Source organism: Hippopotamus amphibius, chromosome 9, assembly GCF_030028045.1.
Source record: "Hippopotamus amphibius kiboko isolate mHipAmp2 chromosome 9, mHipAmp2.hap2, whole genome shotgun sequence".
In the NCBI taxonomy this organism is placed as follows: Eukaryota; Metazoa; Chordata; class Mammalia; order Artiodactyla; family Hippopotamidae; genus Hippopotamus; species Hippopotamus amphibius.
Genome location: NC_080194.1, coordinates 46,304,238 through 46,448,416, shown reverse-complemented (window position 1 = coordinate 46,448,416; position 144,179 = coordinate 46,304,238). Strand labels below are relative to the sequence as shown.

General features: G+C 36.7%; 4 protein-coding genes across 12 annotated transcripts in view; 2 read left to right on the top strand and 2 right to left on the bottom strand.

Annotated features, from left to right (window-relative positions):
- The window catches only part of MSANTD4 (Myb/SANT DNA binding domain containing 4 with coiled-coils), a 13,017-nt gene extending 10,177 nt beyond the window's left edge, over positions 1–2,840 (bottom strand). Inside the window, exon 1 of one of the 3 annotated variants that reach the window (XM_057695579.1) lies at positions 2,782–2,840. The gene's annotated coding sequence lies outside the window, so the exon portion shown is untranslated. The remainder of the gene's footprint in view (positions 1–2,781) is intronic. The other 2 variants (XM_057695578.1, XM_057695580.1) reach the window with 2 other exon arrangements.
- A 34,605-nt stretch (positions 2,841–37,445) lies between these two features.
- Positions 37,446–37,622, top strand: LOC130860102 (ATP synthase membrane subunit K, mitochondrial-like). Its single transcript, XM_057747921.1, has one exon. It carries the CDS (start codon positions 37,446–37,448, stop codon positions 37,620–37,622), a length of 177 nt encoding a protein of 58 aa, XP_057603904.1.
- A 13,562-nt stretch (positions 37,623–51,184) lies between these two features.
- Positions 51,185–90,443, bottom strand: KBTBD3 (kelch repeat and BTB domain containing 3). Of its 7 annotated transcripts, none has more exons than XM_057748506.1 (5): positions 90,086–90,443; positions 86,015–86,191; positions 65,702–65,838; positions 63,142–63,386; positions 51,185–58,850 (listed from the first exon to the last, which is right to left on the bottom strand). In XM_057748506.1, the coding sequence occupies exons 4-5, from the start codon at positions 63,360–63,362 to the stop codon at positions 57,248–57,250; spliced, it is 1,824 nt and encodes a 607-aa protein (XP_057604489.1). In that variant the 5' UTR covers positions 63,363–63,386; positions 65,702–65,838; positions 86,015–86,191; positions 90,086–90,443; the 3' UTR covers positions 51,185–57,247. The 7 variants fall into 7 exon arrangements, with proteins under 7 accessions (XP_057604489.1, XP_057604493.1, XP_057604496.1 ...); XM_057748510.1 differs by lacking the exon at positions 86,015–86,191 and adding an exon at positions 65,893–65,978 and having other exon boundaries at positions 65,702–65,779; positions 90,086–90,104; XM_057748513.1 differs by lacking the exon at positions 65,702–65,838.
- Positions 90,444–90,479: 36 nt separating this feature from the next.
- On the top strand, positions 90,480–115,066 carry AASDHPPT (aminoadipate-semialdehyde dehydrogenase-phosphopantetheinyl transferase). The gene is made up of 6 exons (XM_057748514.1): positions 90,480–90,662; positions 92,352–92,577; positions 103,074–103,195; positions 103,815–103,976; positions 111,125–111,196; positions 113,005–115,066. Exons 1-6 carry the CDS (start codon positions 90,480–90,482, stop codon positions 113,167–113,169), a joined length of 930 nt encoding a protein of 309 aa, XP_057604497.1. The 3' UTR covers positions 113,170–115,066.
- Positions 115,067–144,179: the final 29,113 nt, after the last annotated feature.

The window sequence follows — 144,179 nt, the reverse complement described above, 5'->3', positions numbered from 1 at the left end:
CTCAGGTCTGTGATCTTAAGCAAATTACTTAAGCTTTTTTTTTTAAATTAATTAATTTATCTATTGGCTACATTGGGTCTTCGTTGCTGCATGTGTGCTTTCTTTAGTTGCAGGCAGTGGGGGCTACTCTTCATTGTGGTGTGCGGGCTTCTCACTGCAGGGGCTTCTCACTGCAGTGGCTTCTCTTACTGTGGAGCACGGGCTCTAGGCACGCAGGCTTCAGTAGTTGGGGCACGCAGGCTCAAGAGTTTTGGCTCATGGGCTCTAGAGCACAGACTCATTAGATGTGGCGCATGGGCTTAGCTGCTCTGCAGCATGTGGGATCTTCCTGGAGCAGGGCTCGAACCCATGTCCCCTGCATTGGCAGACAGATTCCCACTGTGACCAGGGAAGTCTGCAAATTACTTAAGTTTTAAACTTATTTTCTAACTTATAAATGGGAAAAATAATAGAATAACATGATATTTTGAGAATTAAATAATACCTAAGATATAATAAGCCCTTAACAAATATCAGCTATTACCCATTTCCTAGTATAGTCTGGACATAGTAAGTGAATATTTAACTCAATGAATAATGAGAATGTAAGAAAAGTGCAATAAGAGAAGTATTAACAGAACACCCTAGGTGGTCAGAAGGAGAAATCTTTGGTGAGATCAAGGAAGGTTGTGAGAAGGAATTAGCATCTGATTTGGGTCTTAAAAAACAAATAGAATAACGAGGAACAGTAATAAACGGCAGAAATATCAGGAAACAAAGCTGGATAACTAGGTTGGGGCCAAATGTCAGCAAATCTTTAATGTTGACTTGTAAGACCCTATTCTTTGCTAAAAAACTTACTGTAAGAGGCAAATATATCTGAAAATTCACATATTTTTTAAATTCAAGCAATATACCTTTTACATGGAAGCAATGTTACTGTAATAATATACAAACTATAACATACAAAATACAAATGCACAATAAAATAATAAACAATGACTGCAGTTGTCAAGAGAATCCTAATTTAGGCAGAAATCCATAATCAGATTTTGCTGCCCTTAGAAACTGAGATCAATTTTGTAATGATAGAAATAACAATCCTTTTAAAACTATGCCTGAGTCAATATACTCTTAAAATTTTGGCAGCAGTTGCTGTTATGTGCATATCCTGTCCCCTCCCTCCAACAATTTGTAACTCCATATCTCTATCCTAAAAAAGTGATATCCCTTTGTCCCTGACTGTTCTAGACTAAACTGATGAACTATTTCATTGACAAAATGCACTTTATCTTTTCATTTTTTAAAAAATTTTGGCAATGAGGCACAGCTTGCGGGATTTTCCTGACCAGAGAATCCTGGGTCACAGCAGAAGCACAGAACCCTAACCACTAGACCACCAGGGAATGCTCAACAAAATGCACTTTAACACACATTTTTTACCTCACTGAAATTGATATCAAAATGTATCTTAGATTTCCAGTCAGTCATGGCTTAACTGTGAAAATCTTTGACATCTTCTGATTAATATAAGACAGTACCCAAATCAAAGCAACCTTGAGTTGAAATTTAGTAGCTATGCTTGCATGAATAGAAGCTATGTTTCCAGGAATTTCTTTTTTCTTTCTTCTCCTTTTCATTTTGGTATTCGTGTAACAGCTTAGGTTATCATCTATCACCCCATAATTTGCTCAAATATTTATCAAGCTCCTACTATGTGCTGGCACTATTCTTTATGCTGGTGCTAAACACCTCACAAAATATGAAAAGATGCCATTTTAGATGTCAAATACTATCCCTTTCATATTGGTTGTCTTCCCTATCTTTACTAAAGGGAATTCAGTAGTTGCAATCTCTAAAAATTCATAGTTCTTCCATGCCCAATCACAGAGAACAACCATTTTCCTGAAATCCCATTTCACAATAATTCTTTACTGGTTGGAAACAGGTATAAGTAGTTCACTCATGTAATCCTTGTGAAGATGGTGTACCACCAATGGCATGTTATGCCTGGGCAATCTTTCAAGGACTAACACATGAGAATGAAGTTCCTACATATTGCATGATAAGACAGAATTAAGAGGTGTGAGGAAAATCAGGCAGTAAATTCTGGGTCCAAAATTTTTTTTAGGTAAACTCATTAGGCTGTTGAAGAAGAAAAACATCAAAAAATCTACAAATTTCCCCCGAGCCCTCCCCAAACTTCTTTCAAGTGTGCTCCCCACCTCCCTTCAACCCCGCTCCCTACCAACGCCACCATATTCTTAGAGGAAATTCACCTCCCTGCCGAATAGGATGCGCTTCTCTATAAGTTGTGATAGGTAAATGATTTAAGTTTACTTAAGTGTCGCCTGTTATTATATTAATAAAGTACCTCTCACTCCCCACCTCTTTATTCCTTTGGGGCAGCCCCTTGGGAGAATCCAGGAAGGCTGAATTCCCGGGAGGCCAGCCAGGAGTAGGGGGCGCGCCCCTGACTCGGCCACAGCGCAACGGTTGCACCTGGTAGGATGTGGGGCAACCTGGAAGAGAGTTCTCGCTCCGCAAATTAAATTAGAGTCCCGAATGGGCGCCCGGAAAACTTTCGCAGCCTTGTTTCAGCGGCTTGGGCCCTCCCTACCCTCCCAGGTCAGGCGGCAGCTGTGACTGCTATTTCTCCTGAGCGTCTTAGTCCGCTACGCCGCAGAGCCAGGTGCAGAGCCGGCAGCGGGGGGGACAGCGATCTGACGCTGCCCCGCTGGCACCCACCGTCCGCGGAGCCTCCACCTCCCTAGCAGCCTCCTCGGCGACGCAACCGCTCACCTGAGACCCTGGCGGCACCTCCCCACGGTCGCCTCTGAGATGTGTGGGAGGGGGTGGGGTGGCAAAAAGATGCTTCATTAATTCCCCGCCCACTGACTTTGCCCGCCCCCTGCCGCTAAACCATTGGCTGGCGTGGCTGCCGCTCGTTTAATGACGTTCGCCTATTGGCCCGGAGGATACTGCCATTCTGGCTGAGGGCCCGCCCTAGATCTTCCCCACAATGGAAATCGAGTCCCAAACCGTTCCGGGTTAGTGCCCTGGAATTCCTCCCCCTTGTGATTCATGGCCTCGCGTTCTAGCTCAGTCTTTGGCGCGCGGCTCTGTCAATCAAGAGAACTCCAGGAAAGGATTGGCCCCTAGCGATCAGCCAGCTGCGCGGTTTTGCCAGATTGGGACACAGGCCGCTCCATCTGGAAACTCTAGTCCTGTCCTTGACTCTTAACCGTTAAAAGGGCAAAGAGGAAGTGAGACCCTTGCGTTGCCCCAGCCGGTTCCTAGCTCAGCATCACCTTCTGCTCAGCCAACTGTGACCCAGTTTGGCCTCAGTCATTCCTCTGAGTCTGCCCCTGCCAAAGGTCACTGGTGATTTCCTTATAGCTAAACCTAGGCATCACTTCTCAGTCCTTATCTTATCTCCTCAAAAAATATTTGACTTGATGACCTTTATTCATGTGATTTCCATAATGCTTCTCCTGGTCTTCCTCACTCTCAGTCCTCTTCTCTATCCCCTTTGCAGTGGCCTGTTTCCCTGCACTCTCAAATTCTGGTGTTACTAATGGGTCTGTCTTTCCACTGCCTTTGTTTAGGCCTCTACTGAAATCCTGAATTACATCAGTAGCATCCTTACCCGTCTGTCAGTTATCCTGCCAATACGACTGCAGTCCATTCTTCATACTGTAGGCAAGACAGGCTGCTTAAAGTTCTTGAGTGGAACCACACTAAAGTTACAAGAGTTTCTTCTGTTTTTCTCTCAAGCTTCATCTTTCATCAACATTCCTCCCCTTCCGTTTTCCTTCTTCCTTACCCCAATTACCTTCCTTCTTTCAGTTCCTAGACTTGACAGTGGCCTTGGGATTTGGTTTGCATTGCACTGTTTCCACCAGTAATGATTTCTCCTGCCTATTCCCTGCTATGCCCAGAATTTGTTTCAGAAGTTACTTTCTGAAGGAAGCCTTCCTTTCTCTCCATTCACCCTATCTCCACTTCCAAGTTGTCCCTCTAATATAGGTTTGCCAGATAAAAGACAGGATACTCAACTAAATTTGAAGATCAGATACATAGCAAATAATTTTTAGTATACATATGTTCCATGCAATATTTGACATCCTGTATTTTTATTTGCTAAATCTAAGAACCCTACTCTAGCATGCTCCCATCATAGTACCTTTCCTCTGACACTCTTATCACATATTCCACATGTGGGCAAGTCTTTCTTGTTCACTGCCGAAATTTCTTTGCTTAGCATGGTGCCTAAAATAGTCACTCAAAAGAGATTTGGTAAATAAATAGTTGAATATTCTGGGTGAATCATGAATACTTGCTCAATATTCCTGGAGGGACTCTCTTCCATAAAATAGAAATACTTATGAAATAATGCTCTTTGAAATGTAACAATTAGTTTAATCTTACATATTTTTACTTATGACTTTGTGAAAGAAGCATGTCCATAACTTTGCCTATGTAGAACAAATTCTGTTCTGTTTTGTTTTTGGAAAAATATGAGAACTTGTATTTTATATTTTGGTGTTTTGTTTGTAGTAGATGTTTTTTGGGTGAGTGTAGTGAGAAGGCAAGATAACTCTCCATCCTTATTAGGACCAGACACTTTCTCTCTGACCCTTTCCAGGTGTGTCTCCTACTTAAATCTATTTATTTACTTCAGTAACAGAGTTAAGGCCTAGTAAGTCAGCAAGTATTAAGAACTTTCTGCTTTTATTTCATGAACTCTCTAAGATTCCTCCAATTAACCTCAGTCTCCCTGCTGATCGCAAGATCTTTTCCAGATACCCTCACTGTTTTTTTCTCACCTGTATCTTGTCTGAGTAGACATGGACCAACAAGGGAGAGATGAAAGGTAATCCAAAATGTGTAATATTAGTACCCATTACCAACCTGATAGTCTGCTTACTGATTTGATTTTTGTAATAGTAATTTCAGACTAGAGATTTGACCTAACATTTATTCTAGAACTGGGTTGTTCAGCTGCAGTAGCCACTAGCCAGTTGAGCCCTTGGAATGTGGCTACCACAACTGAATTTTAATTGTATTTAATTTTAATTTAAAAGCTGATACTCAATTCAGTTACTGCATAATGTCTAAATATGTTTGGGAAACTTGAGTTATGTGGAATCTACTTTTTCAGCTGTAAATTTTTTGAAACCTAAGTACAGACTGAATATTTCTGATAAAAAATTAGCATCCAAATTGAGATGTGCTATAAGTGTAAAATGTATATAGGATTTCAAACATTTAATATAAAAATGTAAAATGTCTCTGATCATTTTTATATTGATTATATTGATAAGCTGAAATTATAATATTTTGCATAATTGGGTTAAAGAAGATATATTATTAAAATTAATTTTACCTGTGAATTTTTTACTTTTTAAATGAGGCTAATAGGAAATTTAAACTTATACATGTGGTTGGCAATATATTTCTATTAGACAATGCTGTTCTAGACTGTGCCTGGCCACAGCTTATTAAAAGTCTCAGAATGAGAATATAATTGTTAACTAAAATCTTTCTACTTCATTGTTTATTATTTAACCAAAGGGAAAGAAAAAAGAGTCATTTTTCCTATCTTTCTTACAAACACAGTTTAGTTAAGAAAAATAATTACCCAGTGAACATGTTATAACCTATATTATATAGCAACTATTGCACTTAACTGTATCAGTGCTGTTTTCAGTCTCCATTTTTGCCTTTGCACATGCTGTTTCTTCTTCCTTTGCACATGTACTGCTTCCTCCTTATCTTGTCCTTATGACACACTCTCATTCCCCTTCAAAACCAACACTTCCCTAACAATGTTAGGACAGATCTTTTCCTTTTTCATTTGAGTTTTACACCTATACATGTTCGATTTAGATATCATTCAGTATTGCTATTACCTTTTACCTTTTTATCTTCAGCACATAGCACATTACCTGGCACTTAGTCCAGCAAAAAATATATTTGTTGAATTGACCTAAAAACTGACAAAAGAAAACTCACTCTGTTTTGTCCTCTGTGATAATATTGCCTGCAATTTTCATCATCCATCAGGTAAATTATAATGGGTTCTAAAATAACACAGAAAGCTTTTCACCAGCAAATTTCATGTTTCTAAAAAATTTGTATTGAATGGAAAGCCTGTATGGTTCCTAAAGAAATTGTTGCGATTAATTTCCTTTAGATTTTGTTTCCTTTGTAACTGGGAAAAATAGGAAGCGTTAGAACACCAGCTATTTTTAAATGGTAATCATTATAGAAAGAAGTAGGGACGGAAGATTTTAGTTTCAAAGACCAGTTTGGTCAAATCTTGAGTCAAATGGGTTCTGGCATTCTAACCAGCATCAGTTGTGGTTAGGTTACCATTTTTATTTGTGGTGGGAGGTTTGGTTTCTACTGGAATAGCCTATGAAATACTATGGGCCAATGGTTATTAGGAGAATTATTTAAAAAAGAAAAAAAAATATATATATATATATATATATTTTTTTTTTGGAGGAAGAGATAGATGGCTTTATTTTTCTTTGCCAGGCAAAGAGAAGACAGCAGGCTAGTGCCTCAAGAACTGTGCCTCTCATCCTTGGGAGTCGGGAAGATTTTATACATGGGGGCTCGCAGTCTGGGATATGTGATAAGGATCAAGTTGGTGAAGGTCTTGCATTCTTTTTCCTTTACATTATTCTTTTTTTTCTTTGTAATATTTCAAAACAGTCATAGCTGGCATGAGGCCACCCGGTGACTGGGGTCTGGCTGTTTGTTGATTGTCCATTTGCCTGGCAGTTTGTTGATTGTTTGTCTATGGTTTGTTGGCTGGGGACCTCCTTTCTGAAATGTAAAACAAACTGTGGGAATGCTTTTGTTACAATGATCATATGGAATGCAGCTTCCAAGTTGTAAATAAGGTTAGGGAGTGAGAGGCAGGATGTAACTCACACAGAGTTAAGTATCAGGAAGTTAGCTTTGTGAAGTAAAAATCTAGTCACTACAGATTAGTGACAGCTAAAGTAAAACAAGGAATGATTAACTCTTTCAGGCAGGTTATCTTTCTCCTCTAGCTTGTTCAACATTCTCTTTGTTTTCCTTGCTCTGAAGAGGGAAAAGAAAAATCACTTCTATTTGCATTGCAACAATACCCTTGGATCAGGGTTCCTGCAGGGGCAGGACCTTTATGTGGGACCCTACGGCCCCCTTTATCTTTGCCTGTTCAGAACCGGCCAAGAGCTAACAATCCTCTTATTTTTAGTTTTTTGAGGACCCTCCCCTACTTCTGGGTATATATTTAAGAGAATTGAAATCAGGATCTCATAAAGGTCTCTGCATTTCTACATTCACTGCAACAATATTATTCACAATAGCCAAGATATGGAAGAAACCCAAATGTCCACCAACAGATGAATGAATAAAAGAGATGTGAGATATATACCATGGACTATTATTCAGTCTTAAAAAAGAAGAAAATCTTGCCATTTGTGACAACATGAATGAAGCTGGAGGACATTATGTTAAGTAAAATAAATGAGACACAGAAGGGCAAACACTACATTATATCATTTACGTGAGAAATCTGAAATAGTCAAAGTCATAGAAGCACAGAGTAGAATGGTGGTTGTGAAGGGCTGAGGGGAGAGGGAAAAGAGAAGGTGTTAGTCAAAGGGAACAAAGTTCCAGTTATGCAAGTCCTAGATGATGAATAAGTCCTAGAGATCTTCTATATGGAATAGAGCCTTGAGTTAATAACACTACATTGTGTTCTTAAAAATTTGCTAAGGGGATAGATCTTACATTGTGTTCTTATCCCAAAATAATAATGATAATAGAAGAAGTATCCAACAACCTGCTTAGCACAGAGTGCAGGTCACAACCCCAACTTCATCTGCAATGAGAGTGAAGTGGTTTCCATAGGAGAAGGAAGCAGGTTGCCTCTCAATATGAAATCACATCTGGGGAAATTTCACAGAGCCAGGAGGCAGGTGAGTGCTGGACAGTGAAAAAAATAACCAGCACAGTCACACCAAATTTAATCTATTCATGTACACACTTTGAATGTCAGAAATTGTAGTCTTGCTTAACACAATTATCTTTCAAATAAGAATGGGTACCACCCACTCACCAAAGACAGAAAACCTCAAGCCCCTATTCTAGGATTTCTGGACATTGTCCAGTTCTCCTCTAAGACAGTCATGGGCACTTTAAAAATATTTTTTAAAAATATCATTCTGTTCTTCATTCCAGTACACCTATACCTGGAGTTGCCCATGAAAGAAACAGATCATTTGCAAATCTATTCTTGTAATTTGGAATGTTGCCCTGGTGACTTTCTATTTGGAGCTTATTTGAAAAAATCACTTTTGATTTATCTTTCCTGTTTAACAGTCAAAGAGGCCTCTTATTGAATAACAACTTTAGCACTTTTGTAGGATGACTGCCTGTTTCTTTAAGTCCCCTGCAGAATGAGTTTTATTTATGCAAAATAGCCTATGTTTTAAATCACCCCATCCCAAATACATCCTTAATATTAGTGAAAATTGATCTAGCCTTTTTTACATCATGTATCAACAGAAAAACATATGCATAAATTTCATTTTAATACTAAAGACTGATCATACTGTTTTCACAGTTTGAGAAATTATTGTGACTTTATAACCTCTTGGTTGTGCTTATGCATGTGCATTCTTGAGTTCCTTTTATAAGAATTTCACAGATTTTTGGAGTTGGGAGCTCCAAACTCCAAAAATCACTGGCTAGTTCTCTTTCCTCAACTCATTTAAAAAATAAGTTTTGAACACTGTTCTGTGCCAAGAGCTGACCTAAGGGCTTCATATGTATTAATCTATTGGACTATTATAATAACCCTAAGTGGGAAGTCTCCTAGTATTCCTCACAATTTTTAGACAAGGAACCTGAGGCAAAATGATGTTAACTATGTTTACAAGGTTGCAGAGTTAGGAAGTGGCAGAGCTGGAATTTAAACCCAGTTAGTCTGTACATTTAAGCCCCATGCTGTACCATCACTCAAGATGGATGTGCATTCTTGAGTTCCTTTTATAAGAATTTCCCATATTTTTGGAGTTGGGAGCTCCAAACTCTGAAAATCACTGGCCAGTTCTCTTTCCGCAACTCATTTAAAAAACAAGTTTCCTTGCACTACTTGCAAGGAGATTGTTTTAAAGATGCCAAACATTTGAAAAGATTTTAGTGAAGTAGGAGGATAACCAAACTGTCCCCACAAAACACTGTCTTTTTCCTAACATTTGTTGGGCTGTGTTGTAAGCTCTTCAAAGGCAGGGATCATATCTTTCTTTTACCTCCAGCACCTAGCAAAGCCCTTGAATTTACAGTTTATTCCCAAACAAATTTAGATTTCAGGTTGTGAGATGGACAACGGTCATATAATTCCTCTGAACAGTAGCCTTAGTCAATGAATCTATCATTGGTTAGCAGCTGACTGAAAGGTGTTTTTTGTTTGTTTGTTTTTAATTTTTTAATGGAGTATAGTTGATTTACAATGTTCTGTTTCACATGGACAGCAAAGTGAATCAGTTATACACATACATATACATACAGTACACATACACATATACATATACACTCTTTTTAAGATTCTCTTCCCATATAGGCCATTACAGAGTATTGAGTAGAGTTCCCTATGCTACACAGTGGGTCCTTATTAGTTACATATTTTGTATAATCTTTTCTATACTACATTTCTCATTGCTTTTATGTGACTTCTTCACCAGTTTCCCTGGAATGCCTTCCCCTAAAGACCACAGCCTGTATTGTCTGTGGGCAAAGTTTGTTCTCAATTTTTTTTTCCTATTCACGTTATTTGTCTATGGGGAGTAATAATGGCTGTGATCAATATGCAATAACAATAACACAAATGTAAATAGGATCCTAAGTTGGCCTAGAAAACTTGTGTTTGGTTACTCAACTTATTTAAATTTTTTAAAGACAGGAGCAATGGTTCCTGGCAGGACTTTTTGGGAAAAAGTATTTCACAAGATTCAGAAATAAACAGTACCTCAAATTTTAACTTATCCCCCATTCCCACACATAGAAACACTGTCTTTATACTATTTAACACATTACACCATTCATATATATGCAAATATAAGATATGAAAATACATATTTAAGCCATAGTTAATAATGTGGATGGGGGGTCCTAGTGATAAATTATTTTTCAAAATAATTTCTTACTTTGTAAAAAGCTAAATCAAAAGACTATTTTATTATCATGCTTTTATTAATAGTGTGTATCTTTTCATTTCTGTTCTCAAGATGTTATCTTTCAGTCTTCATTTTTGAAAGAGAAAGCATGTCCAGGTAATTTGTGGCTTACCTAGTAACTAATTACTGGCTAATCTGAGACCACATCAGAAGTCTGCCAGTTCCTCCTCTAGGTTCTCTCCACTATATGGTGTTCTACTTTAGAGTCATGTTCTCCCTTTTCAAATAGCATGTTCTTCTATATCAAACTATTTGATTTCTCAAAAACTTCATGATTTGAGAAAAAAAGACAAAAAACATAAATAGACCCATGTTATGTCCTTTCTGAAGTCCTTTCATTTCCACAATTCCCAGCTACAAAATGTAACAACTACTACAATTGCTGGATACTTACTAAATGCTGGACGCTATTAAGTGCTTCACATATATTATCTCTTTAAAGGGATCTATAGTTAGGGAAAATGAGTCACAGCGTTTAGTATATTGAGCTGTGTGAGCTATTTATATATTTTGGAAATTAATGCCTTGTTGGTCATGTTATTTGCAAACAATTTCTCCCATAAAAGTAGGTTATCTTTTGTTTTGTTTATGGTATCCTTTGCTGTGCAAAAGCTCTTACATTTAATTAGGTACCATTTCTTTATATTTGTTTTTACTTCCATTACTCTAGGACACGGATCCAAAAAAGTATTGTTGAGGTTTATATCAAAGAGTGTTCTGCCTATATTTTCCTCTAGGAGTTTTATAGTATCCAGGCTTACATTTAGATTTTTAAGCCATTTTGAGTTTATTTTTGTATATGGTATTAGAGAATGTTCCAATTTCATTCTTTTACATGTAGCTGTCCAGTTTTCACAGCAAAACTTATTGATGACACTGCCTTTTCTCCATTTGTCATAGATTAATTGAGCATAGATGTATGGGCTTATTTCTGGGCTTTCTGTCCTGTTCCATTGATCTATGTGTCTATTTTTCTGCAAGTACCATAACTGTCTTGATTACTGTAGCTTTGTACTATAGTCTGAAGCTAGAGAACATGATTCCTCCAACTCCATTCTTCTTTTGATTTGGTTATTCAGCATCTGTTGTGTTTCCATACAAATTTAACAATTTAAGTTCTAGTTCTGCGAAAAATGCCATTGGTAGTTTGTTAGGGGTTGCATTGAAGCTATACATTGCCTTGGGTAGTATAGTCATTTTTACAATATTGATTCTTCCAGCCCAAGAACATGATATATCTTTCTATCTGTTTCTGTTGTCTTCAATTTCTTTCATCAGCACCTTATAGATTTCAGAGTGCAGGTCTTTTTGCCTCCTTAGGTAGGTTTATTCCTAAGTATTTTATTCTTTTTGATGCAATGGTAAATGAGATTTTTTTCTTAATTTCTCTTTGTGATAGCCTGTTGTTAGTGTATAGAATGCAACTGATTTTTGTATGTTAATTTTGTATCCTGTAACTTTACCATATTCATTGATGAGCTCTAGTAGTTTTCTGGTGGCATATTAAGAATTTCCGTATATAGTATCATGTCATCTGCAAAGAGTAACAGTTTGTGGGTTTTTGTTTGTTTTTTTTTTTGCTTTTAAAGATTTTTTAAAATAAATGAATATATTTTAATTTTCTTCACTTTTCTGTTTACAGTATCACTTCACAACCAATTTTTCCCCTCCCCCTCCCTGAATCCTAAATTTGCTCACATTCACAATGCCTTAAGAAAATATTGAACATTTAGCATAAAGCTTGGAAGGAGACATGAAATGGAATGGATAATGAAGGCTGGAAGAATGGGGAAGTAACCATTATCTACCCACCTACCTACTAATTTGCCTGCCTCCCCTCCCTCCTTTCATTTTTTTTGGGGGGATTGTTATTGGAATATAGTTGATTTACAATCTTGTGTTAGTTTCAGGGTAGATCAAAGTGAACCTGTTATACATACATATATATCCACTTGATTTTAGGTTCTTTTCCCAAATAGGCCATTACAAAGTATGGAGTATAGTTCCCCATGCTATAGGGGAACTATAGGTCTTTGTCAGTTATCTATTCAATATTTTATATATAGTAGTGTGTATATATCAATCCCAATCTCCCAATTTATCCCTCCCCTTCTTCCCCCACCACCCCAGTAACCATAAACTTGATTTCTACATCTGTGACTCTATTTCTGTTTTGTAAATAAGTTCATTTGTACCATTTTTTAGATTCCACATATAAGTGATATCATATGATATTTGCCTTTCACTGTCTGACTTACTTCACTCAGTCTAACAATCTCTGAGTCCACCCATGTTGCTGCAAATGGCATTATTCCATTCTTTTCTATGGCTAAGTAGTAGTCCATTGTATATATGCACCACATCTTCTTTATCCAGTCCTCTGTTGATGGATGCATAGGTTGCTTCCATATCATGGCTATTGTAAATAGTGCTGCAATGAACACTGTGGTGCATGTATCTTTTTGAATTATGGTTTCCTCCAGATATATGCCAGGAGTGGGATTGCAGGATCATATGGTAGCTCTATTTTTTTTTTATAATTTTATTTATTTATTTATGTATTATTTTTGGGGGGGTACACCAAGTTCAATCATCTGTTTTTATACACATATCCCCATATTCCCTCCCACCCTCCCTCGAGTCCCCCCCACTGTCCCCGTCCCAGTCCTCTAAGGCATCTTCCATCCTCAAGTTGAACTCCCTTTGTTATACAACAACTTCCCACTGGCTATCGATTTTACAGTTGGTAGTATATATATGTCTGTGCTACTCTCTCACTTCATCTCAGCTTCCCCTTCACCCCCTGCCCCCCCAAACCTCAAGTTCTCCAGTCCATTCTCTGCATCTGCGTCCTTGTTCTTGTCACTGAGTTCATCAGTACCAGTAGCTCTATTTTTAAGGAACCTCCATACTGTTCTCCTTAGTTGCTGTATCAATTTAGAGTCCCACCAACACTGTAGGAGGGTCCCCTTTTCTCCACACCCTCTCCAGCATTTATTGTTTGTCGATTTTTTGATGATGGCCACTCTGACAGGTGTGACATGATATCACATTGTAGTTTTCATTTACATTTCTCTAATAATTAGCAATGTTGAACATCTTTTCATGTGCTTTTTGGCCATTCATGTGTCTTCTTTGGAGAAATGTCTATATAGATATTCTGCCCATTTTTTGATCAGGTTTTTTTTTTTTTTGATATTGAGATGCATAACATGTTTGTATATTTTGGAGATTAATCCCTTGTCAGTTGCTTCATTTACAAATATTTTCCTCCATTCTATGGGTTGTCATTTTGTTTTGTTTGTGGTATCCTTTGCTGTGCAAAAGCTTTTAAGTTTAATTAGGTCCCATTTGTTTACTTTGGTTTTTACTTTCATTACCTGAGAAAATGGATCAAAAAAATAACTTGCTGTGATTTACATCAGAGTGTTCTGCCTATGTTTTCCTCATAGAGTTTTATAGTATCTGGCCTTACATTTAGGTCTTTAATCCATTTTGAGTTTATTTTTGTATATGGTATTAGAGAATGTTCCAATTTCATTCTTTTACAAGTAGCTGTCCAGTTTTCCCAGCACCACTTATTGAAGAGACTGTCTTTTCTCCATTATATATTCTTGCCCCCTTTGTCATAGATTAGGTGACCATAGGTGCATAGGTTTATTTCTGGGCTTTCTATCCTGTTCCATTGATCTATATTTCCATTTTTGTGCCAGGACCATACTGTTTTGATTACTGTAGCTTTGTAGTATAGTCTGAAGTCAGGGATCCTGAATCTTCTAGCTCTATTTTTCTTTCTCGAGATTGCTTTGGCTATTTGTGGTCTTTTGTGTTTCCATACAAATTGAAAAATTTTTGTTCTCACAGTGATAATTTTACTTCTTCCTTTCCAGTATGGATTCCTTTTATTTGTTCTTCTCTGATTGCTGTGGCTAGGACTTCCAAAATTAGGTGGAATAAAAGGGGTGAGAATGGGCATCTTTGAGAGGGAATGTTTTCAGCTTTTCATTCTTGAGTATGATGTCAGCTGTGCATTTGTCATATATGACCTTTATTACGTTGAGGTATGTTCCCTCTATGCCCATTTTCTGGAGTTTTTATCATAAATAGACGTTGAATTTTACCAAAATCTTTTCCTGCATCTATTTCGATGGTCAAATGGCTTTTATTCTTCAATTTGTTAATGTGGTGTATTATTTTGCGGATATTGAAAAGTCATTGCATCCATGGGATAAATCCCATTTGATCATAGTGTATGATCATTTTAATGTGTTGTTGTATTCAATTTGCTACTATTTTGTTAAGGATTTTTGCATCTATGTGATATTGGCCTGTAATTTTCTATTTTGCATGTTATCTTTGTCTGGTTTTGGCATCAAGGTGATGGTGGCCTCATAAAATGAGTTTGGAAGTGTTCCTCCCTTTGCAATTATTTTGGAATATTTTCAGAAGGATAGGTGTTAACTCTTCTCTAAATGTTTGGTAGAATTCACCAGTGAAGCCATCTGGTCCTGGACTTTTGTTTGTTGGGAGTTTCTTAATTATTGATTCAATTTCAACACTGGTAATTGGTCTGTTCATATTTTCTATTTCTCCCTGTTTCAGTCACAGGAGGTTGTACCTTTCTAAGAATTTGTCCATTTCTTCTAGGTTGTCCATTTTATTGGCACATGGTTGCTAATAGTAGTCTTTTAGGAAGGAGAGCCTTTCTAGGTGGAGTATTCTTGGTTGTAGGTTTTTTCCCTTTCATACTTTAAATATATCATGCCTTGCTGTTCTGGCCAGCAGAGTTTCTGCTGAAAAATCAGTTGATAGCCTAACAGGAGTTCCCTTGTATATTATTTGTTGCTTTTTCCTTGTTGCCTTTAATAGTCTCTATCTTTAAGGTTTGTCATTTTGATTATAAGGTGCCTTGGGATGCCTCTCTTTGGATTAATCCTGAATGGGATTCTCTGCACTTTCTGGACTTGGGTGACTGCTTCCTTTCCCATGTCAGGGATGTTTTCAGTTGCTACCTCTTCAAATATTTTCTCAGGCCGTTTCTTTCTCTCTTCTCTTTCTGGGACCCCTATAATGCAAATATTAGTGTGCTTGATGTTGTCCCAGAGGTCTCTTAAACTGTCCTCATTTCTTTTCATTCATTTTTCTTTTTTCTGTTTTGCAGTAGTAATTTCCACTACTCTGTCTTCCAAGTCAGTGATCTGTTCTTCTGAATCATTTAGTCTACTACTGATTCCCTTTAGTGTATTTTTCATTCCAGTTATTGTATTCTTTCAACTCTGCTTCATTGCTCCTTATATTTTCTAACTCTTTGTTAAAAACTTCTAACTTCTCACTCTGTGCCTCCATTCTCCTCCTGAGTCTTTGATCATCTTTGTGATCATTATGCTTTCTTGGGTAGACATGAAACAGTTCTTCTGGAGTTTTATCTTGCTTTTTCATCTGGAACATAGTCCTCTGCCACCTCATTTTGTCTAAGTTGCTGTTTGTATTTTTATGTATGTGGTAGGTTAATTACATTTCTCAACCTTGGAGAAGTGGTCTTCTTTAGGAGTCATCCTATTTGTCCCAGCAGTGCACTCCCCTCTGGTCATCCAAGCTATATGCTCTACAGGTTCCCTCTAAGAGGGCTTCATGGGTCTTTCTGTTGTTGCAGGGTGACAATGTGGATGGTCTGGTAGGCTTTTTTGGGTCCTAGTCTGATTCACTGATAGGCCCTGACTTGTGCAGATGCTTCTGGCTGCCTGGTCACAAGGTGGCTGGTTGCAGAATCCATGGTATTCTCAGAGATAATGTTGGCTTACTGGTGAATGGAGTCAGGTTTCCAAAGTCTCTGGAGCTGTTACCCACCAACTGGCAAGTGAAGCCAGACTTGGGGGTTAGTGCCAGACACTGGCAGACAGAGCTGTTTCCTTGAGTCTGGATGTAGGCTCCTGGGATCACAGAACTTGTTTCAGATTATTGGTGGGGGTAGGGGTTCCAATTCCTGACACAGAAGTATGGTGTTCTGGAGGTGGCATTGGCCTGCTAGTGGGCAGGGCCAGTGTCCTGCTGGTCCCAGGGTAGAGACTGTCATATGTTGTAGGTTTTCTTATTTCTCATTGCCTCCTGGTGGTTGAGGCTGGTCTAGAAGTTTATTCAGGCTTCCTGGTGGGAGGGGCCAGTGCCTGTTCAGTGGTGGGTGGTGCTAGGTCTTATACCTCTGGTGAGCTGGGCCTTGTCTAGGGGTATGTCCAGAGGCAGTTGTGGGCTCTTGTCTGCTTATGGGTGGGGCTGTGCCCCTGCCCAGTTAGTTGTTTGGCCTGAGGCATCCTGGCACTGGCATCTTCAGGCTGTTGGATGGTGCTAGGTTTTGGCAATAATGAGCCAAAATATCAGTCGCTTACAGCAGCAGTGTTCATGCCACTGAATGTTCCCCAATATGTCTGACACCAGTGTCTATGTCCCCAGGGTAAGCTGCTCTTCCCCCCTCATCTCTCCAGGAGACTCTCCAAGACCAGCTGGTAGTTCTGACCCAGGTTCCTATCAAATTACTGATTTTGCCCTGGGTTCTGGTATGTGTGAGATTTTGTGTGCACCCATTAAGAGTGAAGTCTCCATTTCCCCCAATCCTGTGGGGCTCATGCAATTAATCACCACTTGCCTTCAAAGCCAAATGCTTTGGGGGCTTGTGTTCCCAGTTCCAGCTGCCCAGGCTGTGGAGCCTGTTGTGGTGCTCAGAACTCTCCCTCCTATGGGAGAACCTCTGCAATATAATTATTCTCTAGTTTGTGGGTTACCCACCTGCAGGGTATAGGATTTGATTATATTGTGAATCTGCCCCTCCTGCCTATCTCATTGAGATTTCTTCTTTAAATCTTTTGCTATAGAAGATCTTTTCTGATAGGTATGAGTTTTTTTTCATCAATGGTTTTTCTGTGGTTAGTTGTGATTTTGATGTGCTTGTGAGAGTCTTTGAACTCAAGATCTTTCTACTCTACCATGGTGGCCACGCCCCTTATAATATTTTTTTTTAACAAAAAAAGCCCCTCAAAACCCCAGGTAATTTTCTTACTAATTTTTGTGACCCTCAATTGCCATTATTCTCCTTTCTATTTCCTCTAAAAAGAAACAAAAATATTCTCCTTTATCCATTAATATTTGATTTAAATTCAACATCTTATAAATTAAAGCTGTTTTTGTACAGGTTTAATGTAAAAGGCTGATTCTTTTTTATTTTTTAATATGTTTTTTAAGTATTTTGTTTGTTTTGGATTTTTTTGTTTTTTGTTTCTGTTTTTGTTTTGTTTTTTTGGCTGTGTTGGGTCTTTGTTGCTGCAAGCGGGCTTTCTCTGGTTGTGGTGAGCAGGGGCTACTCTTCATTGTGGTGTGTGGGCTTCTCATTGCAGTGGCTTCTCTTGTTGCAGAGCATGGGCTCTAGGCATGTGGACTTCAGTAGTTGCTACACGCAGACTCAGTAGTTGTGGCTCATGGGCTCTAGAGCACAGGCTCAGTAGTTGTAGTGCACAGGCTTACTTGCTCCACAGTATGTGGGATCTTCCCAGACCAGGGATCAAACCCGTGTTCCCTGCATTGGCAGGTGGATTCTTGACCACTGCACCAGCAGGGAAGTCTGAAAGGCTGATTCTTAATAGCAAAATCATTACTTTTGTTCTACTTTCTTAGTTTTATGCTAGATATTTTTCTACTTTTCAAGCATGTTTTTAGTTTGAGTAACATGTAGCAAAGTGTATCTCATGTTGTCCATGTCCTAGTGCTAGAAAACATCATCACACATCTTGTACATTAATAGTACTGGCCTTTCCTCCTTTTTGAGGGGTGAAAGGGGCTTTATTTTAATAGAATTTGGAAATGGTGTCAGAATTCAAGATTTCATTACTGTAGCAACAGAGAGTAATGGAAAGACTAAATGTGAAACAGAGTCACTGTTGCTATAGTGACAATCAGTTGCCTTACCAAATATACTTACTGTTACATTCTGGTTCCAGTTTAAAAATATGCTTATCTATATGAATGCTCCAAAAGGGAAGAAAAAGTTCAAAATTACTTAAGACAGAGAGAAGTCCTTCAAGAGATGAAAGCAGTTTGTTTCACTATCCTATATTTAATAGGATGCCCGAGTCCACAAAAAGCCTACAGGGGAAATAGAAGTAATCATTTCTGTTCAAATAAGTATCCTTTCTATTTGCAGTCAAAGAAATTGAAGCACAGAGTCTCAGGCATGTCTGTATTGTCATTTCATGCTATTTCAAATTCATTTTCTCTGAGCTTCTGTAAATAGGGAATTTTGCCGCATTGAAATGGAGGACTTTTTAAGCAGTAGCACTTGAGGAAGTCACATGTCTGCCAGACAACTGAAATTAAGGCAAAATCATTCAAGCAAGCAACAATTTATTTTAGCCCCTTTGATTATCTTTTCCTTTTCCTTTCAGCAGTCTCCTCCCCTTGCTGACAAAACATTCTCATAATAGTAACTCATCAAGACCCTCCCCACCTCGCAACTTCCTAGTGACACTGATTTCTACCTTTCTCTAACTCTTCCCATAATTATTTCCAGTAGACTAAATCTAGGGAGGACAGTGCCCACTTTTACCATTGAAAATGCAGTTCCTTTTTTAATTGGCTTTTTTGTATTTTTGATGTTGAGTTGTATGAGCTGTTTATATATATTGGATTTTAATCCCTAATTGGTCATATCATTTACAAATATTGTCTCCCATTCAGTAGGTTGTCTTTTCATTTCATCAATGGTTTCCTTTCCTGTGCAAAAGCTTTTAAGTTTAATTAGGTCCCATTTGTTTATTTTTGCTTTTATTTCCTTTGTTTTAGGAGACAGAATTGAATAGATATTTTTCCAAAGTGGAAATGCAGATGGCCAGAGGCACATGAAAAGATGCTCAACATCACTAATTATTAGAGAAACTCAAGTCAAAACTACACTGAGATATCACCTCATACCTGTCAGAATGGCTATAATCATAAAGAACACAAATAACAAATATTTGCAAGGATGTGGAGAAAAGGGAACCCTTGTACACTGCTGGTGGAACTGTAAATTGGTGCAGCCACTGTGGAAACAGTATGGAGGTTTCTCCAAAAACTAAACATAGAACTACCATTTGACCCAGCAATTTCACTCCTGTATATATATATATATTAAAAAAACCCAAAACACTAATTCAAAAATATACATGCACCCCAATGTTCATGGCATCATTATTTATAATTGCCGATATGGAGGCAACCTAAGTGTCCATCAACAGATAAATGGATAGGAAGATGTGGTATATACATACAATGCAATACTACTCAGCCATAAAAAAAAAAAATGAAGTTTTGCCACTTGCAGCAGCATAGATGGACTTGGAGGGCATTACGCTAAGTTAAATAAGTCAGACAGAGAAAGACAAATACTCTGTTATCACTTATATGTGGAATCTGAAAAAATAAACTAGTGAATATAACCAAAAAAGAAGCAGACTTAGAGATATAGAGAACGAACTAGTGATTACCAGTGGAGAGAATGAAGAGGAGAGGGACAAGATAGGGGTAGGGGAGTAAGAAGTACAAGTTATTAGGTATAAAATAAGCTACAAGGATAGATTGTACAACACAGGGAATATAGCCAATATTTTATAGAACTATAAATGGAGTATAACCTTTAAAAATGGTTAAAAACAAGCAAAAAAAGAAAAGTAACCGCTAAAATAAATAAATATTTGTTTGTAAAAATTGCAGTTCCTAGCACAAGGCCTGACTCATAGTAAGACACAATACATATGAATTGAATGAATGAGCTTCCAATACATGATATCCTTTGTTTTAGTTCTCTAAGATCTACTGGATGACTGAAACACCAAATCCAAAGTTATATGTAAATAGACAGTAATGGTCTAATAGGTCACTTTTCTCAAAGTACAGCCTACTTTAGAAATGACTGATATTTATAGGGTAATTTTGTAGGTGGTTGTTGGGAAATCAAGATATATTTATTTCACAGAAGCAATGTATGAAATGGTAAAGTTTCTGTGTTGACCAGCAAAAATACATATAATGCCAAATGTGTCTGAGCTATGCAAATAATAGTCCCACTTCCATAATTTCCAGTCCTGTTCATAAAATTGTTTCAATTATTCAAAATTGACTTTCATTTTCATTTCAGGATTTCAGGAGCTTGTCTCCACCAGCCAAAAATGGTAGTTCTGGCAATAGAAAACATTGTTAGGTATCAGTAATGTGTTAGCTATGTTTCTATAGTAGGCAGGGTAATGTCCCATGAAAGATGTCCACATTCTAACTCCCAGAACATTTAAATATGTTACCTTACATGGCAGAATGGATTTTCCACATGTGATTAAGAATCTTGAGATGGGGAAATTCTGTATTATCTTGGTGAGCCCAATTTCATCACAAGCATCCTGATAAATAAAAGGGAGAAGAGTATCATAATGATGCAGTGTGAGAAGACTTAAGACATTGCTGGCTTTGAAGAGAGAGTAAGGAATCCTGAGCTAAGGGATGTGGGCAGCCTCTAGAAGCTGGAAAAGGCAATGAAATGAATTTTAACCCAGTGACTCCAATTTTGGATTTCTGACCTCCAGAATTATAAGACAATAAATTTGTGTTGTTTTAAGCCACCAAGTTTGTATTTTTATTAAAGCAGCAGCAATAGGAAATTAGGGCAACTTCCACATCTACATGGGGGAAATGAGTTCTCAAAGAGCAGTAGTTTTGAAATGCTTTTGATTTGGCCCACTTAAATTCCATTTAAAAACTTTTCCTTCACCCACTACAGCTATCGTTAATTTCTAGTGAGCAAAAGAACTCTAATCATACTGAAAATGTACAAAGTACAATAAAAAAAGAGAAATAACCATTATTAAAAGACAAAAAATCAGCAAAAGTAAAGATTTTATGAATATATTAATGTTAACAGCAATCAAAATCTACAACCAGGATAAACCAATGCAGATAATTCAATAATAACAATTTTCCCTCTAGAAAATTTTGGAGATTCCAATGATCTGCATATGCGCATGCACAAAGAGGAAGTTTGCAATATTGCCAAGAACTATGTGTCAGACTCTCAGTGAATTCATGATGTACTAGTTTCAGTTTATGAGTATCAAATTTTATTAACCCTTAATAACATACTAGGTAGTCTACTTGGAATTAACCTTTATCCATATGAAAATTAGTCCTTATTCATATAATTAGGGCTTTTGAAATGGACCCTTAAGAACCAAAAATCAGCCCTTGATTTGGAACACCTGTAAGACAAACAGTAGGCAATCAAGCTTTGACAATCTATAATCATTCTTCTGCAACTTTTGTATAATGTATTGGAGAGGAAATACTTATTGTGTGCATAAGATAAGGAACTGTGAAGAGGGGCTGAAAGAAGGTGAAAGAAAATAATTTCAAATTTTGATTCCTGAGAGATGATCCCATTCATTATGTAGGTCATCATAAATTGATTCTTTTTATTGTAAGTCTTTGGTTTAAGCCTTTATTTCTCATTCATCTATTCATGTTTCACAATGTATCTCTAGAATACAAGGAATATGATATTATCACAACTTAATCTAGGTTTAAAATTAACAATTATTATAGTTTAATCTAATATTAGAGTTACCCTACCAGATAACAATAATTTGGTTGCTATATTTTCAAAAAGCTCCATAGAAAACTGATAGCAGATGTTCCAGATATTAAGATGGGAGCCATTAAATCACAAGAGTGGAAGGTTCTCTACAGTTGACCAACTTCAAATAGCTTAAATGTTTGAATCTCATCTGCCCAACACCACTAAGAACTTTCTACCTAAACATTCCCAGTTCCTTTCATTAATTTTCAAACCAGAATTTCAAGCCTCTCCACACCTTGGTCCTTTAGAATACTTCTAGTGTTCTCTTTTAAAATGTGATATGCAATATTCTAGATATAAAATAAGACCTCCCTGTAACAGAACAATCAAACCATCATCTTCCTTATTAATGAAGGCTAAGATTACATTGATCTGCTATTTATTTTAATTGCACATTTATTCATTCAACAAAAATGTATTGGGAATCTACTATGTAAACAACAACAACAAAAAAATCCCTGCTCTCATGGAGTTTACACTACATGACCTATATCATTGACTTATAAATGTATGTCCTAAATTCATCTGAATTTATTTTAAATCTATCCAGCCTGTTTCCTGCTAGCTTCACACCCCTTTTAAGCCACTGATTATCCACGAGATGGTAACTTCTGCTCTGTTCTGAAAACATTTTTAAAGTTTTCATAGCTTACCATGTGTAAGAGTTGCCATTCTTTCACAATAAACAGATCTTTAAATGAATATATTTTATCCACATTTTACACTTGTTATCATTTAACTCAGTTATTTACTATTTCCTTCCTGAAAACAATACCATCAAGTGAGAAAAAGCAGAACAATAGTGAAGCATCTTAGAAAACTAAGCAACAATAACAACAACAGCAGCAAAAAAACCAATAAAACAAAAGATACAACCTCAGCACTTTGAGAATGATGAAAAGAAAAAGAAATTATGCACAAATACAGGAAGCTAAGCATTGTTTTGTAGTTAATTGCCAAAATTAACAGCAGCACACTACTGAGGACAATTGTTGAGAAGAACATCACCTGGTATTCTCTATGTTGGCTATTTGATGACACTTGTTTTCATTCATGTATGTGGACTTTAAACATCATTTTTAATTATGCCATAAAAAAAGCTGAACATGCTTTTTGTTTTATGCAGAAAACAAAATGGTTTTGCAGCATCACTGACTAAAGTAATAACTTATTTCAAGGCAGTTTTCAAAAGCACGAGTCATTACTTTTGCTGGGAAGCAAGACTCCCTAAGGTCATTTGATTCAACATACATTAACGCACCAGTTTCTCACAGCTAACAAAGGAAGGGAACATTCTAACATGACTGTTTGTATTTCTCTCTCACCCCCAAAACTAATGAGTCTTTTTGATTTTCCTTCTTCAGTGTATTTTTCAAAACTGTTTTATTCTATCTCCTCTGTGTTGTGGTCCTCAACATTTTTTGCCCATGAAAAGTAAGGTCTCCTTAATAACCCCCTGCACCAATCCATCCTGTTCACTGCTGTCAAGATTCTCATCTTGAAGCATAGATCTCATCTTGAAGCATAGATCCCATCTTGTTACTATCTTCCTCAAAAATCTCTACCCCTCACCCTGCTTCCTTTATTCTTTTTCATACCAACATTTCATTTATAACTTCTGAGTTTTTACAAGGTAATTTTTATTTTGTTTTCTTATCACTAACAAGCTCTTTACCCTGCCTTTATCTTTTATCTGGGATTTTATACATGTGGGGATTTCTTTGTATTGTTTACTTAGGGGAGAAAAGATGGTGAGGGAAGGTGAGGAGTCTATGTGTTTTTAAGCTGTGCTACATTCTAATGAATATGTGGATTCCTGTCTCTTTATTAGGAAGGTAGGTAACAGTATTAATGAAATAAAATTCACATTTTATGGCAAGACAAGAAAAATTTAAACATATTTTCTCTCTGCCCATTTGGGCCTACTCCCTTCTCTTTAGTGAGCATTATACATTAACCAGACCTTAGAAGAGACAGGAATGCCTGTTCAACTGAAAAGAGCAATTTTTTCCTGGCACCAGTAACGTAGCTCCTTAGGAGATAATATTCCTTTCTCAATCCTGTAAAGGTTTACCATGACCCCACTACTTGCCTTGTATGTGCAAATTTGGATGATGCAAACTGTCAATATGTTACTTTTATGTATAATCCTTTGTCTCAAAATGTATCTAACTGTGCTTTGACAGTTAACCTTTTATTAAACATAGATAACCAAAATAGGGTTCCTGTTCCATTTATGTCATTTAGTAACCCAGTGACTAAAGAGGTTTTTCCACCTCTAAAAGATGTGAACACTAATCCTTGTCTACCTACCTCATGCACTCGCTCTGATGTTCGAAGAAGATAAAATGGGTGAAAGTGTTGAGGAGGAAAGATATTATTATTGTTCCTTGAAAAATGTCTATGTGTCTATATTACTAATTTGTGTTTGCTCATATATGTTTGTTTTCATTACCTCATGATTGTTCTTTCCAATTATAAAATGAGATATTTGAGATTAGGTCACTGTAGTCCCTTTGTGGTAGCTTTCAATTTAGGTGGAATATCATTTATTAAACATAGAAATTATCCTACTATGTTATTTTAATGACAATCTTTTAAGCAATATTAGCATTTTTCATTCCAAATATACATTTTGGTTGAATATGATTAGAAAACATCCTACATTTTTAAGTTATCAAAATGATTTTCTAATTATTTGAAGAGGTCACAAAGCCTTAAAGGAATTCCATGGTTCATTGTTTCTTGACTAAGGTAATTTGAAAGAGGAAATAAAAATCAATTGTGCTTATCTGAATAATAGAAAAAAAAAGGAGAAATCAAAGTAGCAGTAAAATTGTATTGGCTGTTTTTCTTTCTGTAGAGCAAGAATATTTCTAATTTATAGTCAGCTGAGTGACTTAATCTGCAGAATTGGTCAATAATGTATTTCAATCATTCTCAAACTTTGATGCACTTTAGTTAATGACAGAAGGGCTCACTTTTTAATAATTCAGATGTAGCATAACGTTGAACAAGGCTAATTTTTTTTCTAGTAATAAAGTAGAAACATTGATCAAATAAAGTTTCACAACTATGCTACTTCCAACTATGGTTTCGTGGAATTAAGTTTTCTAGTCAATTTAATAATCTGGTTAATAAAAACTTTTATAAAGAAGTGATGTGGTTTCAAGAAAGTAGTTCTAAGTTCTATCCTGAACTGCTCATCTTCAGTTGACTAGTTGTGTGTCTTCAGACAAGGTATATAACTATTTACGCCTCAGTTTCCTTATCTCTTAACTCATAAAATGGAGATTATGATATCTAACTGATTATAGTATGATGAATAAGAAATGTATATAAAGTACCTATTTCTGTTGTTTGATATCTGTCTTGGAGGGAGGACTGGCCATTTTGCTGCCAATGTCACTAATATCAGCCTTATCTCTTCTATAACTACTGTTGTCACCCTTTACTCCCACTACTTGTTCTTGCTCCTGACGGGTCAGAGGCGGACCCTTTCTTCACCAGAGGGTCCTGAAAAAGATAACCTCATATTTTAACTTTTCTTATAGTCCTTTTTTCTATATAAGCTTCTCTTGAGCTTGGTTAGTGGAAACTTGAATCCTGCCCACAATCAGTCTCAGTGCCAGAAGAGCTCCCAGAGGTTAGGGCAGCCATTGTTGTTTCCCTCTACCCCACCCAACAAACACACAACATATTTCTTTGAGACTCTTAATTTTAGTGTCTGTTTGACAGTCCCACAGTCTATAGGTGCAGTGAACAGGACTCCTAGTGACTTATGCCTCCTCATGCTGAACTTTCTAGTAGGTACAATATCTCTCCTAAAACTTTAGGGACATCACATCTAAAGATTTCTGATTGCCTGTAGATGATTCTCTCTATGGCAGTTCCTCTCTTAGCACTTGCTAGTCTGACTAGGGAATCATCTACTGTATCAAGTTATAGAACTGGGCTTGCCTTGAGAGTATTATACAGCTATGCCTAAGGTCTATTCTTTGATTTGCCTTTCTAACGTGGTTTGAAAGGAACCAGAATAAAAAGAGAAAGAAAGAAAGAAAAGAGTGCCTTGAATTTAATCCATTTAAGAAAAACATTTCAGCAAGTAGGCCACACAAATTTTCACTAAAACTTTAGATCAATACAGTAATCAAACAAAAAATCTGCTATGCTTTGAAACAGCAGAGCTACAAATCTATATTGTCTTTGCATTTAGCTGTCAAGGGATAATATACTATTTGTATATGCAGCCTCTACTACTAGAAACACATGATGGTCAAAAATGTACTTTACTTTACCAAAATATCAGAACAAAACATTAAATACTGTTTTTGAGAATCCTGAAATATTATCATTAAATGTTTAATAAGCACCCACAGGATGGGCTGTAGTCTATTAGGTTCTTTGGGACCCCTGTAATTTTAATTAGAGCAGTTCTTTCCCTCAGAAACTTTTTTTTAATTTTTAAATTAATTTTTCTTGGAATATAATTGCTTTACAATGTCATGTTAGTTTCTACTATACATAATGGGAAATAGCTATACATATACATATATCCCCTCTTTTTTGGATTTCCTTTCCATTTAGGTCACCACAGCACTGAGTAGAGTTCCCTGTGCTATACAGTAGATTCTCATTAGTTTCTATTTTATACATAGCAATATATACATGTCAGTCCCAATCTCCCAATTCACCCCACCCAGCCATCCCCCCTTAGAATCCATACATTTGTTCTCTACATCTGTGTCTCTATTTCTGCTTTGCAAATAAGTTCATCTATATCATTTTTATAGATTCCACATATAAGTGATATCTGATATTTGTTTTTATCTTTCTGACTTACTTCACTCTGTATGAAAGTCTCTAGGTCCATCCACATCTCTGCAAATGGCACAGTTTCATTCCTTTTTATGGCTGAGTAATAGTCCATGGTATATACGCACTACAACTTCTTTATCCACTCCTCAACTGATGGACATTCAGGTTGTTTCCATGTCCTGGCTATTATAAATAAGTGTTGCAATGAACATTGGGGTGTATGCATCTTTTTGAATTATAGTTTTCTCCAGATATATACCCAGGAGTGGGATTACTGGGTCAAATGGTAGTTATATTTTTAGTTTTTGAAGGGACTTCAATACTGTTCTCCACAGTTGCTGTATCAATTTACATTCCCCCTAACAGTGTAGGAGGGTTCTCTTTTCTCCACACCCTCTCTAGCATTTATTGTTTCTAGATTTTTTGATGATGGCCATTCTGAAATGTGTGAGGTGATATCTCATTGTAGTTTTGATTTGCATTTATCTAATAATTAGTAATGTTCAGCATCTTTCTATGTGTTTGTTGGCCATCTGTATGTCTTCTTTAGGGAAATGTCTGTTTAGCTCTTCTGCCCATTTTTTGATTGGGTTGTTTGTTTTTCTGACATTAAGCTGCATGAGTTGTTTGTATACTTTGGAGATTAATCCCGTGTCAGTTGTTTCATTTGCAAATATTTTCTCCCATTCTGGCCCTCATAAACTTTAGAATGAAATAAGGAAAGAAGCAGGTAAACATTAAGCATAATACATACTGATTTAGGCAGTATTAAGTACATAATTTACTTGTTAGATCACTGAGCAAAGCCACCATTTTAAAATTATGTTATAATACTGTTCTCTTTAACTTTAAATCTGTACCCAAAGCTAAAAAGCCACAGAATTATATTTGAAAATAAATATACAATGTAAATTTCAAAACTGGAGTGTCAATAATAAAAACTAACCCTCATATGGTGCTATTATAGGCCTGGCACTATTCAAAGGGTTCTATATATGTTAACACACTGAATTCTCACAATGATCCTGTGATGATGACAATACTAATATTTGTCTCTTTCAGAGGAAGAAACTGAGTCACTAAGATGCTAAATAGCTTAATGATAGAGCCCTCTGTCTCTCTATACCAAATTCCTAGTGAGGGGAATTAAGAGTGAAAGAGGAATGACTTGTTCAAAAAAAATAATTCCACATTGCAAAATTGAAGCTTAAATCTCTCAGATATTCACAAACACAAGACAACTAAATGTATAAGACAGAAAACATTAGTTTAAGAAAACTATGTTTTGAAATTTAAAAAATATATATATAGGCATTTTCCTCGTGAAGTATCTGCTTCAAGGCATTATGGACTAATATGTTAGGAGGAATTAGTTTATGTAGCAGATTTCTTTCAAAATGGGATATAAGTAAGAAAAATAAAATGAGAGAAGACTAGTAGAAGGAGAAAGGGTAATTAACCTTTCTTGACAATTTGATCCAGAGCTGACCTTAAGCAAGATATGATTTACCTTTAGAAAATAAATTTATCATCTGGAATAGTTAATATTGATTAACAAACTGCTGTTTATTATATTTAAATTCATTTTGGCATTGGTTCAGATACAGTTAAGGATATGCAGTTTCTAAAACTTTATTTAGTTATTCAACAAATATCTGTTAGGCGCCCGTGATGTACCAGCTATCAGGTACTTGAGATGTATCTGTAAAACAATAGACAAAGAACCCTGGCCTTAACAGAACTTAAAGCCTATTAGAGGGAGATATAAAATATAACTATATAGTGTGTTAGAAGTTAAGAAGTGCCGAGACCAGCTCGGCGACTCGAGGTGAGTGACGGGTGCCGCAAGCTTGAAGAAGACACAGACACAGACTGAAGAGAAAGATGGGACCGGGGGGCTCAAGACCTCTTGGATCAAGAGCCCCGCTGACTCATCCCAGGCTGCTTTTATTGAGTTCGTGGGCTAACATTCTCAGGTTACACTCATAAACAATCAAAGGCCTCACATGACTGAGGCAATTATCTTTGTTTACTTCCTGGGTCCGAGTTGAGCAGGTGTGGATTTGAGCTGGGGGTGGAGAGCAAAACAGCCCTGGGGGCAGGAGACCTCTCTCAGATATTAGGGGTCTGTGCCCCACCCGTGTTGGCCCCTCTGCGACTGTGCCTGTCTTAGGTTGTTCCTCCCTTGAGGAATCTTACCCGTCTCTGGCTAACCAGTCATCCTCTAGGGCCAAACACGGTGATATAAGGAAGGTTCTATGCACCACCCCTGTTGGCCCCTCTGCGGCTGTGCCTGTCTTAGGTTGTTCCTCCTCTGAGGAACCTTACCCGTCTTTGGCTAACCAGCCATCCCTCAGGACCAAACAGGGTGATATTAGTCTCCACGCCCCGCACCCTCAGCTCCTCCACTGCTCAAGCAGGACATTCTGAATCCCATCGCTCGGCCCACATACTTCAACACTTTCAATGCTTCAAAAAGGTTCCAGAATGTCTTCCCACAAAGAAGTGACATGGGTAAAGGACAAGCAGTGTGAGGGGTTGGAGGCTTTAGGGGAAGTTGGATGATTGTAGGTTTAAACAGAGTATTAGAGTAAGTGCATTGAGAAGGTGACATTTGAACTTAGCCTTGAAGATGGAGAAGGATTTAGCCATGCAGAAAGCTGGGGAAGAATATTCCAACCAAAGGAAAGAGTCAGTATAAAAGCCCTTAAGAGGAACTACTTGTGCTGAGTGAGTGAAGGGGAGAATAGTAACAGAGGAGGTCAGAAATACAAGAGGGAACAGGTCCACTGTATGGGCTTTGATTTTCTTAGAGAAATTTGGAGCCATTGGAAGGTTTTGAGCAGAAAAATGGGGTGATCTGATCTACAGTTAACTTAATGATATCACTCTGGCTGTTGTGTTGAGAACAGATTGCAGGGGTGGAAGAGTGGAAGCAGAGAGAGTAATCAAGAGGCTATTACAATAATCTGTATAGAATACGATTGTGGCCCAGGTAGAAGCAGAAGAAGTGGTAATACTGGTTATTTTTTTAAGGGAGAGCCTCCAAGAATTCCTCTCAGATGTGACATAGGGTGTAAACAAGAAAAGTTGAAGATGTCAACAAAATATTTGGCCTGAGGAGTTAGCCGCAAAGATGGTGGAGTAGAAGGACCCTGAGCTCACCTCTTCCCATGAGTATACCAAAATCACAAAAAGCTGTAGAACAATCATCAGTGAAACAGACTGGAACCTACCAGAAAAGAGTTTCTACAACTAAAGACATAAAGAAAAAACAACAAGACAGGTAGGAGGTGTGGACTTGTGATATGATCAAATCCCAGAAACACCAGGTGGGCAACCCACAAAGTGGAGAACAATTATATTGCAGAGTTTCTCCCACAGGGGTAAGAGTTGTGAGCCCCAGATCAGTCTCCCCAGCTTGAGTGTCTAGCACCAGAAAGTGGAGACCCCAGAGAATGTGGCTTTGAAGGCCAGTGGAGCTTAATTGTTGGCATTCCATAAAACTGGGGGAAAGAGAGACTTAACTCTTAAAGGATGCCCACAAAATCTCATGTGCACAGGGACCAAGAGCAAAAGCAATAATTTGGTGAGAGCCTGGACCAGAACTATTTGCTACAGTTGGATGGTCTCCTGGGGAGACTGTGGCTCACCCTGGGAACATAGACACTGATGAGGGATATATCAAGGAGGATTTATCTGTCTGAACCCACTTGGTGGCTGACACCTTGGGTCATTAGCACCAAAAACTAGACCCACCCAACAGCCTGTCACCTCCAGGACTGGGATGCCTCAGGCAAAACAACTAACTGGATGGGGACACAGTTATACGCATCAGGAGACAGGCTGCCTAAAGACTTCCTGAGCCAACAGCCACCTCACAACATGTCCTTGGACACAATCCTGCCCACCAGAGGGCCAAGGCACAACTCCAATGACCAATGTGCAGGCACTGACCCCAGCAATCAGGAAGTCAGCACAAGCATCTAGACCAGCCCCATCCACCAGGGGCCAGACACCAGAAGTAAGAAAAGTACAATTCCATAGCCTGCAGGATGCAAACGCAGGCCAGAACCTACCCTGGAAACAGCTGGCCAGTGTCCCTTCTGTGAAAACAGGGGAGTGTACTCCTGGGATGCATAGGATGATTCCTAAAGAGGACCATTTCTCCAAGTTTGAGAAATGTAATTAACCTACCACATACATAAAAATACAAACAGCAACTTAGACAAAATGAGGTGGCAGAGGACTATGTTCCAGATGAAAGAACAATATAAAACACCAGAAAAAGAACTAGGTGACGTGTCTACCCAAGGAAGCATAATGATCACAAAGATGATCAAAGAACTTGGGAGGAGAATGGAGGCACAGAGTGAGAAGTTAGAAGTTTTTAACAAAGAGTTAGAAAATATAAGGAGCAATGAAGCAGAGCTGAAATAATATAATAACTGGAATGAAAAATACACTAGAAGGAATCAGTAGTAGACTGATGCAGAAGAATAAATCACTGAGCTGGAAGACAGAGTAGTGGAAATTACTACTGCAAAACAGAAAAAAGAAAAATGAATGAAAAGAAATGAGGACAGTTTAAGAGACCTCTGGGACAATATCAAGAACACCAATATTTGCATTATAGGGGTCCCAGAAAGAGAAGAGAGAGAGAGAGAGAGAGAAAGGGTCTGAGAAAATATTTGAAGAGATAGCAACTGAAAGCACCCCTAACATGGGAAAGGAAACAGTCACTCAAGGCCAAGAAATGCAGAGAATCCCATTCAGAATTAATCCAAAGAGGGACATCCCAAGGTACCTTATAATTAAAGTGACAAACATTAAAGATAAAGAGAGACCATTAAAGGCAACAAGGAAAAAGCAACAAATAACATACAAGGGAACTCCCATAAGGCTATCAACTGATTTTTCAGCAGAAACTCTGCTGGCCAGAATAGAATGGCATGATATATTTAAAGTGATAAAAGGGAAAAACCTACAACCAAGAATACTCTACCCAGCAAAGCTCTCCTTCAGATTTGATGGAGAAATCAAAAGCTTTACAGACAAGCAAAACCTAAAAGACTTCAGCACCACTAAACCAGCCTTACAAAAAAAATTAAAGAAAATTTTCTAAGTGAAAAGGAAAAGGCCACAACTAGAAACAAGAACATTATGGAATGAAAAATCTCACCAGTAAAGGTAAACATACAGTAAAGCTAGGTAATCATCCACACACAAACTACTAGAGAGCTTAAAAGACAAAAGTAGTAAGACCATCTGTATCCACAATAAGCAGCTAAGGGATACACAAAACAATTAGATGTAAATATAATATCAAAAACAGTAATTGTGAGTGGAGGAGAGTACAAATGCAGGATATTTAAAATGCATTTTCTATGATGAGATCAGCAACTTACAATCATTTATATATATATAGACTGTTATACTGAAATTTCATGGTAATTGCAAACCAAATATCTATGGTAGATACACACACACACAAGGAATCCAAACATAACACTAAAGACAGTCATCATATCACAAGAGAAGAGAAAAAAAGTAGAAAGTGGAAAAAAAAGACCTACAAAAGCAAATCCAAAACAATTAACAAAATGACAGTGAGAACATACATATCAATAACCACATTAAATGTAAACAGACTAAATGCTTCAACCAAAAGATATAGACTGGTAGAATGGATACAAAAACAAGGTCTGTATATATGTTGTCTACAAGAGACTCACTTCAAATCTAGAGACACATGCAAACTGAAAGAGAGGTGTTAGAAAAAACTTATCCCATGCAAATGGAAATCAAAAGAAGGCTGGAGTAGCAATACTTATATCAGACACAACAGACTTTAAAATAGAGAATGTTACAAGACACAAAGAAGGCCACTACATAATAAGCAAAAGATAATCAAAAAGAAGATATAACAATTGTAAATATATACCCGTGCAACATAGGAGCATCTCCATATTCCTAAGAGGGAAATTTATAAAGATACAAGCTTACTTCAGGAAATGAGAAAAATCTCAAATAAACAACCTAACCTTACACCTAAAGCAACTAGAGAAACAAGAACAAACAAAACCCCAAGCTAGTAGAAGAAAAGAAATCATAAAGATCAGAGAAGAAATAAATAAAATAGAGACTAAGACAACAATAGAAAAGATCAATGAAACTAAAAGCAGGTTCTTTAAAAAAAAGAAAAAAGAAAAAGCTTCAGGCAGACACATCAAGAAAAAAATGGAGAGGGCTCAAATCAAAAAATCAGAAATGAAAAAGAAGTGACAATCAACACCTTGGAAATACAAGGGATCATAAGAGACTACTATGAGCAATTATACACCAATAAAATGGACAACCTAGAAGAAATGGACAAATTCTTAGAAAGGTGCAATCTCCTATGACTGAAACAGGAAGAAATAGAAAATATGAACAGACCAATTACCAGTGCTGAAATTGAATCAATAATTAAGAAACTCCCAACAAACAAAAGTCCAGGACCAGATGGCTTCACTGGTGAATTCTACCAAACATTTAGAGAAGAGTTAACACCTATCCTTCTGAAAATATTCCAAAATAATTGCAAAGGGAGGAACACTTCCAAACTCATTTTATGAGGCCACCATCACCTTGATACCAAAACCAGACAAAGATAATACACAAAATAGAAAATTGCAGGCTAATATCACATAGATGCAAAAATCCTTAACAAAATAGTAGCAAATTGAATACAACAACACATTAAAATGATCATACACCACGATCAAATGGGATTTATCCCATGGATGCAAGGATTTTTCAATATCCGCAAAATAATACACCACATTAACAAATTGAAGAATAAAAGCCATTTGACCATCGAAATAGATGCAGGAAAAGATTTTGGTAAAACTCAACATCTATTTATGATAAAAACTCCAGAAAATGGGCATAGAGGGAACATACCTCAACGTAATAAAGGTCATATATGACAAATGCAAAGCTGATGTCATACTCAAGAATGAAAAGCTGAAATCATTCCCTCTAAGATCAGGAAGAAGACCAAGGTGCCCATTCTCACCACTTTTATTCAACCTAGTTTCGGAAGTCCTAGTCACACTAATCAGAGAAGAAAACAAATAAAAGGAATTCATATTGGAAAGGAAGAAATAAAATTATCACTGTGAGAACAAAATTTTTTCAATTTGTATGGAAACACAATACCACAAATAGTCAAAGCATTCTCAAGAAAGAGAAACAGAGCTGGTGGAATCAGGATCCCTGACTTCAGACTATACTACAAAGCTACAGTAATCAAAACAGTATGGTCCTGGCACAAAAATGGAAATATAGATCAATGGAACAGGATAGAAAGCCAGAAATAAACCCACACACCTATGGTCACCTAATCTATGACAAAGGGGGCAGGAATATATAATGGAGAAAAGACAGTCTCTTCAATAAGTGGTACTGGGAAAACTGGACGGCTACTTGTAAAAGAATGAAATTGGAACATTCTCTAATACCATATACAAAAATAAACTCAGAATGGATTAAAGACCTAAATGTAAGGCCAGATACTATAAAACTCTTAGAGGAAAACGTAGGCAGAACACTCTCTGATGTAAATCACAGCAAGTTGTTTTTTGACCCACCTTCTCAGGTAATGAAAGTAAAAACAAAAACAAACAAATTGGACCAAATTAAGCTTAAAATCTTTTGCACAGCAAAGGAAACCACAAACAAAACAAAATGACAACCCATAGAATGGAAGAAAATATTTGCAAACGAAGCAACTGACAAGGGATTAATCTCCACAGTATACAAACATGTCATGCAGCTCAATATCAAAAAAAAAACAACCCGATCAAAAAATGGGCAGAATATCTACATAGACATTTCTCCAAAGAAGACACATGAATGGCCAAAAAGCTCATGAAAAGATGTTCAACATTGCTAATTATTAGAGAAATGTAAATGAAAACTACAATGTGATTTCATGTCACACCTGTCAGAGTGGCCATTGTCAAAAAATTGACAGACAATAAATACTGGAGAGGGTGTGGAGAAAAGGGGACCCTCCTACAGTGTTGGTAGGAATGTAAAGTGATACAGCAACTAAGGAGAACAGTATGGAGGTTCCTTAAAAATATTAAAAATAGAGCTACCATATGATCCAGCAATCCCACTCCTGACGTATATCTGGAGAAAATCATAATTCAAAAAGGTACATGCACCCCAGTATTCATTGAAGCACTATTTACAATAGCCATGACATGGAAGCAACCTATGTGTCCATCAACAGAGAATGGATAAAGAAGAAGTGGTGCATATATACAATGGACTATTTCTCAGCCATAGAAAAGAAAGGAATAATGACATTTGCAGCAACATGGGTGGACCCAGAGATTGTTAGACTGAGTGAAGTAAGTCAGACAGTGAAGGGCAAGTATCATATGATATCACTTTCATGTGGAATCTAAAAAAATGGTACAAATGAATTTATTTACAAAAGGGAAATAATGTCACAGATGTAGAAAACAAACTTATGGTTACTGGCAGGGAAAAGAAGGGGAGGGATAAATTGGGAGATTGGGATTGATGTATACACACTACTATATATAAAATATTGAATAGATAACTAATAAAGACCTACTGTATAGCATGGGGAACTGTACTCCATACTCTGTAATGGCCTATTTAGGAAAAGAACCTGAAATGAAATGGATATATGTATATGTATAACAGGTTCACTTTGCTGTACCCCTGAAACTAACACAAGATTGTAAATCAACTATATTCCAATAACAATTTAAAAAAAAGAAAGGAGGGAGGGGAGACAGGGAAATTAGTCAGTAGGTGGGTAGATAATCCTTACTTCCCCATTCCTCCAGCCTTCATTATCCATTCCATTTCATGTCTCCTTCCAAGCTTTATGCTAAATGTTCAGTATTTTCTCAAGGCGTTGTGAATGTGAGCAAATTTAGGATTCAGGGACAAGCCGAGGGGAAAAATTGGTTGTGAAGTGATACTGTAAACAGAAAAGTGAAGAAAATTAAATGTATTCACTTCTTAAAAATACCTTTAAAAGCATAAAAACGTCTCTGTTTGGAGATGACATGATACTATGTATGGAAAATCCTAAAGATGCCACCAGAAAACTACTAGGGCTCATCAATGAATTCAGTAAAGTTTCAAGATACAAAATTAATATACAAAAAATGATTGCATTCTATGCACTAACAATGGCCTATCAGAAAGTGAAATTAAGAAAAAAATCTCATTTACCATTGCATCAAAAAGAATAAAATACCTAGGACTTAAACTAACTAAGGAGGCAAAAAGACCTCTACTCTGAAATCTATAAGGTGCTGATGAAAGAAATTGAAGACAACAGAAACAGATGGAAAGATATACCATGTTCTCGGACTGGAAGAATCAATATTCTTAAAATGACTATACTACTCAAGGCAATGTACAGCTTCAATGCAAACCCTATCAAATCACTAATGGCATTTTTCACAGAACTAGAACTTAAATTTTTAAATTTGTATGGAAACACAAAAGATCCTGAATAGCCAAAACACTTTTGAGAAAGAAGAACGGAGTTGGAGGAATCATGTTCCCTGACTACAGACTATACTACAAAACTACAGTAATCAAGACAGTATGGTACTTGCAGAAAAATAGACACAGATCAATGGAACAGGACAGAAAGCCCAGAAATAAACCCACACACCTATGCTCAATTAATCTATGACAAAGAAGGCAAGAATATACAATGGAGAAAAGACAGTGTCATCAATAAGTGTTGCTGGGAAAACTGGACAGCTACATGTAAAAGAATGAAATCAGAACATTCTCTACAACCATATACAAAACTAAACTCAAAATGGATTAAAAATCTAAAGGTAAGACTGGATACTATAAAAAATCTAGAGGAAAACCTAGGCAGAATACTCTTTGTTATAAATCTTAGTAATACTTTTTTTTTGGATCTGTCTCATAGAGTAATGGAAGTAAAAACAAATATAAACAGATGGGACCTAATTACATGTAAAAGCTTTTGCACAGCAAAGGAAATCATAAACAAAATGGAAGGACAACCTACAGAATGGGAGAAAATATTTGCAAATAATATGACTAACAAGGCATTAATTTCCAAAATATACAAACAGCTCATACAGCTTAATAGCAAAGGAACAGTTTAATATCAAAAGAAAAACAACCCAATCAAAAAATGGGCAGAAGTCCTAAACAGACCTTTCTCCAAAGAAGATATACTGATGGCCAATGGGCAAATGAAAAGATGTTCAATATTGCTAATTATTAGAGAAATGCAAATCAAAACTACACTGAGTTTTCACCTCACACAAATTAGAATGGCCATCACCAAAAGCCTACAAATAATAAATGTTGGAGAGGGTATGGAGAGAAAGGAACCCTCTTACACTGTTGATGGGAATGTTATTTGGTGTAGCCACTATGGAGAGCAGTATGGAGGGTCCTTAAGAAACTAAAAATAGAGTTACTACATGATCCAGCAATCCTACTTCTGGCAAATATCTGGAGAAAACTGTAATTCAAAAAGTTAGATGCACCCCCATAGTCATAGTAGCACTATTTACAGTAGCCAAGACAATGAAGCAACCTAAATGTCCATCAGTAGAGGAATGGATAAAAAAGTATGGGGTAAGGCTTTTTCTGGCAAGGCAGAGGGGCAGATGGGTACGTTGAAGGTCACAGGATGAGGCGTTTTTGCATTTTGAAAGATTGAAATCATGGCAGGTCCAGAAACTGATGCCCAGTTCCATTTCACTGGTATAAAAAAATATTTCAACACTTACACTCTCATAGGGAGAATGAATTGTGTACTGGCCACATACAGAGGTATTGCTTTGATAGCCTTATACTTCAAGTTAAGGTCTGAAAAATCTCCAGCTGTGAAAGAAACATAAACAGATTCTAAACTGTACCTCATATGTTAAGTTCCCATGCCTGAAGAAGCTACTGTCAATTCATCATGTGATACTCAATTTGTACAATAAATTGTGAATCTGGAGGAAAAAAAAGAAGTGTATATATATATATATATATATATATATATATATATATATACACACACACACACACACACATATATATATACACTATATATATATACACACACACACATATACATGTATATATTTCATGGGATATTACTCAGCCATGAAAAGAATGAAATAATGCCATCTGCAGCAACATATCTGGACCTAGAGATTAAATTTCCAAAAGTCCACTCAAGGCCAAGAAATCCATATCAAACGCCTGCCATCAAATTTTGCCTAGGTGGATTTCTCCCTTCCAGAGGTCCCCAAAATATGAAGGTTCCTACACATGCCAGGAAACAGTCTTTCTCATTCACCTGGTAAGGCTGCTCACAACCCACCTAAGAGTCTCCAATTTTTGAAGGGAACAGGCAGAGGGAAAAGAAAAATATCTCAGTTTTACTCACAGAGGTATAATTTATCAAATTGTCATAAATCATAACCAACTTGAGGGGAAGTGCTTCCTTATATCTTTAAAACACAGATCAAAACCCAGTAACATTTCAGACAAAACCCACAGAATTATAACCATATTCACCAGTACATTTAGTAACCAAGCCTCTTGTTAACTTTTTATGAAGCTGTCAGGTCTTTCCTTAGGATTTTTGTTTTTTTACTTACACAGTTCCCCAGTATAATCTGAAATTTATCAGAATACAACAACTGTCTAAAAATCACAGAAAGACTTAAAAAGTCATAGTTAAACATTTGATCACAATGGGATTGACAAAAGAAATTGTGGTAAGCAACATAACTAGAATTATGACTTACAATATTTTATTAGGACATTAGATTTTTAGGAATTACATGTAATTTCTAGAATATCTATATCAGTAACATTTCCCATACAATATAACCTAAAAAGATTTATTACTGATTTGACCATACTTTCCATGTAATTTAACATACCAAATGAACATAATTAGTTTAATATTTCTCTTTGAGATGCTTCAAGGGCACTTTAAAGCATCCAAAGTTAGCTAGAGGTCAAAAGGACTTCATTAGAATTTGATTTAGGAAGCTTTGTCAAAAAAAAAATCAAAAAGGGTTTAGAAAACTCAGTCAGATAGGATGACAGGTTACTTTGAAACAACAGTTATTCACTTAACCAAAGTAACAATAAAGATTTCAAAGGCAAATACAGAACAGATCACTTAAAAGGTAAAGAAACTTGATATCTGTTATCAAATGCAGTTCAACATTTTAAGAAACCTCATCGTCTTAAGAGAGAGTCAAGACAAGTAAAAGTTTTGCACCTGCTTACTTTTTTTTTTTTCTTTAAATTTTATTTATTTATTATTTTTGGGGGAGTACACCAAGTTCAATCATCTGTTTTTATACACATATCCCCGTATTCCCTCCATTCCTTGACTCACCCCTCACTGTCTCTCGAGTCCCCCCCACCCTCCCCGTCCCAGTCCTCTAAGGCATCTTCCATCCTCAAGTTGAACACCCTTTGTTATACAACAACTTCCCACTGGCTATCTACTTTACAGTTGGTAGTATATATATGTCTGTGCTACTCTCTCGCCTCATCTCAGCTTCCCCTTCACCCACCGCCCCCTCCCAAACCTCGGGTTCTCCAGTCCATTCTCTGCATCTACGTCCTTGTTCTTGTCACTGAGTTCATCAGTACCATTTTTAGATTCCGTATATATGAGTTAGCATACAATATTTGTCTTTCTCTTTCTGACTTCACTCTGTATGACAGACTCTAGGTCTATCCACCTCATGACATATAGCTCCATCTCATCCCTTTTTATAGCTGAGTAATATTCCATTGTATATATATGCCACATCTTCTGTACCCATTAATTTGTTGATGGGCATTTCGGTTGCTTCCATGTCCTGGCTATTGTAAATAGTGCTGCAATAAACATTATGGTACATGTTTCTTTTGGGATTATGGTTTTCTTTGGGTATATGCCCAGGAGTGGGATTACTGGATCATATGGTAGTTCTATTTGTAGTTTTTTAAGGAACCTCCAAATTGTTTTCCATAGTGGCTGTACCAACTTACATTCCCACCAACAGTGCAGGAGAGTTCCCTTTTCTCCACACCCTCTCCAACATTTGTTGTTTCCAGATTTTGTGATGATGGCCATTCTGATCGGTGTGAGGTGATACTCATTGTGGCTTTGACTTGCATTTCTCTGATGATTAGTGATGTTGAGCATCTTTTCATGTGTTTGTTGGCCATCTGTATGTCTTCTTTGGAGAAGTGTCTATTTAGGTCTTCCGCCCATTTGTGGATTGGGTTATTTGCTTTTTTGGTATTAAGCTGCATGAGCTGCTTGTATATTTTGGAGGTTAATCCTTTGTTGTTTCATAGGCAACTATTTTTTTCCCATTCTGAGGGTTGCCTTTTAGTCTTGTTTATGGTTTCTTTTGCTGTGCAAAAGCTTTTAAGTTTCATGAGGTCCCATTTGTTTATTCTTGATTTTATTTCCATGATTCTAGGAGGTGGGTCAAAAAGGATCTTGCTTTGATGGATGTCATAGAGTGTTCTGCCTATGTTTTCCTCTAGGAGTTTTCTAGTGTCTGGCCTTACATGTAGGTCTTTAATCCATTTGGAGTTTATTTTTGTGTATGGTGTTAGGAAGTGTTCTAATTTCATTCTTTTCCATGTAGCTGTCCAATTTTCCCAGCACCACTTATTGAAGAGGATGTATTTTCTATTGTATATTCTTGCCTCCTTTGTCAAAGATAAGGTGCCCATATGTGTTTGGGCTTACCTCTGAGTTCTCTATTCTGTTCCGTTGGTCTTCCTTTCTATTTTTGTGCCAGTACCAGACTGTCTTGATCACTATGGCCTTGTAGTATAGTTTGAAGTCAGGAAGCCTGATTCCACCAACTCCATTTTTCCTTCTCAAGATTGCTTTGGCTATTCGGGGTCTTTTGTGTTTCCATACAAATCGTAAGATTTCTTGCTCTAGTTCTGTGAAAAATGCCATTGGTAATTTGATCGGGATTGCACTGAATCTGTAAATTGCTTTGGGTAGTACAGTCATTTTCACGATGTTGATTCTTCCAATCCAGGAACATGGTATATCCCTCCATCTGTTTGTGTCATCTTTGATTTCTTTCTTCAGTGTCTTAAAGTTTTCTGCATACAGATCTTTTGCCTCCTTAGGCAGGTTTATTCCTAGGTATTTTATTCTTTTTGATGCAGTGGTAAATGGGAGAGTTTCCTTAATTTCTCTTTCTGCTCTTCCGTTGTTAGTGTATAGGAATGCAAGAGATTTCTGTGCATTAATTTTGTATCCTGCTACTTTACTAAACTCATCAATTAGTGCTAGCAGTTTTCTGGTAGAATCTTTAGGGTTTTCTATATATAATATCATGTCATCTGCAAAGAGTGACAATTTGACTTCTTCTTTTCCAATTTGGATTCCTTTTATTTCATTTTCTTCTCTGACTGCTGTGTCTAAAACTTCCAAAATTATGTTGAATAATAATGGTGAGAGTGGACATCCTTGTCTTGTTCCTGTTCTTAGAGGGGATTCTTTCAGTTTTTCCCCATTTAGAATGATGTTGGCTTTTGGTTTCTCATATATGGCTTTTATTATGTTGAGGTAATTTCCTTCTAGGCCCATTTTCTGGAGAGATTTTATCATAAATGGATGTTGAACTTTGTCAAAAGCTTTCTCTGCATCTATCGAGATGATCATATGGTTTTTATCCTTCAATTTGTTGATATGATGTATCACATTGATTGATTTGCATATATTGAAGAATCCTTGCATCCCAGGGAGAAACCCCACTTGATCATGGTGTATGATTTTTTTAATGTGCTGTTGGATTCTGTTAGCTAGTATTTTGTTGAGGATTTTTGCATCTATATTCATCAGTGATATTGGTCTGTAATTTTCTTTTCTTGTGACATCTTTGCCTGGTTTTGGTATCAGGGTGATGGTGGCCTCATAGAATGAGTTTGGGAGTGTTCTGCGTTCTGCAATATTTTGGAAGAGTTTGAGAAGGATAGGTGTTAGCTCTTCTTGAAATGTTTGATAGAATTCGCCTGTGAATCCATCTGGTCCTGGGCTTTTGTGTGTTGGGAGATTTTTAATCACTGCCTCAATTTCTGTACTTGTGATTGGTCTGTTCATATTTTCTATTTCTCCCTCGTTCAGTCTTGGAAGATTGTATTTTTCTAAGAATTTATCCATTTCTTCCAGGTTATCCAATTTATTGGCATATAGTTGCTTGTAGTAGTCTCTCATGATCTTTTGTATTTCTGAGGTGTCCGTTGTGACTTCTCCTTTTTCATTTCTAATTCTGTTGATTTGCATCTTCTCCCTTTTTTTCTTGATGAGTCTGGCTAATGGTTTATCAATTTTGTTAATCTTCTCAAAGAACCAGCTTTTAGTTTTATTAATTTTTGCTATGGCTTCCTTCCTTTCTTTTTCATTTATTTCTGCTCTGATCTTTATGATTTCTTTCCTTCTGCTCACTTTGGGGTTTCTTTGTTCTTCTTTTTCTAATTGTTTTAGGTGTAAGGTTAGGTTGTTTATTCGATCATTTTCTTGTTTCTTAAGGTAGGACTGGATTGCTATAAACTTCCCTCTTAGAACTGCTTTTGCTGCATCCCATAGGTTTTGGGTTGTTGTGTTTTCGTTGTCATTTGTTTCTAGATATTTTTTGATTTCCTCTTTGATTTCTTTAGTGATTTCTTGGTTGTTTAAGAGTGAATTGTTTAGCCTCCATGTGTTTGTATTTTTTGCAGTTTTTTTCCTGTAATTGATATCTAGTCTCATGGCGTTGTGGTCTGAGAAGATGCCTGCACCTGCTTACTTTTAAAATTCCTTTACTCAATTAAATTTATTTTAACCATAGTCCATCCTGCATGCACAAAACTCTTTTCTCTGGGTCCACTTTCCACAAAACCCTTTTTATCACTTTCTGTATCCATAACTTTATTTTCCCATTTAGAAACAGCCACCTCTAAGCCAGACCTATTTCCTTTTTGCTTCATAAAATGCAATCCCATTCCTCATATCTTCTTTACTGAAAACACACATCCCACTTTCTTTAAGCCACCATGAACTGTCCATTATATCAGCACTCTGCAGATTGGTAAACATAGATCCAAATAATAATTTCTTGAAAAATGTGCTTTCATATAGAAAATATCTCAGTGTGGCACCAAACATATTTATTAATAGTCCTAAACCTTTTGTTTCTCTGTAAAAGGAAGTTGACATTCAGTAATTAATGTTTCAGTATCTTATTTTATTTCCGAATGACCTAACTATTCAATAAACTTCTATCATTTAATTTAACTCTAATTTTTTAAGTTACCAAATAGCTGAAGAGATTATTCTTAAGTACACATTCCTAGAACAATAATTCCTAAAGAGTTTACCCAAAGGCTCTTACCTCACTCATATTACTTAACATTGATGACTCTAAAAACATGTCTATATTAATCAAACCAACAAGCTGAAGCCACCCTCAGTAGCAGATATTGATTTAGCACTGAATATTTCCCAAATCATGTGGTCCTAAAATTTATCTTGGCCATTTTTTTTTTAGACATTTAGATTTAATCTGTAAGTGCTTACTTTTAAGTTAATCAAATATAGTTCATTTAGAAGTTAACTTTTACATAAAAACAGAACAAAAATCTCATAGTTTTTCTATTTGAGTTTAAAAAAAATCTTTCTTCCCCTCCCTGCCTTTTTTTCCCCTGGAGATAGTCCAGATAAGTATTCCTGAAAATGAGGACATAGAGGAGAGAAATACCAATTCCTTTTTTATGGAAGCATAGTTGAAGATTGCCCAGTTTTGTAAAAACACCCTGCAGGGTGGTGCTACAAGATGGAACAGAGCTCTGATCACCCATAACAAGGCTAGTCCAAAAGGGAAAATCCCAACCAACATTCTGCCACAGGCAAAGCCTGACACAATAGGGAAGGATTCCCTGGTGTTGTCACATGTAAGCCCTGTTATTTACCAAAGACATCTCAACCGATCAATGTAAGTAGTGACACACATATGAAACAGGAGGGAAGGGGGCAGGGCATAATCTTTGAAAGAATGACATAGCCTGAGGACATGACATAAACTGATTAGAATCAAATGGGTCCAAGATGGTGGACAAGTCAATTTCCACTAGACCTTGAGCCTCAGTGTATGCTCGTTGTAATACATTAACATGCTAAATGACATACCCACAGGTGCCATGACAGTTCAGAGGCTAACCATAAAAGGCCAAAAAGTGAGCAGTGGCCCAGTTCCTGGAAATCCCCACCCTCCTCACAAATAATTGGAACAATCCTCCTACTCATTAGCCTATGAAATTACGCAGCCCATAAAAACTAACCACACCATATTTCAGGGCTTCTCACCTTCTGAGATGGCTCACACTTTGTCTGTGGAGTGTGTTTCTCTCTAAATAAATCCACTTCTTACCTAAAGACAACAAACAAACAAACAAAAACAACAAACAAAAAATACATGTAATTGAATCACTTTTTTGTACACCTGAAACTAACACAAAATTGTAAATCAAGTATACTTCAATTAAAAAATGAAAAGAAAAATTGACAAACAACAAACAACATTGTCCCAAGGAAATAGGATACAGATGCCATTACAGAGCTGTAAGAGAGTATAGTAGTTTAGCTTTGGAAATAATAAGTTTTCGGTGAATATTGTCCATGAAAAGAGATAACTGGTAGGAATTTTGAGATATATGTGGATTATAACTATACATTTGGAAGCCATCAACAAATGTGTAACCAAGCAGGAACCTTTGGGCCATTTCTAGTACAGACCTCCCCTGCCCCCATGTCCTCTGCCTGCCTCTTATTTGTAGAAAAGCTTTAGTCTCCCAGGCTTCCCCTGAGTCACAAAAGGCTGGTTCAAGAATGAATGATGGAAAGAATGTGAACATGTAGTAATAAATAATGGCAGTTGGGCCAGGAGAACTGGTAACAATTTAAACAATAGATCAGCCATATGACAGAGTCACAGAATCTTTATTTCCTCCCTAAAGGACATAGATAACAGTGTCTGATGCACATTCCTGAGTTGTTTTCCAGATAATGAATCCCCTACAAGATGGAAAAAGCTAACTGCATGATCACCACAAGCATATAGTCTCCAGACCAGCTGAACCTCAGGATTAATGATGTTAACCCCTGTGACAGAACACTGTGATTTCACCATCAACCAATAATAGAATTGCACATAAGCTGATCATGCACCCTGTGACTCCCTCCCTCACCTTGCCTCTAAAAATGCTTCCCTGAAATCCATTAGGGAGTTCAGATCCTTTGAGCATGAGCCTCCCATACTCCTTGCTTGGTCCTTTCAATATACCTTTCTCTGCTCCAAAGATTTCAATTTGGCTTCACTGTGTATTGGGCATAGAAACTTGGATTGGATAACAAAACGGATAGAATTTAAGTCCTTGCTGTTGGATGAGATTGCCCAGGGAGTTAGTGTAGATGGAAAAGATAAGAAGTCTTAAGAGCTGTTCTCTGGGGCACTCAACATTAGGAGATCTGGGAAAAGAGAAGGAAGACACATAGGAGACTGAGATGGAGTGAGGCAAAAAGAAAGGCAGAAGAGGGTAGAGTTCTGGAAGCCCCATGAGCAAAGTATTTTGAGGAGGAGGGAGTGATGAACTGGGTAAAAAAGCTGCTGATAGGTCAGGTATCAAGAATTATCAAGAGGCTACCGACGACCTTGACAAAAGCAGCTTTGGTGAAATGATTGGCAAAAGCCTCAGAGAAGAAAGATAAGAAATGGATGCATACGATGAAATGGGGCAGTTGCTGGAAGGTATAGGGTGTCAACATGTTTGTATCCTGATGGAAATGATGCATACAAATGGGGATGCTGAAGGAGAAAGGAGGAAGAATTGCTGAAGTAAGAGGGGATTTGATCTACTTACAATTAGGGAGTGGCCACAAGAATAGTTCATCTCTTGTAAATAGGGGGAAGGCAGAGTATATAGGCAAAGATGCCAGGAGGTGGGTAGATGTGATTTGGTGATGGGAATTTATGGAAGTTCTCATCAAATCACTTCAGTTTTGATTTTGTGGTGCAAATATGAAAAAGAAAGAGGGGGCAAAGGATTTGAGCATGCCATGTAAGCATGGCAGTGATCATAACATTTGGCAATGGAATTTAAGCAATTTTTACCTTACAATATAGTTTTATCTTGCAATGGTATGGGAGAAAGAGAGGATATAGAGGCAGAGGTTTGAGGGAATATGGCTGCCAAAAATAGTGCAGAGAATGTGAGTAAAGAGACTCAAAAGAGTCCAGATTCTGACCTGTGAGTACTTACTTCCCAGAGAGAACTCAGAATTGAATTTGATATGTTGGTAGACTGTAAGAAATGACACCCAATAAATCATACCTCTTTGTTTCTGTGCTCTTTAAAATATGTCTTTGCTACATGGTATGGTCTATCTCCCATCCCTTTAATCTGTGTTGTTTTGTGAATTGCTCTGACCAATAGAATATAGAAGTGGTGTCTGGCATGCCTGAGACCAGGTCTTGAGGCCCTGTAGCTATGCTGTTTGAGAAAAGTACCGTGGAAAGAAGTTCAGGCTATCCTGATGGAGCCACATGGAGAGAAATGTCCTAGAGCAGTGCTTTCAAACAGAAATTTCTGCTATGATAGAAATACTCTACACTGTCCAATATGGCATCCACAAGTCACACACAACTACTGAGTACTGAAGTGTGACTTGTGATTGAGAAAATACAGTTTAAATTTTAAAAAATTTCAATTAATATAATTTTTGATGTAAATAGCCACATGTGGATAGTGCTTACCATATTGGACAGTACAGCCCTAGAGGAAAGGGACCACATGAAGAGAGAGGCCACGTGGAAGAGAACTGAGCTGTCCCATTGACAGCTAGCACCAAAGCACCAGATGTGTGAGGCCTCCAGCCCTATCTAGTCCATGCAGAAAAAATATAAGCTATCCCTTTTGAGCCCTGCCCAAATCCCTGACCTACAGAATCATGAGCAATAAGATTGTTTTAAGCCATGAGATTTGAGGTAGTTTGTTATGTAGCAATAGGTAATTGATATAGACATTGTGGCAACTAAGTCCTGCCATCCTATGAGGACTTGTCTGGGGTAGCTAGCTGGCCTTTTTTAGGTGACACCTTAATGCCATGTGCTTTTCCATTCAAACTATGATACTGTTATTCTGCAGAAATGGTACCTAGCCCCAGCTAAAGAAGTTGAGGCAATCAAAGTAGAAAGGACCAATTTCATTCATTAAGTATTAGGATCTTCATGTGCAGGCCTCTCACCCCTGCTCAGAGAGATCTCTATGATACAATGGAAGGTTATAACAAGGAAATCTGGGCCCGAGCTACTGGATCTGAGTGTCTATTCTTTGAACTTAATAAACTTTTAAGTTCAGATCCCTCCTACTCCCCATATCATTCTGCCTTTTTTCTCCCCTCAAAGACGTAGATTGTCATAACTCCTGGCCATATGTAAGTGTAACCCACTTAAGGCCAGAGACATTGGCTGAGCAGAACAGTGTCGAGGAATGACAATATGCAGCAGCTGCTGATCTAACTCTTCTTATACAATCACTAGTTTCTAACCTTCAGCCCTCCCCTTACTACTGAGGTCCTGACTGCATTGTATCATCAGTATTCCTGATCACATGGAATTTATACTGCTTGCCTCTGCTTTTGTTTACTCCCCTGATGCTGTGTTAATTATATTTGCAAGATCCAGGAGGACTCTTAAATTATTGACAGGGAGCATTATATGTAAGTGGAATTTTTCATGACTGACCAACCTCATTTTGTATTTCTAAATATCAATAAGCTGACCTCTGCACATTTTCTTAAGTCTGTGTTATTTTGGTGAGGACTATTCTTGGGGAACAGGTGAGAAATGGTAATCTTAATTTACCAGGTAAAAAAATCTTAAAGTAGTACTCTGCACGATATATGAGAGTTTGTCAACATGACTTATTATATAGGGTTGAGTGCATGTACCAAGGTGGGAAATTAATGAGAAAAAAGTTTTTGAAATTCCTTGTAGACTTCTAAGAGTTCTCATCCATTTTATGACTGCTTTAGAGTTCTGTAATCTGGTTGCCTGACCCTCTGCTCATGTGTATACATGAGACCTGCACATCATTCTCCACCTGGCATCAGCCACAGGAGCCACTGTTGAACTTGAGAGATGTGGGTCAAGGAGAAAAAGCTCAAGGCCCTGAAAGAGAGTGGAAAACAAAAATGGGGCCAAACTAAAAGTGTTTGTTACTAATAGAAATCAGGCAAAAATCAAATCTGGAGAGACTTGCAGAAGCAGCAGAATTCTCAGTGAGTTCAAGGAGAATACAGAACACATCTGATTTTCTTGCTATTGTACCCACAAGCCTAGTGTACTGATGACACACATTAGGAACTCAAGAAGTGGTTGTTAAATGAACAAATTAATAAATGAGATACTCATGGTTGAGCCTAACAGGGAACGCTTAGGGCCAAGTCAAAGCTAAACTGTGTTAGGTAAAGTTTTACTTTGTCCCATCAATTCCCTATGCCAAGAGAGATTTGGGTACTTTTCAGATTTAAAATTTTATCTCTAATTGTAGAATGTAAGGCTATGGTAACATGTCAGAGAGTTAGGGGAAGATGGCTTCTGCTGAAATCAAACAAGAAAAAAGAGAGGAGACAAGACATCTATTGAACATTTTCCATTGCCAAGCATGTCATGTGCATCATTTGATTTGATTCTCACAACATTTTGTGGGAGGTACAACTGTTATCTTAATTTTGCCTTTAAAAAATCTGGGGCACAGAATGTTTAAGTAACTTGCTCAAACTTACACAGTTTTTAAACCACGCTATGGTGGAACTGAGATACAAATCCAGACCTGCCTGACTTGAGAGCTGGGTTTTCAATCTCTACCCCTGTGTTTCCAGCCCTGCTTACTGATACGAATTATTTGCAGTGCTTGTTAAAAATATTAGTTCCCAGAACCCGAATCTATTAGAACTTACTAAATGAAAATCTTTAAGAGTAAGGTCCTGCATTCGGTATTTTTAACAGGACTCCCAGATGATTTGTTTTTTGAAGCAAGTTTAAGGAACACTACCTGTATTCTTGCATAGACAGCCCATAACAAAAATTATTGGTTAGAGCTTCAATATTTCATTAAGCAAGGGAAGAAATGGATACTTTAAACTAGTGAATAATTCTCTTTGTGAAAATTCCTAGAAACAAGAGTGCTCATTAATTTGTGCTTGTTAAGACAAATGTGAATTGTATTTAAATGGAAGAATATTGTGGTATATTTTACTCCTTCAGGAACAAACACAAGGTGAGCACTATTTTTAAAAGAAACAAAAAAATTTACTGGTTTGTTTAAAAAAGAGCTATAGTTTGAATTCCAATTAATGTTTCATAACATAAAAGGGTGGTTAATCTCTAAAAGGAAAAAAAATAGGCTAATTGGACTTTTAAATCTGAAGAGGCTACAGAGAGAGCCTTTTTTTGATTGAAAATTTTAAACTAATTTTGCACCACACATTTTGGTCAAGGTTAGGTAAGGGTAATTAACTGATTCACTAATTACCACTAGAGCAAAATCAGGTTAAACAAGCTCCGAACTTGGAAGAAATGTAAAAATATTTATCAGATCCAGTGATAGCTAACAGTATAGATACTAGGATGATCTGTTTAATATTTGTGCTGAAATTCTATTTTAAGATAGCTCCCACAGAATGCTTCAATTTTTCATGGATGTTAAGTTCGCTATCTTAGGTTTAGTTTCATTGTTTTATAGAAGTCTTTAGAAATGCAAAATTTAATAAGTGCAAAGAAACCTTACCCTGGAAACATGGGTTTTATAAAAGTAAATTAAAATAATTAAAATAACCAGAGGTTTTAATTAATGTTCATTAGGTAGATTGGTTTAGTGCCACATTGCCTAAAAATTCAATATTTTGTAGTTTCAAAAACCTCAAAACATTTTATAAACTTTATTTTGAAACTCCATATTCATAGTAAAAAGAGTAATTACTTTTTAGTATTATTATTTTCTCTGAAAAATATACACATAAATCAATTAAAACCTGTATTTGGCTAGATTGCTACAGTTTTTGACAAAACATATTTGTAACATATTGTAACTGCATAAGAGCCTGTAGCACAGTATTAAGTAACTCTTAGTTACTTCGTGGTTGGAAAGGGACAAAATTCTAGTTTAAATGTGTATTTTGTCACTGAGCGGCTTTTCTCCTGTAGTGGGGGAGAAAGAGACAAATTCAGGCAGTTCAGACTTTAGCAAAAGAACTTCAAATGTCAGTGCATCAGACCGAGATTATTAATCATTCTGTTTGACTTAAGAGGATAGCTTGCAAGTATTAAAATGTTGACCAAGAGAGGAGACCTCTGGTTTGAGGGGAGCATCCCCAACAACCTGGTAACAGGTAAATTCCCTAAAATATCCTTACATTTTAAATTAACTTTGTTAAAGGCTTCTAAGAGGATTAAAAAGAAGGAGATAAGTCAATATTTGATGGCAAAGTAAACTACAGAAAGCTGGAAGTACTTGGGGAATTGAAAGTAACAAGGGAATAAGTCTGGAGCAGTAAGGTTGGACTAAGGATTTTCTAAGAGAGTCTAAGCAATTCAGAGAAAGCAAATACAAGCATGTGGGAGAGGGACAGTTGATTTTTTAAGGGTTGGGTTTACAAAAAGATGAACTCTGTTTCAATTTGAGCTGTAGTCCAGAAGAGGGCTTGGGAGCCAAGGTCGGTTAGTAAATCACAACTCATCACATAGGAAAACCAGAAACATGATAGCAAACGGGCCTGTCCAGAATGAGGAAAAATTACAGGAACTGAAATTAAGGGAGCAAGTGTCCAATGTAAACATTTAAAAAGTCCTTTTATGGTATGGCTTAGTCTCTTAGATGCTGGAGCCGTTCACTAGCTCCCCCCACAAGCATTTGGACACATGAGGTAGGAAGGAAGCTTATACCCTGGCAGCTGGAGGATTCTTGTATGGCTGGTGTCCAGTGAAGCAGGGTTGGACAATGTCTGATCCTGTACGTTCAGCTAGCTTCTACTGCTTTCATTTGTGGCTCATGGACATCTGGCCTGTTCTTTCTTAGCTCAGTCAGAGCCTCATGGTCTCTCCTCACCTATGACTCATTTGAAATCTAGCTATATTCTATTTGCTCAGACTAGGATGTTCACCTTGAAGTTCGTGTTGCTGGACATGTCATCACAGCTACAGAGCCCCTTCTGCCAGTAACCCCACCACCACCACCACTCTCTCAGGAATTCTGAGACTCATCAGAGCCACTCAGGGCATCTGGGGAAGGGGGTGGCAAGAAAATGAGAGCTTTAGCATCCACCTTTTTCTACTTTTTTATTTCTAATAACAATAAATACAAACAGAATATATATTCTTTTCTGAGATACACTTTAATACAATAATTATTTTATTATTGAAATGTTTTTAATTGAAATATTTTACTACATGTTAATATGGTTAACATGGACCTGCAAAAATGCTTATTTTATTTCTCACAGCATACGGCAAAAGCCCATATTCTACTAATAGGAAATGAAGTCAATCACTTATGTATGCAATGCAAAAAGATTTGAGCACGTCTTTCCAAGTGGGAAAAAAGTCACTAAAGCTATTATGCTCTTGTAGGAGAAATGGGGGTTGTATATTTACTAATGAAATTTTCAGTCATTGTTTTATCTATTATTGCATTTGAAAGGAAACAGAATTAAATATTATAATTAAAGTCCAAGAACAAATAATCTCAAGCACTAAAAAACTAAGTGAATAAATTACTTTGAAAATATAATTTCATTTTCAAGAACTAAATATACATATATTATACAACTATACAACCAACTATACATGTTCTCCAAATGTGGGCAATGCACTGTGTAATGCAACTGCACTCTCAAATAAAAAATACTTCATTATTAACTTTTCCATATACTAACAAAAACTAATATACAACATATATTAACAAAAAGTTGTATAAATTACCTAGCCCAGACTTTGAACATGAGAAATATCAAACATTACAAAAAGAATTAACACATACATTAATAGATAACTAAAGTACAATATGTAGCATTCTTAAACGTAATCGTAATGTAAATCAATTTTTCTTTTGTACATGAAAATTGCAAAATGTACAGTTATATCTAACCCATTCAGTAACAATATAACTACAATAAATTTTGCTTCATTTATTGGCTTAACAGAATGTTAGTTTATTAGATGCCTTATTATATGCAAGCACTGTGCTAATTGCTAGGTCCAGAAATGATAAATATATGTCCTATTCCTAAGGGTTTCTAATTAAATGACAGATATATAAAGAAATATTTACACCACAATGTTATACTCAGAGAACTGTACTCTGAGTTATTTCAGCAACCTTGTTACCCTTGGAATCAATAGCATAATTTGTTGAGCTAGTTAGTTATGATTGAGAATGTTGTCAAATTTAATGAGACGAATAAAGCTACCTGACCTATAGTTATTTAATGATGGCATTGTTTTATGGAATTATCACGCTCTATCCAACTGAACAAACAGCACAGATGAATCTCCAAACTTAGGTTATTGCCTAAGGCTGGTCTTTATTGATTTGTGAGCAAACTATCTTCTCATTAACTACCAAGAATGTGACTGCTTTGGTTTCTATTTTTTGTATACTTTTTAGGGTCTCTTTTAGAAGTGTTTTTAAAATTCTGAAAACCACATCCAATGACGAATGATCAAAAGACATTAAAAAAAAAGACATTAAAATGTTGTTTTAGAATTCCATTCCCAGAAAATACATATTTGTGATTATGTTGATAGGGGGTACAAGGAGAGAGATACAGCAAGACTCTAGCCCATGTTGGATTTATAGGAGCTAGAGAACTGGTTAAGGGAATGAGATGCCTGCATTACCAAGACATTCTGCAATGCTTGTCATGCTCAACCTACCAAAAAAAAGCAGCAGAGCTAAGACAGATTCTCTGAGGCAACTGAACAAGAGGGCATGTAATCCAGGCCATTGTGGCAAGTTTTAAAGTGCTAAGCATTTGAACAAGAAGGAAAGTGAGGACTTGATTTTAGAGGAATGGAAGAAATGCTGTTTCCAATACTTATGGAGACAGCAACCTAGGACCAAGGACTGAAAGTTATCACAGGGAGGCAGAGTCTCTTTCAATGTTAGGAAGAACTTTCTAATAGAACTGTTCAAAAATGGAGGTAGTGAGCTCTTTACCCTGAAAGAACTGAATTAGATTTTGAAAAAAAAAATCATCTGTCAAGGGTATTTTAGAATTTAGAGGGGCTTTCTATACAAGGTCGGAAGCTGTATTACATTCTAAGGTTATTTTCAAGTTTGAATATGACTATGATTTAGAAAAGTTACCTTTTGATTAGTGTGTAATATCATGCTGTAATTAAATTCCCTATTTGTAGATTAAATTTGATTAAGCATCATAGTCCCAACAAATATAATTTATTGATAAACACATAGATTTTTAAGATATATTCTTTCAAATCACATAATCTTTAAATAGAATCACTACATTCAGCTATATAGCTACATGTGCAGTGAAATAAGAACAATAATTCAGGAGAAAATTTAGGTACTGGTCTTTCAGTTCCTATTCACTATAAAACAAATGTGCACTTATGGTAGACTGAAGGAAAAATTCCTATTAGCAGCTCACCATAAATGTCAGCACCCTTTACAGACTTTTTCCTGAGTGATTTTAAAAAAAGAGAACAAATTTATTTCAACAAGAATGCTCCTAAAATGATGTAATTTTATGACTCGTCTTACTGAATTCTTGAATATGCAGAATCACTGAAATCAAGTTACTCAGAATGCCTAAAATCCAAATAAACTGAAGGAGGAAGCAATTAGTCAGAAGTCAGAAACTATTAAGATCAAAATATGTAAACAGAATGTAGGAATCTTTGGTTGTGTATTCTTCTGTAGGAATTTATTTGGGCTAATCATCTATCTGCCATATGCCACAGTCTTTGATAACAGTCTTATTCTAAATATGGCTTTATAAAGTGGAGTAAAATTTATGTTGAACAGAAATCTGCTTCCTTATAAATTTCAATCTTTGGTTTTAGGTTACCCTCAAGAGATGTCTACTGGGAGACTTTTTTGAGTCTTATACATTCAATTGTAAATATACGTGTTTCCAAACATTGAATCCAATTAAACTGAGAATGATGATCTAAAAGTAACACCACATATTCAACAATGTATTTAATCATTATATTTGTTGCTTCCAAATCTCAAAAGGTAAACAGATGTCTCCCTCTACACTTGACTCTGATTTTCAAATCATTTGCCTTGAGCTAGGTACCCTGAACATGTATCCAACTGCTCTTCTTGGTATCTGGGAAAAATGGAATCATGTTGCAGGATGTAGTTGCTCTCAGATAACATTCTAGCCTTCAAGGGTAACATATAAAGACCTCTTTCCTTCCCCAAAGGAGAGCTGACTGTTATGGGAATGCAGTTAATTTTGATTATGCAAATATTCTTCATACTGCTTAGTCTCACAGGCAATAGATGAAGAAAAGGTGCTCCACACTGTAAATCAAGTTTTAAGACTGCCCTAAAAATGTTCATTAACTTTGATTTCATATAAATGTTGAATTTAACTTTTATATTTAATAGTGACACACACCTACTTTTAATTTTAGAGGACATTACAATATTAGAAATTTTTTGCATGCATAATCCAAATGCAGTGGGTCAAGACAAATGATAAAGGATTTAGAAATGTTAGATTTTTTCCACAAGAATGAAAGCAATCTGGATAATAAGCATAATTATTTTGTCTCTTACACTGCAGCATTGGCTGAAGGGTGATAATGAAAGGGAAGACAACTTTAAAGAAAAAAAAAAAGACTATGGGAAGAAATCATAGACAAAGGGATATTATTTTCTAACCTTACAGACAGGAAAAGCGGCTCCTTCTGGGTACTGAGAATAGACCTGAGAGATCACTGAGACTTGCATGTCAGAAGTCCAGAATGGAGGGTGAGGCCAGAATAATATATATGGTTCTTAGTGAAGCCAAAGTGATTGGCAAGAACAGAAAGATATCAGTCACTGACCATGTGTGTATGTGATTGGGTTCCTTGAGGATTTTGAACACCCAGAACCATTTTTCAATAACCATTTGACAGATCAAATGAAAGTGCTACCTTTACCAGATGATGCAAAATTAGAGAGAACATCATCAATTATTAACAGAGTCAAGCCCAGCACAGACTGCTGTGGGTCCAAGGAAAAAGAACAGTAAGTAAAGGAGGAGTTTGGGGTTTTATGACTAGACAGACTACTTTTCTTGTAGTTGTAAATGATGAAGAGCACTCAGGTACAGATATAAAGGGATGGCAATAAATGAAAATGATTAACAAGTAACCTGCAGCAATTGTAGAAACTAAGGCAGAAAGCCTTGTGCATTAGAAAGTGTATTAAATCAAATGCAGAGGGAGCCACCTAGGCCTTGATAACAAGGATATTTCTAGCAACATTAGAAATCAATGGCCAATAAGAAGAATGGTAGAAATCCAGATATAATAATGAAACAAGATCAAGAAGGGATTCTATTTTGCTTTAGTTTCTCCTTTCTGGAAATATTTGTTTATATAAGCTTAAATTAACAATTTAGTCACCCACTGTGTTATGGTCTTTCTCAAATAACTGTTTCCAAAGTGCCACATAACACATAAAAGAAAGCCTCCACTGAATTTTTTTTCTTACACACACAAAACACACACACACACACATACACACACAGAGAAAAGGGCAGAGCTAACTAAGGTAGGTAGGTAGGATGGAAGCCACCAACTCTACAGAATACTTTTTATGCAACTGTCATCTGATTACGGACAATCCCTGATTTTGGAATTGCATCATAATTTAGTCTAATATTCTATTTTGAAAAATATATTTGAAATTTATGATTGCATAAATTTATATGGTAAAATAAAAGGACCTTCATTTAAGTATATTTCCACTTCTAAACAATATGTACATTTACAACAGATTAACATTTACTACAGTGTGTGGGAAACTACATTTGATTCCAGAGAAATACAATCTACACATTACCTGAGATATAAATCAGGTGTCTTAAAACCTAAAAAACCTGCATCTTTAAAAGTGATAAACATATCCTCTTACAAGGCAGAATCATCTTAACTGAGAACAAGGATAATTAATACTCTTTCATTGTTTGGGTTAAAGATGATTAAACGTCTAATAAGATATAAGTTTCAAATACTACTATCAATACCAAAAGCCCAGTCATATTTTTAAATTTAGAAAATAAATCACTATGAATAATTTACATAGTAAACATATGCAACACTTTACAGCTGGTATATCTCATCACAAAAAACTGATACGGTACTAATTTACATGCTGAAATTTCTTACTGCAACTGAAATTTGGACAAGTGAAAGTTTAAGAAATGCCAACAACAGTGGTCCATTTATCTGGAAGTCAGAATTTCTACATCCTCACTTACAATGGAAACCAGCAATGATATGGAAAAAGTATTTTAGGACTACCATCCCAGGATCCAAGAACTTCACTAAATGGGTTACATGTCAAGATAAGCTTAGGTCAGGTATAACTTAGAACTGATTGATTAAATCAAGAATGTTAATTTACTGAGCTTGAGCCAGAAAATAAGTTATCATACTGCTAGAAACTGAAACCAACTAACACTGAAAACTAAAAGAATCAACAAATTTTAAGACATTTCAGTAACTGCCAATGGTATTATGGCATTACAACACAGCACATTACGTTCTTAATGAAGAGCTAAATCATAAAAAGAGTTAAACAGTGTTTAGTGTACAGTATAGAAAGCTGGGGAAACACCCTTCATTTCAGAAAATTTTCTGACTAAAAAATGGTGAAAGAAAAGAAAGGGCTTAAAAGCAGCTAACCAATGATCAGAAAAAATAGGAATCTGACAACTCTTATACCTGTAGTAACAAGATAGGATTCTTACCTCTAATTTACTTTTCACTTCATATAACATAGAGTGTAAATAAATCATTTTTACTACCTAAAGACATTTCTCCCATCTTAACTGTACAATTCTGTGAAGTTGGATTTGTTAACTAGTGTTTTATGGATAAAGTACTTTAAAAATCAAAACATCTAAGCCTGAGTTTTATTTACATATGAAAATACTAATATTCTAGATTCTCCAAGATGAAATTAATATAATTTTTAGTAAAATTTATTCTGCATTTTAAGTATCTGGGAACTGCTAATTCATATATGGTATACATTCACAGTAATTCTCTAATACGGTATACATTCATAGTAATTCTCTCACAGAAGGTACATTTTATTTTATTAAGTTCTAAAGATCTTTTTAACAATAATTACAGTTAATAAATTTACTGCATATTTCTAGAACTCTAATAGCTCTAGAATGCCTAATCACACACTACTTTCAGAACTGATTAGGTAACCATGGGTCCCGGTATTTATTAAACTGAATAACCTGGCAGTAAAATTCAGTTAAGGCTCTTGGCATTGGTGAAACTTCTTCCCACTCAGACCTGCCACTGTGGTAGACCTGCACTTCATCCGTGATTTCATCTGGTGCATAATCACCACCTAATATATAAATTTTATCTTCAATTCCAACTGCACCTGCATTGAAGCCTGCACATTCAAAAGATCCTTCACCCTTCCAAACACAAGTATCTGGACAAAAACTATAAACTTTATAAGTTGAAAGGTCACATATATACAGTGTGCAGTTTACTGGGACAGCTTTAATTAGTGTTGCATGAAAAAACTGCCCAAACTCTGCTACTAGTTCAGACCACTGATCAGTTGTAGCATTGTATGTAAAAAAGCAATCAAGTGATGGGTTAAAAGCATCTGTAATCTCTACCTCTGATCCAAGAACATAAATTACATCTTGGCATGTGCTTGCTTCGGGATAGTATATGCCCCTGGGCAATGGGCTAACAGACATCCATTCTTTGGAAAGAGGGTTGTAAGATTCAACATCTAAGAGACTTTTAATGTCCTGAGATCCTTTAGTCTTTCCACCTATGACAAATAATTTATTGAGAGCCATAACTGATGTATGCATGGTTCTTGGTGTTTTCATAGTTGATACCAGGAAAAAATCATTTTTGACTGGACAGTAGCACCAAGTTTGATCAGTGGCATCATGATATGACTCTGCAATATGAAGCCGAACTGTTCTACAACATGGCCCTTTGCAACCACCTGTCAAGAATATTTTCTCCCCATAACTAGACAGACTAGATCCCGGCAAATCAATCAGGTGTGATTGTGGCAGTATTTTCCATGAGTCACTTTTAATATTATAGCAAAATGTATATTGGTCTTCTCCATTTTCCTCAGTTTTGTGAACAAATATGTATTTTTCAGTTGTAGATGGTCGAGCATCTGGGAAAAGTCCACCAGAACCTTGAACACACTTAATTGCATCCATGATTATGTCAAAACAGTTCGTGCTTTTGAGTAAACACTCTTCATTGAGTAGACAATCTTGAAGTGTCTCCTCAGATAAATGATATAATCTTACTTTTTTAATCAAATAAGGCAGATGCTTTTGCCTTGATTCTAAGTTATGTTTAGTCCAACTGAGGACAACTTTTAGTACAGTTTCTTCTTCAGGAACATTTAATTCATCTGATTCCAGACATTTTTGCAGTACTCCAAAATTCATCTCTAAGAAATCACTGGATTTAAATAATAAAGAAAAGTGATGTTGTACAAAGTATAAAGCATGATCAAACAAACGGGCAGAGCCATAGCTATCTGATATTGATAATAACTGTAAACAATTGACAAGATTAATACTTTTTATTAAAAAGTCACTGCAAGCTTTGGATAGGAAAGAAACTTGAAGAAATGATGACAACTGGAAGAACATTTCCACATTATCATCTGTTATCTTTGTTTTTCCAGTATAGGCATAATCAAGAAATGCTTTTACTGCTTTGGAGGACAAATTAGTAATGGTAACACTTCCACCATCTCTTTCTTTCATGTTTACTTCAAACATAGCCCTGCAAAAATGAAGAACACAGAACAAATAAACAGGAATATTTTATTCCATGATAATTTTCAATATTACCTTAAAGAGGTTTCCTTTACTCTTAGGTGGATGTAAAATATATTTATAAAATATACTTTTAAAGCATCCTAATAAAGTAACTTAGTATCTTTAAAAGTTAGAGACCATATTATTTATCTGTAAAATATACATCTCACATAACTCCCATATTACAAAATATATACATTATAGCTGAGCCACAGAAATGGATCCAAAGGATATATAAAGATTCAAATTTTGTATCTGACTTGATTTTCTTATAAATTATTCATAAAATTAGGATAAAATCTCTCTAACTTATGGGTTAATTTAGTATCAACTCTGCAGGTGATAACTAAAATTACTTAAAATATATAAAGCTTCTGGGTTTAGGATTTAAAAGTCTTCTTCAAAATAATTTTCAATTTGGCAGTAGTGAAATATGTAAAAGATGGAATACAGTGAGATATCAGATGTCTCCAATGAATCTGTATGGGGAAATTCACCAAATAAGATAAACTTAAATACATATCTAAAAACACATTTCATACAGTACTTTAGGAAAAAGGGAATATGATTTTACAAAACTAAACAACAGTGTACCACACCAAGCCAAAAAGGCTAAAGATAAGTTTTTTTGTAGACATAGCCATTGAGAGATGGAGATGGGTCTCCAGATTTGAGTAATTAAACCAGCTTGAAAGTTTTTCATAAGTTCTAATTTATCCACACCTGGTAAAGTTGATAGACTCTAAGGAACTGGGAACTTTTTTGGCTCAGTTCAAGCAAAAATATAAATTATTTGGAAATGTTTAGGCAGGAGACCAAGATATATTTTACAATTGGCTTCGGTAAGAACAATATTGCCATCCAACCTTATATTAACTTCATATCCAGAGTTATTCATTTTTACTCTGTAAACAAACCCATTATGATGGTTTTCAGTAGAAATGCAAATAAAGATTAAAGGAGAAAGAGCTACAAGGAAGAACTAAAGACTGCCCGTTGAACATTCATTAAGACTAAAGATCATCTGATTTTCGTCCTGGTTTAACACTGGTTTGTACTTGCACCAGTATTGTCCAGGATACCTTTGTGAACAGTGCCCAGGTGTCCAAGTACTCTGGGGGAAAACCAAATTTCTTTATCAAAGTTTACTCTAAAGAGTAACTAAAACTACTAAAGCACTAGTGTCCAAATGAAAAATATGAGAAGCCTTCCAAATACAGAATACTCTCTAGGAAAAGGATGATAAAGCCCCTTTCTACTAGGTGTATTCAATATTTCTTAATACAATAACGAATGAATATAGTTACAAAAATGTATATATGTTGCACATTATGCAGGACATTTCAATAATGTATATCAACTTAGAAATAGTAACCTGTGGCAATAATTCTATTAGATTATTAAGATATCTATAGTCAGTTTAGGGTAATAATAAGAGCATGGCCTCTTGAACAGGGCTGCCTGGGTAGGTATCTAGCCTACACCACTTAGTAACTGTGTAACCTTGGGAAGGTAACAACCTAATTGTGCTTCAAATTCTTTATTGGAAAATGGGGATACTAGTAGTACCTATTTCACGGAGTTGTAAGATGAAAAACTAAGTTAACTGATGCAAAGTATTAGCTGTTATTATTATAATTTTAAGAAAAAAGCTTTCTAAAATTGTATGTATTTCTAATTTACCACAAACTTCCACATTTCCTCTGAGAAGACACATGTAGTATATTTCTATACTTCATACTACTCATCTTTAAAGTATCCAGTTAACCTCTACTTCAAATTTACCACGTTCTCATAAAGTGGTTATAAAATATGTGTGATTCCTTTTGAATCTTGTCTCTAATGACTTTACATTTCAATCATAATTTTCATTTTCCAAAAACATTATAAAGGGCATTTACCATGCACTGTGTACTTTTCTGCTATTTTTAGTTTATATACCCTAATATTCCTGTGAGTTTATATCCCAATACTCCAGTGAGTTTGATCATAACACAAAATTATGAAGTAGTGGCCTTATCATAAAGGAGTGTGAATTATACAGACTTTCTATCTACATTTGTACATATTTTTATGTGAACTATATACTCATTTAGTAAAATACTATACTAATAAAGGATCTAGGTCATTATAAAACTGTCATTTGTTTTACTTCAAAACAGGTGTAAATTTTAAAAAACATATTGCTTTGTTTTAACAATAATATTTAAAAATTGAAAGTAGATCCCTAAAAAGCTAGGAGTAAGCTAAACAAAATACTATGGACAAATATTATGTGATGATACATTTAATTAATAAATAACTTCAACATAAAGAGTAGAGGACTGCCAATTCAAATGCTTACGTGAACTTCTTTTTTTCTATTTTTAATTTATTTATTTGTTTATTTTATTGGCTGTGTTGGGTCTTTTTTTGCTGTGCGCAGGCTTTCTTTAGTTGCGGTGAGTGGGGACTACTCTTTGTTGTGGTGAGTGGGCTCCTCATTGCCGTGGCTTCTCTTGTTGCAGAGCATGGGCTCTAGGCACCTGGGCTTCAGTAGCTGCAGCACATGGGTTCAACAGTTGTGGCTCACGGGCTCTAAAGCACAAGCTCAACAGTTGTGGTGCAAAGGCTTAGTGGTTCCACAGCATGTGGGATCCTCCTGGAGCAGGGATCGAACCTGTGTCCCCTGCATTGGCAGGCAGATTCTCAACCACTGCGCCACCTAGGAAGCCCTTACGTGAACTTCTTATTCTGTTAACATGAAGACTTTATAGGGAAACATGACTGTCTGTTCATACCAAATTATTTCCATTTTTTTGGCTAGGTGTGGAAATAATAATAATTGGAGCTAACATTAATTGAAGGTAGTGGGCACTGACCAAATCATTATATATATATTATTTCATTCAACTCCCATAATGACTCTATGAGCTAGGTCCTATTTTTATTATCTTAATTTTTTACAGATAAGAAAACTGAAGCCTGAAGAGGTTACATGACTTAACCTAAAGTCACAAGTCTAATAAGTGGTGGAGCTGGGATTTAGATTTAGGGCATGAGCATTAAGAGGCCAAGTACTTAACCATTATACTGCATAGCTTCCTCTGATGAAGAGGTGATATGAAGGATAAGGGAGCAAAAAAGAGTTACTTGGAAGAAAAACTGGATTAGAACGGAGGTGGGAAGAAACTGGTGGAACCTGAGAGTAGGAGAGCATAAGAACAGTTAGGGCTCCAGTAGAGTATGAACAGGAATAACTTAGGTTACATGAGAGAAGAAATGAAAAGAATGCATGAAGACATATAGTCTAGTTGGGCAAAAGGCTAGTATAAGTTGTAGTCACCCCTTGCCCCCAGTAAACTGTGATGTAGCACTAAGCCACTGCTTCCAAATTCAAAGCAGGAAACCCTACAGAAACAGGCATTTTGTTAGAGATTTAAATCCTACTTACTTAGAATAAAAATTGCTTCGAAAACTGAACATAATGCAAAATAGTGAAATCAGGATTTGAGTTTATTGCAGTATGACTAGGCGGGCTGAATGTCAGGATGTCAGCAAGAGAGGTTTGTTTGTCTGATGAATAGGCCTTACAGGGATTACCTTGATACAGTTACCACAGTACTAATAAGGTCATGTGTCTGACCCTTAACCATGAAGAATCAGAAACCCACTCTCATTACAGTGGATTCTTAGTATCATGACTAGGACATTCCTTGTAGCAAGATCTACATGGTGGAACCAAATTATATTCAGAATTAGAACAAGAAATGGTTCTGGAAGCACTTTTCCCTACTGTAGGACTATGCTGGCTAAAGAGAAGAGAAATTCTCTGTGTTAGAGTCCCTCTCCCCTGGACAATCCATGGGATACAATACATGACTGAAATGTATTTCCTTCTCAGACTCATTTTCTTTGAACTTGGCTTCCATTTTTGCTCAATCTGTCCTTTCCTCTTTTTCCAAATTATACAGTGCAGGGATTCCCCCAAATAAAACTGACCCCTGATCAAAACAATTTTTTTCAAGAACAATTCAAGGGACTAATGTTTCGTAGAACTTCGCAATGCTAGCCTGAAAAGACCTGAGCTTTAAAAAAAGGTCTTATATTTTCCATACTCAAAAATCATTAGTTAACCTAGGTTCTAGTTATGTTTTTTTAAGTATTAAAGATTACCATTCTATGCTCTGTGGGGGGAAAACTGAGTTACAGCCATAAAAAATAACTTAATTAGTGGTATTATAAAATCTGAGGGCTAGATAGACAAGGTAAAGTACCTGAAAAAGTCACTGCATGCTGCTAACACACAACGATGACATGGGATTATTTCATCTTTCATGATTATTTTGAAATCATAAAAGACATTCTGTTCTCGAAAATTCTGTAGTATACTTAAGATTTTCTGTCCATGATCTTCTGACACAAGGAAGTTGTTTTTCTTCTCCGATGGAATTCCATTATACGAGCCTTGTTGATTGAAATGATATGAATTATCCATAGTCACTTCTATCTGTTCTTAGAACTGGAATGAAAGAAACAAATCACCCATGTAACAGAGTCCTAAAGAAATTTTCAGATTTAAAATTTGCCCTCTTAGTGTCAATCACAAAAAAATGCTAAGAACAATCATAATAGTAAATCTTGTCCTAAACAGTTATTTTCATGACATTTACCAGTAAATTCCTTTTAAATTTTTGTAAATATTGATCTCACTGGAATAAAAAGTACATTATTAAGGGATAAAGTTCAAGGCTATATAATTGTGTTAAGTATCACAATTTATAAGTTGTATAAATAACTTATATAGGATCTGAATACATGACTAGTTTTGTTACATGTAAGAGGTATTGCTTATATAACAATTATCATTTGAGTATCTACCAAACACATCCCTCTCCCCTCCCATTCATTTTCTTCTGGTAGCAAAGCAGATGTTAAAATGTTGATATTGAAGCACAGGTATATGTCTTCCGGGATTAGACATTTAAAAAACAATTGATTGAAAAAGATCAGAGTATTAGATTGTATTAACTGGTTATGGCCTTTAGAAAGAAAGAAAAAGGCAAACATTGGATCAAGTTGGCCTATTTGAAAGCAGGAAAGCCTTTTAAATATGAGGTCAGAAATCCAAGATAGTTGAAGGCTAGATAACTGTGATTTTCCCAAACTGCAAATTTCGTTCTAACCATAAAAGTTCACACCACAAAAAGCAAGAAAGTAGGAAAAACAAAGAAAAGATGACTGGATTCTAGGGGAGCCAGAGAAATAGGAAATCTTGATTCCTTAGCATACTTCTGTTCTGGTTATTTATTGCCATGCAAATCACCCCAAAATTTAGCGGCTTTAAGAGAACAATTTATTATCTCTCATGGTTCTACAGGTTTAGATGGAGCTTCTTGCTTGTGGGCTTTCAAATGGTTAGAGTCAGGTGGCAGTTCTGGCTGAAGTCACCTGAAGGCCTGATTGGGTTAGAGGTCCAATTCGGTTTCTTCATTCACATATCCTTCAAATGGGATGGATGGCTAGAACAGATGGGGCTCTCTCCCTCTCTTGATGTACTCTCTCCATGTGACTAGCTTAATACTTCCTCATAGCATGGCAGTCTCAGGGTAGCTGGACTTCTTACATGGTGGCTATGTTCTCCTAGAGGAGGTGTTTCAAGCCCAGGTGGAAACTAGACACTGGAGAAGTAGTCTGAATGGTCCTACAGCATCAATCAAAGCTTCATTCTAGGACTGAGACAACCTACCACTATGTTGTCCAAAACAGTAACCATGAGCCATATATACCTATTTACATTTAAATTACTTAAATTAAATAAAAATTAAAAATTTGGTTCTTTGGTTGGCCTAGCCATATTTTAAGTGATCAGTAGCCATATGTAATATGATGGTTACTTTTATGCGTCAATTTGATTGGGCCACAGGGTACCCAGATATTTGGCTAAATTATTTCTGGGTACGTCTGTGAGGGCGTTCTGGGGTGAGATTAACATTTGAGTCAGTAGACTGAGGAAAGTAGATTGCTTTCCTTAATGTGAGTGGGACTCACTGAATCCATTAAAGGCCTGAATAGAACAAAAGGCCCAGTAAGAAAGAATTCTTTCTCTCTGCCAGACTGCCTTTGAGTTGGAATATCAGACTTATCCTGCCTGTAGACTAAAACTTGGATTGCAACTTTACTATTGGCTTTCCTGGACCAGCTTTCCGACCGCAGATCTTAGGACTGCTCAGCCTCCATAATCACATATGCCAACTCCACACAGTAACTCTCTCTCTCTCTCTCCCTCCCCAATTGGCTTTGTTTCTCTGGAGAACCCTAATACACGTGGCTAATGGCTATTGTATTGTACACCACAAATACAGAATATTTTCATTATCACAGAAAGTTACTGACTAGCTGATGTACTATATGAAGAATAATGTGCCTGTATAAGAGTGTGCGTGCATGCACATGCAGGAGCCATTAATAGGATGCAATTCGCAGTAGTATTGGAAAAACACATTACCTGCAGTAATTTTGTGAGCAGTGTTCTGAGTAACTGTAGAGAGACATATTAAGAATGAGAGTGGGTGTCGTGGAAGGGGAAAGATAATGAGAGGCTTGGGAGCAGTTGTGAAGAAAAGTAAGGCAGAAAACAGCTGTATTAGTCAGAGTTCTTTAGAGAAACAGAACCAATGAACCAACAGGCTATATATTTGGCTATAAGCCTATTTGTTATATATGTATATATATAACTACTGGTTTATGTGTGATGTGTGTGTGGTGTGTTTGTGTATGTATATGTGTGTATATAAATATATCATATATGTATATACATATAAATAATTGGCTCACAAAATTATGCAGGTCCAAAGATTTGTGGCTAGAGTCTCAGAACCACCAATGATGTAGTTTCAGTCTGAATCCAAAGGCCTGAAAACCAGGAGAGTAGATGGTGTAAATTCTAGTCTGAAAGCAGGCAGGCTGGAGACCTAGGAAGAGATAACTTTTCACTTCAAGTTCAAAGGCAGGAAATGATAATGTACCAGCTCCAGCAGTCAGGTAGGTCACCTTTCTTCTCATTCAGCTTTTTTGTCCTATTCAGGTCTTCAATTGATTAGATGAGACCCACCTACAATAGAGTGGGCAATAACTTGCTCATTCTATCTACTGAAATGTTAATCTCATCCAGAAAGCCCCTCACGAACACACCCAGAATAATGTTCAACTGAATGTCTGGGCACCCTGTGGCCTAATGATCACAACCGTGCAAATCTTACTTAAGAATGCTGATAACATCTGATCGAGGATGAAAAAGAATATTACAAGTTAGAGTGTGGTACAAAGATAATCACAACAGTGCAAATCTTTACTTAAGAATGTTGAGGGAATTCCCTTGTGGTCCAGTGGTTAGGACTCCACACTTTCACTGCTCAAGCTCGGGTTTGATCCCTGGTTGGGGAACTAAGATCCCACAAGCTGTGTGGTATGGCCAAACAAAGCAACAACAACAACAACAAGAATGAAAAATAATCTGATCTAGGATGAAAAATAATATCTCAAGTTAGAGTGGGGTGCAAAGATAAATATATATCGCTACTGTCCCAACAGTAACTCTTCACCTTACAAGACATACTTCTTAAAAGAGTCACTTGTAAAACTGTGTTTATAAAATTATTCATGTTTTTCCTCCTTTTCTAATAACTATAACATCATATATCTTCCCAGGGGCATGATGTAATATGAAATAGAAAAAGGAGCAGGGCTTTAGAAGAGGACAGTCTTGAGTTCCAATGCTGGCTCAGCAATATACTTGTGATATATTTCAGGTAAGTAACTTCTGATCTTTGATTCTCATTTTCTTCATTTGCAAAATAAGGATAAACTTTACCTACCTAGTTGTGTTGTTAAGAAGATGAAAAATACATAATTCAGAACTTACTATGTACTGAATAAATTAAAGTTACTACTTATTTTCTATTAGAAAGTTAACATAAAACCCAAACAAATCATTTATTTATTTTTATTTAAAAATTTTTTTCATCTTTATTGGAGTATAATTGCCTTACAGTACTGTATTAGTTTCTGCTGTACAACAAAGTGAATCAGCTATATGTATACAAATACCCCCTCCCTATCCCACTCCTTTAGGTCTTCACAAAGCATCACACTGATCTCCCTGTGCTCTGTAGCAGCTTCCCATCAGCTGTATGTTTTACATTTGGTAGTGTGTATATGTCAAATGGCATTAATCAAATGTTCACGTTTATAAGGTGGTACAGGGAGGGACAGCAAAAGCAGTTATCTAACAATTCCTAGGGCTTAAGAGAAAAGTTGTACATAAGAGCTATTGCTGCAAAGTACTTTTTTATGGAGTATCAGGATCAATGAAAAGAACAGACAACTGGTGGAAAATTGATCCAGCCTCCTCTTTCTGACTCCATGCTGATAGAAAGGAATACTTAAAGGGACTAGCCAGGGAATATTTAGAATACACAAAAGGGCAGTATAACAGAGCAGGTAACCAGCATCATCTACACTAGACAGAGAAACATGAGTTAATGCTGTACAAAGGATCGAAGTCATCTTCTCAACAACACAATGAGGCCAGGGTGTTACTCCTGGTCTATTTCTCAAGTCTAGCAATGGGTTGGAACATCAATAATCTGTAACAGCAATGTAGGGTCTCTCCATGGCTTGCCTCAAAGAATCACTGAATTGGTTGAGAGACTCAATCCATATCACCTAGACACCTGTTGGAACTGCTCTAAATTCTCATCCATTTAAAGATATGTATTTAAATCCTTCTTTATTAGAGGAAGTTAGATGCTGAAGATGAAAACATAAATTTATCTCCTCTAAGTTTAGGTTATTCTGTGTTTTTAAAAGTTCCCTCAAAGTTTTGGATTATAGGTGTTGGCAAGGATATGTGATCTACATGGGATGATTTAAAGCAGAAATTACTTCACTGACCTCCAAGCCATCTAATCATGGAGAGATGAAGGAAAGGATATGGGTAGATATTGAGTACTTGTTTCATAATACTTTCATTCTGTATGTGACTGATTATGTGTGTGTATACATAAAATTTTTTTCTACAATTTAATTTTAATTTAAAAATATAATTTTAGGGACTTCCCTGGTGGTGCTGTGGTTAAAAATTCACCTGCCAATGCAGGGGACAGGGGTTCGATCCTTGGTGTGGGAAGATCCCACATGCTGTGGAGCAACTAAGCCCGTGCGCCACAACTACTGAGCTTGTGCTTAAGAGCCTGCGAGCCACAACTAGTGAGCCCATGTGCCACAACTACTGAAGCCCATGAGCCTAGAGCCCATGCTCTGCAACAAGAGAAGCCACTGCAATGAGAAGCCCACGCACTGCAACAAAGGGTAGCCCCCACTCGCCACAACTAGAGAAAGCCCATGTGCAGCAATGCAGACCCAACGCAGCCAATAAATAATAAATAAATAAAAATTTAAAAAATATATAGTCTTATTGGACATTTAAGAGTATCTCTACTTTCCAATTCTTTAATGTGGTCATAATTCCACTGGAAACTACCAAAATTTAAGTACTATCATGCTGGTTTTCCCCCATAACTCCATTATTTTTCTATTTTTCATCTAGATGAACGGCCTCTATACTTCCCAAGCCAGACACTTGGAAGTCATCTTTCACCAACCATATACATCCATTTTAAAACCATTTCTCTCCATCCTTACTGTCATTCTTTTAGTTTAAGCTTTCATCATTTTCACTTGAATTGCCCCTACAGCTCAACACTGATCTTGTATATTCTATAAACTTTTATTTAAAATCTTCTGGGTTTCAAACCTGTGCATACATTTGGGAATATAAAGATAAATGGGGCACCGGATCCCTGCTCCTACAGGTTTATAGGCTAGTGTGGAGAGAAATAAGTAAACTGTATAAGGATCACAACAGAGATATGAACAGCGTTATGGAAGCACAGAGGGAGGACAACATTCAGACATGCTTTGGGGGTGGAGAGGACAAAATAGAGAGGCGAAGAGGACTGAGGAAGCCATTATGATGAGTATGATAATTGAGCTGTCAAAAAGTAAAAGAAAAAGAAAAATGGTTACCAAGGAAGATGAGAAAGGCATTTGTAAGAGAAAAAATTAAGTTATAAGTGCAAAGGCATGGGTAAATGAGTTATTATGGCCCCTTTGGAGAAATACAAAGTTGAGGACATGGGATAGGGTAAAAAAAGCTTAAGTGGTAAAACAGGGAATGGCTCATGCAAAGTCTTACATACATAATGCAAGGGGGCTTGGGTTTCATCCTATAGATAATGAGGAATATTTAGAAAACTTTTAAGAAGGAGTGGCATTATACCACTGGATTTACATTTTAGAAAGATCATTCTGCTAAGATTACAGCCATGAGTAACAAAGATGTGGCTCCTATTCTCATGGAGCTTACTATTTAATGGGACAAATATACATGTTCACTGGCAATGGTAATGAGAACGTTAATTTTAAAAAATTCGAACACTTTTTCCTAATGAAAAACCAATTTTAATTTTGTTAAGCCACTGAGATGTAGCTATTACAACAGGATTATCTTAATTGATGCATATTAATTTTAATTCCAGCAACTCAATAAGCACACTTACTAATCTAAGTATTTATCTGTTGATTCTTTAGTGTTTTCTGCACAAAAATTACATCGTTTGCAAATACTGAGGTTGCTTTTCTTTCTTATTTTTTACCAATTTTATTTCTTTTTTTGTACTACAGTAGTAGCTAAGATCTCCTGTACAATGTTGAATAAAAGTGACATGATTTACAATACTTTTAAATACCACTGTATATGTGTGTATGTATAACTTATACCTAATTATTTAGACCAAGTTATACATAAATAAATAACTTGGAACTTGGATTAAGTCAGTTACTGAGGCTCATAGTTCATAGGTAGGAAGTGAACCCAATGATATATATATACTGTAATTTTTACTTCTATAATTAGTAATATAAGTAAAACAGCTTTATTAGAAATTTTCAAGTATCAAACTAACACATTAGCATTACACACAGGTATTCACTTTTGCAAAATGGTTAAAAGTTAAAGCTCTCCTTGTTTACTCTATGTAGAATGGTCAAGCAGAGAAGCTGAAATGTCCTCTTTCATTAATTTGGCTTGGGTAAATTTCTATAAATAGACTTTACTTAATCAACAATTATAAGCACTATCAAAGAGAAAGGGCACTGGAAAATATATGAAAGGGAAAGAGGGAACTGATCCACAAGATAACTAAAGCCATTGAAATTAATAAAAATCAACCAAGGAAGATAAGTAGAATTAGTAGAGAAGTGGGCCAAGGATGGAACACCAAGAATAAGGGATAGACAATTTAAGTTGAAGAATTATTTATGCAGCATCTGCTACATACCAGGTGACAGTCTAGAAGAACTGAAAATATAATGAAAAATACAATCTGTAGAAGACACAGGTGAAAAAATTCTACAGCTGAGGAAAAAATAAAGAACAGGGAGAGAAATGGAAGAAAATTAGGCAAGATGGTGGAAGCCAAAGGAAGAGGATTTCAAGAATGAAGTAGTTCCCATATTATCAAAAGCTGAGAAAGGTTAGGTAAGGTAAGGACTGAAAAGAAGTCATTGATGATTTGAGAGTGGGGTGGGAGAGGCCAGATTACAGTGGTTTTAAGAGGGAATAATGAACAAATTTTGTACAATTTTTTTTTTTTAAGATCAGTGAGGTTGGGACTAGAGGAGCAATTCTAAGGAATTTTGTTTTGCTTTAGTGGGATAAGTTTGAGCATGTTAATACACTGAGAAGAAAGGAGAGATATGGAGGGAAATTTTTGATAATGATTACAACAACCTAAATTAAGCACTTACATCCCTATCAAAGCAAATCTTTTTGGACCTTTAAACCAATAAATGAGAGAATAATACTATATGGTGAGACTTCCATTTCTGTTAACAAGTAAACATTGACAAACAAATGAATGGTTAGAGGCTCAATTTTCATAGTTTTTCTGTGATATAATAAACCTGAAAATATTAGAATTTATAATAAGTAATTCATACAGTTATTTCATTCAATACTCATAATCCTTTAAGACTTGTATTAATAATGTCTTTTTCAAAATGGGAAATTAAGGCTGAGATTAAACAGTGAGGTTTAAAACACAAAACTAACAGAAACATGCTTGTTTCAAAGGCCGTGCTCTTTTTAATACTATTCTGACCCTGGATTTTAACAGCAAATGAACGCTCAGAAAGTAATATCAGTGCTCAAAAGATCCAACTATTCACAAAATGTATTAGTGAAAAGTTACCATGACAATTTAAGGTCATTCTGAATAAGAAAGGCATATATGATAATAATAAGAGCTAACATTTATAGAGCCAGTACCAAGGGTCAGGCACTGGGCCATGGGACTCACACAACACTTAATTCTTATAAATATTACTCCTATAAAAAATGAGACCTCTGCATTAGTACAGTAGACATACTTTCCTGTTTCTCCTGCTAAGTACAACTAAAAACCCTGGACATATATAAAAATATATATCACAAATATACACAGACTGTGACAAATGAGGAGAAGCAGGCAGGCTGGCTAGTGAACTTGGGACCCAAGGAACAAGACAGTGATGAGTTCCTTGGGTTTTATTTTTTGCCTAATATATCACAGATACTGAAGAAGGTGACAACACTGAACACCAATGGGCACACACATAAAGAGCTCCAAGAAAAACCTGACCTCTTTAGGCAAAGGACAAGGAAAAAGAGCAACCAGGCATTAGTGGGGATCCACAGACACCTAAGGGGATGAGAGGAACCCATGAAAGACTGGTAGGACATGGGGGGGACGGAGGGGGGAGGAGAAGTGGATGCAAAACAGGATGCCTGGGGGAAGGGAGGAGCTCCCATGCCTAGAGGGTCCCACCAATGGTGAGGGGAGCAACAGGGATGGTGACAGACCCTCAAGAAGAATACAAAAATATGACCAGACCAATCACAAATAATGAAATTGACACTGTAATTAAAAATCTCCCAACAAACAAAAATCCAGGACCAGATGGCTTCACAGGTGAATTCTATCAAATATTTAGAGAAAAGCTAACCTATCCTTCTCAGATTCTTCCAATAAACAGCAGAGGAAAGAACACTTCCAAACTCGTTCTATGGGGCCACCAACACCCCAATACCAAAACCAGACAAAGATATCACATTAAGCAGAAAATACAGACCAACATCACTGATGAACACAGACGCAAAAATCCTCAACAAAATACAAGCAAACAGAATCCAACAACACATACAAGGATCATATACCATGATCAAGTGGGATCCATCCCAGGATGCAAGGATTTTTCAATAAACACAAGTCAATCAATGTGATACACCACATTAACAAATTAAAGAATAAAAACTATACAATCATCTCAATAGATGCAGAAAAAGCTTTTGACAAAATTCAACACCCATTTACAATAAAAACTCTCCAGAAAGTGGGCATAGAGGGAACCTACCTCAACCGAATAAAGGTCATATATGACAAACTCACAGCAAACATCACTCTCAATGGTGAAAAACTAAAAGCATTTCCTCTAAGGTCATGAACAAGACGAAGGTGTCCATGCTCGCCACTCTTATTCAATATACTTTTGGAAGTCCTAGCCATGGCAGTCAGAGAAGGAAAAGAAATAAAACGAATCCAAATTGGAAAAGAAGTAGTAAAAAGGTCACTGTTGCAGATTACATGATAGTATACATAGAAAATGCTAAATATGCCACCAGAAAAGTACTAGAACTAATCAATGAATTTGGTAAAGTTGCAGGATACAAAATTAATGCACAGAAATCTCTTGCATTCCTATACAGTAACAATGAAAGATCAGAAAGAGAAATTAAGGAAATAATCCCATTTACCACTGCAACAGCAAAGAGTAAAATACCTAGGAATAAACCTACCTAAGGAGGCAAAAGACCTGCACTCAGAAAAATATAAGACACTGATAAAAGAAATCAATCATGACACAAACAGATGGAGAGATATATCATGTTCTTGGATTGGAAAAATCAGCATTGTGAAAATGACCATACTACCCAAAGCAATCTATAGATTCAATGCAATCCCTATCAAATTACCAATGGCATTTTTTCCAGAATTAGAACAAAAAAATTTTACAATTTGCATGGAAACACAAAAGACCCTGAATAGCCAAAGCAATCTTGAGGGGAAAAAATGGAGCTGGAGGAATCAAACCCCCTGATTTCAGACTACGCTACAAAGCTACAGTAATTAAGACAGTATGGTACTGGCACAAAAACAGAAATATAGTCAATGGAACAGGAGACAAAGCGCAGAGACAAACCCACACACCTATGGTCACCTAATCTACGACAAAGAAGGCAAGAATATACAATGGAGAAAAAACCACTTCAATAAGTAGTGCTGGGAAAACTGCATAGCTACATGTAAAAGAATGATATTAGAACATTCCCTAACATCATACACACAAACTTAAAATGGATTAAATATCTAAACATAAGACTGGACACTATAAAACTCTTCTAGGAAAACATAGGAAGAACACTCTGACATAAATCACAGCAAGATCTGTTTTGATCCACCTCCTAGGGTAATGAAAACAAAAATAAAATTAAGCAAATGGGACCTAATGAAACTTAAAAGCTTTTGCACAGCAAAGGAAACCATAAACAAGACAAAAAAGACAAACCTCAGAATGGGAGAAAACATTTGCAAATGAAGCAACGGACAAAGGATTAATCTCAAAGGATTATCAAAAAAACAAACAACCCAAACAAAAAATGGGTAGAAAACCTAAATAGACATTTCTCCAAAAAAGACATACAGATGTCCAGGAGCACAGGAAAAGCTACCAACATCATTAATTATTAGAGAAATGCAAATCAAAACTACAATGAGGTATCACCTCACATAGGTCAGAATAGCCATCATAAAAAAATTCACAAATAATAAATGCTGGAGAGGGTGTGGAGAAAAGGGAAGGAAACCTCTTGCATTGTCGGTGGGAATGTAAATGTTCTCTATAACCACTATAGCGAACAGTATGGAGGTTCCTTAAAAAACTAAAAATAGAACTACCATATGACCCAGCAATCCCACTACTCAGCATATACACTGAGAAAACCATAATTCAAAACGTCACATGTACCTCAATGTTTACTGTAGCACTATTTACAATAGCCAGGACATGGAAACAACCTAAATGTCCACTGCCAGATGAATACATAAAGATGTGGTACATATATAATGGAATATTACTCAGCCATAAAAAAGAATGAAATTTGTTCTGTAGAAATATGGACAGATCTAGAGACTGTCATACAGAGTAATGTAAGTCAGAAAGAGAAAAACAAATATCATGCATTTATTTATTTATTTATGGCTGCATTGGGTCTTTATTGCTATGTGTGGGCTTTCTCTAGTTGCAGTGAGTGGGGGTTACACTTCGTTGTTGTGCAAAGGCTTCTCACTGTAGTTGCTTCTCTTGTTGTGCGGCACGGGCTCTAGGTGCAAGAGCTTCAGTAGTTGTAGCAGGGGGGCTCAGTAGTTGTGGTTCAAAGGCTCTAGAGTACAGGCTTGGTAGTTGTGGCACAAGGGCTTAGTTGCTCCACAGCATGTGGGATCTTCCTGGACCAGGGCCCCAACCTATGCCCCCTGCATTGGCAGGCAGATTCTTAGTCTCTGTGCAACCACGGAAGCCCCAAATATCATATGTTAACATGTGTATGTGGAATCTAGAAAAACAGTACAGATGAACCTATTTGCAGAGCAGGAATAGAAACACAGACATAAGGAATGGACATGTGGAAACAGTGGGGGAAGGAGAGAGTGGGATGAATTGGGAGATTAGATGTGATATAAATATACTTTGTGTAAAACAGATCGCTAGTAGGAACCTGCTGCATATTACCATGCTCTGTGATGACCTAGACAGGTGTGATGGTGGGGGGGGGGTGGGTGGAAGGAGGTCCAAGAGGGATAGGATATATGTATACATATAGCTGATTCACTTTATTATACAGCAGAAACTAACACACTGTTGTAAAGCATTTATACTCCAATAAAAAAATGAATAAAGAACAAAATCTCCATGCACCTACAAATGAAGTAACACACTTCTTGAGGCAGTAACACAATCCATGAGGCAAAGAGAAAGTGTCAAGGGAAAGTAAAAAAAAAATACACTGAGTTGAATAAAAATGAAAATACAACATATTCAAATGTGTGAGATGTAACTAAAACAATGATGAGAGAAAATTTTATATCAGTAAATGCTTACGTTAAGAAAGAATAAAGATCTCCAATAACCTAAGCTCCCACCTCAAGAAAACTAGAAAAAGAAGAGAAAAATAAACTGAATGAGACAAAAGAGAAGAAATAATAGAGCAAATATCTAAGAAATTGAAATTTTAAAATTGCAGAGAAAAATCAATGAAATAAAGAGCTTACTCTTTGAAAAGTTCAATAAAGTACACAAACCTCTAGCAATACAGACAAAGAAAGAATAAGAGAGAGAAAACACAAATTATTAATATCAGGAATGACACAAGGGAATTACTACAGACTTTGAAAAAATCAAAAGGATAAGGGAATACTATGAACAACTCTACACATAACAATTTAACAGTACAGATGAAATGGACTAATTCCTCAAAAAATACACATTACCACAACTCACTCAAGATGAAATACAAGATCTGAACAGCCATGCTACTATTAAGTAAATTAAATTTACCAAAAGTTTAAAGAATGAATACCAAATATATGCAATTTCTTCCAAAATATAAAAGAGGGAATACTTCCCAACTAATTTTATGAAATCAGTTTTACTGTATAGCCTCCCAAGGACACTACTACAAAAATAAAAAAAGACAAATATGATGTAAAAATAGTTCAGCAATAAATAAAAGAAATTTATACTACAACCATATCCAGTGATGTAAGAGTACTTCAATATTCAAATATCAATCAATGTAATCCACCACTGAAAGAAAAAAATCATATGATCATATCAACACAGTAAAAGCATTTAAAAATCGAACACCTATTAACAAGAAAAACTCAGTCAACAAGGAATAAAGAAGAACTTCCTCAACTTGGTAAGGAACATCTACAATAAAACCTATTGCTAACATTATACCAAATGGTGAGAGACTGCCTTCACTCTAAGATGAGAAAAATGACAAGGATATCCACCCTTACCACTGTTCTTCATCATAGTACTGGAAGCTCTAGCCAGCACATCAATGCAAAAAAATCCTACACAAAGCATACATATTGGAAAGGAATAAATAAACACTCTCTATTTATAGACTACAAAATCGTCTATGAAAAACCCAAGTAATCCATAAAATTATATACATAACAAATAAGTTCAACAATGCCACAGGATATGTTAACATACAAAAATCAATTCTTTTTCTATAAAATAGCCATGAATGCATGGAAACCAAAATTTAAAAGATACTACCACTTACAATAATGAGTGAGGGAGGTATAGAAAGCGAGACAGAGAAATTTACAAGTATAAACCTAACAAAATACATACAGGACTTGTACACTGAAAACTACAAAATGCTGATAAAAGATATCAAAGAAATCTAAATACATGGAGAGAGATGCCAGGTTCATGAATTACAAAAATCAACAGAGTAAGTATGTCAATTCTTCCCATATTGATTATACTGGTTCAGTACAATTGCTATCAAAATCCCAGAAAGATTTTTTTTTTTTTGAGATATAGATAAGTTTACTCTAAAACATATATGGGATGACAAGAAAAGCAGAATAGCTAACACAATTTTGAAAAAATAATAATTCGAGAAGAGTCAGTCTATCTGACTTCAAAACTTAGGTACAATAATCAAGACTGTGTGATACTGGTAAACAGATTAACACATTAGATCAGTGGAACAGAATATATGACTATGAAATAGCCCCACTCAAGCAAAGTCAACTGATTTTTGACTGAAGTTCAAAAGCAATTCAATGAATAGTACTGAAGTAAATGATATTGAAGCAAATGGATACCCATGGGCAAAAACCAAAAAAACAAATAAGCAAAAACCTTGATTTAACCATTACACTTCATATAAAAAAAAACTCAAAACGCATCATAAATTCAAACATAAAATTTGAAACTATAAAACTTTTGGAGGAAAGAAATTATAGGAGAAAATTTTTGTGACTAGATGTTAGTCAATGAGTTCTGAGACGTGACAGGAAACTTATAATCCATAAAATAGAGGAAAACATTGATAGGTTGAATTTTACCAAAACTAAAAACTTTTCCTCTGTGAAAGACCATGTTAAGATGATGAAAAGAGAAGCTATGGGCTGGGAGAAAAGATTTTCAAACAAAATCTGATAAGGGATTCATATCTAGAATATATAAAGAACTCTCAAAACTCACTAGTAAAAAAACCCAAACAATCCAATTAAAAAAATAGGCAAAGGGTATGAAAAGTATTTCACCAATGAGACCATACAGATGGTAAATAAGCACATTAACAGATGTCCAATATCATTAGTCATTAAGGGCATACTTCATTTTATTGCCCTTCACATATATTGCAGTTTTGATGATTTGTGGCAACCCTGTGCTGTCAGATGATGGTCAGCATTTTTCAGAAACACAGTATTTTAAAATTAAGGTATGCACATTGCTTTCTTTTAAACACAACGCTATTGAATATTTAATAGACAATAGTACAGTATAAACATAACTTTTATATGCACTGTGTGATAGTGAAAACAAAACTCCATATAACTTACTTTATTGCACTATTTGCTTTACTGCAGGAGTCTGGAACCAAACCTCGTATATCTCTGAGGTATTTCACTAAGAAAATGTAAAATTAAGACCACAGTGAACTATTACTACTTATTAGAATTGTGAATATAATATTAAAAATAGTGGTAACACCAAAAGCTTGAGAGAATTCAGACACTGGGCCACTCATATATTGCTAATGGAAATTATTTAGCAGTTCTTAAAAAGCTGTTTAGTTTGTCTTTTGAAGATGGTGATCTCATTTGCCCAGGGAACTCAATGTGCAATTCTGCCTGATGTGAAACCCAAACAATAAGCCTTGCTGGTTTTGATGCCTGCTTTGCTGCTGCTGCTGGCCAAGGCAGGGAAGCTAATTCCTAGGTCTACCTATTGCTGAATGGAACCCCAGCCCCACTTACCTGGAAACCTGGCCAAAGCATCCAGGAAACAGGGCAGCTCAGAAACACTAGAAGAGTGCCAAGCCAGTGACTCTGTTCATCTGCAGAGCCCAGCTAGTGACTCTGTCTGACCAAGGAACTTAGTGCAGTTTTGCCTGATTCAAATCCTTGGCCAGCAAGCCATACCAGCTGTGAATGCTGTTACACATTGCTTCCAGATTGGGAAGCAAATTCAAAGCCTGGCCTAGGGCTGAATACAGCTTCCATGCCTGCCCAATCAGAAAAACTAACCAGAACACTCAGGAAGCTGTGTAGCCGAACCTATCACCCTGCTTATAACGGCAATGGAGCAGAAAGCTGGGCCAACGTGGCACCAACCAAAGGAAAGTAATAAAGCTCCAGTAACTTAACCTAAAGAAATGGAGATCTCTGAACTGTGTATGAAAATTTCAGAACAATCCTCTCAAAGAAGTTTAGTGAGCTTCTTTACAGACAATTGAACAAAATTAGGAAAACAGTGCATGAGCAAAACAAGAAGTTCAACCAAGAAATAAATACCATTAAAGAAAACCCAGAAATCCTAGAGTTGAAGAACACAATGACTAATCTGAAGAATTCAATGGAGAGCTTTAACATCAGACTTGGTAAAGCAGAAGAAAGAATCGATGCACTAGAAGACAGGGCATTTAAAATTATCCAGTTGGAGGAGAAAAAAAACGCAAGAGAGTGAAAAAAGCTTATGAGAGTCATAGGACACCATCAAAAGAATAGTATTTGCATTATGAGAATCCCAGAAGAAGAGAAAAGGACAGAAATTATTTTTAAAGCAATAATGGCTGAAAACTGTACAAACCTGGAAAGAGAAATGGAGATCCAGAGTCATGAGGCCCAAACAACCCCAAATAGTTTGTACCCAAAAGAGCTACTGAGACACATTGTAGTTACATTGTCAAAAGTCAGAGAAGAAAGAATTTTAAAAGGAGCAGAAGAGCAACACATCATATACAAGGGACCACCCCCCATAGACTAAGGGCAGATTTCTCAACAGAAACTTTGTAGCCCTGGAGAAAATGGGGCAATATATTTAAAATATTGAAAGAAAAAACCCCATCAATTAAGAATACTATAACTGGTAAAGCCATCTTTCAGAAATTAATAAGAGATAAAGACTTACCTGAATAAACAAAAACTGAGGAAATTCATCATCACTAGATCTGCCTTAAAAGAAATACTAAAAGAGAAGTTCTTCAAGCAGAAATGAAAGGATGCTAATTAACACCATAAAAAAAAAAAAGAATGTAAGTGTAAAATTAACTGGCAATGGTAAATATACAAAGTCAGATTTTCTAGTATTGTAATGGTGGTACATAATTCAACTCTAAAAGTTAAAAAGTAAACATTAAAAAGTAACTATAACTACAATAATATATTAGATGCACAATACAAAATATATATAAACTAAAACATCAATAACTTAAAATGGAAAAGGGGGAGAAGTAAAAATGTAGTTTATGTATGCTATCAAAATAATGTTATCAGCTTAAAGTAGGATGTTAAAAACATAAGAAATTTCCCAATAAAGAGCTTTAAAAAAAATTAAATAAAATTTTATGTAAGCCTCATGGTAACCAAAAAACAAACAAAAAACAAAACAAAAAAATCCTACAGTAGTTACACAAACTATTATGATAAAGGAGTCAAAGAACACCACTACAAAAAGTCATCAAGTCACAAAGAAGACAGAAACATAAAAAACAACACTACTAACAAAACGGCAATAAAAGTCTTTACCTGTTAATAATTACTTTCAATGTGAATGGATTATATTCTCCAATCAAAAGACACAGAATGACTGAATGGATAAAACAAAACAAAACAAAAAACCAAAAAACAAGATCTAACCATAAAATGACTACAAAAGATTTGCTTTAGTTTTAAAGACACACAAAGACTGAGAGTGAAGGAATGGGTAAAGATACTTTAAGCAAATGCTAATCAAAAGAAAGCAGTAGTAGTCATATTTGTATCAGACAAAAGAGACATTAAGCTAAAAATGGTCAAAAGAGACAAAGGGCATTATATAATGATAATGGAGTCAATTCACCAAGAAGATATAACAATTGTAAATATTTATGCAACCAACACCAGACTACTTAAATATATATATTTTAAAAAATACTAACAGAATTAACAGGAGAAATAAACAGGAATACAATAATAATTGGTGACTTTAACACCTACTCTCAATAATGGGCAAATCATCCAGAAAATCATTAAGGAAACAGCATTATTTGAACAATGTTATAGACCAAATGAACCTAATAGACATATACAAACATTCCATCCAACAACAGCATAATACTCATTCTTACCAAGTGCACACAGAACATTTTCTAGGCTAGAATATATGTTAAGCCACAAAATAAGTCTCAGCAAATTTAAGAAGACTGAAATCACACCAACTATGTTTCCTGGCCACAATCATATGAAACTATAAATCAATATCAGGAGGAAACCTCGATAATTGGCAAATATATGGGAATTAAACAACATACTCCTGAACAACCAATGTATCAAGAAAAAATTAATAAGAAAATTAAAACAGTACCTTGATGAAGTGATAGAGTAGCCTTGATATATATACACTACCAAATAGCTAGTGGGAAGCTGTTGCATCACACAGGGAGATCAACTCAATGACTGGTGATGACTTAGGGGGTGGGATAGGAGGATGGGAAGGAGTCGAGGGAGGGAGGGGATATGGGGATATATGTATAAATACAGCTAATTCAGTTTGTTGTACAGCAGAAACTGGCATAACAGTGTAAAGCAATTATACTCCAATAAAGAGCTTAAAAAAATAAAAGTATCTTGAGACAAGTGAAAATGGAAATACAACATACCAAAACTTATGGGATGTAGCAAAAACAGTTTCAAGAGGGAAGTTTATAGCAATATATATATATACCAAGAAAAAAATAAAGACTTCAAATAAACAACCTAATTTTATTAATTTTATATCTCAAGGAACTAGAAAAAGAACAAAAATAAGCCCAAAGTTAGCAGGAGTAAGGAAATAATAAAGATTAGAGCAGAAATGAATAAACGGAAAACAGGATGACAAAACTTAAGAGTTGGTTCTTTGAAAAAATATACAAAATTGACAAACCTTTACCTTGACTAATCCAGGGGGAGGGGAGAAAGAGACAGAGGGAAAGACAGAGACAGAAAGAGGCAGAGAAATTGAGAACCTAAATAAATACAAGCATAAATGAAAGAGAATACGTTAAAACTGATACCACAAAGGGTCATAAGAAACTACTATGAATAATTATATGCCAACTAACTGGACAACCCAGAAGAAATGGATAAATTCCTGGAAATGTACACCAACCAAGTCTGAATCATGAAGAAACAGAAAATCTGAATAGTCCAATTTCTCCAAGATTAAATCCATAATCAAAAGAAAAGTCCCAATGCAGAAAAGTCCAGAACCAGATGGATTCATGGGTGAAATTTACCAAATATTTAAGAAAGAATTAAGGCCAGTTCTTCTCAAACTCTTCAAAAAAAAAAAAAAAAAAATGAAGAGGAGGGAATACTCCTACTAAACATGTTTTATGAGACCAACATGACTGTGGTAACACAGCCAAATAAGGCCACTACAAAAAAAAAAAAAAAAAAAAACCCAACAAAACAAAAGACCAACATCCCTGATGAATACAGATGCAAAAATTCTGAATAAAATACTAGCAAACCAAATTTAACATTAAAAAGATCATATCCCATGATTCATCCCTGGGATGCAAGAATGCTTCAACATATGCAAATAAATAAAAGTGATGCATCACATTAATAGTAAGATAAAAATCATATGATCATCTCAATTGATACAGAAGAAGCATTTGAAAATTTAACACCGATTCATGATAAAAATTCTCAATGAACTGGGCATAGAAGGAAAGCACTTCAACATAATAAAGGCCATATATGACAGCCCCACAACTAAAAATATACTCAATGATGAAAGGATGAAAGTTTTGCCTCTAATGTCACAACCAGGATAAGAGTACCCACTCTCACATAGTACTGGAAATTCTAACCAGAGTAATCAGGTAAGAAAAACAAATAAAAGACACCAGGTTCAGAAACAAAGAAGTAAAACTGTCTCTGTTTGCAGATGACATGATTTTATATATAGAAAATTCTGAAGACTCCACCAAGAAATGTTAGCACTAATAAATTCACTAAAGTTACAGGATACAACATCAACATACAAAAATCAGCAGATTTCCATATGCTAACAACAAATTAACTAAGAAGTAAATGAAGAAAACAATCCCATTTACAATAGCATCAATAACAACAAAATACTTAGGAGTCAATTTAACCAAGTAGGTGAAAAACTTACACATTGAAAACTACAAGACATTAAGGACAGAAATTGAAGAAGACACAAATAAATGGAAAGATACCCCATGTTCATGGACTGGAAGAATTAATATTATCAAAATGTCTGTACTACACAAAGCCACCTATAGATTCAATACAATCCCTGTCAAGATTTCCAAGGTATTTCTCACAAAAATGGAAAAAAAAAAATCCTACTATTCATATGGAACCACCATGGACACCAAACAGTCAAAACAATTCTGAGAAAGAACAAAGCTAGACACATCACGTCCTGATTTTAAACTACATTACAAAGCTATAGTAATCAAAACAGTATTGTACTGGCACAAAAACAGACACATAGGCTTATGAGAACAAGAGCCCAAAAGTAGACTCAAACATATATGTTCAACTAATGTTTGACAAGGAAGCCACAAACTCAATGGTAAAAAGTTTCTTCAGAAAATGGTGTTGGGAAAAATGGATAGTCACACGTAAAAGAATGAAACTAGATACCTATTTCACAATACCCACAAAAATTAACTCAAAATTGATTAAAGACTTAAATGTAAAACCTGATACCATAAACCTCCCAGAAGAAAAGTAGGGAATAAGCTCCTTGAAGTTGGTAATAGCAATGATTATTTTGGATATGACACCTAAAGCACAAACAACAAAAACAAAAATAAGTACAGCAAACTAAAAAGCTTCTGTACAGTAAGTGAAACAATCAACAAAATGAAAAGGCAACCTATAGAATGGGAGAAAATACTCTCAAACCACACATCTGATAAACTGTCATTATCCAAAATGTATAACAAACTCATACAACTCAATAGCAAAAAATCTCCAAATAATACAATTAAAAATGGGGAAAGGACTCAAATAGACATTTTTTCAAAAAAGATATTCAAATGGTTAACAGGTACATGAAAAGGTATTCAACATCACTAATCAACAGGGGAATACTAATCAAAACCCCAATATATCACCTCACACTTGTCAGTATGGCCATTGTCAAAAAGACAAGCAAAAACAAGTGCTGTTGGGGATGTGGAAGAAAGGAAAGAAACCTTTGTATACGTTTGTTGTGAATGTAAACTGGTACAGACAATATAGAAAATAGTATGCAGGTTCCTCAAAAAATTAAAAATAGAAGTACCATATGATCCAGCAATTCAACTTCTGGGTATATATCAAAAAGAAATCAAATCACTATCCTGAACAGATATCTGAATCCCCATTTCAGTGCAGCATTATTTACAATAGCCAAGAAATGGAAACAACTTAAATGTTCATGTGTAAATGAATGGATAAAGAAAATGCCACACACACACACACACACACACACACACACACACACACACACACACAGGAAACTTATTCAGTCATTAAAAAGAAGGAATCTTGCCAGTTGTGACAACATGGATTGACCTTGAGGGCATTATGCTAAGTCAGACAGAGAAAGACAAATACTGTATGATGTCACTTATATGTGGGATCTAAAAATCCAAAGTCATAGAAATAGAGGACAAATTGGTGTTAACCAGAGGTGGGTGTGTGTGTGTAGGGGGAGAACTGGGCAAACATGGTCCAAATGTACAAATAACTAGTTATAAGTTCTGTAAATGTAACATTCAGAATGATGACTATAGTTAATAATATTGTATTGAATATTTGAAAGTTGCTAAGTGAGTAGACCTAGCATGTTCAAATCAGAAGAAAAAACTATAATTGTATGTGGTTATCATTCAGCAATACATACATATATCAAACCACAACGCACATCAAAAATACAATGTTATATATCAATTATAGCTCAATAAAACTGGAGGGTGGGGAGTTAAACATATACCATTAACTACCCAAGAATGAGACCTGGGCATTTATCCTAGAGAAACAAAAACTTACATGGCCATAAAAACCTGTGCATAACTTTTCATAGCAGCTTTATTTATATAGTCAAAAACTGGAAACAAACAAAACGTTGCTCAATAACTGAATGAGTATACAAACCGTGGTACATCCATACCATGAAGCATAACTCACCATTAAAATGAAACAAACTAGTATATACAAACGTAGATGGATTACAAGGACACTATCATGAGTGAAAAAAGTCAATCTCAAAAGGTCACACATTGTACGATTCCATTTCTATAATATGTTCGAAATGACAAAATTATAGGCATGAAAAAGAGAGTAGTAGTTTCCAGGGATTGAGGACTCTGTTGTGGCGGGTTGGGAGAGGTGGACATGCACAAAGGAGACTTGACTGTGGCAATAGTTACAGGAATCTACACAGGTGATAAAATGACATGGAATTATACGCACACTGGACCAATGTCAAATCCCTGGTTTTGAATTTGGACAATAAGATATAACCACTGGGGAAACTGGATACATGTAATCTCTCTGTACTATTTTTGTAACTTCCTGTATATTTGTAATTATTTCAAAATAAAAATTAAAAGAAAAAGACAATGATATATAAATTCAAATCAGAAACTATATTGACATTACAGTTTTATTCTTGTTCAAAACACTTAGAACATTCAAAGAAAATTTTCCTTTATTTTTGGTATAAGTGATTCCTCAGTTTTCAAAAATAAGTTGAATGTAAAACAAAACAGTTAAGAGGTATCCAAACCTGAGACTTTCAAGAGGGTAAAAACTATATTTCTTCATAGTGGCATAGGTCTTGAGAACATCAACTTAAACTCAACCACAAATTTTTTATATTAAGTTCATTGTCATTAAAAATATGAATATAATTTGGATCTGTGTTGGATTAAATCAATTATTGAGTCTCACTGTTCATGAATAAGAATTAAATCCAATGATGTAAGTATAAAGAAATTCTTATCACTACAAAGATAGTCACAAAAAGCAAACTTTACTAGAAATTTTCAAGTATTCTCAAATATATTTGGACCACACATAGCTATTCACTTTTATAAAAACTGTTAAAAAATAGTCTGCCACGTATACTCAACACAGCATGACAAATCCAAAGTGGACAAACCAATTAAACTGTACTGCTGTGATGCTTGAATGATATTAATATTAAATTAATGTTATCAAATGGTATATAAATATTAATGGTTAAAATCAATAATAGCACACAGACAATAACACTATTAATTGTTAATTATTAAATCTTGGTAAAAGATCTGTAAGGCAATTTTTTTCCTCCAAAATATTCTGTAAATTCAATATCATATTTCACTAATTTTAAGACACTTTTTCACACTTATTATATCTGAAATTGATAGGTATCTTATAATCACTTTAGTTAAATAGCAGTCATAACATATTTGTCATTTTACGTGTATGTGCATCAAAATGTGAAGGATGTGTATCAGTGTCTGGGAAGAAAACCCTGAAGATAAAAATGGACACTCATTTAAGAAATGATATATCATTAATGCTCCTGATAACAGAGAACAATATTATGTAGAAAAACATGGACATTGAAACTCTGAGTTGAAGGTGAATTAGAAGAGTTACACTCTGAATATTAGCATCTCAGCTAATTAATTTTGCTTACTTTTTTTCTTAATGTGTGTACAAGGTTGATAGGGGTTTTTTTTAAAAAGGGCTTTCCGCAGTACAAAAAATTCCAAGTCATGAAAAGCTGTGTCATAGTTTAAATGGCACTTTTTTTTTCTTTCTTAGTAGCACAAAAACCAATCTTGATTTTATAAGAATGCATCTCAGCTTCAACCTACAGAATGGGAGAAAATATTTGCAAACAATGAGACAACAAGGGCTTAATTTCTGAAACATACAAACAGCTTATACAATGCAATATCAAAAAACCCCAAACAACCCAATCATAAAATGGGCAAAAGACCTAAATAGACACTTCTCCGAAGAAGACATACAGATGGCCATAGGTACGTGAAAAGATGCTCAACATGGCTAATTATTAGAGAAATGCAAATTATTAGAGAAATGCAAAACTACAATGAAGTATCACCTCATAATGGTCAGAATGGCCACTGTCAAAAAATCGACAAATAACAAATGCTAGAGAGGGTGTGGAGAAAAGGGAACCCTTGTACACTGTTGGTAGCAATATAAACTGGTGCAGCCACTATGGAGAACGGTACGAAGGTTCCTTAAAAAACTAAAAATGGAATTACCTTATGATTCAGCAATCCTACTCCTGGGCATATATCCAGGAAGGACAAAAACTCTAATTAGAAAAGATACATGCACCCTTACGTTCATAGCAGCACTATTTATAATAGCCAAGACATGGAAGCAACCTAAATGTCCATTGGTAGATGAATGGACAAAGAAGATGTGGTGTGTATATATATACATATGGTGTGTGTGCGTATATATATATATGATGTATATATATGTATTTATGTGTATATATGTATATATATAATGGAATATTACTCAGCCATAAAAAAATGAAATAATGCCATTTGCAGCAACATGGATGGACCTACAGATTATTATACTAAGAACTAAGTCAGACACAGAAGGATAAATATATCCTGATATCACTTACATGTGGAATCTAAAAAATGATACAAATGAACTTATTTATAAAACAGAAATAGGCTCATAGACATAAAAAACAAACTGATGGTTACCAAAAGGAAAAGGGGGGGAGAGATAAATTGAGAATTTGGGATTAAAAGATACACACTACTATATATAAAATAAACAACAAGGAATTACTGTATAGCACAGGGACCTATATTCAATGTCTTGTTTGAAAAAGAATATATATATATATCTGAATCCCTTTGCTGTACACCCAAAACATTGTACATTAGCTATGCTTCAATAAAATAAGTAAATAAATAAATAATTAATACAAATAAAAATGAAAATAAAAAATAAAATTGCTCATGTCAATGTCACCACACTACCATCTTGCAGTCAAATGCTAACTTCTCTCCCTTCATCTTATTGACCTCTCAGAAGTATTCACATTGTTAACTAGTCCCCCTTCTTTTCTGTGCCACAACACTTCTCAGGTTTCTTACCTCCTTCTCAGTCTAATTAAGGAGGCCTATAGCACTGTGATTAAGAGCATGGAATTCTAGACTTATCTCTGAAGACAGGCTGGTTCAGGAGTACTTACTGCATGGAGAACAGACAGCAAGAGAATGTTTCCCTTTCTTGAGCAAGATAGAAAACTAATCAGCATTTCAGGTGAGAAATAATGGTGGTTTAGACTAGAGGCTGGAGATGGAGAGAAACAGATTTTAGCTCTATTTTAGAAGTAGAATCAATAGAACTTTGGGATAGATCAGATACAGGAATTAAAGGAAAAGGGGAAATCAAGGTTTTGCAACAGAATAAAAAGCTAACGAACGTTACCTAAAAAAATCACCAACCTTAGAGATGACCTCATTTGATGCTTTTCCATTGAAACTGATACCTGGGAGAGGTTATGTGATTTACCCAAAGTCACACAGATAACTAGTGATAGAACTGAAAACAGAACACAGGTCTCTCAGAATCCTAAGAAGCCACAGATCACTATCTGGAGAGATGACTAGTATGCACAAGCTTGCTGAGCTGTCATTTTAGTCCTTCTTCCCCTTAACCAATGTAATAAAAAATACTGTAATACATTTTGGGGTTTACTGAATATAGTTAGGCAAGCTATTAACTGAACACTTTATATTTCCTTAAGAAAAAAGTGAGGGAAGTAAAGTAGACAGAATACAAATATCAGTATTAGCTCACGAAGAGTAAACTCTATTGTAAAAGTTCATCAAAAACATTTACTGAAGTATACTATTTGTAAAAGACAAGGTATACATGAAATCCTCCTCGAACAGTTTACGTTCTAATTTGCAAGATAACACATGTATAAATAATTCAGGCCAACAGAAGAGTTGTCATAATGCAGTACTAGAATAATCGCCAAATGAATTATATAGACCGTATGTATATTTTTAAGTACTCTGTGGTAGTCCTTTAGAAAAAGTAAGGCTTGAGCTAAGCCTTGAAAGACAAGTTAGAATTTTAAAAGTCTATAGGGAAGGGGATAAAATTAAACAAACCTACAGAGTGTCCACTAGGGTACTAGGCTCAGGGCTGAGGGCTACGGAGTGAGAAGAGTGAGCTTTTTATATATGCTCTGTGGAGACATTCTCTTTGGTAATGACATTTGAGCTGAGACCTGAATGACAAAGAGGAACAAGGAATGTGATGATGGGAGAAGAGAACATTCTGAGTAGAGAGAGTAAGAACAAATAACCACTACACTACCTACCCGTATTAGGCTCTATAGATTGATTACACAGAGCTTAGCTGAATGATAAAGAGTGGACCATAAATTCCTAAACCTGAGTTTAAATAATTCCACAAGTTCTCTTTCTCATCTCAGTTTCTCCATCAGTAAAAATTACTGCATAGAAAAACATGTGAGATAATGGACACAGAAGTGTTTTAGAAACAGAAAAGTAAATATATCAAAATTGTAAAAGTCAGTTCAAAAAGACAAGAATGGAAATGCTTTAATATGATGCTTAGATACATAAAGTTAAAAGTGGAGAAATGAGTTACAATCACTGTTGGTATGGGTATCAGTACTTTATACTTTACACATCTTCACGTTTTCTCTTATTGTAGTTTTTTATACGTTTTATCTTCTTTGTCAGATTGTAAGCAGATAGAGCACCTGACACGTGCTTTTAGTATTAGCTAAATCAATATATGAAGCCAGTACTTCATTTTACATACAGCCCTTTGAGGATTTGTGTTTGTATGTGTTCAAGATCCCATTTACTTTGCAAATGACTGGAGGGGGCTGATGATATGACGAAAAGTTAACAGAAACAAAGATGAAAACAGAACAGAACCTATCTTAAAGAGGATGGAAATAAGCCGCAGATAACTGTGTTAATTACTACTGCTGGCCTTTAGTTAACATTCCCTGTCAGCCAAATCGGCTGAATCCCACAGTATGGCATTTAATCTACCACAAAGTTGGGCACTTATACTCATCTACAGAGATCAACTTCTTCCTGGACCAAAACTCGCAAGGATCGTTGATCACCAGCAAATAACTGAGCAAAGGCACAGAGTAACTATGAAGGGCTCCTAAAATTATTTAACTTGGAACCGCTGCTTTCAAAGCAAGGACCTCTTATAACAGTGTAACCACCGGTGCCTCAACAACAGAATCCTCAGTTTTCTCCCTAGAGCTCTGGCCCAGGCTTGGCAGTCGCAAAAACAGCACCTGAGTCACTTTATGGCCTCAACACTGCTTAGCTGCGCGCTAGCAGCCTTGGATTCAGGCAGGGTCCGCGCCCTGCACTGGGGGCAGCGCAATGTCCTGTCCCCAACCTTCGAAGGCAGGTTTCAGGAGGGGCTACTAGGGTTGGAAGTGTCTAGGTGAGCTTTGGCCTAAGGGGGTGGGGGAGAAAAGCAACTCAGGACAGCGGGAAACAATTCCTGGGGGCACCATGCAGCCCCCTTCCTGCCACAGAAACCTCTCCCGCCCCGGAATACGAAGGAGCAGCATTAGCAGCCGAAGCCAAGAAAATCCTCTCCTCTGTGGGTCACAGGGGCTGATCCTGGTCCCCAGGAATAAGACGCTACCATCCCTCTCCTCCCTCAGAGCCCAGAAATCACCCACCTGGAACTGCAGTCTCCGAAGTCTCCACCCCAGTCTCTCGGCCTCCAGAAGCCTGACTGCGATTGGCTTGCACCTCTGTCCCGTTATCTCTTCTCCAAGTGTGAGTGGCGTTCTATACGCTCTCGGCCTTTGTCCCTCCCTTCGCTCGCCTCCGAAGCCACGCCCCACGTGACGGTCACGCGTTGCCGCAAAGCGCAGAGGAGGGTCTCCGCTTCCGCTCCCAGGGGAGGAGGCGGCAGAGCGGGTGGCGGGGAAGTGAGGGCTTTAGGCGAGCAACTTGCCGTTGACGTAGCGCGACGCTCCGCCCCCTCCGCACGGGCGCCGGGAGGAAGTGGGTGGGGCCCCGTTAGCGTCCACGCCATCAAGCCCGAGGTGGCGGTGAGGTGTTCAGTGGATGGTTTTCCCTGCCAAGCGACTGTGCTTGGTGCCAGCTATGGAGGGCGTGCGCTGGGCCTTTTCCTGTGGCACTTGGCTGCCGAGCCGAGCCGAATGGCTGTTGGCGGTGCGATCGATCCAGCCCGAGGAGAAGGAGCGCATTGGCCAGTTCGTCTTTGCACGGGACGCTAAGGCAGCCTTGGTACTACAGGTCTTTCGTTTTTAGGGCCGAGGAAGCAGATGTTGGGGATGCTGGGCCGGGCTGTAGAGACTCACCCCCTGCCACGCTAGTGTCGATGCCCACTTATGGCCGCTCCAGGGAGAGAGTGGTAGGTTCCGCCGAGTCTCCGGTGTGAGCATGGCCTGGTCTCCACCCTCTTTGTAGTCGCCTCGGAGGCCTCGTCAACTGTAAAAATTAGCCCCTCCCCCGTTGTAGTTAAAAATGGAGATCTTACTAAACCCTGAAATAGGTGTTGAGAAGGCCTACGAAGTAGTTTTTTCCCTTATAATGGGTTTTTTCTTATTTTTAAGTTATAAACATTTCTTTTTCCTTGTTTGGGCCCATAGCACATTCTTAGCCTACTAAATATCCCACCATTCTCCGTGGGCACTCTGCACTTGGTAGGCCCTAAAAAATATTGACAGTATGACTTAGTTTAACCTTCCATACCGTGGAACTGAAAGAGTCCAGCCTCCTTTTACCAGTGAAGCTGAAGCCAAGGAAGGATGTAGTCTTAGGCATACCTTTCTGACTTGAATAGTTTGGGAAGCAGTATTTTAAATATAATTGTTTATTTTACTTATGTATTTTTAACAACAAATGGAAACTTGGGTCATTTTGTTTCAAAGTGACTTCTATATGTGTAGCGCAGTTTCAAACAGCTTTTGATTACCATCATGTCAAATGCTGTCATTATCTTGAAAATGTCCCTCTATCAAAGCACTTTTTCGTTTGAAATGTGGGCTAATTGATTTTGAAGGCATATTGGTGAATATTTTTATACTTTTTGTAGCTTGTAAGATGGTGAAATTCAAAGTCTTTGCAGTATTTAACAGGCAGTGTTAGAACTGAAGGAAAAAAAACTTGAAAGACTTTGCAAAATATTATCTACCTTGTTATCTTAGACCCTTGGGTTTTTTGGTGTGTGATTTTAGTCATTTTTTTCTTAATAATTAATGGAGGGAGAGAGTGGTATATGTGAGGTATACCATATAATGAGATATACCACATAAATGAGATATATGTGAAAAAATGAGGTGTAGTGAGGTATATGTGAAAAAAGATAGGTCATGCATTGCTAATTGTTGCACCCAGTGATAAGTATATGTGATCTAGAAATACACATATGCACAAAGATATAAGTACAACAGCATTGCTCACTGGGGAATTTTTTATAATAGCAAAACTAGAGCCAGCATAAAATATCCCATAATAGGGGAATAGTCAAGTTGTGGTACCTAGATAATATGAAATGCACCAGCCAGATGATTATGTACAGACATGAAATAATCCCCATCACTTACAAATTAAAAAGTTTATACATGATAGGATAGTACATATAGTAGGGTTTCAGATAAGTAGATGGATAGATAGTAAAAGCAAATGCAAATGAACATATTTTGGATACTTAGAGAAAAGATTGGAAGGATGGATACTTGTTATCATTGGTTACTTGTTAAGATGGGGAGGGAATTGCTAAAGAGGAACTTTAACTTTGTCTTCTTAAGCATTTCTTAAATCTTAAGGCAGGGTATTTAATACTTATGTACTTTTAAAAACTTTAAGAAATGAATGTTTCCGAAACCACAAAAATAGAGTTTGTATTTTATGGGCAGTGTTACCTAAATCTTTAGTATAGACATCAATACATACCAAATGTTTTGTTAACAGGCTGGTCGTCTGATGATAAGGAAATTAGTTGCAGAGAAATTGAATATACCTTGGAATAATATTCGTTTGCAAAGAACTGCAAAAGGAAAACCAGTTCTTGCGAAAGACTCATTGAATCCTTACCCCAATTTCAACTTTAACATCTCTCATCAAGGGGACTATGCTGTACTTGCTGCTGAATCTGAGCTACAAGTTGGAATTGATATAATGAAGACTAGTTTTCCAGGTAATGTTGCATTTTTGTAGTACAAGAGTTATTAAGTGTCTTGTCTTAGCTCTTACCCATTGAATAATCTCAGACAAGGAGATGTAGATATTTAAGTTTAGGAAAAATGTGCTCAGTACTCAACGTTAGTATATCTGAGAGAGCAGCATATTATCAACTGAAAAAAATGCACATCCCAAAAGTTGACAGTTATTCTGCAGACTTTCTGAGGACTCAAACCGGAGAGGCAGCCTCTCAAGTAACTCTGAGAGACTGCTCTAAAGAGGTAAGGGAGGAACCAGGATATATAGGAATTTTACAACAAAAATCTGGTAGTCAGAATGAAAAAGATGACTGTTAATTAATGAAAGCCAGACATCACAAGTTAATGAATTTCAGTGCTTTGCTGTGTATGGGAAAATGCAAGAATCTGGGCTCACTGAAATTATTCCTTTGATACGCACCTTAACTGTCTAGGGCAAGTATCCTACTTTACTGCATCCTGAATCCCCTCAGGGTACACAGTTGGGGGTGGCTGCAGTGGCTGTTGGCTTGAGGGCCCCAACATTCTTTGTTTACTATATATTTTCTTAAGTGTTAACAGACTTCTACATAAAGGATAGAGTCTCCATTGTTGGGGATTCATATAATACTTTGCCTAGAGGTAAAGTGAAAACAAAGATTTTCTTTTTGAATTATACCTCAGCTTGTTAAGTAAGACTAAATTTGAAACTATTCTAAAAGACTGTTAAATTTTCTAAAGAACAGTTTTTCCATAGCTCAATGTTTTTTTGAGTAATAGATGTTAAATCAAATTGAACTCAATAAAGAGTAAATTTTGAGTATCTTTCTATTAAAAAAAATAGTAATTGTGTGTATTGTAAGAACTTTGTTTCACTTAAGTCTTTCCCAAAATTCATCAATTAGTTGTTGGTTTGTTTAAAAAATAATAATAATCTCGGTAGTAAAGTATATTGTAGTCCTTAAGTAGAGATAATGTGTATTTGTACTATATCTAAATATAGCTCTTTGTAACATTTATATAAATGATAATGAACAGCAAGCAATTATTAAAATATGTTTGTATTTTGCCTTAGAAATTTGCTATTGTTGGCTGTAGGAGCAGCTGACATGTATAGTGGGGTTGGCTATACCTAGGTAATTTTACTCAAACACAGGTTTTCTCAACTACTCTAATTTCCATCATCACTAACATTAGTGAGCACTTACTGTGTGCCAAGGCATTTTACTAAGTGCTTTACATATATTATAGGGTAGCTGGGACACAATATACTATTATTTTTATCAGAAGATAAGTAACAGGATAAGAAGAGAGCTGTTAAAATAAGAGAACCAATGTCATAGTGCAGTTTCCTAATGTCCCAGTGCAGTTTCTTTATCTCCACACTGCGTCTACCACAGGATCTTTGCTTATGTTTCCCTTGGACTGGAATATTTATAATAACTTTATCCCCCACCCCCATTTCTGCATAGATAACTTATTTACTGGTTAGTTTTCACTTTAGTCTTACTTTAGGGAAGCCTTTGTGGACCTTCAATCTAAGCCAGGTTCTTTTGTTCTATGCTCTCATAAAATATATTTCCTTCATTCCAGTAATATATTTCATTTTATAATTATTAGTCAGGATGATTGATTGTCTTCCCACTGGTCCTTATAAGCTGTATGAGAGCAGGAACTATGTTAGCTACATCTGATAGTGGCTATATCTACTTTCACATCTAGCACCCTACCTAGTTCAAAATAGTGAGCAATAAATATTTGTCAAATGAATGAATAAGCATTCTGTGCTGCAGTAGTAAGGCTTAGGAGTATGGCTGTGAATCTCATCTCTCACCTTTGTTGTCAATGTCTTTACTTTGAATTTTCCCACCAGCTACTTTTTCTCTGACCTGCTCATAAATCTGTTAAAACTCTGTTATTAACTTTGTTCAGAAGGAGGCTATCCTAATGATTATAGCAGTTCTTGACCCTGGATAAGTATCAAGTCATTTTTTTTAACCTCCTGAAATTGTTTGCTACATTTTGTATGCACCGGTATACTTTTCTCAAATAGAGGATCTGGTTTTCAGCAGGGTCATAGAAGGCTTATCATGAAAGAACCACTGCTATAGAGGATTCAGAGTGAGCATGCAAATGAGCCCATAAACTTCATAGCTTTCTGTGGTCCTTATGTGAACTTTCCCTAAAAATCAGGAATTGGAGAGGCCATTACTCCTTAGAATGCCATCAGCACAAGTACACAGCAATGGTTGGCCCATCAGGTTGATATCTGCTTGGAAATTATGCCCGTGAGACACAGATTTAATTACATTTGGCTTAATGGGCAGTGTTGGTTTATGGTCAATACTGGGTAAAGAAGTAATTACTAATTGAACCTTAATAAATGGTGGGAAGGTAATTGAGCAAAAAAATGAAGATTCTATTTTCTGTTAATTATATTTTATTAGACTTTTTTTATCCACCATCTTTTTTCATTGCTCTTGTTTGGCTGTTTCATTGCCAAAAAGCTATTGATATATCCAGTAATGCGTTGGGGAATAGATTTTTCCAGTTCTCATTAATATTGTTACTGTGTCACTAATGTCTGAAAGATTAATGGACACAGCATCATTCTTAGGGAAGTAGACACCAGTTTACTTCATTTGAATTGCTCTGCCTCTCAGAGTAAGTGAGGGAGTTGAGCAGGGGAAGTTCCCAAGAGTTGCCAAATGGTGGAGGGTAAAACTTAGTATAGGAGCAAGGGAAGTGTTATACTTTGTTCTGGATGTTGTTATTAGATTATCAACTCTCAAGATGGAGTTAGACTTTGGGGGCATCATTAGTATATTGAAAGACTCCGTTCCATTACTCCCATTTTGTCTGCGGGTAAACATCATGTAGGAACTTGTGGAGATTTTTCTTGTCACATTAGCCATTCCTGCTAGGTGCAGATTTCCTGCCATCTCCCAATTCTCCCATTGCTGCTGTGGCAAGGTAGAAGAGAATATATTGATGGATATAAGAAATTTTGAGTTTCTTCCTTCTATCCAGCTGTCCATAGTTAAAGATGCTATTGCAGCCACCACTTTATTCTCTGCTTAATACAGAAAGGAACCTTATACAAGAGTAACTGGTGCATACTTGGCACTAATATTCATTAAATATTTGCTTAATGAATATCCAGAGAAGAGGGATTATAAGATTTTGGGGGACCCTAGTGTAGATAAATTGCCAATTCAGTACAGTCCTAACCCTGGGAGTGGGTAAGGGGGAGGTGTTTTTGTAGGTCATCATTATAATTTGCTGCACCCAATTGGGAAATATTGGTTGTTTTTCCTTCATTTTCTAATTTTTATCTACTACTAAAGGCTTTTGCAGTTAGAAGTATGAAAGTAAGGATAGTTTTATGAATTGTTTGGTTTTGTTCCCATATTGACAAGATAAGGCAAGATAAGATGGATACAGTATAAAAATTATTAAAATTCGGGAAAAGACCGAAAATATTTTTCCCCGTGGGTTTATACTTTCAAATTCACATTATCGTTATAAACTTTGCTGGATATTAATTGGTGGGACAAAATGACTCAGTGTTTCGAGATTTAATACTAATTTACTAGCTTTGAAATGACTGTATCATAGAACTGCTTCTCTTGAACAGTTAAGTAAATTAAGTACAGTAAGTATAAAGTAAGTGGTGGTATTAATGATAGCTATGGTAGAGCCTATTTGTTGTCTCCTTACTATTTATAGCACTATTTCTTCCTAATTGGTTTCCCCTCTTCACTTCTGTTCTAACTCAGTACATTCTCTGTACAGAGTTAGAGTGGTCTTTAAAAATTTCCTTAAAACAATTTTCTTAAAACGTTTAGATTAGTTCTTAATAAAATTCAGTCTCTTTAACATGACTGTATTGTCTTGTTCTCAATTTACATCTCTATTTGCATTTTTAGCTACTCTCTGCTCACTATTTTTTTTTTCACACTCATCTTTTATTACCTCGAATGTAGCAAACTTTTTCCTGTTCAGGGTCATGTCAGAAAAGCTGATCCCTCTGCCTCTTCTTCTCCCTACTCTTTCTTGAATACCTTAGACCTGAAGGACAAGAAGTGGCCAGTACCAGTACCTCCTCAGAAAGGTCTTTCCTGACCACCTGATCTTGTTTTTCTTCATGGCCTTTCTCATTTGTAATTATAACTTAGTTATTTGATTATTGTCTGTTCTCCTTCATTAAATAAGTTCAGGAGCCATGCTTATTTCGTTTTTGCCACAATATACCTAGTACTTAGCAGAGTGTCTAGCACATAGCAAGTGCTCAATAAATATTTATTGAATGTACAAATGGTAGGAGTTCTCAGTTTCACTTAAAATCTTCCTTAAATTTGTTGAAAAATTAGAAAGTGGGTATGCAACTACAGTGAAAAATGATATTCATATCAGATTCTAGTTGGAATATAAACTGTTCTCATCAGTGAGTTGTGATTAAAAGTAGTTCTTCCTTCAAGTCTTCTTCCTCACCCTCCATTTATCTCCCTAGCTTCTTCTCTCCTCCATTTGCATCCATCAGATTCAGTTTCCAACTTTGTTGCTTCTACAGTCTACAGTCTCCAACTTAAAATTTTTCAACCTTATGATGGTTTAAAAGTAGTTCAGTAGAAGCCATACTTTGAATTTGGACTTTTTCCTCGGCTAACCATATGCCATACCATACTCTTGCAATGCTGGGCAGCAGCGGTGAGCCGTAGCTCCCAGTCAGCCACACAGTCACGAGGGTAGACAACCAGTACAACCATTCTGTCTTTCACTTTCAGTACAACATTCAGTACATTTCATGAGGTATGTAACACTTTATTATAAAACAGGCTTTGTGTTAGATGATTTTGCCCACCTGTAGGCTAATGTAAGTGTCCCAAGCACGTTTCAGGTAGGCTAGGCTAAGCCGTGATGTTTCGTAGTTTAGGGGTATTAAATGCATTTTTGACCTAAAATGTTTTCAACTTAACAATGGGTTTATCAGGAAGTAACATCATCATAAGTCAAGGAAGATCTCCATCCCGCTGTCGTTTGTGATCTACATTCTAAGCTGATCTGCATTCTTCTGGATCTGTATTTTGCAGGATGTGCAAAGTGTTGGTTTTTTTGTTTTATTTTTTTGGTTTTTGTTTAACTTAGAGATTTACAGCAGGCAAGCAGCTTAAAAAAGTTTCTGTCTGTGCTCTGAACTCCTTATTGGAAAACCAGATTTTTACTGGCAGAAAGTTTTCACTCTTTCCAAGTTATAGGGTGGGTCTTTTCCACTGCTCAGAGGATTTGAGTGGGGTCACAACATAGAACTCAAGTTTATTGAGCAACTTCTGTGTGTTTAATGCCTTCTATGCATTATCTTATTTCACCCTCTTAAGCCTAAGTTGTAAATTATTTTATAGAGTAGGTTAAGACACTTACCTAAGGCAACTAAGCTAAGAAAAATAGTATGGATTTGAACTTATACTACAAAGCCTATATTTTTAGGCACTACTTTCTGTAATACATGACCTCTCAATACTAGATTTTATTGATATCTGCTTAAGGATTTGCAAGTATGAAATCTGTGAAAAATTCCATGAAACTGGGTTAAATGAATTTAAAGTTTTTATGAAGGAACTGATGTCTAAGAAGAGTATACACAATTTAGTGAGGGGGAACTTGCCTTACCATTTTTTAAACTTACGTGAGGCATTGTGAACAAAAAAGCATGGTATTAGCAAAAGAATAGACAACTAGGAAACTTGAGATAGTGTCCAGTATTTATACATAATATTTCAATTCAGTGGTTAAAAATTAGTTTATTTATTAAATGGTGCATTACTCTAATCACTAGGGTAATAGCTTGTTGGCTACTTGAATTTGCTCTTCCATAAACTGCTTATTAATATTTTCTAATCCATGTATAAAAGCTCTTTATGTATTATGGTACGTATTGACACTTGATTGACCAGATCTGTTACAACTATTTTCCCACTGTTATTTATTTATCTTTTGAAATTTTTTGTACTTTTTTGCCATATGAATTTTATCTTTTATTTAATTAATATATCTAACTTCCTTGATAAATTCTGACCTCTGTCTTGTTTGAAAAAAAAAATAATTAAATTGGTAAAAGATTTACTGCAACCATAGGTTATAGAGTCTCCTAAATTTTGTTCTAAAATCGTACCCTTTTTTTTTTTTTTTTTTTTTAACATTTAAATCTTTAATCCCCCTAGAACTTGTATGTATATGTTTTACATCCTGGTGGCTCAACAGTTCTACCACCACCAGCATTGGATAGGTTAGGAATAAACATGTAAAGTGCCTGGAATTATTAAGTACTTAGTAGATAAATGTTAGCTGTAAGGTTGTTGTGATAGTTGTTATTGTTATATGTGGTCAGGATGTTAAAATTGGCCAGGATGCCTGTTAAAAATGCAAGTTCCTTGAAACCCTACCAGACCTCTTGAACTAGGATTTCTTAAATACAACCAGGGATTCTATAACTTATAGAGCCAATGAAAAGATTATAACCCATCAACTTTTTTTAATGAGTAAAATCATCTGAAAGGCATTAGATCCTTGTTTCACAGTGTAAACAAAATTAATTAAAATTAGCTTTTAATAACAATTACTGGAACGCAATAGAATTGTATATTTGGCTGGATTTTGAAAGAAAGATGCCTTTTAAACCTAGAAAGGGAAGAAGAACCCACAAAGTTAGCAGATATGATTGATTTCATATTAAATCTTTTCCCTCTCGCAACCGGGGCAAATATAAGAGGTTAATATTGTTAATATTTAAAATACTTGTAAGTATTGATAGAAAAGCCACTTGAGACTCACCTAATGAATGGACAAAGAACTTGATAAAACATTTCACAAAAGAGAATATATATATATAAAACAACTACTGCAACAGCCTTAGAGCTAACATTTATTAAGTAGTTAATAGCTCTAGGCGCTTTATATGTTTGTTTCTTAAACTACCCAATTCTTTTTCCCTATTTTATAGCTTAAGAAACAGCCATAGAGAAGTTAAATAAATAATAGTAAAGAAGTAATAGAGCCAGGATTTGAACGTTTGACTTCAGGGGCATGAGTGTGTCTGTATGTATGAATTAAATTCTGTGCATGTATGTATTAGTTTCCTAGGGCTCCTAACAAAGTACCAAAAACTGGGTGTCTTAAAAAACCAGAAATTTATTCCAGAAATTTATTCTCTGACAGTTCTGAAGGCCAGAAATCAAAGTGTTGACAGGGCCATGTTACCTCTAAAGATTCCAGGGAAGAATTCTTTGCTTCTTCCTAGTTTCCTGGCAATCTTTGACATTGCTTGGCTTGTGGCTATATCACTTCATTTTCTAGCTTCATCTTTATGTTGCCTTTTTCTCTATTTTGTCTCTATGTGTCTAAATGTTTCTCCTTATAAGGACATCAGTCATTGGATATAAGGACCCACCTTAATACAAGGCAACCTCATCTTAATTTGATTACACCTGCAGAGACTCTATTTCCAAATAAGGTCACATTTTTAGTTTGTGTAGGCATGAGTTTTGGGAGACATGGACCCTCACAGTTCAAACCTGCCTTGTTCAAGGCTAAACTGTATAAATTATTTTGTTGTAGGTTCCTAATCTAATTGCTATGTGACCTTGGTTAGTTGATCATTGCAGAACACTTAGTTAATATCTAGTGCTGCTTTCCCTGAAGATTAAGCTATGAGATGAGGGATCTGGCTTTTCTAAACCTGGTTAGTGATTCTGTATGTTTTTCACTTGTTTTATCTTTACGTATATACTTAATAAGTTCTTACGTGCCTCTTAAATTGAAGATTGTAATAGACATGAATATGTGTTGGTATCATTAGGAGGCTTTGCCAACTTATGTGTCTAATAATTGTGCCATCTGCAGCTAGTTTGGGGGATGTATTCTGGTATTTCCTACTGATTTTCTTTTTTTAATTCCAATTTCCTAGATAAAATTAAGTCCTTAAGAGAGTACTCATCCACTGTGTTTTTTCAGCAAAATGCCACAGTGTGGTGCTGTTGTCTTTGGCTGAATATTTCCAAAGTCATCTTTTTCTGTTGCTGTCTGTCTCTTATTTTGTGGAATATCTTGTTCTCAAAAGTATATGAAAACACGCTCAGATATTTTTCAGCTGTGCATGATCAGTTATGATTGCTTTCCAGTGAGTGTGTTAGATTGCTTTTTATGTTAAATGAGTTTTTTTAATTAGCATGAGTATTTAAATTTTTTCCTTGATTGCCACATCATATTTAGGTAAAAATCAGGGGTTTTCTTGAAGGTTATGGAATTATAACTTGAAGAAATCAACAAACATAATGACACTACAGATGACAATAGGCATATCTTTTAACATTTTAGGCTTTTTAAATAGTGTTCTGTTAAAACTACAATTCCACTCAAAGTATATAGTGCTGTCTTCCAAATCCAAGATAGCTGTTCTCATTGTTATTATTTATACTATTTACACCAGAATCTATTCAAGAGGAAACAGTTTATGATTTATGTAGGTGTAGGGCTCCCAGGGTTTAAAATCTCCAGATTTACTTTTGTAACTTTAGCAAGCTTGCTTTCTTTACTTTCTTTAGTGTTTTATCTGTCAAGCCAGGATGTACTAGTGATGCTTGCATTTTAACAAGACAGTCACATCAGACTGTCGTCAGAGGGCGTTCCTAGCCCCAAAAGGGTAAGAATCCTCTGCCCTGGGACTCCTTAGGTTCCAGTTTAATATTTCAATGCTATTGCATGAAATGACTTTACAGCAGGCCACTTTTAGGAAATAATAGCCTTTTAACATTAATATGAACAGGTACAAACAGTAAACATTAGTTGATTAATAGAAATGGATTATAAAGTTATCTTTCTTGAGACTAGTACAGTGCTTAAGGAGTAGACAGATTAATTAAATGAGTCTGATGAATTTGAAAATAAATGAGGATCTTTGCCTTGTACTAAAGAACCACATATCATTGGAGGGTCATTAGAAATATTTCCTAGGTAAATAAGAGGAGACTGTTTTGAAGTTGGGATGGTGGGGGAATTGTAGACAGTTTTGTGGGAGAGCTAGTTTTTAATATTTTCCTCCCTTGAGTTAACTATGGGAAAGGTACTTCGTTACTGTGGGAGAAACTGTAAACTCTCTGTGAACATAAGGACCATGTCTGTTTTGCTTATCATCATATTCCTGGCATCTAGCACTTGGGTATTTTTAGAGTGAATGATATAGTAGGCATTCTAATTGTTGAATTCTTATGGGGTTAGTGATTAAAAGCCAGTAAAGCATTAAGTAGAGGGATTTGACATCTTTTTTCTTTCCAGACATGCTGTGGTTGCAGCCAGTTGGGAATATCAGATTTTGGAGCTGAGTATTTTAGAAATGGAAGTTGAGGAATAGACAAGCTATGTTAACAGAATTTGCAGAGCGACTACCTGCAAGAGGCTTGATGGAAGTAATGTAATCATGAACTAAGGATATAGGGCAATAGAGCATTTAGGAATAATTTCCATGTAATAGTTAACATGCATTTATTCATATAGTAAACATTTGTGATTCACCTACCTTGTTGCCAGACTTTCTGATAGACCAATTAGGCTGTAATTGTGTGAGAGTAAGAACCATGATGGATTTGTTTTTAACCATTAATTCAGTTCATATTGGTATAATATTTGTACACAATCTACATACTTGTAGAAGAAGTAAATGAGTGATGATGGTAGTAAAAATAGATAAACATGTCATTATAATATTTTCAAAATATGTAATGTGAAAGGTATATCATATATTTTAAGGATATTATATAATATTTTATTGTCTGTGGAACAGTGAAGCTAAGGATATACTTCAGATTTTTTTAAAAATGAGCCAATAGAACAGAAATTAAAATGTTTTTATTTGGAAAAGTCATATTAGAAAACATGTTTAAAAACAGTTATTGTGAAGGAAATAAGTGTATATTAACTTTCCAATCATGTTAATAACTTAGAATAAAACAACACTCCTTAGCTTTCTACTAATTCCCCCAAAATTACAATACAGAAATTGTTCCCTGATTTTCCTGTTAAATAGCAAAATAAAATTTTAACCCCCAGAATACTATTGCTCTATTTTAAGAGTACTTGTTTTGGATTTCTGGTATTCTATCATATATAGGGAATTTCCCATAATTATTTAAGATTTATGATAGGTTGGCTGCTAAATTTTATCAGATTTTTGGAGGGCATCTATTTATATAACCATCTGTTTTTTTCTCCTTAATCATTTAATAATGCACAGAATTTCACTGTTCTCCCAAGGTACCCTTCTGTTTCTGGACTGACTCCTGCTTGTCATGTGTGTTATCCTTTTAATTCTGAACTTACTTTGATTTGCTGATATTTTGTTTAGGATTTTTGTGACTATATTCAAAAGTAAGGTTGGACTATAGTTTTCTTTTATGCTCAGTCTTTAACAGTTTTGGTAATTCTCTATTTCCTCAATATACAGGTCGTGGTTCAATTCCAGAATTTTTTCATATTATGAAAAGAAAGTTTACCAACAAAGAATGGGAAACGATCAGAAGCTTTAAGGATGAATGGACTCAGCTGGATATGTTTTATAGGAATTGGGTATAATTTCTTTCTAGTTTTGAGAGTAAGCCCCTGTGTTGATTCCATTTCTTTGCTAAAAATAGGAGAAAAAGTCCTTTGGTAACCCTGTAGTTCATATATTGTTTGAAGTAAATAAGTCATTACTTGGATACTTCATGATTTTTATGTACACATTATTACATTATAATGACATTTAAGAAAATTTAACATATATTTAATACTCAGAAGATACTCTTCAAGCTGAAACAAGACATTTTATTATTATTTATAAATAAGGTTTAATGTTTTCTGTCATAAAAGATCTCATACACATGAGACCTTATTTAACAAACACTTATAATGTTTATTATTGTGCCAGAAGACATTAATGTAAACCCTTCATAAGTTAGTTAATTATCATAACAACCCCATTACTATTGCATGTTACACCTGAGGAAATGGAGGCACAGGGAGCTTAAAGGTTTGTCTTAAATTCTCACAACTGGTTTGTCTCCATGCTACTATAAGGGAAAAAATAAGTAATTTAGAGCCGTAATATGTTAAAGAATTAGAAATCCATATGTGTTGGGGACTGTAGATTTTATGAACAATTTTATCTACTAAAATTCTAAGAGAAAATGTCTGTTCTGTATCTTAGGCACTGAAAGAAAGCTTCATAAAAGCAATAGGTGTTGGATTAGGATTTGAATTGCAACGCCTTGAATTTGATATATCCCCATTAAACCTGGATATAGGCCAAGTTTATAAAGAAACACGTTTGTTTCTGGATGGGGAAGAAGAAAAAGAATGGGCATTTGAGGTAAGAAATTTATCAGAATTGCTATAAGAATTTTCTTATTTTGTGCATGTGAGTATAAGCTTAACTTAGGTAGGCTAGTCATTGAAACTAGACACATTTGGAATCCAGTTTGGGTGCTCTGAAGGTAAAGTCAGGGATATTCTGAGTGCTATAACATTTAGGCTGAATACTTGAAAGATAAATTATATTGCATTAAGTACAAGAGAAGGGAAAAGAGGCCCTGGAATAGAAACAGCTTTGCATGTATGAACAACTAAAGGATGCCATTTTGTCACTGTACTCTGTTGATAGTACAGTATAGGGCATTATGGGTTGGTTAATATTTTGGTCTCTTTATTTGGTTTCTGTCACTAGCAATTCTTGGTTGCTAGTGAGAGAAACCTAACACAAACTCATTTTAACCAAAAAGACATTATTATAGATTACTAGAGTGATTCATATAACCAGGTTTCAGAATTGGCTGGAATTAGAGACTGGAAAACTCAGAACTCTTTTTATCTTTTACTTTTGCCTTCCTGGCTTCAGTTTTCTCCCACCAACATTTCTCATTCTATACATGGCTTTTTTAACTACCTGGTCTGTGTGGCAGGAAACATGACTGCCTACCACTCTTATGCGTAACAGTTTGTAGTTTAAAAACCTGCAGAGATTGGTGAACTCCCTTTCTGTTGAAGCCCTAAAAGCCCTAGAGAAGGGACTGCATGGCTTAGGTTGAGTGTTTGGTGTTATCTCTTAACATTGTTGTAGCCAAGAAAGTGTGTTACAACTTGTATCAAGTGTCCAGAGCCCAGCAAATGGATTGCATTATAATGTGATTCCTGCAGCAATCACCAGAATTATGTACAGAGAAAGTGAGTATCCAGAATAAAGAATGCATGATGAATGGATAAAATAGGTGTTCACTAATTTTCTCAAGGGAATTTAACACGTTTTAAATAGAGACTGATAAGATCAGAATTGTATTTTAAGACCAAGTTCTGTCTGTGATGGTATATGGAGGTTGAGGAGGTGAGGTGTTAAAGATGTTAAGATCAATTCTATGACTTACAGGATAATCTGTTGAGATGCTGAATACTAGAGAATAAGTGGGATTTAAATTTGAGATACCATAGAAACATGTAAGTGAAGGTGTCAAGCAGGTGAATAGAACGAAATGCTGGGATAAAGGGAAAAAATCATAATCATTAACATGTGGATGGTGGTTAAAGCCATGGGATTTACAGTTGCAGCAGTGAGATTACCTAAATTAGAATTAAGAAAGACCTAGGACGGAGTCCTGAGAGTACTATTTAAAGGTGGAGCGAGGAGGAGACTGAGAAAGAATGACCAAAATGGTAAGAAGTAAAATAAGGAAGTAGTGTTAGGGAATCCAAGGGCAGAAAGTATTTTGAGAAAGAGAGCTGTGTCAAAACTGCTAACATACTATGTAAGGTAGGGATACTATCAATTAAAGAGTAAATAGTATTTAGGATACTGTATTTTTTAATACAATTTAAAACAATTTTTATTACATACTGAAAGGGGAAAACATTAACCATTTCATTCATGGAAAATCATTTATTCTTTTTTTTTTTTTTTTTTTTGGCTGCATTGGGTTTTGTTGCCGCGTGAAGGCTGTCTCTAGTTACAGTGAGTGGGCGGTACACGGGCTTCTCAGTGTGGTGGCTTCTCTTGTTGCAGAGCATGGGCTCTAGCCGTGCCGGCCTCAGTGGTTGTGGCATTTCTGGTTCAGTAGTTGCGGCTCACAGACTAGAGCGCAGGCTCAGTAGTTATGGCGCACGGGCTTACTTGCTCCGTGGCATGTGGGATCTTCCCAGACCAGGGATCAAACCCATGTCCCCTGCATTGGCAGGCAGATTCTCAACCACTGTGCTACCAGGGAGGTCCCAGGGAATCCTTTAATCTTAATGGTGCCAGATGGAGTAGGCCTAGTAGCAGGATGAGGAGGGAAGAGTCAGTGATTGAGCCAGCTCTGCTTCAACTTTTTGGGTGACAAAGATGTCTGAATTTCTGTGGACCAAATAGATACCGTGGAAAATGGGCTTGAAGTGTCTTGGAAGGACACTACCCAAGAGGAATTCCAAAAGAAAGGCAGTGGGCATTCTACTATGTTTTAATTGCTGAGGGTAAGAATTACAAGAAGTCAGCTATTAAATGCACTACTAGTTTGCGGCAGTGGTACAGGACAGAGGAACTGGAGGTAGTTCTCTGAAAATTCCTCAGATACTCACTAAGCCAGCATTTGGATACTTGACATGGCCCGGGGTTCTAAAAACTGGATTACAACAGCACTGATCGTTACTTTGCCCGTTTCGTCCATCCCTTTCTTCTCTGCCACCTACTGTAAGAAAACCAGAGCGGAAGAGCAAGTTGAGGCCAAGGAGAAGAATATGTTCTAAGAATTGAAGTGGGATTTTTTTTTTTAAGCTGAAAGTGACTGAAGAGCTCTGGGGTTTGCCTAAGGACTTGTCCAGGAGCTGGGAAGGGAGATCCATCAGGGCATATTTGAAGACATCTGTGGAAGAAAAATTAAATGTTGAATATACTTGGGTGTTTTGCCCATTCAGTGTATCAGCTAGAAAAATATAAAAATAATATATGTTAGATGCATATATTTAAGTGTGGATTATTTATTATACTATAAACAGGCCTGGAAGGGGAGAGTGAACTTAACAGAATGAATCTGGAGGTAGGGACAGTCAGAATCCAGGGTTTGAGGGCAGAAGGATGAACGTAGAGTCAAGGACCACAGATGGAAGGTTCCTGTCTTGGCATCTCCATGTAACCCCACAAGATAAAGAACGAAGTCTAGGCATGCAGCTGAGGAAGGGCTGTGATTTCAGTGTACAACTATGGTGTGAATGATCTTCACTGTCATATCCTCCCTTTTGTTCACTCTTTTCCACTCTCACTCATACACACTAAATTCCCTCACACTAGGAGAACTAGAGGCGGCAGCATACTGAATGAGGGAGCATCTAGAGTTAAGAAGAGAGATGAAATCAATTCCTTTCCTTATTGGAGACGTCCAACCCTGAATTAGGTTTGAGCTAGGATAGTGGAAGAATTTCTTTTTGAGGTGAGAGTAGAACTTAATTTGGGTCAAATATTTTTCAGAGAAAATTCGATACTGAGAATGACCAGAAATATCACTTATAAGATCTGATCAAGATTTCATCCAGGGAAAGAGAAAAATGAATTGTCAGAACTTGTTTAAAGGGAAGCGGTGAGAGAAAATAAGTTGCCTTCTATTCCTACACTGTAGAGTCCAGCTCCTTTAGTAAACTGAAAACCAGGTAGGAAGAAGTTTCAACCCTTCTCTACTTTTCATGTCTAACTCCAAATGAAAGCTCTGCACAGGACAATTTTGTAACCATCTTGCTCCTCCCTCCTTTCTTTACTTTGTAGACACAACTTCCTGAAAAAGCTAGAGTCATAACCAAACATGATAAGCCCCATGACTTGGTTTTTTTCTCCATAAGTATTTGATGACTAAATTTAAGTGCACAGGATATTTTAGAGTGTACCTTTAAAAAAGTATTTCAGAAAGTACTGTTTCCTGGGTTGAAGATGGGACAAATCCCTAAAATAGTACCTGTCAGAGACTATAGTTTTTATTAACGCATATAGCCAATGAATAACTGAACTACTTCAGACTCATATATTCTCTTCTTTCTAGTGTGAGAACTGACAAGCTAAACTGAAAAAAAAGTCCTGTTCCTGCAGGCAGCATTAAAAGAATCCCTGCAGGATACCAGAAATAGGGTCTAGGCTGCAGATGTGGATATGGAAGGTATCTATTGGCGCACAAATTAATGGTGCAGAAGACTAAGGATACTGTCCTCATTTCATCAAACTAAAGGATAGTGCCATCATAGGACATATGTTAAAATTCTGCATCCCAGGAGAAAGAGGAGCATTTATTTACTTGGAGACTCCAAAGAACAATATGAAGTGAAAATTATAAAGGAAATGAGGATTTTTTTTTTTTTAAATCTGCTTGAATAACATTCAAGACGTTAGTGTAGCTATGAAATGGAAGCTGAGGGCTTTAAGGAAGGAATAGGCTTGTCATTAAACGAGAGCTATTAGTGAAGGGTAGTCTCTGAAACCATCTAGAAGTGTATAGAAAAGAAGACAACAGACTGAACCCTAAAACTTTTATATTTAAGAAGTTTATTTTTTGCCACCTCTTAAATATAGACATTTTCCCAAGCATCTGCTATTTTCATGGATCCACTTATGATTACCAGTTTCAAGCACACTACCTTTCTGTGAGTGACTGCCAAATCTTTACCTCAGTTTCTTTCACTCTTCAGACTATTTCTCACTGCTCTGTGTTTTTCCTTGAAGACTATACAGACACCACAAATTCTGCAGATAAGTCAAAACCATATTGCCCTTCGAGTTATTTTCTTTTTCTAACTTTACTTTTTTTGATGGCCCCTGCCACTTCTCAAGTGTGGGCACTTTTTACATCCAACTTAGACTAATGCAGTAGCCTCCTAGCTGGGTTCCTTTTCCATTATTTTGCTTCATCCTTCTTCATTTTTGGCCATCATTTCCTCCACATTGCAGTCAAATCACAACCTGCTATCTGCTATTTAAATATCTCCAACCCTCTTCTACTTATATTTGTTTTAATTCTTCCATGACCTCATCGCCACCTACCCATTCACCCTGTGCCAATCACCTTCTTGCCTTCTCCTTTAACAATTTAAATCCAATTCAGGTGCCTTCTCTTTATTTCCTTTAAGACCAGTTTGTTTTTTTTTTTTTTTCCTTTTTCTTTCTTATGACATACCACATTTTGCCTCATAATCTTTGTACTTATTTACCTGGTTTACTTTCCCAGGGCTCCCTGAGGGCAGGGGAGTATCTTACTTAACCATTATATCTGTTACATAGCCTGCACGTAATCAAGAAACCATTATTTGTTACAACAAATCCAGAGGATTTTCCACTTACTTGAGTATTGTATCTCACACCTGGAAAAATAATACTCTAGAAGAAATATGAATTCTTATGCCAAGAGGAATCTCATGTTTTCATAGACTTTCAATTTTCATAACCAGTTTCTGTTAGGAAAGTTAAATTTGGTAAAAAGTTTCAAATGATGAGATTAGATGAAACAGAAATTCTTTCCTTTGCTTTTGAAAGGAAGTGCTTTAAAAAGCAGAAATATTAACATTTATGACAGATTTTCTTCAGTACTTTACCATTTGGAAAACTTTGTAAAACTTGAATGTTTTAAGTTATACCTTAAACTTTTATTTTACTTTGTTTAGAAAGTGAAATACATACTAAAAAAATGACATACAATTTAACTGAAGCAGGTTAATTTTTGTAATCTAATGCTAAACTGTCTCCTGAAAAAATAAAATATTCTTGCTCCCTAAGTTTGTTGGAGATTTTAAGGAAATTTTGGTATTCACAATAATTTTATGGATAAAAACTATAAGCTTTGGAAATTTTTGAAAATTTAGAAAGTCTTAAAATTAAGTTTTAAGTTCAGTAGCATTGAATGTACTGGCTTAACTAGCTAGCTAGCTTGCTGATTTCATTTCTTTTTTCAGCTAATATTTATTATAGATGTACTAGGCAGAAAGGATTTGAGGCAGAGTTGATCACCTCAGAACTTTTATTCTAGTGAGACATCAAATATTAATGTTTGATAACTGGAGTCATTGTAAAATAACATCTAGTTTTGCTGTGTCAAATTTCCTATTTATGTGATGTTAATAAGATTTGAGTAGATATGGTGAATAATTTGAAATTCTCATTGAATTTTGGCTTATAATGAGGTAAGTAGACAAACTGAGCAGGGTATCTTGGCATTTTAGTAGACAGGCTGAATGAAAACTGGTTATTGCCCACGGTTACCTCTGATATACGACCTTAGATACAGACACTATAAACCTGCTGATCTAAGTTGTTTTCCAAAAGTAATTATAGCCAGAATATCTCTATATGTTATAATGTTTATATTATTGGTATATTCAGCATAAAGAATGGGAGGACCATGTTCAAAAAGAATAATTTTGTTTATAATAACAAACTTTGACCCATTAAATATTTTCTCATACTTCGCTAGTTATTTTTTTCCTCTTGAAGTGTTTTCCTAAATTTATCTCTTTTGAATTTTATTTATTTTTTTATTGCTAATTTGTATATCTTAAGGTGTGAAGATTTGAGGAAGAGGATAAAGGATGAAAAGCCCCTATGTAATAATACTATTTCTGATTGTAGTTTCCTATTTCAACTGATTTCTTATGGAAGACTGCCATAGTAAAGTTGCTTTTCAATGAAATTTTGTTTAGTTTTTAATAGCTCTTCATACTTTTCTCTGGGAACTACTTCAATGTGTATTATATTTTAAAGCCCCCTCCCCCTTTGTCTCATACATAGGGGAAAATGGGAAATTACACATTTTTTAAGTCTTACCTAACGAATGTCCACCATCATTTTCCATAGGTTGTAGTGTGTAGTTAACTAAATGTTTATAAACCAGTGTTGCAGTCTAATTTTTTTTAATGTACACCTTAAACGTATACAAAACTAACATCATCAGTGAGTGCAGATGGCTATCTAGATGTGCCTCTAGATAGCATACTTTATCTATGGTAGTACTCTTATTAAACATGTATAATCTAAATATAATCATTAAGAACCACAGACCAAAAATAATCAGTTTATTAATAAAGAATGGGGGATGGGGCTTGTATGTAAAAATATTAATGTCATAAAAGACAAAAGAAATGCTAGCAAGACATGACAACTAAATGCTATACTCGACCCTAGACTGGCTCCTGTACTGGAGGTGGGGAAATTGTATAAAGGACATTACTGGATTAATTCACAAAATTTGGAGTACAGAGAGTAGACTTAAGTATTATTTCAATGTTAAATTTACTGAAGTTATTAACTACTGTGGTTGTGTGAGAGAATGTCCCTGTTAGGAAATATATATTGAAATATTTCAGAGTAAAGGGCCAAAATGTATGTGACTTTTCCTTAAAAGTCACGGGGAATGGAGATATATGTGTGTATGTGGTGGGGGGAGTGAGATTTTTAAAATGTAAATTGAAATAGATATATCTAAGTTTCTGTATTTAGTATTCTCTATTTACTTGTGTTTTATTTTTCAGGAAAGCAAAATAGATGAGCACCATTTTGTTGCAGTAGCTCTTAGGAAACCCAGTGGATCTAGACATCAGGATGTAAGATTTTAAGATGTACCTGATTTTTTTCTAAAAAGCATGTATTAAAGTTTAGTTTGTTATTTATTGATGGAAATAATCATTTGGTTCATGTGAGGTTAGAAGTTTTGGCTTTTTTTTATTTTTTAATTATAAACTTTAGAATTGTTCGTTATCTAATCCTTAAGATCATCTGGGATTTCACAGAAATGTTTTAAAAGTATGTTATCTGCTCCTTCACATTTAAATATATTAAATATTACAAAGACAGAATTTTGGTAGTACTGTCCTAGTATTCATATTTTCAATAGAAATTCAAGATAATCTCTATCTTGGTCATCTTAACAATGGTTCATTTCCTGGTGAATTGATGCTGTCTTTGAATATAAGGGTACCAAGTTGAGGAGTAGTAAGTAATGGAATTATCTATCAAATTGAATTCCTTCCCCTTTTTTAGTACTCTCCTAAATTATTCCCAAAGTGTCAAAAATGTGAGAGATCTTGTGATATATGCTAGCATAACATCAATTCTTCCAATCAAAATATGTTTTTACTTTCTTCTGCTGTTAATTGGTAAGTTGAGAAATTTTTTAAAAAAGAAACCTTAGGGTCTTGACTCTCAGCCTACATATAGTTGTGATTCTGTGGAAGTGTTTAAGGAATACTGATAATGTCACAATAATTGAAACTATATGCGTATTATTTTTAGGGAATCTGTGTGAGAGAATGTAGTATTATCAATATGTATGCATCTTACTTTTAGAAAAAAACCTCAGTCTACAGATCATGCCTTTGATAGATTAAAAAGATTAAAATTCTTCATATTTTCTTTTAAAAAGGATGATGTGTTAAAATTGACCCCTGTTATCTGAAGATGTTATGACCCAGGTTACCTGTCCTTGTGTTCTGAAGTCTCAGCATTACCGTTTCTGCAAATACCTTATGATTCCATAGAGCTTTATATTTTTGTAGCATTTGTACATGGCAGTACTTTCTTTTTATTTCCCTAGAGACAGTGTATTTAGGCCACAGTGGCATAGTGAGCAAAGGGCAAGGTTGCTATTCAGAAGACCTGACTGGGTTCCAGGCCCAGTTCTCCCCTTTAACCTGTGTTGTAAGCTTGTATAAATTGATTGATCTTACTGAGCCTCACTTTCTCCCCATCTGTAGAATTGAGGTAACAGCCATATCAGCGTAGTTATGAGACAAATCATATAAAATAGATATTGACCTTGTAAAAGCACTATAGAAGACCCAAGTACTATCTTCATAGAATGGTAAAGACAACCCACGTTGGACTGAGTTGTGAACAAGGTCTCTATCACAGAGTATAAAATATAGTTTAAATTTAGTGTTGAATGAATCATTTCCTAATAAAGTGTTGCATCTCTTTGTGGTTATGGGAATTTTATGAGATGCATCCTCTAGAGTATTTCTCAAAAGTTTTCCTGGTGGTCCCTCTATCAGAATAACCCATTTGGCTTGTTAAAGTTATATATTTTGGGATCCTTTTTAACTCATCTGCTGAATAAGAATCGTTGGATGTGTGGCTCAGTAAATACATTTTAAACCAATACCACACTTATTGTTGTCTACAGAAAGTTTGAGAATCAGGTTATTTCATATTTTCCTTGATTGGTTATATTGGCAACACTAATACAAGGAACAGAATTATCTGGAAATCCTACTATGTTGTAATTAATGTTGTTGAAGTTAATTTAATATTACTGAAATGTGATTACTGATTTCTTATTTTCCTAATTATAAAATTGTCCATTAGGTTAATATGCAGTATAACATTGAGGTAATCTAATTTTTTTCCCTTTTAGGTTACATTTCAAGATGATTCTAAACCAACCCAGAGGCAGTTTACTGTTCTCTCCTTTAATGATTTGATATCATCTGCTGTTCCTATGACCCCTGAAGATCCTTCATTTTGGGACTGTTTTTGCTTCACAGAAGAAATTTCAATACGAAATGGTACAAATTCATGATATGATTTTTTGAGTAACAGAGGGAAATGAAAACTGTAATCTTCTGTATTCACTAAAAAATAAATGCCTGAGAGTATCCAATTTTATTTCACAGAACAGTTTAAAAAAAAAAGAAACAACTTTTCCTATTAAAAAGGCAGACTCCCAGTTCAAGATCACTCACTAGAATACGTTTACCTCTTCTTCCTCCCCAAAATCACATTAGATTTACTGAAGAAATAGAAATTGGTGGCAGAATGTTAAAGTGATACATGTTCATTGTAGAAAACAATAGAAAATATGAATACACAAAAAGGGAACATTCGAATTCCTAGCTTTTAGAGATAACTATTTCAGAGGTAACTATCCCTAAAACCTGTAGTGTCTTCCCAGACCTTTTTCTTGGCAAATGATTCCATATTAATATACTTACTCTTTTTTTTAATGGGAACATACTATTTTAAATTTTTTTTCTCTTTAACTGTACATCTAGTGTTCTTAAATCTTCTGCAGTAGCCTAACTTTTAGTGACTTTAAAGTATTGTGTTATATGGCTGTTATCAAGATGCTATTGACCAGAGGTAATAGTGTTCAAATATAATTGACTTAAGTAACCAAGGACATTTATTCTCTCACATAACAAAACAGTTCAGAGGCGTCATTAAGGACACTTTTTCTTGTCTCGGCCTCAGCTTTCTGGTCTTGCCTTAGGCTTGTCTCCCTCATGGTCGTAAGAGCTGCTGCTGTAACTTCCAGCTTCACATCTTCATAAAAATTACATTTTAAAGGCAGGAAAGGCTGTTTTTCTTCTCACATCTCAGTTTTGTCAATGAGGAAGATTTTTTTCCTCCTAAGAGATCCCAGAAAATTTCCCCAAAGTTTACATTGACTCAGGTCACGTCACTGAGAAAGCTGAACTCTGAGATCTGTGGCTTCTATGGGAATTGAACTCCTGGTAAGGAAGAAGCTAAGGCGAGGTCTGGGGGGATGACATCTAGGGGAAGCCCACTGCCTGCCATAAGGGAAGTGTGCCACAGTTTACTCATTCTTTCCTCTGTGTTAGACATTTTGAATGTCTGGAGTTTTTACTATAAGCAGTGATTCATTGAATATCCTTGTAACCACGTTTTGAGGTACATGTTTAATTATGTCCTTAAGAAAGTAGATTTCTGCAAGTGGAATGATTGATTCAAAGGAATTAAACATTTTAGAGCCTTGATAAGTATTGCCAAATTGTTCTCTAAAAAGGCCGTACAATTTATACTTCCAGTTAGTGTGATGTGTGTGACCACTCTCTCACCCCCCACCTACTACTCTGATCATCTGTAGATAGGATCTTTTTTAAAAAAATATAATCTTTGCCAATATAGGTGAAAAATGGTACCTTATTTTTTAAATTTGTGTTTGTTTCATTACAAATGAGGTTGATGTGTCAGTATTGTTATTGGCTGTTTCTATTCTTTTATAAACTGCCTGTTCATTATCTTAGCTTGTTTTTCTTTTGGTTAGTAGGACTTAATTTAAAGTGGAAACATAATATATAAGATGCCAAGACCATCATATTGATGACAGAATCTATTCTATGGTTGTAGTGCATGTCTTGGGGAGTTAAACTTTTATAATTGTTAAATGTCAAGAAGTGAAATAGTTTCATTGTTTCTATTACTAAAGTTAAAAGGTGTGTGTAAATTGTATAAAATTAGGTACTTTGCTTAAGTAAAAAAGTTTGGAATGTTTTGTAATTTTTTATTTCATTAAGCATGCCCAGATATTCCAAGCATAGTAAATAACATGTCTTAAAAATATCAAGTAGCATTTATAGTAGAGGAAGCATTGTTATCCCTAGCATGAGTGTAATGGTGATATGAAAAACTGTCTGTCTTGTCATTATAATAATAAAATGATTAACATTATTGAATTTTTATGAGCCAGGTACCATGCTAGATTTTGGGGCGGGGGTGTGGTGGGGTGGGGGTTCTGTTATTAAAGTTTCACATAGAGGCCAATAGATACACATAGTTTAGAATCAAATAGATCTATAAATGTTTTTTTCTAAATGAAAAATATCACTCCCTTGACCTTCTTCTCCTATTTCCTGTCCCCAGAGCAAGCTGTTTTATTGATATTTTTTGTTGTTGTTGTTATTTATTACCATATCTCCAGATAACATGCTTTTACTTGTTTTCAGCTTGAGGCATTTTTTTAATTCCTAATATAAAGTTTTGCTTTTCTGCTTCCCAACCATTATGCTTTCCCTTCCTGCTCCCCTTTTCCTAGCATATGTATTTCAGTGTTTACATTATTGACTATGATTAAGAATGTTTACATAATTAAGATTATGTAACAGTGTTCAGCTAAGTGATATGTTATTCTTACCCTGTACTGCATTTTTGTTTCCTTGACTTAATAATTGACTTTGTTTGCATAGATTTCTATATACTTATTGCTAGTTAAACCCAGAACTCTATGTTCAGACATACCAGTTGTTTTATCAGTTTCATCCATCTTGAAGAAATTGCTCCTGGAGCAATAATCTTTTTTGTCCAGTCTGGACTTTTTGCCTTCTGTGGCTGGTGCACAGCTGTGATCCTGGAAATCTCTTTTCACTATCATCCTAGGAATTGCTTGTGTCTCCCCTATGTTGAATTCCCTGATTTCCCATTTTCTACATCTCGTGTCTGTCTTAAATTTACTCCTTTTTGTGGGTCAGATCCTTAAGTAGCTTCCTGAGAAGAAAGGCGGCATAGGGATATATTTTTTTGCGGAGTGGTGTAGGAGATCTAACTGCTTCTTACAGATTACTCCATTCCATTCCACCACCAAAGCCCTGTTTGGTGCTGCCATCTTTTGAGTCCTGAGCTGGGCTGGACCACAACACTGTTTCATATCTATGTTTTGCTGAGTACAGAAGCATTCTTTGCATTGTACCATACTGCCCAGTGTATATAACTTTATTGGTTTCTGTTAATAGTTTCAACTAAATAGATTTATACATACATGTATATACATACCTTTGATCAAAAATATGCCTGAAAACAATTTCATCTCCTAGTATTCAATCCAATTAAAAGGGATGTGAAGAGAGCTAATAATTATTTCATTTTATGGGGAAAATATGCCATCAGTGTTTGTGAATTTGGGATTGGCAAAAGTCTTTGGATTAAAAAAAAAAGTGGATATACAGTAAAGCCTGGCGAGTAACTTGTTCTGAGAGTGTTCCACAAGACAAGCAAACACATCTAATAAATTTTAACTCTATAAATGAGTGGTCTTGCAATACGAGTAGTACGTGATGCCGAATGTCACATGATCACAACTGAGCCGATGGAGCTGACCACTGACGAACTGATGGATCTACATCGTGAGCAACAGCAAGAGGTTGTGGAGGAGATCTCTTCTGCAGAGGAGGAGGAGAAAATGGCAGAGGAATCCTTCACTTCAAATGAGATTAGGGAGATGTGTAAAATGTGGGAAATGGTGCAAAATTTTGTAGAAAAGCACCACTGGGATAAGGCTGTAGCAGTGCAAGCGATGAACCTGTTTAACGGCAATGCAATGTCACGTTTCTGCGAAATCCTCAAAAGGAGGCAAAAGCAAGTGTCATTGGATAGGTTCCTTGTTAAAACTGCATGAAAAGAAAAAGATTCCATTGAGCCACTAGATAGCAGTGATGCCATGAGTGATAGTGAAAGTTGTCCTACACAGTAATCCTCTCTTGTCTCCCTCACACCAGCCACGAAGGTTTTAAAAGGTAAGTGCAGGTTAATTTGCTTATTTTTCTTTATATTTTGTGTTTATTATTTTGTATTATATTACTGTATTATAATCATTTTTATATGAATATTTTTGGGTTGTGGAATGAATCATCTGAGTTTCCATTATTTCTTATTGGGAAATTCACTTTGATATACAAGTGCTTTGGATTACAAGCATACTACTGGAACAAATTATGCTCCCAAACCAAGGTTTTACTCTATCTCCAATTAATATCCTTTGTCTGTCTTAGAGTGTTTATATTAGAATACCTGTCTTCCTTTCTAAGTGCTTCACATGTATCAAGCTGTTCAATCCTCATAACCTTATAGAGTTAAGTCCTATTGCCTGTATTTCACTGATGGGAAAAATAAGGTGCTGGGATGCTAAGCAACTTACTAAATAAAGATCATACAACTATTATACAGTGGACTCCATATTTGAACCAGATAGCCTAGATCCAGAGTCTGAACTGTGCTGTACTAAATTCAGTGATGTGCTGTAAATGAATATAAGCAATCCTGGGGCACGGATGATTGGGCCTGGGCGTCTATTTTCAGCTTTTGCTGATTTCATGAAAAATGTCAGGTGTGTCACCAACACCTAGGTTTAACATTGTTTTGCCGTATATGGCTCAAAATTTTTATTCCAAAGATACTGCTAAATAGCTCCCACCCCTGAAACCAAGCAAACTCTGGGGCTCCTGAGCATGGAAGCCTTTCTGTTTTCCCCGTTTCTTGTTTATAGAGAAGAGGTGTCAGCTTCCATGACCTTCCCTGATTTCCAAAGGGCAGGTTCAAACAGTTGCTAATCAAGGAAGGGAGAGGATGCAGAGAAGGGTTCTGCCTCAAGGGTTACACATAACAATATCTTTGAGCTCTTCTGCAAAACTAAAATCCCCTACAAATGGGAGAGATTTTAACTACTTGATGAAACATTCTTTATTCCAGAGAGAAGGTCACAGCTTGATAACTTTGAGAACCACAGAAGCTCATCAGGAGACCACTGAGGCCAGATTAAATGAGTGCAGGCCCTGCACAGACCCTGATCCGTATCAGCAACCCCACCCTTGAACCATTGCTGTAAAACTCAACAAATAACCCTGGGTTGGGACACACAGTTTACTGAGGGTGTTAGCCCACTGTGTTCCCCTTTGCCCAGCAAAGCAACAAAGATCTTTTCTACTTCACCCCAAACTCTGTCTCTGAGATTTGATTCACCACCGGTGCACAGAGGCCAAGTTTCGGCATCACCTGCAGTCCTATTCTTTTTCCCTCCATAGAGATAACTTGTATCACTTTTAGTTTTATGCCCTTAACTAGTTGTGTATGCATCCATAGTCTATGCATAGTGCTATGTACTTATATCCTATGTTTTGCTATTAGAATTGAAACATCAGGATTTAATGTCTTAAAAGCAGCAGCAGTGAGAATAATCAGCTCAGTTAAGCAGAAATTTAAAGCAGATTATACATACACTTAGGGGTAGGTAATCACCCTAAAGTTGGATTTAGGGGTAGGAGTTACAATAGGATACCTGGAGGCACTCTTTTTTATCTAAGTTTTTGGAAAGAATCTTTATGATGAAAGCAATACAGATAATAGTAAAGTAGAACGCAAGCTTGCCCAAGTTTTAAGACAACCTAGGGGACTGCAGAGGAATTTTCCTGCCTAGGACTATGCAGTCACTTTTAGGATCATTTTTCAGTGGAAAAGTTAGAAAGAAACTAATATTAGGAAGATAAAAAAGTGAAATTTGTTGAATACTTAAACAGGAGTAGAGCCTAATGCTTGGTGTAATGCACACCTTTGCAGGTCACCTTCAAGAAAGCACCCATGTGCTAGATGTAAGGCCTCCCTTCTACTGGCCTAGACCTTAAACAGTAGGCTCATGGAAGCCCAGAACTTTAGTGGTCCTAACAGTACCCTGTTATTTCTGTTGATACTTAGCACCCTTTCTGTTCTCTTCTTACTACTGCCTTAGCAGGAAGCCTACTAAACCGGCTATCCCCACCTCCAAATCTACTCCACCCTTCACCCTGCTCAGCACCCCCATAAAGTTGACCTCTGTGCACTATATTAACCAGAATTCATTTTCCTTGGTTGGGTGTTGCAAATGGGAGAAGCCATTAGGAGAAGACTGGGAGGGAAGGGAAAGAGGTCAGAGAGTTTATTCTCTTGCCTTCCTCCCATGCAATGGTTTGGAAATAGCTATATTCCTCTATATCACAGCCCCTGACATAGCTCAGAAGTAGATATCATAGGTTCAGCAACCAGTTTTCCTTGCCTTTTATTCTCACGAGTAGAAACATCTTGTTCTTGCTTAACCCACGCTGCTTCACCATCTCCTGTAGTTTCCTTTATCCTTGCCTACACTCTGCTCACTCCATTTGGGTGTGCCATCTGTTTCCTGCTGCAGTCCTGTATAATATAGTGCTTTGTACCGTGAGTAGCTCCTGGAAACAGTCTCAAAGTAGGATTCTGGAATTGCATTGCTCACGCATTTGGTGAATATACAAATACCTTCCTTGTCGCAGGAAATGATACTTATGGCAAACGGTGATTTCACATTTACTCAGTTATCACTAGTGGTGGTGTGGGGTGTTGGAGGACAGTGAGTTGGATCAAATGACTGTGGCATTTAGTCACGATGGATGTTACAGAGGATAATCCTTTGCATGGGAATTACGAGGTGGTTGTGAGGGCTAGTCATTTTGGGTTTTTTTGTTTGATTTTGGCCACGCCATGCAGCATGTGGGATCTTTGTTCCCAATCAGGTATTGAACCCCTGTCCCCTGCAGTGGAAGTGCAGAGTCTTAACCACTGGACTGCCAGGGCTAGTCATTTTGGATGTCCAGGGTATACACACAGGAAAAAATAAACTGAAAGCGAGTACGAAACACACAACACTTATTATGGCAGCTTTAGGGGAATAACTTGTCCTTTGTAGCAGACAGAAGCAAACCCTCCTGAGGAAAACAGGCTTACCCCAACCGCCATACACCCAAGAAAAAAGCTTTCAGTGATTTCACCTAAGAAAATTCTCTCATAAGGGGATATCAGGATCCACACCTACCATCCATCTTTACACTCTGGAAAATAATAAATTAGATGCCAACATATCCCAAATAAGTACAAGATTGGGCCCAAGAGAAGGCACCTGTACAGGATATTACCACTTTGCTTTGGTAGGAGTCTGGGTAACAAGTATGGGAGTGAATTCTAAGAGTATTAAACCAAAAAGGATGACATAAGATAGGCCAGGCATATTGATATTGGTGTACTCACACAGGAAATGTGATTTAACTTATTGGCTTGAGAATCTGGAAATGATAGTAACATTGACACAATAGCTGCCTACAGTCAACTAGGTGGAAATGTCAGAACTTTCCTGGACTACTAAAAAGGGAATCTGAGTCCAAAGTCTCAGGGGGATGGGAATGTGCAAACTTGCTCATTACCACAAACTTGGTTGCTTACGAGAACAGAAATGTATTCTCTCACCGTTCTGGAGGCCAGAAGTCTAGAATTAGTTTGACTGGGTTGAGATTAAGGTGTCAGCAGGGCCATACTCCCTCTGGAGGCTCTAGGACTCCAGGGGAGAATCTGTTTCTTGCCTCTTAGCTTCTGGTGGCTGCCAGCATCCCTTGGCTTGTGTTCACATCACTCAATTCCTTGTCTCCATGGACACATTGCCTCCTCTTTAGCTAGTGTCAAATTTCCCTCTGCCTCTCTCTTATAAAGATGGTTGTGATTGAATTTAGGGCCCACTCAGATAATCCAGGACTCAAGTTTCTTAACTAAATCACATTTATGGTCTCTTTTGCCATATAAACTACATTCACAGATTCCAGGGAATAGCAATTGATATCTTTGGGGGCCATTATCCAGTCTGCTATTGTGTAGTAAATGGTCAAATTATGATAGATCTATACTGTGGGATACTAACTCAGCAATAAAAGAAATGCACTATTGATACATGTTACAACCTGGATGAGTGGCCAGAGAATTATGCTGAGTGGAAAAAAAAAAAGCCAATTATGAAAGTGCACATAGTGTATGATTCTATTTCTATAACATTCTTTAAATGACAAAATTATAGAAATGGAGAGCAGATTAGTAACTGCCAGGGTTTAAAGAGGTGGTGGGGGCAAGAAGGAGGTGCATATGGCTGTAGTAGGACATGAGGGATCATTGTTGAGATGTTAATGTTGTGTATCTTGATTGTATCAATATCAAAATCCTGACTAATATTATTCTATAGTTTTACATGCAAAGAGTACGCAGGATATCTCTATTTTACAGCTATATGTGAATTTATTATTATATCAAAATAAAATGCTTAATTTAAAAAGTATTACTCAACAACAAACAAACAAACCCAATCAAAAATTGGCAGAAGATCTAAATAGACCTAAAAAAATGGTACAAACTAAGTTAATAACTTTTGTTATTTACAAAACAGAAATAGAGTCAAAGATGTAAAAAACAATCTTATAGTTTCCCGGGGGGAAGGAGGGGAAGGATGGAGGGATAAATTGGGAGATTGGGATTGACATATACACACTACTATATAAAAAATAGATAACTAATAAGGACCTACTGTATAGCACTGGGAACTCTACTCAATGCTCCGTAATGTCCTATATGGGAAAAGAATCAAAAAAAGAGTGGATATATGTATATCTATAACTAATTCACTTTGCTGGCAGCAGAAAATATCATAACATGTAAATCAACTATACTCCAACAAATATTAAAAAAAAGAAAATACAACAACTCTTTGGGAAAGCAAAAAAAAAAAAAAAAAAAGGAAGGGGAAAGCAGATACGTCAATAACAGAGAGGCAGTAGTGACTAAATAAAAAACCTGACCCCGGATTCCTGGCAGCAAAGTAAAAGAAAGATTTTTGGCACTTCAAGATAAAGCTCTCTCATCAAGCATATATAGGGAACACTGAATGCTAACAACACTTGCTATGTTTTAACTCATTTAGGAGTACTCTGTAAATTATAAAACACTATAAGAAGATGAAATGATAAAAAGTATTATGTATATATTCCAGACATGGGAATAAAGCCACAATCCTCCTGCCAAATATATATATATTATATATATATATAATTTCTGCATAATTATCAGCTTTAGAGTTCAGAGTCTATAGTTGAGAGTTTGAGCTTCCTCTCTTATCCTAATATTGCTAGTCTCTCATTAAAAGTGTCAACTGTCATTAAGCCAATAAGCTTGAACTTCATAGCTAATTTACACTTGTTCTTCCATTTCAGGTCATTTACTCTAACCATTAGTCAAATATTTAGTAAAGTTTTGTATTTGATAATATTTTAGGGAGCATTGCCACCTGTTGAAGAGTTGCTAATCATGCTCATGGTGTCTTTGAATTATCAAATAAATACTTTCTTCAATAAGAGTTTTATCTATTACTCCTACCACCCTAAAACCAGAACTGTATTTAATTTCAAATCCTTTCCTCCTCAGCCATGGAAAGTACTCAAGGCTCAGCCCCAGGAGCATGCTCAGAGTTATTTCCTTTGCACGGGACTTAGTCTTGGGAGCCGTCACTTGGACATCTCAGGTTTATCTTTATGTTCTCATGTTTTGCATTTTCTATAAGAATTTCATTTTGAAGCTTACATTTTAAGTAGTCTAAGCTATGCTTGGCATTATAAGCAAAGAATTCAGCATAGGAGAAATGCCTTTTGAATTGTTTCTCATAAAATTTCTGTATATAGAGATGATGAACACTAGGCTAGCTTTTTAAAAAATGTATAAAAATAAACCAACTAAATGAGTATAATACAAATCAGATGAAACAACAATACACCTGGTTGTATCAAATATTACAGGATCTTAATAGTTCATATTGGGTTTTTCAATGCTCAAGACAAAATAAATAAAAATAAAAAGCTCTGCAGTTTGAGCACTAATGTATAACAAATGCCTTTCTACATTCTTTGCTGTTATGAGTAGAGAATGTATAAAGCTGAGCTGGATTCATTGTTTGGATTAAAATTAATCTTTGGGCAGGCAGATGGCTTTTTTTTTTTTTTAACTCTTTATTGGAACATAATTGCTTTACACTCTTGTGCCAGTTTTTGAGGTATACCAAAGTGAATCAGCTGTATATATATATATCTCCCCATATCCTCTCCCACCCAGGACTCCCTCCCATCCTCCCACTCCTGGCCCTCTAAGTCATCACCCATTTGATGACCACCACCCTCCCTACCACTCATATCTACTTGTAGCCCTTCTTGCAGCCAACTCTTGAACGTTAGAAGCTAATTATTCTTCCACCTAATCCACCCCTCCCCAACACTGACAGCCAATGTTCCCAGCTGTTTTCTATCTCTGTGCATTTGCTGAGACTTCATACTGCCTTCTTCCACCTATTAGCAGAATGAATAATGCTTTTAAGAGTCAGGCCAATTGGACAACCTATAAAAAACGAATAAATTCCTACAAAAATACAACCTATGAATCATGAAGAAATAGAAAATATAAACAAAATGGTGAGTAAAGAGATTGAAATTGTAGTCAAAAGCTTCCCAACAAAGAAAATCCTGGGACCAGAATTTTCACTGGTAAATTTTACTGAACATTTAAAGAACTAATACCAATTCTCAAAATCTTCCCAAAAAAGTTGAAGAGAAGAAAATGCTCTTAAACTCATTTTACAAGGCCAGCATTACCCTCATACCAAAGCCAGGCAAGGTCACTACAAGAAAAGAAAATTACAGGCCAGATATCCTTGATGAATATACAGGCAAAAGTCCTGAAAAAAATACTAACAAACTGAATTGAACAGCACATTAGAAGGAACGCACACCATGATCAAGTGGAGACTTATCCCTGGGATGCGAGGATGGATCAACATACATAAATGGAGGGGATGGGGAGGGGCAAAATAAGTGAAGAGGATTAAGAGATACAAACTACAAGTTATAAAATAAATAACAGGGATGTAATGTATAGCACAAGGAATACAGTAAATATGTTGTAAAAACTTTGTAATCTATAGAAATATAGTCCCTATGTTACACACCTGAAACAAACAGAATAAGTCGACAATTCTTTAATTAAAAAAAAAAGAAAAAAGGTCTGAACCCCAACCCCTTTACCTCAAGTTGAGACAACATTGAAGGATGATCCTAGCTCCAGAGTTCCTGCCTAAGGTCAAGTGAGGCCTTTATGGCAACCATATCATAGTTCAACTCCTCCCTGTGCCTAATCCCCACTTCCTGGACTCTCCTACATGTGTTGATTTTGACATTCCCCAATAAACTTCCTGCACGAAAACAAAAAACAAAACAAAACAAAAAAAAACAAGAAAAAAAATTACACAAATCAATAAATGCGATAAACCCTGTTAACAAAATGAAGGATAAAAATTACACAGTCATCTTAATAGATGAAAAAAATTTAACAAAATTCAACATCTTTAAATGGTAAAAATCTCTCAGCAAATTGGGTATAGAAGGAATGTAACTCATAATAAAAGCCCTATGACAAGCCCACAGGTAATATACTCAACAGTAAAAGCTAAAAGCTTTTACTGTAAGATCAGGAGCAAAACACCACTTCTATTCAACTCAGTACTGGAAGTCCAACCAGAACAATCAGGCAAGAAAAAGTAATAAAAGTCTTCCAAATCAGAAGGAAAGAAGTGAAAGTATCTGTTTGCAGATGACATGATATTATATATTGAAAACCTAGAAGACTCCCACCTAAAAACTGATAGAACTAATCAATGACTTCAGTAAAGTTGCAGGATACAAAATCAACATACACAAATAAGCTGCATTTCTGTACACTAGCAATGAACTACCAGAAAAAGAAATAATAGCATTAAAAACAAGAAAATACTTAGGAATAAATTTTGTTGGTTTGCAAACTGGCCCCCATACAATGAGGGTAAAGGAAAGACCAAAAAAAGAGGCAGACCAGATTGGTGGATGGCATATTTAATAAACAAGGGAACTTACATAAGAGTTTTGTCTTGGGTTGCCACAAGATGAGATTTCTGCACCCACACTCCAGAATCTTAAAAGTTTATATAGAGGCCTTCACTGGGTTCAGTCATATAAGCCATCCAGGTGGTCTCTACAATACCTTATTTTGTCAAATTTACATCCTTGAAACAGCTCCTAGTGTGGGAATGGTGAGTGGAATGTATACTCCAAGGACAGGGGAGGGGGTCAGGATCCTCCCTGGGACCAGCCCACAGGTCAGCCAACAGTCACATCTTCTCTATGACCTCTTCCAACATTCCACCCTCATGATTGGTTCTTATACTCTTACATGCCCCCCTCTTCCACAATGTGCCCTGAGTGGTCAGCAAAGGGTTTTACTAGCACAGAGGTGGCTCATTTGGTAGCTATCTGGCTGCTCTGGAGGCAGATACCACAGCAACAACATATGCACATGCAAGAGAAAATACAGGTTAAGATAATGATTCCCATGTAAGTAACAATTTTTTCCACCAAAAGCCCATCATCCAAACCAATGATTTATTAAGGCCAATAGAATTACTCAGAACATTCACTTGTTTCCTCATGTGATTTAATAAAGATGATACATTAGCAGATCATCAGGTATGAACACACATCATTCTGTTTGGATGATAGCACAAGTGGTCCCTTACAGGGCAGTAATAATATCCAAAGCCATCCTATTTCAAAGCACAGTTTTTCTCATTAGAGGCTTTTCAGTGTTCAGTAAAGACTGGCTTTATTGGCTATCATTTAAGGCTTGCTGAGTGAATTTAGTAAGGGCTTCTGTGTGTACTATAATATCCTCCAAGTCAACTGAGGGAAAAAAAGAGCAGTCAAATGATCATACCAGTGGAGAACAGAATGTGCCCACCTAGGCACATTCTCCTCTCCTTGAGGAGAGGGAGGGTGTCAACTTAAGGAACTTAGCCTGGTTGTGCCTAATACACATGTTGACCAGGGCTGGGGGGTGGGCAGCACTGTCAGGTGTAAAGATATGAATGGGGGCAGGATACTCCAGACCAGAACCCCCACCTTCTCTCCTCTTTCAGTGAGGCACGTTCCATTCTGGTATAGTGTGTTTCAACAGATCTGGCTTGCAGCAGGACAAAGGGATCCCAGTGGTGACTGAGTAGTTTCCTCTCACACAAGGGTTTGAAGTAACTCACTCATCCCAGTGGGTTTTATCCACTGTTCATAATTTTATCTGCTGCTTCAATACTCCATTTTTCCTTTCTACCAACCTTGCTGCTAGTAGATTACAGAGGAGATGGAACCTCTATTTGATATTGTGTTCTTTTGCCTAGTTTTACTCCTTTGAAATGTGATCCTTGATCTGTCTGTTCATCAAGGGTATTTGTACATGGTACTCAGCTTCTCTAATGTCCTAATGGCAACAGCATGGTTTCTGCACCAACAGGGGAAAGCTTGGGTTAGGCAGATGCAGTGTCCACACAAACCACAGCATATTTAGGACCCTTACTTGGAGAGAGGGGGGCCAATTCAATCAATTTGCCAATTCCTCACTGGTTGGGAACTTCAGTGGATGGCCCCAGACTCCTTGGTCAGTTGCCTTGGGCATCGATGAGAATACGCAGAACATGCTATTCTTAACATGCAGAACTTAACCAAGTCACTGTATCTTAAGGGCAATCCAGCATCCTTGGAAATATGCCATCCCACCTGGGTATTACAGTGGCCACTCTTCCTATGCACTCAATCTGTTGTATTTGCTGAGGGATCAGTTGTTAGGGTTCATACCCACTCTAGGACATCAGTCTCTTGATTGCCAGTGGTTGTCAATGCCTTATGAACTGGCACATGGAAAACAATAAGGACTGCTTCAGGATCTTACAGACAAACCCAAATGTCTTTCCACATATTTTGACAAGTGTGATCCCATTGATCACAATTGGCTTCCCACTGTCCAAGCTACAGAATCAATCCCTTTAGAATAGCCCAGTGCCATGCAAAGGGTCAATGGCCAGGGCTCATGAATGATCTGGACAAACTGCTCTGAATTCAGCAAACTGGCTGCTGCCATTTGCTCCTGTTTTCCATCCAGGTGGTGTTAGTGTTGGGCTGAATAGTGACTGCAGTCTATTTGGGCAGATTGCCCTGACTAGACCCATCTGTATACCAGGCCTCAGCAGGAGTTTCCCCAATTCCCTCTCTAAAGGCCACAAAGGAGAGGTGCAAAGAAATAGAGGCAGGGGCAGTTGGAGGATCTACATATTCTACAGGGCCTAATAGCACCCATATTTCTAGAGACAGTGGGTTTTACACTGAAAATTATAAAACTTTAATGAAAGAAATTGAAGAAGACAAAAAAAAAAAAAAAAGAAAAAGAAAAAGAAAAGATATTCTTTGTTCATGAATTGGAAGAATTAATATTATTAAAGTGTCCATATTACCCAAAGCCATGTGTAGATCAATGCAATCTCAAGATTCCAAAGGCATTTTCATAGAAATAGAGAAAAACAGTCCTAAAGTTTGTATGGAACTATGAAAGACCTGGAATAGCCAAAGCAGTCTTGAGAAAGAAGAACAAAGCTGGAGGCATCATGCTTCTTAGTTTCAAACTATATTACAAAGCTATAGCAATCAAAACAGTATAGTATGGGAATAAAAACAGACCAATGGAACAGAAAAGAAAGTCCAGAAATAAACCCATGCATATACAGTGAACTAATGTTTGACAGGGCAACCAAGGATACTCAATGGGGAAAAAGTAGTCTTTTCAATAAATAGTGCTGGGAAAACTGGATAACCACATTGCAGAAGAATGAAATTGGACTTCTATCATACCTCTCACAACAACAAACTAATGCAATTCAGTGGCCAAAAAATCACAAATAACCCAATTCTAAAATGAGCAAAAGACCCGAATAAACATTTTTTCCCAAAGGTTTTTTCCAAAGAAGATATACAAATGACCTATAGGTACATGAAAAGGTGTTCAACATCCCTGATCATGAGGGAAATTCAAATCAAAACCACAATAAGATACCACTTCATACCCGTTAGGTTGCCTATTATCAAAAAGATAAGCAATAACAAGTGTTGGCAAGAATATAGAGCATAAAGAACATTTGCGTGCTGTTGGTAGGAATGTAAATTAGTATAGCCATTATGGAAAACAATGTGGAGGTTCCTCAAATAGGATAGCATCTTATCACAGCTGTAAAGATTTGTTGAGGGTGGAAGAACCCACTCCCCACCATGATGTTTAGAGAAGAGGCCAGGACCCTGATGAGCAATGCTTTTTCATTCCTTCACCTATGCATGTTCATAAGGTATAAGGCAGCCCCAGAGTAGCAAGGTCAAGTCAGGTTGCAGAGTGCCAGTCAACTCAGGTGCTAATGACTGTGGTGTTCCAACTGTGAGGTGAAGCTTTTCAGAAATAATAGCAAGAACTGAAGAGAGGACTGTAGGGGACAGCACTTCTGCAAAGGAAACTCTTCAGAAGATTTTTGAGGGAGGTATAGGTTCAGTTGAGATGACTTCCTCCCTTATGTGTCCCAAGGTTTTGAGGATTTCCTGAGCTCATTTTTTGGTTCACCTGTCCAGTTGCTTCCTAAAGAGCAAGTTGGCTGGGTCAGGATCACCTCCAGGGTTTGCTGCATCATGGAAGCAGAACTACTCTTCTTGCTCCTTGCCACAACTCAAAGCCATCCTAGTTCAGTCTCTCACCATGACAATAAAAATAGTCAACTTTTTGCATCATCCTAGTCCACCAGAATATCAAATCATAACCCATTTACTTTTTCCCACCAGAATGCCCACATACTTCTTGTGCAAATGTATCCAATCCTTTTCAAGCACACTCCGACTCCAACTTTAAGAGAAATTGGTTTCCATAAGTCAAATGAAGGTATCTATTGATATCTACCTTTTATGCAGACCTGCTTAACAGTGAACTTCTATCTCTAAGCTGCTTGAAAGTACAGACTTTAGACCTATATTCCCTGAGTTTGAAATATCCCTGCTCCACCACTTACTACCTGTGTAATTTTAAACTTTTCCAACCCATCAGTAAAATAGATGTTACAACAGATCAGACATCATGGGGTTGTTACACTACCTGTAATTAATATAGGTAAAGTATTTAGATCAGAGTAAGCACAATATAAGTATTAGTGATTATTATTATTTTAATAAAAACAACTAGAAGCTGCTTTCATAGGAGAGGAAAATCTCTGCTAGAATGCTGTACTACAGAAGGAAGATAAAAGAATTGCTAAACAAACAATATTTAAGACATCTCAGAGAAAAGAGTTTTAAAAATTTCATAAAGAGTTAATAAAGCTATGAAGGTATTCAATCTTTCAACAAATACTTATTGAGGCTCTGTTAAAATCAACAGGGATATAGCCATTAACAAAACAGAGTACAATCTCTGCCCTCATGGAGCTAATATTTAATGGGAAAAAAAAGCACAACCCAAAAGTTGTTATGTTTTATTAGGTAAATTAAATTGAGGACTTAAGCTGAGGCGACAGCATCTCAAATAACTCCGAGAGCCAGGATATAATGGAGTTTTGCAACAAAAACCAGGTAGTTGGAACATCAAAAGATTACTGTTAATTAAAGAAAACCAGATATCTCAAGTTAAGGAATTTAGCACTTTTCTATGTATGGAAAGATGCAAGAGTCTAGGCTCACTGAAATCATTCCTTTGAGATGTACCTCAGCCATCCAAGGGCTTTGTGATCTTGCATGACGATGCACCTCCGCACACTTCTGCCCACACTGTGGACACTCTGCAAGCTGTTCCATACACCTAAAGGACAACCTGGGTCAAACATCATTAACCTAGCATTGAAGGAGTTACCCATGCATTTTCGGTCAGGGAAACAAGTATATTCCCCTAGTATAAAATATAGGCCTGGATTCCTATTGGCTTTTCAAATGCAGAGCTTTGCTCAGCTTTCCGTGAAAGCTAGAAAGAACAGTTTTATGGATTGTAGAAACAGTAGGCTACGCACACCAGATTTCAAACTCATCTTCCACTCAGTGAAAAACATAGTGTGCAGTAGTTCTTCCTTAGTGTAAAAAACAAGTGGCTACAACATTCCTTATGAGAATGTTGTTTAGTATGCCCTCTGAACCTTTTCCACTTCTGGTCAAATGGGGGCACATGTAGTTTAGCTCCACGTCACCAGAGTGACCAACGCTAGACTACAAACACATTGAAAACGTCATGCCATATATTGTACCCTAGTTGTCACTAGTCTTTTCACCGAAGGAGCACTGTTCCAAAACTTTTGTGCAGGTAGCTTGGCAAAAGAGGCTGTTGGGTTAATACAGTAAACTCTCCTTTGGATGCGGGTTGAAGAGGTCTTTGTTTATGTGCTCAGTTAGGAACCTCTTTTGAAGAAAGCCATAAGGTTCCCTCAAGGAACAGGGGTGATCTGAGTCAGTTGAAAGAAACACTACCTGATTTATCCACTTGCATTAACTTCCACACCTGGAAGGAATGTCTTCCACCTGGCTTACGAGAACACATATTTACTGTTGGGAAATAAGCTGTATCCATGCAACCTGAGAGGCTATCACACTTTTTTGGGCATTTAATCACAAATCTTCAGGCGGCTTTTAAGGAATTTTTCCCAGTATATGTTTCGCAGATCTCTCATGCATTTCAGTAGCTACTCCATACCCCAGGAGCAAGTTCGGCAGATGGAAAGAACAATCTGTGTAAAATTCTGTTCATCTAGCCTGGCAGAATAATATACAGTATCTATATGGGATAGATGTCTTTTCCTGCAGTGTGAAAGGCCTTTCATTTTTATGGAAGAAATTACTTCATATATAACATATAAGTTAATTCATCCATTGAGAAAAATAATACTGTTAGAAAAACTTTGTGCTAGCTGCTTGGTAAGAAGTCCTTCTGGTTACTTTGGGAATTGACTTCCTTGTATGAGGGTTGAAGAAGTCTTATTTGCATTCTCAGTGAGTTACTTGTTTGAGAAAGACTCAATTTAGCTTATAGAATAACGAGAGTTACAAGTCTAAGAAATAAAACAGTACCTGCTTCAACCTACTGGGTTTAGTTGTAGCCACTAAAAAAACACTATGCATAAAAGGTCTTTCATCTAGATTGTGATAAGCATATATATTTACTAAATGGGAAACAAGCCTCTCCATAAAGTCTAAAAGGCTTTCTTTTATTTGGTCATTGAACACAAAGCTCCACACTTCTTTCAGTGAAATTTTAGGAATGTAGTTTTGCAGGTCTTGCAAATATTTCACCAGCTACTCCATATCCTGAGTTCCATATGTGGGAAGAACAATCTTTATAACTTAGTTCATCTAGTGTTTACAAAAAACTTCCATTTTCTTTATGGGAAACAAGTCTTATATGGCAGTGGAAAATGTCTCACTTCTTGCTCCCCCTTGAAGCTTTCCCCAGCTTTAAAATACCACTAGAAGGAGCTATTTCACAGAGATTGGAAATAAGGTACTACATGTATCACACTAATTTTCTCTTCTATTCAAGGAAAGAAGATTAGCTTCTAGTAGTTCTTTATTATGTTAAAAATACATTGTTACACTCCTTATATGAGAAGCATGTTCACCTATGCTGTCTAAAAGGCTTTTTCTTCCATTGTCATTGAGCACATTAATTGAGCTCAACATTACATGAAATTACAAAGGCTAGATTTACAAATTTATGAAACACATCAATACATATTTTACATACAAGTTACAGCTTGCCTTCACAGAAAGAACGTGGTTATAAAAAATTTATGCTTGTAGCTTAGAGAAATGTTCTTCAGGTTAATGGGTAAAACAATTCTTTACATGCGGTTTGAAGAGGTCTTGGTTTATGTTCTTTTTCAGGAATTTCTCTTGAGGAAAGACTCAGGGTAGCCTATACAAATGCTAGTATTACACATCTCTGAAATGTATCAAGACTGCTTGATGCTGTCACTTGGGTTAAGTTTCATGCACTATGTGATCCTTGTGTATAGCGTTGCTTTCATCTATCATGTGAGAAACACATACATTTATTATTGCAGAATAAGCTTTTCCATGCAGCCTAAAAGGCTATCTATCATTCTTATTTGGTCTTAGAACACAAGTTCCACACAGCTTTCAATAACACGTGAGAGAGGGCAGGTTTGCAGGACTCTCAAACATTTCACTGGCTACTATTCCACACTCTGAAAAAGCAATCAGTTTAAAATTTTATTAATCTAGCGTGTACAAAACAAACTTTTTCTTTATGGGAAACAAGTCTTTTCCTGCACTGAGAAAGGCCTCGCCTCCTATTTCCGTCTAAGCACAGGGCTTTGTGTAGATTTCAAGTACCTCTACAAAGCGCCATCTCACAGAGCTCCGAAACAAGATACTGCAACAGATTGCACATCAACTATCACTTCCAGGTTAAAAAGAACATTAATTCCAGGTTGGATTGCCTCTCTGGGTTGAGTTCCATCCCCTGCGCATAAACGTTGTTTCATCTAGCTTGTGAGAACCACATACATTTACTTTATGGATAGAGTCTGAAAGGACTCCCCCCTCAACACACACCTTATTTAGCCATTGAACAGAGAGCTCCACCACAGCTTTCAATGACACATGGGAAAAGTAGTTTGCCAGGTCTCACAAACATTTCACCAGCTACCCCAAATCTTGGGTCCAAGTTCCATATCCTGCAATAACAATCTGCATAAAACTTAATTCTGGTGTGTAAGTGACGCATCTATTTCCTACATGGGAAACAAATCATTTCCTTCGGTGTGGAAGGCCTTCACTCCCATTTGTTTTGAGAGCACAGAGCTTTGTGCAGCTCAGTAGAGTACCTATAGAAAGAGCAGTACGACAGATGTCTTAACCAGTATACTGCATGCATCCACACTTTGAGTTTATCTTACACTTAATGAAAGAACATGGTGCTCAGTACCCGTTTCTTATGGTAAGAAACAACTGGCCGATGTTTCTTATAGGAGACTCCTGCATAACTGTGCTGTCTGAAAGGCTTTTCCTTCCAATCCCATTGAGACCACATAGCTTTAAGTGTGACATGGCATAAGAGACACAAAGTCTAGATTTACAAGTTTATGCAATACACATATTACACACAAAATATGACTTCCCTTGAGAAAGAACACAATCACAAACACACAAAAATTTGTGCTGTTCACTTGGTTAAAAAGAAAAGTCTTCTGGCAACTATGGGAGACTCTATATTGTATGTGGGGTGAGAGGCCTTTGCTTCTATGCTCAGTCCAATTCCTATTTTGAGGAATGACTCAAGGTAGCCTATAGAAACACAGGTGTTCCGTGTCTTTGAAATGAAGCACTACCTTCTTCTGACACCTGGGTTAACTTCCATCCACTGAAAGAACACTATGCATAAAAGTTCTTTCTTTCTTTCAGCTTGTGAGAAACACATAATTTACTGGATGGGAACGAAGACTTTCCATGCAGTCTAAGAGGTGTTCATCCTTATTTGGCTGTTGGACACAGAGCTTCACGCAGCTTTTGATAAAACATTAGAAAAAGTGTTTTCTGGGACTTCCCTGGTGGCGCAGTGGTTAAGAATCTGCCTGCCAATGCAGGGGACATGGGTTCAAGCCCTGGTCTGGGAAAATCCCACATGCTGAAGAGCAACTAAGCCCGTGAGCCACAACTACTGAGCCCATGTGCCGCAACTACTGAAGCCCATATGCCTAGAGCCCACGCTCTGCAACAAGGAAAGTCACTGCAATGAGAAGCCCAAGCACATCAACTAAGAGTAGCCCCCACTAGCCACAACTAGAGAAAGACTGCATGCAGCAACAAAGACCTAACACAGCCAATAAATAAATAAACGAATGAATAAATAAATTTATTTAAAAAAGAAAAAGAAAAGAAAAGTTTTTTTCCGGGTCCCTCGACCTTCCACTAGCTCCTGCAAATCCTGAGTACAAGTTCCACATACAGAAAAGACAATCTGTATAAAACTTCGTTCATCTAACTTGTAAGAAACACATCCATTTTCTATATGGGAAACGAAGTCTTATCTGGCAATGGGGAAGGTCTCGCTACCTGTTGCCCAGATAAGCTTTGCCCCAAATGTTCCATGTGCTGAGTGAGCCCTGTGCATAGCAGTTCTTTCAGCTAGTGTGTGAGAAACACATACATTTACTGAGCAATAATCCTTTCCAAGGCCATCTAGAAGGCCTTATTTGGCCTGTGGACATGGAGCTCCATGCAGCTTTCAAGAGAAATGTGAGGGAGGGCAGGTGCACTGTGCAGGTCTCTCAAACATTTCAGTGGCTACTCTGAGTCCATACTCAGAAGAAGCAACCAGTTGAAAACTTTGTTGATGTAGCATGTATGAAACACACCCATTTTCTTGACGGGGAACAAGTCTTTACCTGCACTGAGAAAGGCCTTGCCCCTTATTTCCCTTTAAGCACATGGCTTTGTGCAGGTTTCAAGTACCTCTACCAAGAGCTGTTTCACAGAGCTGTGAAACAAGATATTGCAATGGATCGCACATCATGCATATCGCTTCCACTCAATGCAAGAACATTAGTTCTAGGTAGGATTGGCTCCAATATTTTTTTATGAGAAGCGTGCTGATCTATGCCGTCTGAGCGGTGCTTTCCTTCCAACCCATTGAGCTTAGTTGAGCTCAACATCACATGAGAATGACAGAGGCCAGGATTGCAAGTTCTTGGAACACATCACTACATATATTCCACACAAGGGATCAACCACATCCCTTTACAGAAAGAAACATTGTTAGAAAAATGTGGTGCTGGGAGTTTGGTCAGAAGCTCTTCTGGTTACTATGGGATACTTGCTTGTATGCAAGTTGCAGAGGCCGATGCATGATGAGCTCAGTGAGGCACTTTTTGGAGGGAAGATGCCAGGTAGCCTGAAAGGAACACTAGTGTTACACATCCATGAACTGGAAACACTACATTCCTCTGCCACTTGGGTTAAGGTCCATACCCTGAGAGAACAGCATGTGTAAAAGTTCTTTCACTCCAGCTTGTGAGACATACCATAACATACTAGTTCAAATAGAGGGAAACAAGACTGTCTGTGCTAAGAGGTTATCATTCCTACTAGGCTATTGAACTCAGAGCTCCATGCAGCTTCCAGTGAAAGCTTAGAAAGGTAGGTTTGCAGGTGTCTCTGTCATCTCACCAACTGCTCCAGGTGCCAGCTAAAAAGTCCATTTGGTGAAGGAACTGTGGTCTATAAAACCTCACTCATCTCGCTTGTAAGGAACACGCACATTTTTCTCTGTGGGAAAGAAGTCTTTTCCTGCAGTCTGTGAGGCCCCGACTCCTCCTCCTTTGTGGGGCACAGGGCATGGCACAGTGTTCAAAGAACTCCTACCAAAAGCAGCCGTATATATCTCTTAAAGAATATACTACATGTGTTCTATTTTACTTATATCTTACCCTTCGCAGAAGCACTGGAGTTCTTTCTTTATGGTAGAAACAACAGGCTTCTTTCTCCTTCTATGAAAATCACGTTTACCCTATTGCCCTCAATCATATAGAGCACACTGAGGAGAGCTCAACATCACTTAAGGATGATAAGTGCTAGATACACAACTTTATGGACACCATCCTTGCACACCCATGTTAACCCACAAGGTATAACTTTCCTTCACAGAAGGAGAAAAATTGTTAGAAAAACTTTGTGTTTGGTAGCTTGGTAACAAGTTCTTCTGGTTACTAGGGGGAGCTCTTCATTGTCTGCGGATTGAAGAAGCCTTGATCTTATTATCTTCTCCACAAGCTACTGCTTAGTTGAAGACTTAGGGTAGCCTATAGAAACACAAGAGATCCAAGTCTATGAAAGCAAACACTACCTACTTCAGCCACTTGGGTTGAGTTCCATCCCCTGTGCATAAAAGTTCTTTCATCTAGCACTTGAGAAACACATACTTTCAGTGAAGGGGAAAAAAGCCTCTCCATAGGGTCTGAAAGCCTCCCCCCCACCGCCCCCTTATTTGGCCCTTGAACAGAGAGCTCCACCACAGTTTTCAACAACACATGGGAAATGTAGTTTTGCAGGTCTTGCAAACATTTCAGCAGCTACTTCAAATCCTGGGTACAATTTCCACACCTTGCAAGAACAATCTGCATAAAACTTAGTTCATCTAGCATGTAAGAAATGCACCCATTTTCTTTATGGGAAACAAGTCCTTTCCTGCGGAGTGAAAGGCTTTCACTCCAGTTTGTTTTTAGAGCACAGAGCTTTGCGCAGCTCTGTAGGGCACCTATAGAAAAAGTAGTAAGACAGATCTCTTAACCAGTATACTTCATGCATCCACACTTCGAGTGTATCTTACACTCAGGGAAAGAACATGGTATGTGGTACACTTTTCTTATGGTAAGAAACAACTGGCCGATGTTTCTTACATTAGACCCATGCATAAAACTATGTTGTCTGAAAGGCTTTTCCTTCCGATCCCATTGAGATTATGTAGCTTTAAATGCGACGTGACGAAACACAATGCTAGAAGGAGGAGTCAAGATGGCAGAGTAGGAGGATACGGAGTTCGCCTCTCCTCACAAATACATCAAGAATACATCTACCAATGGAAGAATTCTCACAGAGCACCTACTGAATACTAGAGGAGGACCTTGGACATTTACAAGAAGAAAAATCCCTGCTTAACCGGTAGGACAAGAGTAAGAAAAAGAAGAAATGGAAAGAGGAAGCAAGACAAGACCAGCATGCCTGTGAGGGGACCCGAAGGAGAGGACGGATTCCTGAACTGAGAAAAGCCCTCTCACAGCAGGGGAATCAGCTGGGACAGAGAGGGGCCTTCAGGGGAGCTGGGGATTGGAGAGGAGCACACCTGCCAGTCTGTGGAAGGCAAGACAGAGGAAAACTCACGCGCATGATCTGTGCCGCAGCCCCGTGCACCCCAGCCTGAGTTGTGTGTCTCTTGTTTCTGGGGAGGGCTGGGTGCTGGAAGGTGGAGTTTGGAGGGTGGACCCAGGGAGCATTTGGCTGTTGAAGATGAGGAGACAGTCTGGGGGAATGGGAGTGTGGAGCTCCACAGTTGATAAGCATTGGAAAAGAAGCCCAGGCACCATAGAAGCAAGGCAACACTGTTAAGTGGCACACAATGGGCAGGTCCACCATTGCAATGACCTTCCCCACCCACCAGCCCAGGCCTCCGCCGGCAATATCCATGGTGCATGCCTGAGCAGGCTTGCCCGCCCCTCAAGAAAAATCCTCCCCTGCCTGTGCAGGTCCCAGCGGGCCTGAGCACACCCCCTGGAAAGGCTTCTCTGGCTGCTCAGGTCCCAACGGGTCCAAGTGCTGCTACCAGCAAAGGCCCCTCTGGCTGCGTGGGTGCTGGTGGGCCTGAGTGCCGGCCCCACCAAAGCCTTCTGTGTTCAGGTCCTGCCAGGCCCAAGTACCACCCCCGCCCAAAACCTCCTCCAGCTGCACCTGCCCCAACAGACACACCTGTCAAACCTACACCCCTGCCAGCCTGCGAGGTCATGTGTGGGCAGCTTCAAGGGCACACACTGGTGGAAGGAACACACACAGAGGTGGGGCTCATACAGTGGGTCCAGAAACATACCTAGAGGTCTTGCAGGGCCTCCTGAGGAGGCACAGTTTGGCTGTGCCCCAGGGAATTTTTGCCTTTGTGTATATGTTTTGGGTTTTTTTTGTTTTATTTTTATTTTTTAATATTTTTAAAAAACTTTTCTATTTTTATTTTATTTTTTATTGTTTCTTTTTTGTTTGTATTTTTGTTTTTTGCTTTTTTGTTGTTATTTTTTTGCTTGTTTTTTTGGTTGTGTTAGGCTTTTGATTTTTTTTCTGTTTTGTTATTTTATTTGTTTTGTTTTTATCTTCTTTTTCTTTTTTTGGTCATTTTTCTGTTTGTTTTCCGTTCTATTTGCTTTTTTTAGTTTTTTATTTTTTGATTTTGTTAGTTTTGCTTTTATTATTTGTTTTGGTTTTGGGGCTTTTTTAAATACATAAATTTATTTATTTGCTGTGTTGGGTGTTCATTGCTGCATGTGGGCTTTTTCTAGTTGTGGCAAGTGAGGGGCTACTCTTCATTGTGGTGTGTGGGCTTCTCAGTATGGTGGGTTTTCTTGTGGAACATGGACTCTAGGTGCACAGGCTTCTGTAGTTGTGGCATGTGGGCTTAGTAGTTGTGGCTCATGGACTCTAGGGCACAGGCTCAGTAGTGGTGGTGCATGGGCTTAGTAGCTTCACAGCATGTGGGATCTTCCCAGAACAGGGATCAAACCTGTGTCCTCTGAATTGGCAGGTGGATTCTATTTTTTTTAATTAATTAATTAATTTATTGGCTGTGTTGGGTTTTTGTTGCTGCACGTAGGCTTTCTCTAGTTGTGGTGAGCAGGGGCTACTCTTTTTTTTTAAATAAATTCATTTATTTTATTTATTTATTGACTGTGTTGGGTCTTCGTTGCTGCACATGGGCTTTCTCTAGTTGCCGCAAGTAGGGGCTATTCTTCATTGTGGTGTGCAGGCTCCTCATTGTAGTGGCTTCTCTTGTTGTGGAGCATGGGCCCTAGATGCATGGGCTTCAGTAGTTGCGGCACATGGGCTCAGTAGTTGTGGCTCATGGGCTCTAGAGTGCAGGCTTAATAGTTGTGGCACACGGGCTTACTTGCTCCATGGCATGTGGAATATTCCCAGGGCAGGGCTCGAACCCATGTCCCTTGCATTGGCAGGCGCATTCTTTACCACTGCACCACCTAGGAAGTTTGAGCAGGGACTACTCTTCATTGTGGTATGTAGGCTCTTCATTGCAGTGGCTTCTCTTGTTGTGGAGCACGGGCTCTAGGCACATGGGCTTCAGTAGTTGTAGCATGTGAGCTCAATAGTTGCAGCTCACAGGCTCTAGAGCACGGGCTCAGTAGTTGTGGTGCATAGGCTTATCTGCTCTATGGCATGCAGCATCTTCCCAGACCAGGGATCGAACCCATGTGCCCTACGTTGGCAGGCAGATTCTTAACCATTGTGCCACCAGGGAAGTCCCTGGCAGGTGGATTCTTAACCACTGTGCCACCAGGGAAGTCCCTTGGGGCTTTTTTTCAGTTGGTGGTTTTCTTGTTTTTTGCTTTCTTTGTTTTTATTGGTGTTTGTTTTGTTTTGTTGCTTTTGTTTTTATTTGTCTTGGGTTTTGTTTTCTTTTCTTTTCTTTTTTTTCCCCCAAAACATGGCTCATTGGGTCTTGGTTCCCTGGCTGGGAGTCAGACCTGAGCCCCTGAGGTGGGAACACCAAGTCCAGGCCTCTGGAGTGCCAGAGAATTCCTGGCCCCAGGGAATATTAATCTGCTTGAGCCCTCCCAGAGCTCCCATCTTGGCACCAAGACCCTACTTCCCCCAACTACCTGTAAGTTCCAATGCTAGACACCTTAGGCCAAACAACCAGCAAGACAGGAACACAGCTCTACCCATCAGCAAACATGAGATGACAGGGAAATATGTTACAAAGAAATATGTTACAGAAATATGTGACAGAGAAATATGCTCCAGACAAAGGAGCAAGGTAAAAACTTAAAGACAAATAAATGAAGAGGAAATAGGGAATCTACCTGAAAAAGAATTCAGAGTAATGATAGCAAAGATGATCCAAGATGTCAGAAATAGAATGGAGGCACAGATTAAGAAGATACAAGAAATATGTAACAAGGATCTAGAACTAAGGAACAAGTAGTTATGAACAATACAATAACTGAAATGAAAATACTCTAGAAGGAATTAATAGCAGAATAACTGAGGCAGAAGAATCGATAAGTGAATTGGAAGATAGAATGATGGAAATAACTGCTGTGGAACAGAATAAAGAAAAAAGAATGAAAAGAAATAAGGACAGTCTCAGAGACCTCTGGGAGAATATTAAATGCAAACACATTAGAATTATAGGGGCCTCAGAAGAAAAAGAGCAAGAAAATGGGTCTCAGAAGATATTTGAAGAGATTATAGTCAAAAACTTCCCTAACATGGGAAAGGAAATGGTCACCCAAGTCAGGAAGCACGAAGAGTCCCAGACAGGATAAACCCAAGGAGAAATATGCTGAGACACACACTAACCAAAATAACAAAAATTAAATACACAGAAAAAATATTAAAAGCAGCAAGGGAAATGCAATGAATAACATTCAGGGGAATCCCCATAAGGTTATCAGCTGATTTTTCAGCAGAAACTCTGCAGGCCAGACAGGAGTAGCATGATATATTTAAAGTGATGAAAAAGAAACACTTACACCCAAGATTACTCTACCTAGCAAGGATCTCATTCAGAGTTGATGGAGAAATCAAAAGCTTCACAGGTAAACAAAAGCTAAGAGAATTCAGCACTACCAAACCAGTTTTACAACAAATGCTGTAGAAACTTCTCTAGGCAGGAAACACAGGAAAAGAAAAAAAAAAAAAAAACACCTATAAAAACAAACCCAAAATAATTAAGAAAATGGCACTAGAAACATACCTATCAATAATTACCTTAAATATAAGTAGATTAAATGATCCAACTAAAAGACACACACTAGCTGAATAGATACAAAAACAAGACCCATATATATTCTGTCTAAAAGAGACCCACTTCAGACCTAGGGACACATACAGACTGAAAGGGGATAGAAAAACATATTCCATGAAATACCTGTTACTTGAAGTTACTTGGACTTCAAGTAACTCCTGGCTTGCTGAAGTAACCAAATCCATGACATATATGTGCTGCATACTGCCAGTTAAATGAGAAAGGCTCCTTAGTAAGATGGCTGCACTGGGGGCATTGGTGGCTCCCCTTTTCACCTAACTGGGACTTTTATGCAACAGTTTTGTTTAGGAATCATTCAAGATCTCTCTAAGTCATCCAGGAGCCATCCCCAGTAGCTCCCTTTTTGTCGTACAAAGTTTCTTAAGTACTGTGGAAAAGCAGGAGCAAAATAGCAGATGAGGTAAGGTTATTTTGTGGCTCTTTTTATTGTTTTGCTATATTTTAGATAGAGGCAAAACTAAAGTTTTTTTTAAGATTTATTTATTTATTATTATTTTTTTGGCTGCATTGGGTCTTCGTTGCTACATGTGGGCTTTTCTCTCTAGTTGTGGTGAGCAGGAGCTACCCTTTGTTGTGGTGTGCAGACTTCTCAGTGCAGTGGCTTCTCTTGTTGCAGAGCACAGGCTCTAGGCACGTGGGCTTCAGCAGTAACAGCATGCAGGCTCAGTAGTTGCAGCAAACGGGCTCAGTAGTTGTGGCTTGCGGAGTCTAGAGCACAGGCTCAGTAGTTGTGGCGCACAGGCTTAGTTGCTCCATGGCATGTGGGATCTTTCCAGCCTAGGGATCAAACCCATGTCTCCTGCATTGGCAGGCAGATTCTTAACCGCTGTACCACATGGAAAGTCCCAAGATGTTTCAGTTCTTTCATTTTGCTGGAACATTTCTTTGGATCACACCTGTCTAACCTATCCTGAGATACTTTATTAAGGTCTGGTTTAGCAATAACAGGAATTGAGAAAATTTGAAGCTTAAATATAACTACCTGTCATGACTGGTTAAAAATATGACAGTGATGCCCCAGTGCTATGATACTTCTCACTAATCAAAACATCTTCTTTCCTAACTTCTGTAGTCTAATTAAAGTCAGCCTTCACACAATTGTTTCACCGTGTCTTCATCATATCAGGTTATTCTATCTGAACCTCTGAGATTCTAAAGCAGCTTTAGACCTCCAAGGTCAAAGTATGCTACCATAGATTACTTGAGCACTGTTGGTTATCACTCACTTGCTCACATGCAGTTGTAAGAAAACAGACTTTCAACTAGTTAGAAAGAGACGGTTCAATCCATCAAAAACTACCTTATGCTTGGAGAGAGAAAAAATATACACTTAAAAAAATGTAATGTTATATGAAAGCCCGTTTTCAAAGAAATACTTTGTGAAAGCTGTTAGGAATGTTTAAAAACAGGACAGAATTCCCTTGCTTTTTTTTTCACAGTGAAATGGTTTGTTGACAGTCTGTCTGAGATTTAGAGTCCCTCATTATGCTAATTATTTTTAAATTCTCCAGGCAAGGGGAGAGGAAGGAATGAGCACGATTCTGACTTGAGCTGGGCTTTTGGAACTCTGGGGTGGCACCTACTTCTAGGGAGTAGAATTCTAAGGCAGCAATTACATTTGGTGTCCAGAGTAGAAGTAAGTAAAATCTAGAGGCAAATAACTAGATTGAAAATAAAACATTGGTCTCAAGTGGGGAAAGGAGAAAACAAAAACTAGTCAGAGGCCCAGGGACTGTGGCTGGAGACAGTATGACAGAGCAAGTGGATTTTGGAGAGCGGATGTTAGGCAAAGGAAGGCTCCACTTTGGAGGGTGTCTGTGGCCACTCCTGGGAGATGAGGGAACTTCTAAGTGAACTGGGAAGATTAGCTTCTTTAACTCAAGGCTTGAGATATATTTAAGAGTATAGAATGGGAAGCTAATTCCAGCTTCTAGTCATACCTGGAACATAACTGCCCTTGAAGACACACAGGGTCACTAAAAGCTGGCAGAATGACCCACAAAGATCAGCTTTGGGAAAAAAAGTGAAGTGGTGAAATTTTTGTCAGAATTGTTCTCCTACCTTCTTCGTCCAAACAGCATGTCACTTGGTGGGGGAGGTGGTGAGGGGCATCCATAGGCAATTTCTCATCTTTTCTGTTAAGTGGTTCTTAAAATGTGGTCCCAGGAACCCTGGGGATTTGTAAAGCCTTTTCAGGGAAGCCCACAAGGTCAAAACTACTTCCTAATAAGGCTAAAATATTCCTTGCCTTTTTCCCCTTCTCATTTTACCATGAGTGTGCAGGGTAGTTTCCCAGTGTGATATGGTAACACATTAAATACATAAACATATATGAGAATTTGGCTATTTTCTATTGTGCTATTTATTATTTGCAAAGTCAGTGTCTCTCCTCTATGTTTTTTTTTGCTTGGTTAAAATTTATTTTTCATAAAAATACATTATTAATATAAACACATGTTTATTCTTGTTAGTTTTAAATAAATTTTTAAAAACATTTCTCAGTTTTAACTTCTAATATGATTTACCACATAAGCAAAAGCTTTTATGGCCCTCAATAATTTTTTGAGTATAAAGAGAACCAGAGACCAGCAAATATGAAATGTTACTTTATGACTATGCATTCCCATGCTCCCTGTTCTCACGCTAGGTGGAGCTGGCCTGTGTATCTGTGACATAGTGTTGAGGGCTCCATGTGGGATCCTCTTGAAATCTGTTCCTACCAGCCTATCACTGATATCGGATTTACTGCCATTTGTAATTCCTTCATTCGGGCTAAGTAATGTAATAATATTATCTTCAGCACCTACATAATAAGACATTATTAGATCAGCAGTTCCCAAACTTTAGAGTATGCAGATATTGTGGATAATTTGTTAAATGGATATGACTCATCCTTTATTCTTTAGAATCAATTTTGGAGAGTGTGCCTCAAAAATCTGAATTTTCACAGTCTTCAAGTTATCGTTAAACAGGCAGCCGAGGGCTACAGTTTTTAGTATTATACCCTATTTGCTTTGTTTACTACATGGTTACCATCTACAGCAAAGTGTATGACATATAATGAGATTTAAACAAATGTCTACAGAATGAAAGAATGAGGTAGTGCTATTTGGTGTGGAGGGTAGAGAATCTCAGATACTTTCTGGTGAGTCTGATTTCCAGAGGGAATGTGGGGTTATTGAAGTCCTGAATTCAGGAAAACTTGAGGATGTTTCAAGTCTCAGGAAGGAAGGGGAAGGAGAACATGGAACAGAGGAGATGAACAGAACCAGTATTACTTACTGAATCCTTACTGTAGGTCTGACATTATGCTAAGACTTTACGCATTTCACCTCATCTTAATTTTCACAACAACCTTGAGAGAAAAGTGTCACCTCCAATTTGCTGTTGCAGATATTCTCTCCTCACCTCTTCCCTCTAGGCTGAACCAGAAATGCATAGGTGAGATGCTTGACTGCAAAAAAAATAAAAATCTACTCATTCCTCTGTACCCATCCTCTTCATCTGTCAAATGGGGAGGACATTCAGAAGCAGGCAGAGGAATTTTGAAACTGTCTCCCAAACAATTGTTTTTTTTTTTCCATTTTTCCCTAAACTTGTGTGTTAGCTTTCTAGTTGCAAATCTGTGCATCACTGATACCAAACTGGTTGATTCCTAACACTGTTTTGAGTCCATTCGTTGTTTGGTTAGACTGACCTCATTCATTTCTGCAGGTGCCAGCTGTCCCCTCAGTTGTGGCT

Coding starts and splice junctions, on each gene's coding strand:
- LOC130860102 (XM_057747921.1), top strand. CDS start 37,446: ATGGCAGGTCCAGAAACTGATGCCCAGTTCCATTTCACTGGTATAAAA.
- AASDHPPT (XM_057748514.1), top strand. CDS start 90,480: ATGGTTTTCCCTGCCAAGCGACTGTGCTTGGTGCCAGCTATGGAGGGC. Junction 90,663..92,351: donor GGGACGCTAAGGCAGCCTTG/GTACTACAGGTC, acceptor TTTTGTTAACAG/GCTGGTCGTCTGATGATAAG. Junction 103,196..103,814: donor ATATGTTTTATAGGAATTGG/GTATAATTTCTT, acceptor TCTGTATCTTAG/GCACTGAAAGAAAGCTTCAT.
- KBTBD3 (XM_057748506.1), bottom strand. CDS start 63,362: ATGGATAATTCATATCATTTCAATCAACAAGGCTCGTATAATGGAATT. Junction 58,851..63,141: donor GCATGCAGTGACTTTTTCAG/GTACTTTACCTT, acceptor TCATTTTTGCAG/GGCTATGTTTGAAGTAAACA.